At 40.7% G+C, this 144,179-nt stretch overlaps 1 protein-coding gene across 2 annotated transcripts; it reads left to right on the top strand.

Annotated features, from left to right (window-relative positions):
* Nucleotides 1-66,439: 66,439 nt before the first annotated feature.
* Nucleotides 66,440-112,925, top strand: ELAVL2 (ELAV like RNA binding protein 2). 2 transcript variants are annotated; one of them, XM_056324781.1, is made up of 7 exons: nucleotides 66,440-67,047; nucleotides 69,395-69,632; nucleotides 88,965-89,068; nucleotides 105,096-105,249; nucleotides 107,743-107,968; nucleotides 111,472-111,510; nucleotides 111,971-112,925. In XM_056324781.1, exons 1-7 carry the CDS (start codon nucleotides 66,976-66,978, stop codon nucleotides 112,296-112,298), a joined length of 1,161 nt encoding a protein of 386 aa, XP_056180756.1. In that variant the 5' UTR covers nucleotides 66,440-66,975; the 3' UTR covers nucleotides 112,299-112,925. The 2 variants fall into 2 exon arrangements, with proteins under 2 accessions (XP_056180756.1, XP_056180755.1); XM_056324780.1 differs by having other exon boundaries at nucleotides 69,392-69,632.
* Nucleotides 112,926-144,179: the final 31,254 nt, after the last annotated feature.

The following is a 144,179-nucleotide window of genomic DNA, read 5'->3' as shown; positions in this document are numbered from 1 at the left end:
AGGTGAGAATGGGAATTAATAGCTCTTGTTATTGATCCTTCACAGTTGGTAACCATTCACCAGATTACTCATGACATCGTTGCTTGGCTGTAAAGTCCTGCAGCAGCCACTCTCACACAGAACCCAGCATCACCTGTTGTGTGCTACATTTCCTGCAGGAAATCACTTGTGCTTACAAACCAAGTTTATTGTGATTTGAAACGCAAAGGGAAATCTTGGCCTGGTGACAGTCAGCCAGGCTTTTGCCAACAGATTGTGAGGCCATGAGTTCACCAAGCTCTTCCTGCCACCAACCATCAAGATACAGTGAAACTAAAGCTGAAGGGATATTGAGATAGATTTTCATGCGGCATATGACCAGAAGTGCATTACATGCATTCTTCTGACTCTGCCTGGATGCCTATTCTAACTTGAAAACATCCTGCACAGCAAATTAGCTACATATGCCCATACAATCCTTTTACACCCTTTTTAGTTTCCCCCTCCTTAAAAGCCTGGTCAGTCAGTGTACAGTATGTTCAAAAACCTGGCTCTAGCAAAGTGCCCTCTGTCTAAACAAATCACCAAATTAAGTTGAACCACTAACTAATCATAAAAATTTTAAATACATTTAATTGAAAAGTAATGCTTTCTGAAGAATATTAGGAACCTTTAATTCTAGGGGTAATATTTTGTGATGCTGGATCAAAGACCTCTAAGCATTTATTACTATTACATATAGTAATAAAACATGTGTGAGATAGAAAGGTTTTTATACATACAGTTTCGCATGTATGGCCTGGTACTTACCTTTGGTGGGAACTTCTGCCATGCAATTTACTAGATAAATTAACAACTGTACCAATACTGGGTTTTGTGTATGTTTGGTTTCTTGCTTTTTCTCTATTTTCTGTGCATATTCCTGAAGCCTTTAAGTATGTCCAATACCCATTTGAATCAGTGACAGGACCTGTCATGGAGGGAAAAAAGGATTTGTGCTTAAAATGAAGTACAGCTGTAAAGACCTGTTGCACTACGTTTTACAAATATATAGTAAAAACACCTGAAATCCTTTTTGAGATTTTCAGGTTTTCATTACAAGACTTCTAATGGAAATAGAATTTCTCATTGATTTCGACTCAGTTTACCCATTTACAAAATGTATGATAAAAACGCAAGAAAACACTGAATTGAATTAATTGAAAGATGTTGGAGTGAAAGTCACTTTGAAAGTAAAAAATAGTTTTACATTAGAAACAAATCGCTTGAACTGTGTTACCAATATAAATGTGTCAGTCTACTTATCTGTCTTTAAATCTTTCTTTGCCTAAAGGCAAGGACTTGTCTTCCAAAAATCCATCTTTCATTGAAATGTTTGTAAGTTTATCTTGTTCAAAAGGAAATAATGGAAGTACATGTTCCCCCTAAGATTACATCAAGTTAGTGTGAGAAAGGGTAAATTTCCTCCAGCAACCACAGAGTCTCCTGGTGATAACTGTACATGCATTAATGCACCTACCTAACTGTAATCCTCCTAATGAGCCTACTTCCATTTCTGTTCGGTGACCAGCCTCCAGAGTGGCTTAAGCAATTCCTGAAAGAATGAAGTTCTTTGCCATGAAACTAGATAAAAAGGAGTGATCCTACATATATTTCTCATTAAGATGAAAAGAATTCCGATAAGGTCTTTTTTTCTAACGGATGGGGAGTGGAAGGAAGGGAGAAATAAAGGCAAAACTATTTCTCAGAGGTAGTGGTGAGATTCACATGCTTCTTATTAATTGTTGCAATGAATAAATAATGCAACCACTCATATTGTGCACAATTTGGATGTGCAGACATTCTACCAGCCATCAGTTAGACGATCTCTTGTCACAACTCTTAAGTCTGTCTATTCATTTTCTGGTTGAAAATTTATTTTTAAGTTTATACCCTGTTGATTTTTAAACTACATTTTCATGTTGGTTCCATGTTTTCACATTTAGTGGGGGCCTTTTTATTTCTTAGCTGAAGCCAAACATGCAAGGGTGGCTGTGGAGGACTGAGACAGAGCAGCAGCTGGAGGGACCAAATTGAAAGTTAACATACTTCCTACCCAGGTGCTTCCATGTGAAAATAGGTACAACCTTCTGTAAAAGAGTCACTGGCATATTTTTTCCCCTATGCTTCCTTGAATAGCTAACTTTAAAGGAGTGGAGGTTCACAACAGTAGCAGTCATAACATCCCAGAACAGAAAGAAACCAAATACCTTTGCCGAGAGGACTGAGAGGAAATATGGCATCTCTCTAACCATCATCAGGACATGAAGTAAGGTGAATCTCTCACTGCCTTTTGCAACTGGGCTTGGAATAGAAGGAGTGGAAAATAAGTGATTCTGCATCTGTATCATTAAACTGAGTAAGTATATTATGGTGACTAATAATGCTGATGCACCATTAGCTATTGATACAAAGATGCCACAATGCGATGTTTTTGTGGCTCTCTGTGGTACTGTTTGATGGCACAATGTGTCTCCTACTGCTAAAGGTTGAGTACTTCTGTGTTTAGAATAAGAAGACATTACTTTATTAATAGACAAAATTTACACACTTTATTCTGACCCTTAGTTCCAGATGGTACTTAAATATGTCCAGGCCCCAGGGCAGAAGAGAAAAATTGAAACTGTTTATACGGAATCCCAAATGAAAAATAGAAAGAAACAAACCAACTCCTGTCTTTTCAGTTAGAAGACTCCCATTCATTTCTACCACAGAATAAATTAAGGAGGCATTTCAGCTGCACTGGGGATGTTAGACCAAAGTCACAACAGGTGCTAAGAGCAGAAAGCCTGAGCCATATCATCTTGGCAGAAATCCAAGGTCAAACATTTGTAATTCATTAATATTCACTTTCCAGAGTCCAGAATGAAGACATGTTTTCATCCAAATCCATACTGACCAATGAAGTTTACATATATATTTTTTTAATGATGTAAATATAATAAAACACTCAAATGTGAAACCAATAGATACTCAGCAAGATATATCTAAACATAAGTTCACACACGTGAACTGCAGTGAAAAATATTAGCCATTATCCTAGAGAATATAATGAGAAGAATGTAACAGATTATATTCTAATGATATTTGCACTGGCTGATTAAAATCTGAGGGCATGATATTTGCCTAGCAGCTAATGAAAAACTGTTATTTGTTTGTCACATGTTACATAAATAACATCAACCTAAAAACACAGATTGTGAGAGCACAAAATCTGCTGAAACAGTGAAGACAGATATCCAAACATGAGATGCAGTTTTATCAGAATAATTTGGGTTTTGAAATGTCTCATATTCAGACGTTGTAATAACCCAAGAACTGAAGCCTTACATCCATACTTCACTCAGGTTCAGCTACCTGCAATCTGGTATAAATTCCACCAGAATAGCAGATAAGCAAGAACAAACTCCACTAAGAAGAACAAAACAGCTCTCAGTCAGAAAGTGATACATGGTAATCAACATGGTGGTATATTATCTGATCATTGTTTATTCTCAGATGCATTTCTCAACACATCTGTAGGCCAACAAAAGGGTGATCTTTACCATCTACTCTAATATTCTATATTAATTACATTTTTTTCTCATTCATTGAATTCTTGGACAGACAGAAATCTGGTCAGTGTAAAGGACTTTCTTTCAGAAATGCGATCATGCTGATCTCAATGTATTGAGTTCCAGACAATATTGAGGAAATTCAGTAATTTCCCAAGTGTTTTCAGTAACTTCAAACTGGATGAACATAGAAAGCAAGATAGAAATACATAGAATAATCTAAGGGCAGATGAAAGAAAATAAGTTATATTCAATTCAATGCCCGCTGCAGGGTATAGTAATCTTTCCTTTGACTTCAACACCTAACAGGACATAGCATCAATGAAGCAGAGTGCTTGTAAAAGCTGAAGAGGGATTAGGGACATAAAGAAATAGGCAGAGAAGGACATGGCTTCCAAGCATCTGTTGTCCTTGCAAGTACCACAGACTCTTGCATAGGCAGCCTTTTGGAGCAAACATATCACATAATCACAGAATCCTAGAATCATAGAATGGTTTGATTTGGAAGGGATCTTAAAGACCATCTCATTCCAACCCCCTTGCCATGGGCAGGGACACCTTCCACTAGACCAGGTTGCTCAGAGCCCCATCCAGCCTGGCCTTGGACACTGCCAGGGATGGGGCATCCACAGCTTCTCTCAGCAGCCTGTGCCAGTGCTTCATCGCCCCCACAGAAAAGAGTTTCTTCCTAGCAGCTAATGTAAATGTACCCTCTTTCAGTTTAAAACCATTACTCCCTGTCCTATCACTACACGCTTTTGTAAGAAGTCCCTCTCCAGCTTTCTTGTAGGCTTCTTTAAGGCACTGCAGGGCTCCTATATGGTCTCCCTGGAGCCTTCTCTTCTCCAGGACGAACAACCCCAACTCTCTCAACCTGTCTTCATAGGAGAGGTGCTGCAGAGGATCATCTTTGTGGCCCTCCTCTGGACTCGATCCAAAAGGTCCATATCCTTCTTATGCTGGGGGCCCAGAGCTGCACACAGTACTCCAGATAGGGTCTCATAAGAGTGGCGTAGAGGGGGAGAATCACCTCCCTTGACCTGCTGGCCACGCTTCTTTTGATGCAGCCCAGGGTACGGTTGGTTTTCTGGGCTGAAGCATGCATTTCCAGGTCATGTTGAGCTTCTCGTCCACCAGCACCCCCAAGACGTTTCCCTCAAGACTGCTGCAAATTCATTCTCCACCGATTGATAAAATTGATAGTGGGGTTGCCCCGATCCACATGTAGGACCTTGCACTTGGCTTTGTGAACTTCATAAAGTTTGATGGGCCCACCTCTCAAGCTTGTCAAGGTCGCTCTGGATACCATCCCTTCCCTCCAGCGTTTCAAATGCACCATGCAGCTCAGTGTTGTCAGCAAACTTGCTGAGAGTACACTTGATCCCACTGTCCATGTCACCAACAAAGATGTTGAACAACACCAGTCCCAATACAGACTCCTGAGGAACACCACTCTTCTCTAATCTCCAGTAATATGTCTACTATAAACTTTCTTAATAAGAAAATAAAAGAGAAGTAGTGCTCAACATAACCTCTATTTTTTCTTAATTTGGTAATTTCTTCCACTGTGAACCATCCTCTTCTTTCTCACATCCCTATACAAACACTGAACACAGCAACTTGGCAACCATCAAATGCTTAGGGACTTTGTTGAGGGCTTTGTTCCTCCTAACATTTAATGACAAGCTAACATCCCTGGTCATTGTGCACCGTGTATCAAAACGAGTATTTGTGCAAGAGCAGAGTGACATTTCCATGTGGGCTATGGGTGGAATGAGCCTTTCTCCAAACACGAACCTTCATGTCTTTGTCCACAGATACGGGTTCCTACAAAGGCTACCGTAATATCTTACTGGGAAAATGTTAAGCTCGGCTCTCACCTCTGGCAAAACTGGGGTCCAATACCCAGGTTCTCAGGCATGGGTTTTGTATAGTCAGCCTGTTATATATATTTTTATGATATTAAAAAATATAATAAAAAAATAGAATGCTATTTTTAAAGTATGCATTCTGTGTATTATGTTTTTGGAAATAAAATATTTGAGTTTTTTTTTTTTTGTTTATTCTGCTCTCCAGCTCAGGCATAGAAAAATGCGGCTGATATGCACAGACTGTCCTTTAATATTGTGCCAGGACAGGGACTGACCATTTACAAGGAGCTTAGGTCTTCAGTGGACAGCCCAGGGGCATGAAGGGAAGTTGCTGAGCGAAGGAGGAGGAGACAGCAGTGTGAGTACCTGACCTTCAGGGCGGGCAGACAGGGCAGCAGCCAAAGGGGTTTATGGCCACGGGCTCCATAGCTCCATGGCATATGGGCTACAAGGCTGGTTGCAACAGAGGTTTGACACCAATCCCTAGGAGGGAAAGGAGTAACGGTGTGGGGTGGATGTGCCAAGAGCAGGGTATGTTGCAAACATGACAGTTTATGTGTGGATGTGCAAGCTGGCTGCCAGTACTCCACAGGGTATTTGACAAGAAACCCTGCTTCCCAATGTGCACAAGCAGCATCTTCCTGGAGAAACATTTTGGACGAGATACACTGAGCTGGGGTGTATCGTCCCCACCTCCAGCTGCAGGAGCTGAGGCAGAGCAGCAGCTGTAGGCAAAGGTGAGGATGCCCGGAGGGCGGTACGGACTGTCCAGGCTGAGGGGGGGTGGGGCAGTCCCGCCCGGGCAGCGGTGCGGGAAGGAGTGCCGCTGGCGGTGCGGGTGCACCAAACCAGTTGCAGTGAGACGGGGGGAATATCTGCCGGTATAACCGGGGCCGTTGGGCTCCGAGGGGGCGGGCGAGCCCCGGGCAGACGGCTGGCTCACGGCGGGCGGGGAAGCTGCCGGCGAGGGTGCGGACCCGGCCCGCGGCACCCGGCGCGCCCTGCGGCCCCGCAGCGAGTGCGGCTCAGCCTGCGCGCCGCCGGGGTTCGCCCTGCTGCTTCTGCGGCTCCTCCTTGTACTTTTTTTTTTTTTTTTCCTTCTTCTTCTTTTTTCCTTTTTTCTAAGGCAGGCGTTTCCTACGGTCGGATAGGAGCGTGGATGGATCCCCCCCTCCCTCTACCCGCGCCTCTCCACCCTCCTCCCTTGTTTTTCCTGCGTGGTCTGGAGGGGCGGGAGGGGGGTCGTCCTTGATCCGAGCTGCTTAGCTCGCCCTCCTTCGGTACGGTGATTTCTAGACGTACTTTACAGCACCGGCAATTCTCTCCCCCCTTCCCTCTTTGACCCCTAGCACAACTGTTTTGAAAACGCATAAATATGTGCGGGTGGGAGGGGTGTGTGTGTGTGTGTGAGATGTGTGTGCTTTTTTCCTAAGCACTATGAAGTCAGAATGGTAAGCGTACTTTTTAAAAAAAAAATATTGCCGTATGTTGTAATATGTAAATATTGTAATTTAATTATTATTTCCTCTGGAATTGGTTTTGGTTTTTTTCTTTTTAAACAAAACAAAACAAAAAAAAAAAGAGGAAGATAAAAGCAGCAAGCCTGTCGATGGGGACGGGTGAAGGAGAAAATGCTCACACGTAACTCTCGCCTCTAGCCGAGGTGCCAGGCGGGGTCCGCTCCGGGGCGGCCGAGCGAGCGGGGCGCTGCGCCGGGCTGCGGGACGGGCGCTGAGCGCGGCTGGCCCCGGGACGCAGCGCGCCTCGCCGCTGCCCTTAAACCGCGGGAGGGGTCCCACCTTCCCGAGGGCACGCCGGGGATTCCCCCCCCGCCCGCAGTTTTGCAGGGCGGGGCGGGTCTGGTGCCGCCTGCAAGCGACATTGACACCGGCCTTGTGTCTTTGCTGACCGATGCTGCGGCGGGTGGGTTTAGCACACCGGCACATGTATCGGTGCAGCAAAGAACCCCATCTCACTCCTGAGGAGCACTAGTTCATAAAGCAAGCCAGGCACTGCAATTTGCTGCTTGATTATTTTATTTTATTATTTTACTTATGATAAACTGATTATATTTTTTAAAGGGATGGATACTTACAGCCTCTTGAGCCAACTAAAGAAATAATAAGGAAGTTTTCTCACTTCATGATTACCTGAGGTAACTTTCCTCATTGCAACATTTAATGATAAGTTAGATTTGATGTCATATGGTAGGCAGTAATAATTAACTTGCACTGACTTCTTTCTGTGGATATCAGAATAACTTGTATAGAAAGTAGCTGTATGTCAGTATCACTGCTACTTAAAGCGATACAGATAATTGTCAGCAGTTATAAATCTAGTCACTGTTCTGATAATACTTTTAGGCTACTCTCTTATTATTGAGAGTGACCAGAATTTACTTGTAGTCTAAAGTGGAGGAGAAAAAAGGGGAAGGAAAAAAAAAAAAAAGAAAAAAGAAAAAAAGAACTGGTCTGCAATGGATAAGCTATAAACTTCTGGCTGTAGCTACAGACAGGGGTGGTTTTTCCTGAGATCATTTCATCTTTAATAAACAAGTTTTTGTTTGTTTTTTTTTAATTTATGTATTTATTTATTAATATTGCCTGTCCAAAGGCAGTAATGTTTAGGTTAATATTGCCATCAAAAAACCTCAATTAACATGCAGGTATTCCAGCATTAGCTTGCCTCAAACTGTCTTCTTTTCTTTTCAAAAATACTGTTCTTTGACAAAGGCAATAATCTGTGAAACAGACGAGTACATTTAGTTAAATATTCGTTAGGTAAAGTAACTTCAGCAAAGCGTGACCCTGTGCTGGCTGCAGTTGTCTGAACCATTCTAATAGCCTGCAGCTGGTAAACTGTACACACATTTCTGTAGCCAGTTTGGGGTTTGGGGGTCTTTTTTCTGTCAGAAAGGCTGTTTCTCCAAGCAAACTGGATTCACCACATGTATTCGTATTTTCCCATTATAGCAGCCACACAGAATAGAGAGCTAGAATTTATAATTTTGAAATTTCTTTCACTACTGGCTCACTTACCCTTTATTTCCGTTACATTTGAAACACTGCAGGAGGAAAGTGGTGAGCACAGAGAGCAAAAGACATTGAATTTGTTGAGAAACTCCCCTAACTAGGAGGGAACTCAACTGTTCTTGCAGATATTCTCCACAAATGCCATTAATTTCATGGGTGGGGAGTAGATTCACCTGTGTCTGTTACTGTTTTTTTTCATCACCTCTCAAATAAATGCACTCAGCCTCAATGGCAGCAACCACTCACCAATCCACAGCCCTTTTGTGCTCCCTGCCCAGGCCCACACATTCTGCTATGGCATGGTGGTGTAAGGGGTACCTGCATTTACCCTCACCTGCACCTGGTTGTGGAGTATCACAGGTTATGCATTATTGATACTAGACATTACAAATAAAATAAAATTTAAAAAAGCTAAGGATGCAACAGAGAACATTTAGTCCAAACTCCTATTAAAACGCTTTGACAACCAAGAAATCTGGAAGATTTGGGGGTGCAATAGTTGATAGAATTATCTTGATTAATAGTGGCTAGGAATCTGACAATCTGCATAGATGATAGTAGAAGAAAAGCTTTATGTTCCTCTGTGATTAGAAATGCCTAGAAAAAAAGCCTGCATGCCCATGCATGCACATTGCTTATTTTACCTTCCTGAAGAATATATGGATGGCTGTTCTGATGGAAGCGTTACTGAAAATTAGAGCAGTGACTGTGAGCAAAATATACCCAGAGACTTCTGTATGAAATTACAAGGGGTGGGGTGGGAAACCCATGTACACATCTTACAGCAGATGAGTAGGAAATGAGTTGAAATTCTTCTGATCCATGTGAATATCATACTTTCTTACTTCAAAGTCCAGCCTTACTGTGAAAAATTAGAATTCAAATTGAAGGGCAACAGCCAAAGTACCAGAACTGCATCAAAGAGGAAAGATTTTCTTGAAAATTTAAAGTAAAGGTGATTGTCTGGAGCTTTCTGGCCACCCTCTTCTGCTTCCTCTTGAGTTTCTAAATGATGGCTTGAGATTATTTCCTTATAAAACTGCCTAAAAGGTGTGAACATCCCTGTCAGTTTCTAGATATCAAGTGCCAAAAATATGCAGATGGCATGGGCTACTTAGTCTGTTAAAAGAAAAAAAGGTTAATTTCAGGAATAGTTTCATACTTACAAAACAGGGTAACAAGCACCTCTTGTATATAATATAATCGTTTATTTGTTTTGTCTTGAAGGGTTGTTACTTTAAAATGATTACACAGAAAGGTATTTGTATGAAATAAGCACAGTTCAAACGCTTCCTTATCTGTCAGAGTATTTATATGACTTTATTAGGTCTTGATTTGTGATACTTTTCAAGTTTATGTTTTGCGGACATATATAATCAAAGCATGATTTCATATATCAAACTACTTACTATTAATTTTCAGTAATGATTCTCTTCCTTAGAAAAGAGTTTGAAATTTTGGGAACCAAAGTTCTAAATAAGATTCCTTTGCCCATTTTTACAGAACAGACTGGAAGTCATGGAAATACAAGATTGCGGTTGTTGCAGGGTTTCCGTCCTCAAGTAAAGCAGATGTCTACTGTCAGGAGTGTGAGAAACCTTTAAGAATTGATCTCAACCTAATTCAGGAAGTCATGCAGCACCTTACAAATTTCAAGCTTAGTTAATTACATGCCTGACTCTTCCACCTTCTAAGATTTTACAGGTGGGAAAATAAAACTAATAAAAACCCACACTGCTTTGTTTAGAGGCTATCTGGGTCTTTTTGGACAATCACTATTAAAGCCAGTTAACTTTCCTAACTTGAATGTTTGGTAATTCATATAAGAAAAGCTGTTGACCTAAGTCCTGCAAATAATTTTGCATGCCTGTAAAGTCAACAAAAATTTAGAAATGCTCTTAGGGAAATGCATGTATCTTTGATGTTCCCAAAAATACTGTTAGGTGTCCCAAATCTGCTTCCATTCTATATTTATAACAGGGTATTGGCAGATATACTTGCATGGATATGTATGCCTCATATTTATTATGGACCACTAAACATTTGTAATTTTTCCTGGTCCTTGGAACTAAATTTCTTTAAGCATCATAGAAGTACCAAACACATTAAAATATATACTTTAGGAACTACGCTTTAAGTTACCAAGTCTTTTAAAACCTCAGTGCTTAAAACAAACTTTTGGGGTTTTATGTATTGGTCATATTAAGATCAGATTTCAGGTATGGAGAGACCCCTGGCATTAGAAGAAAATGTACATAAGTATCTGTGAAGAAGAATCTGTATTGCAACCAAATCATTTAGGCAGCAGAGAGTGTCATTCATCAAAGCTGTGTTATTCTTGAAAGTTGACTTCACAAGATGTGTTGCTTGCCCCAGGTGTTGTTTGGTGACCTGGTGACAAAACGTCAGGCTCATCTACCTTAGTAGAAACACAACTGTATTTGTTAGCAATTACAGGTATAAAACCCAGGGCTGACATGGCCAGGGTGTTATTCTACTGAGCAGACAGTAAGTAGTTTTTATGGCTAGACAAGTTGTTTCTGTGACATGCATAAGGTATTGCTCAGTCTTTTGGTAGTGTTGTGCTGTTGATCCCTATGTATTTCCCAGAGTTATGAGAAGATGACTCCCTTCCCCTGCTGTCCTCAGCTGGGATAGAATTAGTTTTCTTCTTAGTATCTCATGCAGTGCTGTGTTTTGGATTTGGTGTGAGAACAATGCTGACAGCACACTGATGGTTTTAGTTGTTGCTGAGTGATGTTTAAACTAAATTAAGGACATTTTAGACTTTTTTTATCCCAGCTGAAACCAGGACAACTGTTCACCTGATGCTTATGTTCAGTCTGGAAGAAGATTTCTTTCTCTTCCAGAAATGAAATCTACACAGTCATCTATAGCTACGGAACTGCAACACTGGCACATTTTTGAGAATGCTTATTTTTTAAGTATGAGGTCTAAATACTTCATGTCATTAACATTGCCAAGAGGTATGGCCACAAATAGCCTCATCACAGGGACAAATCTACAAATACTCCAATTGCAAACACTTCCCCACACCCCCAAGCCCCTCCCCAGCAGCACAATTGAATGTGAATAAAGTGCTTCCAGCTTCAGTGACTACTTTTTCTACATTGTGTCTGTTGTGATTTAACCCCAGCCTGTAACTAGGTACCACGCAGCTGCTCACTCACTCACTCCTCACCCAGAGGGATGGCGAGGAGAATCGGAAAGGAATATAAAACTTAAGGTTTGAGACAAGAACAATTTAGTAGGTGAAACAAAATAAAACAAAAAATCAATAATAATAATAATATTAGCAACAATAGTAACAATAATAGTAATGAAAAAGAAGAAGAAAGGGAAAGGAATGAAACCCAAAGGGAAGGGAGAAAAGAAAACAAGTGATGCACAGTACCACTGCTCACTGCCTCCTGACCGATGCTCAGTCAGTCCCCCAGCAGCGATCAGCAGCCTTGGCCAACTGTCCCCTTGGTTTATATACCAAGCATGGCGTCATATGGTATGGAATATCCCTTTGGCTGGTTTGGGTCACCTGCCCTGGCTGTGTCCCCTCCCAGTTTCCCGTGCCCCTCCAGCCCTCTCGCTGGCAGGGCAGCATGAGAAACTGAAAAGTCCTTGGCTTAGTGTATACATTATCCCTAAAAAACTAAAGACATCAGTGTCTTATCAACATTGTTCTCACACCAAATCCGAAACAGTTAGTATTTGTACTTACCCATAAGTCAAGGTTTTGGTTCTTCTTAGCTATATGAAGATCTTAATGCCTGTTGAGTTTGTTTGATCTCTCTAGTTATGAAATGTTCATTAAAGCAGGCTGGGATACTAAATCCAGATGCTGTAAAATGTTTAAATATATGTATTGAAATATAACATTTTAATATATATTAATATCTTAAAAATTGAGACAAAAATTACAAGGCAAATGGGGGGGGGGGGGGGGGGAGTGGGCAGGGAAGAAACCAGAACAAAACTAGTTCCCTGACTAGTGTCCTACCTTCCGTTATGATTTTTTTAAAAATGAGTGCCCATTGGATTCCACATTAAACTGAATGTGCTGTGATAGGTTTTTACATCCTATGTTGTTCAAAGCATGTAGAAGATGAAACAGATGGCTTGGGAAGACTGTCAAAAAGACCTGCTGGGCTCTCTCTGATATTAACTTAAAGCAAGAGAGGATGAGTAAGTGTGCTGTAATTTTTGGCCTTAACACAGCATTCAGGAAGTTAAGGCTTCTGAAGGAAAGCTTACTCAATCACAGTAACACATGTAAGAAAAAGTACCTATTCGAGGATACAGAACAATAAAAAAATATTTGAAACTGAGGTTGATAATGAAAGGAAGAAAATGGAAAACTGCCGTGGAAGAAGGGGGAAGGGCAGACATTTGCTTGAAGATGCTCATCATAGGGCTGAGCAATGCAGAAAGATAAATTTATTCATGAGTTTCACAGGACATCTTTAAATATTTTCTTGTACAATGGAGTAGAAGCTAAATCCCGCAATCTTTATTTTTGATTTCTTAATAATGATTTCAGAGGTCTCCTCATGGAAGTAACAGTTGTGCCTTCAAGACCTGCCTAGTTTGATCTCAAAATCTCTAAGGATGTAGTAACTTCTAACCAAAGGCAAACAATGTATTTTATACTAGAGAACCTCAGGCATGAAAAACAGACCCTACTGTATAAACTTGAGTTTGCAAGACAGTGTCTTTTGGGGACATATTTAATATACTGAGAATATATGCCTGTCTGCACTTTTTTTGGTGTTATAAATAGTAAGCAATCCAAATTCTTCATGTTCTTGACCACAAAAAAAAATTTGGAAGAAGTTGGGGTTTTTGCCTTCTCATTTCTGCAGCTGCATACTGTCTTATTTAACCTTAACTGAGAATAAGTAGACTTAGTATTTCAAGTCAAAATTACTAAAAGTACTATCTACTTAGTACTATTAAAAAAGTAATTCCATCTTTGAATTCACAATTTACTGAAATGAATATTTATTTCCAGAAGCTCAAATTACTAGGTAGCAGTTTGAAATGTGGACATTGCAGCATAAGGAAAACGATTTTCTTTACTCATTGCTGAATTTCTGTTAACTATGAAAAGACTATCTAAAGCAATCACTGAAAGCTTCTTTTTTTTTTTTAATGCTATACAGCTAGTGTCATTGTTTGCAACTTATTTTATTGTCCGCTGTTAGTTTCCTTTAGGTATTATCATTGTTCAGTTGTCTGATAAAGCTGAAATGTGGAACTATCTGTCTCAGCAATATTTTTATTTTTCAGCTCTGGAATATAGCACATGGTTTTGCAATACAGTTATGTCAGAGCTTTGGGAGATTGCTATCTGCTAAAGATAGTTTTACAATACGTAAGTGTATTTGTTATTTTGCAAATACACCTTTACGGTTTTTTTTTACTTAGTCTCTTTCTTGGCATTGGGTTTTCATTTCAATGTTTTAGGAAAATCCTATAAATGTTGTAATGTTACTACTTTGAAAAGGAAAAGAAAAGAAGAAACAAACATGTAAAATACTCCTGGACTAATTTTGCTTGTGATTTTGAAGAGCTTTCAAATTAGAATGATTTTGCCAGATTTTTATAGGCTTGCCCAATCCAGCTGTATATTTTATATGCTAATCCAAGTTCTATTTTTGTTCCCCTTGGGATTTTAAGTGATTATAATTGTTGCTCTTCAAAAGCCAAACAGATGATGATTGCTGCTTCAGGAATATACCAAAAGAAACTGTCTTTCATTAAACCTGCTCATCCACTTCATAATTATCTCCATTTTATCTCTCTAAGAAGCAGGAAAATGGCAACTACAGTTCATTGAATCCAGTTCAGTTATTTAAACATCACTTTACTGAGATAACATGAGGTGTTAAAGAGGGGAGGTTTTTTTTCCTTTCAAACACTAAAATGTGGCCAGTACTGTAATAGAGTTGACAACTGGGAGACCAGACCCTTCCTGTCAGCTTGAAATACAATGTTAGAGGCCAGAGATGGCAGAAGATATGGTCATCTCTACTGTGGTTAGGGCCACTTGTGGAGGACAAAACATAAAATAGATGTTTGCAAGGCATCTGCTGGTCTGACCTCTCTGCAAGAAATGAGAAATCAGAGGAGGCAGAAACACGGGAGAGGAGGAAAGAAGGTTAGAACAGGCAAAAGTGTAGAGACTAAAGAAGATAATAAATAAGCAGAGGATACAAGCTTTGATCATAGGTTCACTCTTCATATCTGTCAGACCCAGTGATGTTTGGAATGAGCTGGGCTAGACCAAAATGTTTCTCCAGTATTTTTTTCAGTAATAAATTTCAGTTTAATTCCATTTTAGAAAACATTAATGGAGAAGTTCTGCACTGAAGATCAGTGTTGGAGAGGAACAGGTCCCTGTGAATTGCACCAAGATGCTGCAGTATCTGGCAGCCCATGAACACTGGCAAAAAACAGTAATCAAAGGGCACAGAGGTTTTTCAAGACCTAGAAACACATAACCAGTTCTTTAGTTCACATTACTGGTTAAAAAACTCACATGTTCAAATTTCTGCACATATCTTCTAATGTTTTCCTTATGGTAGAAATGTAAATAGTTGGCTTTTTTCTACCTGTTCTCTGAAGTGAGGCTCCTGCAATTTACAGGCAGAAGTCTGACCATATGTGTTGCCATTTGTCCTCCGCTGCTTTCTTTATGCTGGCAATCAGTGCAGTGTTTTTGTATAAATCACAGCTTACCACTCAAGGGGACCTGTGAAAAAACAGTACCTTCAACAGTTTCTTCTTCAAAGACAGACTGCAGCAGCTGTCTGAAAACCTGGTTCTTTCATCAAAGAAAGCAAGAATTTTTCACAGCTTTAGTCCCCCACGTGACACGTTTATGCCAAGGAGACGACCAGGAAAAAAGTAGGAGTTCACAAAGGGGTGAATTTGGATTTTTGTTTCTTAAATTTACCTTATGAAGGTATTAAACTTGGCCCACCATCAGAAACTCCCCTCCATCAATTATAGAAGCAAAACTTGTGTCAACTCATGTCTTTCTAGCTTGTCTGGAACATTACTGAGTTTTGTCTATAGCAGTGTAAGCTGAGAGAAAAATTGCAGGGCATACAGACTGGAGGACTGAAAAAAAAAAGAAAAAAAAAAGTCTGTTTCAAATGGAAAGAACAGCTGAAACATGCACAGACCAGTTTTGTTGGTACAGCATTGGGAGTCAGGCACTCACGCTTGCAAGCAGGAGGCCTTGTAAGCATCAGCAGTGTGCCCAGCACCTCCCTGAAACTGAAAGGTGTACAGAGCAAATCCCAGGGCACAGGCAGCAGGCTGCCAGGAACACTGCCTCCTCAGTTCCCAAGCAGCTGTATCCAGTACCACCAACAGTCTGGGGCCAGTTTCACCTCCAGCTACAGTGTCCCATAGTACGGTCAAGTCTCCCACGTAATGCAGAAGCCACAGCAGCAGGATCTACCCCTGGGAGGAGATATTGCTGTGCCCCTGCCACACACAGACCTGGATTAGGTTTTACAGTAGCAGTATGGCTGGGCGATAGCAGAGATGCTTTCCCTTTTGAAAACTGTTTTCAGGCAAAAACATTATTTACTTGCTCCAAAGGCCTGATACTGCATCTACATTCTTCTCCGTTTCCCTTGTTTTGGTATAAGTTCCTCACTTCTGTTCAAACCAAGCTACATGGTCCTCCCTTCCTCACCCCGCTGGGGAGGACTGCAGGAGCTGCAGCAGTACTGTTCAGGAAAATGAAACTGATTGCTAAAAGAATGGCAACACTGAGATCAGTCCTATCTGTAAGCCAAGAATAGGTGACTGATGATAAAAGCGGCTAATATGAGTTTATCAGAGCTATCACCTACTTTTTATTCATTATCAAGAAACAATTGATCGTGTCACTACTGCCTAAAAATCAGAGCTCAACCCAGAGCAACAGGGGTCAGGAAATCTTAGCTGTGTCTGCTTCAGTGCTTTGCTTTCCATCCTCTGTCATCTAATATGCATTTATATATTAAATCAAACTCCTAAGTGCATTCAGGACTCATTTTTCCCATTGCTGGGAACACAAATTTGTATTTGTAAAATGTCAGGCACTTAACAAGGAAGGTAGTTGAAGGTGGCTTTAAGGAAGCAGAACATAGAAAGAGTATTTTGTGTTAAATCTTTTAACAAACGGTTTATTAAGTGAACCACTATATCTAGATTCTAAATTTATTACCTTTTCTAAGGCAGCTTAATTGCATATCTGCTTCCTAAACTATTCAGGATGTATTTCTGCGCTAGTGAGTTTATAGCATAACGATGTGCATTCTGCTATACCACTCTCAGACCAAAGTCTTTGTAGATAGTGCATTTTCACAATGGCAAATGGTACTTCATAGTCCTCATTACAAACTAGCCACAATACTTTACAGCAACAACGTGTTCTTAGGTTCTACAGCTGGAGGAGGATTTATGCACCTTCTGTGATTCCTTGCTTACATTTACTTCTTGTTATGTTATCATTCACAGTAAGCATATTAAGCCAAATTAACATGGAAAGTATTGAAAATGTGCAGAACAAGAACTGAAAGAAAACTGTGCAAAAGTAAATACTGTGTAATGAATTGCAAAACCTAATTTTCCATGTTAGGAGTACCTCATTAAAATGAAAAATAACTGTAGCTTATATTTAGCTTTCTTTTCATTAGTTTTCAGGTTTTGCTTTATTCATGGTAGATACCTTACGTTGTCTGCTTCTGGTGCAATTGCCTTGTTTAATTTAGAACTGAAATTTACAGAATTAGAAAATATTATTACAGAACCAGCAAACACTGGTAAATTAGCTGTGATGTTATAAAGAAATTTATGAAGATGATGCTTCAGTTCTTACAGCTATGAATATAAATAGACCAGATATGTTCTTCAGGAGGGTTTATTGTAAAATCATGGTATCTTAATTCTCAAGTCTTTTTTGCAGTGTTCTATGAATTGAAAAAAAAAACCAAACAAACAAACAAACAGAAAATTAAAATCTAGTATTCATAATGGCAATAAAACCAAGGCAAGAAAAAAGGAAAAGCATAACTGAAAATTATCAGCATACTAAAGATTGAACAATGTAAGACTAGAAAGGACTCTTCTTTTCTCTGAAACTTAAGGGAAGTGTAGCAAGAATAAAAAGAGATGTTTCACAGTATGTAATGTTAGAATAAGTCCTGAAAATGTCTGTTGCTACACAAACAATTCAAATCTTTATTGCAATTCACTTTAAGGCATTTGACTTACGATACTAAAGCGGTTCCTAAAGCAACAATAATATTTTATTTTTCATATGAAAGTGCAAAATGAAGGAGGAGGCCACTTTTTATGTACATTGTTATTCCATTTGAGCACAGATACTACATACAGTACAAAAATTATCTCATGCAAAATGATAAATATCGTGTCAAGTAATACAAGTTCTTAGCAGTTAAATAGATGAGAACTATTTTGCACATTTGACTTTACACACTATAAATGTTTCCATTTATCTCAGTAAGATTACCATAAAAAGGACAGCAAAGTATGTGTTGAAGTCCACAGTGTTATGGCTCTTTAACACTACTCCTAAGCCTTACCCAAATAGAAATGGCAAAAGTAATTTTCCACAACAGCAGCAAAACTTATAAGCAAGGAAGAAAACATTCTGTCCACTTATTGGGACTATGGAACTGGGTTTGTATCTTTGTTTTTAAGAAAAATAGAAAAGTGTAAAATCCTGTAGTTATCTCTTTTTTCTGTCCAAAGCATTTTGACCTCTCAAGACAATACTTGGGTATGGCTGAATCAGCACTTTACAATGCAGAGTTGGGGAAGGAATAGGTGGGGGGGGAAAGACTGAGAAGCCGCAATTAAGTAAAGGCTAATCCCAGCTTTTTTTTTTCAGATAACCTCATTTCTCCTTGCCTCAATATTATCAAGAAGCAGGAAAGCCATAGCCCTGTGGACTAATGAGAAATGTTAGAAGATGTCTTCAAACAGCAGAACTTGATCAATTATTTTCTTGTGCTCTTGGGATGCAAAAACGGCTGAGCATCCTCTTCCTCTTTTATTAGCTTGAAGTTACAGGAGAAAATTTTTATTCTAAGGAACATAAAATATCTGTTTTGAATTCAGTCTACACTTCTCCACCTCCCCAGTATAAATCCCATCCACCCCAAACTTAACCAGAGTGATAGCTCTCTCTTTGTTATGTGGCTCCTTACATACCCAGAGTCTCTGTTCCTTGCTGATTCCACTCTTAGGTGTAAACAAGGCAGTCTTTCCCAACTCAAAACCCTAAAGCCTAAAATACTTTTTTGACTTATTTATTTTCCTGTTCTTGAATACCTTAATTTTCTCTACATAGAGAAGACTTTGCATGACCTCACACTTGCAGCCCATCCAGTTGGTGGTTTTGCTTGTTTCCACCCACACGTTCCAGACACTGGGTAACACAGCATTGCCACAAGTAGTACCAAGTTATGGGAAACTAGGTAGTGATGCTGTGCAACAGGCTGTAATGAGAAACTTTTCTTGTGACTTTAATAGCCTTTCTATTCCATGTTGTGGAAGTAGGCAGCATGTTAATAAACCATCTTCTATGGTGACTTCACACAGGTACAAACTATAAATAGTTCATCCCTCTTTCTTAGCCTTCCATGGCAAATACAATTATTCCAAAGAGAAAATGCCTCCAAAGAGAATAAGTGACTGCCTGAACACCACATTACATAATTTGCATGACACAACATTCTCATATGCATAGCTCCTGCATAGTAGGCTTTTCAAACCTAAACCAGCCAGTCAAAATAGAAAAATACAAGAAAGTATTAGCCTGTTTGAACGTGCTGAAGAAACAGGGGGATCTGAATACATAAAAGAAAGACTAGGAAAACTAATACTATCGCATTTGAAAGCAAATAGATATCACACAACTTTCGCAGTTCAATTATGGTACTCTTGTTCTGAATACTCAATGACAGTTATAGTGATGTTTTACAAGGATTAAGGAGGAACTGTAGCCAACAAGTATTAAATAATTATTTGGAAAGTAACCTGATATTTACCTTATGTCTTACTGTAACAGCTAGGCGTTCTGATTAAGTGCTAGCCTAGAATAAACATATCCAGTATAAAACTTGTCGATTTCAAGATTTGCCAAGTGAGAAGAAAGACAAAAAGGACTGTGGATGGAAGGATTAAGTAAGCCTTTTCATGGGATGTTTAATAATTGTGGCTTAATTGCTTTTGTTGCTTTCATTTTCATTCATGCACGTTGGAAATGTGAATCTCTTCTCATGTATTTGGGAAGCAGCAATACGTTTTCAGAATCTAAAAGGCAATGTCCAATCATCCTGTAATGCTAATTCTCTCCCTTTTTGCCCTGTCAACATATTTATTAAAAAAAAAAAGAAAAAAAAAAAGGAAGACTAAAAGGTCTTAGGTTTGTAATGCAAATTTAAGTAGCAAGACAGATATTTTACAGATTCTTGACACATGACATGACTTCACTTTCTGTTTCATGTTAAATATCACATGATTTAAATCAGCTTTAGGTCTCATAATGCATATTCTGTTTCCTTTAAAGGATGAAGCAAATAACCTAAGTACAATTGTGGAATCATTTGAGGAAAATCTAGCAGAGTTTTGCACTAACAAGAAAGCACTGTGGAAAAGCAGTTCCCATGATTAAAACCTATTTCTAGACCATAAAAACTGCATCCTGGCCCTTAAACCCCTATATTTCAGGATTTTGTTATCTGAAGGTAAAAAGCATACCTCTCATTGCAGTTTCACTTTCTACAGATTACAGGTGAATCCCTAGCATTTTTGATAATGTCTGATAATGATGTCTAAAATGTAGACTGTTTTCCTTCTCATAGAGATGGAATTTGGTAGGTACGTGCATTTATAGTTCTAGCCCAAAATTTTTAACAGTAAGTTAATATGTCACCATTTTCAAGGGCCCAATGGGAATTACAAAAGAATGTGCGATTTTTCAGAATACCCATTGTCTGCAACTAGCTTACTTCTGGATTTCCATGTCTCAAGTGAACTAAAAAAAAAAGCAAATTGAAAATCAACAGCCAAACACTGAAAGCCACTTTGAAGACATAGGTCTAGGAGATCAAAAAAAAAAATCAGTCTTTGAATTCATCTGGAAAAAATGCTAGAACGCAAATAGCTTTGTTCATCAGATTCATGTTGGTTTGGTTTCAATGCTTATTAACAAAAGAGTAAAAAATGTGTAGATAATTTGTTTAGTACTTTACAGCTTTTTTCTTCAGCCTATCAGATCTATTTCTTTCTTGGTTTTTTTGTGGTTTGTTCTTTTTTTTTGTTTCTGAGACATTCAATTCTTTGAGGAAAAATAAAGTCTTTATCTAACTTTGAACCTCAGCAACTTGCTTAAGTAATGTGGTCTAGTACTTATTAGTATTAGCATTAATATATTAATATAATCAATTATATTGATTAGATTATTATATTTATTATATCGTACCATGGTATTATGAATGATTATATAAATATGATTATTAATATTTTATCTTAGATAATATTTTCCAGTTGTTAATCTAGATTTCATGAGTTGTGAGTTAGGCCATTTTCTTTCCTTTTTTCTTTTTTTCCTTACAATACACATGAAGACTATTTGATCATAATCTGCCAATGATGATTATTTCTAAAAGCAGTTTCATGTATTCTTTGTCACTGTTCCTGTTTCTACACATTTTCTGTCTTGAAATATATTCATAGGTCACATTTTCTAAAACTTTTGAACACTCTTGTGGGCTTTCTCCAATTTTCTTAAAACATGCAAAAAGTGCCTTAAAACATGGAAAGACTGGATACAGCATTCTGTTTTCAGGTCACCAGTGACAAATAAGAAATATTTTCATGTATGTCTTTTCAAATCACGTTCTTGTTTATACGTGTCAGAATGAAATTTCTCTTTCTTGCAACATCATATTCCCATGACTCTTTCAGTATGATGCAGTAGTATCCTACAACTTCTTCTTCAGTACTGCTATTATTTCTATGGGTTTTATTTGCACATTTGACTATGATCTTACTTTTCTAAAAATCATAATCACGTGCCACTTATCCTTACTGAGCTATATCTTGCTGATAAATCTCTCTGTTCTGAAAAGATTATTTTGTATTCAGCACTTAACCACCAAATGTTTATAACTGTTCTGCTTGCTGCAGTCCATAGTTTTCATAATCATTCACTGTGTTCCATCTTCCAAATCATGGACAGAAATTCTATCTTGACCTTAAAAGATACACTCCAGTAGTATTTGATACAGCCATTCATTTGGCAATGAACTATCACCAAGTATTCTCTAGATATATTTTTATATATCGTTTTTACAGTAATTTAATTAACATGCTTCCTTTTTATCCTGTGAAAATGCAACACAGGTTAGCAACAGACTTTTAAAAATCAGCGTATTCTTCTCTGCATTATTCCACATGTTATGGTTGTAGAATAAAATAGGATCTGCCCAACATTTTGTTCCTGGCAGATGTATGTTTCTTAGTGTTGTGATTCTGGGGGCTTCCTTGGAATTAAGAAGCAGAAATAAGATAGTATCTCCCTTTTCCTGAATTTATGTGTAGAAAACAGAAAGAATATTGTACCTTTAAACCTAGTCTGCAGGGTATACATATATATATTACCTAATGACCATATATATAGGGCATCTTTAACCAATGAATAAATGTCCATGACATCATCAGAATAATTTCCTGTAATTTTATCACATATTTTATTCCACTAAACCATATTACAGTGCGGTATGCTACTATTAGTTTGAATAACCTTTTAGGTATTTGCAGCTACATGAGCATTTATGGTCTGGATTTTGTTGATGACTCATCTCCAGCGGAATCAAAGTAGCACAGAGCTACGCATAATATTTCTGATGCAAAAAAAACCCCTGAGTCGTAAAAGCAGAAGAAACAAAACCTTCAGCATTTAAAGACAGGAAAACTAGGCCAGCACCAGTGAAAGACCATTAAGTCATCCATAAGTGAGCAATTTTGACATTAAAAAGCAGAAAAAGTAGTTATTTAGATAATTTTTAGCCTGATCCTTCAAAGTAAAATCTTGATGGTTAGAATAAGTAAGATGAGGGAAGTGCTTTTTGGAAGTGAGATTTGATCTTCATAGCTACTAATTGCAAAGAGTAATCAGCAAAGTCTAATTCTACTGCTTTTAAATATTGAGCCACTTCTTTATAAATTAATTGTAATATATATAATATATGAAAGTACAAGGAAAGTGTGAAGAGCTAAGTGAAGTTATGTGACAAGCATGAAGGGGTACATGTAAAAAATGAGGTAACTTTATACTTTACTGTATGCTAAGAAAAGAGCATTTTTAAAATCCCTTCTCAAGACTGCATAGTCATCCACTCCCCAGCACTGAGCAGTTTTAATAGGTGCATGTTAAAAAAAGGTGAACTTTATTTGCAGGAGGAGGAAAATATTTTTATACACTTTCTAAACTCCTACCCTTACATGTTAGAGCAGAACACCATGCATACCTGCACTGAATCATAATTGCCAGCTGGATTGGTATTATCTTAATAGAATAGAACAAAAGATTCAAGTTGATGCTTAAAATTATGCGGGATGTATTTAAAGAATTGCTTTACAAGGTCAAAGAAAAATGCATCTACTACACATGTGATCTGATTATCTGAAAATGATCTAATTACATATTATACAAACACTCTGGAATTTATAAGGACCTTTCCAATAAAATAACAGTAGCAACAGACACTCTCTTACTCCACTATGCTGTCAGCAGGAAATATGCTGGCATACTAGAAAAAGCTATCTTTGTGTAATATGTGCTTTTCCCTCAATAATTGAAAACAAATACAGGCTTCTGAAAACATAAAATCCATCTTTTAAGTCGATATTCCCATATTTTTAATACCATGAGAAGATATACTAATTACAGTAAGTTTATAACCACAGACTTCTTTCCTGGAGAAACTTGCTGTTATGGTGGAAGTCTAATCTAACTGAATTTGGCAGTATTTGGGATGATTCCCTGGAGAACTTAAAACGACTTGTTATTTTTGGATAACAAACAGCATGGAAAATATTGATTATGTTTTTGCTTTTGATGGTCTTTTTCACACAAAGTTATTTCTCCTCACATCTACACGCTGCTTCGCTGGCAAGGCTATCAGTCACTTCAGGCTCTGGTTACACATTCCCCACAAATTAGAAGGGGCAAGGGCAAACTGTGATAGTCGCGTTCTCTGATTTGTAAACTTCATTAAAACTACCCACCTACTTGTGAACTACTGAAAGTAGTTTTAAGAAAGCATCCGGATTCCACCTTACTTGACTCTGAGGAAGCTTACTGTCTTAAAATATGAAAGAAATGAGTCATCTTCTGGGTCCTTATGACTCCTCTTCCTCTTCTTCCTTGCTAGCTCCTGCCGTCAGGTATGCTTAAGAGACAGGCTAAGGCCAAATACATGTGGCTAGATTATCAGGAGAATAGAACTGGTCTCACCTCTCTGCCCTCCATTTAACAATTCTGGTAACTCTTTATCTTTGTCCTTGGGTTTCAAGTTCTTCTTGGCATAAGTACCTAGCGACTTGACTTTTGTTAAGAAATGGTTACCTCTTGTCTTAAATTATTATCCAAAGAAGACAGAAAATTATCCTTAATGGCAAACCCTAGTTAATATAATGGTTTGCAAGCACATATAGTTATTGCAGCTCTTCAAGAATCAGTCACAGGGAGTTAAGTGAATGTAGCCAGCCGTTCTTTACAAAATAATGCTCTGTGACTTCAGCTTATACGCTTCATCTACATTCCTTCTAATTGCATTTTCCACAAAGCTTTCTTCAAAAAGCCCAGATTAAAGGTAAACTAAACTCAGTCTGAACTAAGTATTTCTGCCGGTAAAAGGTGGAGCTACAGTATTCTAATCTGATGCCATTAGTCAATCAAAATACACAGACTGAAACAGGATTTTCTACTCCTATAAAATGTCTTAGTGTGTACTATGGTTTATGTTTTGTCAAGTGAGTAATTCCAAAGGTCATTATAGATCCTGTTCACATCAGCAATTGATTTCTGTTTAACTGTGCTCACCAGCATACGCTTCTATTGTCTGTTGCAGAATTGAGCTTGTGTGCTTCGATGTGAGCTTGACTTGTTTATTAAAAATCACAGTGCAGTTCCTTCTCCTGCAGAGGAAATGGGGAATTGCAAATAAGCTACTGCAGTTTTGAAGTGGAAGTGTTTTGTCCTTTGTAAAGAACTTGAGAGCCAAATGGACAGTTTGTTCTGGGATGCAAAGACATGTCACAACTGTGAAACAGAGGAGAAATCCCCACCCCAGTTCAGGTACTGCCGGAACAGTGATTTGGGGTGGGGATGTTAAGGTGTTTTTATTAAAGCAGCATCAAGTAAGAGAAACCTATTTCTCTTTGCTGAAAACATGCTAATGACAGTTTACTTCACTGGATTATCAGCAACATGCTGGCTGTGCCACCTGAATTTCAATTTCTTAATTTACAGCACAGATAAAATAGAATTGGATCTCTGCTGCTCTCTATGCTGGGCTTGTCTTATAAAGCGTGAAGTTTGGCGCATTGCAAACCTATTCAAGTCATTATCTGTTGAGGACCTCTTGAGCCATCTCCATCTCTGCAATGTGCTGATAAGACAGCTGTTTCTGTAGCTGCAGTGTCTCTCTGGGCCTTGGTCTACTTTTGGTGCAAACTACAGCTTTGTCACTGTGCCCTGATGCTGTCACTGTCTCTGTTGTGCAAGCATTTGATCCAAGCACAAAAGAGGTTGATGGCAGTGGTTGACTGGCAGGTGACAGAGTCTTATTATTTTACCATTAAACATGCATTAAATCCTCAATAAAAGAAGCTACCTAAGCTGTGGTGCAGCAGGAATCTGCCTTTGACAGGTCACAGAAGGAAACAAGCAAAGATACAATAACCTGAATAGGCAGCTTCTTTCAGGTATTATATTTATCTGGATTAAGGTTCCACAGTTGTCTGTAGAAAATCTGAGCAGTTGTGGTTACCTTGTATGGAACTGAGTTTTAAGATACCTTTTCAGTCTCAAATGAAAAAAGTTGAACACCCCTCTTTTCTCTCCCCATCCAAATGCCAACCTGTTTTTGAAAAATAATTTTTATTATATTCAGACATTGCTGCATGATAGAATAGAGAAAAACATAGCAGCCTCAGTTGCAGCGTTCATACTATTGTAGTTTTATGCAATATCCATACCTTACGACCACAGAGTCTCAGAGAAGACAGAGGTAAAGCAATCACGCACCTATACTGAAGTGCAGCATCCAGGCAGGTATGGTTTGCACCAGGAAGTGTCTGTCGGAAGGCTTGGTCTGAGGTGTTCATGCCCATTGCCGTTTATTTGTCAAAGTAACAGCAACAAACATAAGCATGCACTGTAAAAACGACCCATGGCGTCCCACGGGGTGCAGTAACACACAAACACACAGGCAGTACTCCCCCCCAGACGTACCCGGTGTGTGAACAGTTTCGCACATGAGCACCACCAGGCAGGAGCCATGGGTCTGAAGTGCCTTCGAGAGAGCCAAGCCCGCAGCGACAGCACACACCTTACCGTTGGGTTGTTGGGTTTTATATCCTGGCGGGAGGCTGTCGGCGCGATGCTGTCGGTGGCGGCAGGGCCGCAGGGCAGCCAGCCCGCCGCCGGCCCCGGAGCCGGCCCTGCCCCGCCGCAGCTCCCACCGCCCACCGCAGCCGCGGGTGGGCCGGGCCGGGCCGGGCCGCGCCGTCGGGCCGCGCCGCTGTCCGTGGTGCTGAGGCGGCGGGCGCGGGCTCCCCACCGCGCGGCTCGCTGCCGGCCCGCCCCCTCCCGCGGGGAGCTGCGGCTCGCGGTGGCGGAGCGGTGCTCGCTTGCTTGATTTCTTCTTTCTTCTTTTCCCTACCCCCCCCCCCCCCCCCCCCCCCCGCCGCCAGCCCTTTATGCCGGTTGTTAAACCTCTTTCCGCCAGCGCGTTGCAATTGCCGCTTTCACTGCCGTTCCCTGACCTCCCGGACCCGGTCGTAGGGTTCAGCGTGCCTCAGCAAGCGGTCCCCTTCCCTCCTCCTGCAGCTTTCCCATGTCCAACGGCTATTTAATAAGCCATACACGTTTTAGCTTAAGGCTATGTCCAGACAGCCAGCTACCGCCAATCATAAAGACTTTTTTCCAGACATATTATCTGAGCAAAGGGGAACTTCATAGAAAAACGTGTTTTTCTTGGGAGAGGGGACAATTCAGCTTTCCTTCTTCTGCCACTGCCAGCATTAAAAGCCTCTGAAAACTCACTAGAGACGAGAAAGGCTGATGACAAGACAATTCACTTTAACAGCTATTTTCTGCCTAATTTCACTTTAGCACTGTGTATCGACAAACGTAACAGATGTGAGTGCATTATTGGTAGAGATATTAAGCCTCAAAAGAGAATGCATAAAGTGTTGCTTTTGTGCCTAAAAGTTGGTCACAAATTACAGCTGGACGATTGCTCCTCTGGTGGAAGGGGGGTGGTGGCGGTGATGGTGGGGGTATGCGATGGAATTGGAATCCTGAGCATGAGACCTGACAGGGAAGATGCTGAGACCTGAGTCCTTTAATTTCCTGAAAGTTCAGAAATACATGCTTCTGGTGTCTAATATTAAACATTTTGGCTTCCCCTTTAAGCCAAGTTTCTTTAGTTCTAAGAACAGCTGTGTATTCATACGATTTTTTAAGACGTGTGTGTGTGTGTGTGTGTGAGAGAGAGAGAATACATTGAACTGCTTAGGAATTTCAGACAGCTTATTCATTTTTTTCCTTTATGCCTTTCTTTTTCCTTTTCTCTTCTCATACACTGCTGACGTACTGCTAAGGAACACTGTTGTTTGCTTAAACACATTCAGCACAAACTGGACCAGGCAAGAAAGTAACCAGCATCTAAATCTAGGAGTTCCAAAAATGGCAAAACACTGCACAGGTTTTACACATGTTTTCTACTCGGTCTCTGCTCTAACCCATGCTTCAAAACTCAGCCTGGAACAAATAATCACTCACTTCCCCACCCTCCCCCCACCCAAAAAAAAAAAAAAAAATGTAAACAGAACTTGTTGAAGTATGCACCTACAACATAAAGAACATGAGCAAGCTCGTTGTTAATTGTGGTATCATTAGCAGACTTTCCAAAGCAGTTTTGTTGCACCAAAGTGTTAAAGTTGCCATCATTAAACAATAGTGAGCACCAGACATAAGCTGAACAACAGTGTAAACTTGGAAGGCCTTCTCAAATACTAACAGACACTGCTAAGAGCAAAATATACACATGCAATTCCACAACCTGTGCATGAATAGACATCACTTGATATAGGACTTTTGTATAAGCAGCTTTGAGGGAGTAGTCACCCCCAACCCCTTCTTTATTCAGCCCTTAGAGCCACTAGCTTGGCACTTGTTCCACCAGGGAGTTGTTCCCTTTTTTCGGAGAGCTGCTGATTCAAAACGTTGGTGATAGTTTGTAAATAATCAGCTAAAGACTGTGTGTTCTAGAAGAACATCAGACGCATTCAACATATATCTAACTACATAAAACCAGGCCCTGTATAACACTCAGTTATTGTCACAGTGGTTGGACAGGGAGATTGTAAGAAACAGATGACAAACAAACAAGAATGTTTTCTCTTTCACTGTATTAATAATTTATAAACACTCAAGGACACTCTCAAGAAACACTGCTTTTCTATGCCTCTTTATTTTTGTGCCTTGCTAGATGCAAATACCAGGATATTCTAAATAAGCACTTCCTTTCTGCAGGGTGCAAGTGCTTTGCTATTGGAAATGCATTATACATGCACACTTGTGTACTCTGTGTCAGAAAAAGGCACAAAAAAAAGCCGTGTCTAGGAAGCACTTTGGATTCTGGAAAATTACGATCAAGTGCAAAGAAGGTCAAGCAGTATAAGGAATAAAAATAATGTTTCTGAATACCATGCGGAATTTCTTTCTTCCAGACAGCACCACCTTTCTCTCTGTGAACACCTCTTATCTGTGCAAGACATAGGAATCGTTCGCATTACGAGCAAAAGCTCTTTTTTCCCCTCCTTCCTTCCTTCCTTCCTTCCTCTGTCCCTCCCTTCCCTCCTTCTTTTCTTCCTTCCCTCCCTCCCTCCCTCCCTCCTTCCCCTCTCTCCTTTCGTTCCACCCGGAACGCTGGGCACCAGGACCACCTCTCACTAGCACACCCGCTCTCAGGACGGCAAACCGCAGCCGCAGCCGCTGCGCGGGGATGTAAACTTTGCACGCGCGGTGCCGAGCCGCGCACGGCCAGCACTGCGTGGAGCGGGGGACGGGGAAGGGCCGCTGCCCCGGCGGCTCCGCACGCGCAGGGACGGGCCGCCGAGCGCCGTGCCGTGCCGTGCCGTGCCGTGCCGTGCCGTGCCGTGCCGTGCCGTGATGCGCCGCGCCGCTCCCACGTGCCTGGCCGGGCGGACACGAGCCGCCGCTCGCGCGCGCAGCCGCCCGTGCCCCTCGCTCGGTGCCCTGCCGCCGCACCTGCGGCCCCGCGGCGCGTGGGAGCGGAGGCGCGTGGCCCCCGCGCCGTGCCACGGAGACGCGCACCCGCCCGCGAGGCGCCCCGCCGGGCCCATCCGCGCCCGCGGAGGCGGCCCCGCGCGCCGCAACGCAGCCTGGCACCGGGCGCCATGGGGCCTGCCGGAGTGGCGGCGCGCGGGGCCAATGGGCGGCCGTCGCCTCGCCGGAGGCGGGGCAAGCGGGCGGCAGCCGGGCCAATAGGGGAGCGCGGCGCGGCCAGCACGCTGCGTTGCGGTGTGGGGGGGTGGGGTGCGGGGACTCTGCCGCGCGTGGCGCCGCGGTCGGCGCGGGGCGGCCGCCGGGCGGGGGGTGGCGCAGCCGCCTGCGGACACACACCCCCCGCGCGCACCCCCACGGCCGCGCCGCCGGGCGCGGCACGCAGACGCACGCACCCCGGCGCGGCGCGGCGCGGCGGGCAGGCAGGGAGCCGGGCGGCGGGGCTGCTATAAATCTGCGGAGCGGTCCGCCTCCCTGCAAGGCACGGCACGGCGCGGCAGCGCACCGCACCGCACCGCACCGCACCGCACCGCACCGCACGGCGTCCTCCCCCCGCCGCCCCGCGCGCACCCCGCGATGCAGCAGCTGACTCCGGCGGCGAGGCGCTAGGAAGGGACCGGCAGGCAGGCAGGGAGGGAGAGAGAGAGACCGTCCTTAAAATCGCCCTTCCATCCCTCTTCTCTTTGTTCCTTTATTTCTCCCTCCCTCCCTCCCCGCTTTTTGTTCCATTGGGTTGGGAAGGAGGGTAGTCCTGTCACTCTCTCTCTTTTTGAGTTCTCCCTTTTTAATTCTTTTATTTTCTTTTTTTTTTTTTTTTAATCATTCCCCCCTCCAGTGTTGGACCGTTGGGGGAGGGGGGGAGAGGTTTTTTTTGTTTTCTCTTGGTTTTTTGCTTCCTTTTAGAACTGTCCCCAATTTAGCTCTTGCGCGTTGTCTTGAGAGAACTGTCCATCTGCCTCTTGCTTCTCTTTATTGGGAGAACTGCACCGTTACTTTTTTTTTTTTTAAGCCGGGAAGAGGAAGGTAAGTTGTGGCTTGATTCTTGCCGTGTGCGATAAGGGTCCACGCGGACGCATGAGGTTGCATGCCGTGCAGAATGACATTGATCACCTCTGTTTGCTCCGTGTTAACACCGCGCTTGCCGCCGGCGGTGGGTAACGGCAGTCCGCGCGCATCGCAGCGTGCCCGCGGCGCCGAGTTGCGGGGCAGCGCGGGGAGGGTGGCCGCTGGTGCGGGGGGGCGGCAGGAAGGGCGTGCGCATCCCTCACCTGTCCCCGGTCCAGCTGCAAAGTTCCCGGCCCCACCGCACCCGCCCAGCCGCGGGTCCGTCCCCGTGCGGGAAGCACCCGGAGGGACGGATCCGCACGGCGCATCGCTTTGAGGAGATAAACCCGCTTTTGCAGATTAGTCGGGATAAGACTCTCCGCGCCTAATTGCATTACCGCACGGCGTTCCGGGTCTTCCTCAGGGGCTGCGAGGCGGCGGCGTGTCACGGCGCACAAAGACGCGGCCGGCCGAAGCAGGAACGCGCTGCGTGTATCGTCAGCGGGTGCGGAGAGCGGGCGGCGGGGTGAGGACAGCCGGTGAGCTCTGCCCGGGAGGAGGCGATGACCGTCGGGGGGAGGCCGTGCCTTTTTGTGGGGATGCTGAACCCGCCGCGGGAGGGGGCGCGTCCCTTTGTTCGGGGCGCCGGAGCGCTGCGCGGTGCTGCGCGGCGGTGCGCGGACAGCGCAGGCGGGGCGGGGTGCGCGGCGGCCGCCCCGATCGCTGTCGGAGGGCCCTGCCGGGGCGGCGGGGTGCGCGGGGAGCGGTCCCCGGTGCGCTCGGGGAGAAGTTTGCACCCGGCAGGCGCGGCGGAATCTGAGCGCGCCTGCGGGCGAAGGGACGGACGGGGCGTCCCGTCCTCGGGCGCGTCTCCCGACCTCTCGCCCCCCATCCCCGAGGCGGTGGGAGGGCCCGGGCGGGAGAAGGCGGCGATGGTAAACTCTGGCCCTACAGCGTACGCTCCCGGCAGGGACCGGCCCCGAGCACTCCTCTCCCATTGTTGTTTAATTTATGCCCAGCACGATGCTCTGCACACATGTGTCTCACATCAGCAGTATAACGTGAGGGCTCTAGAAATGGGGCAACGCAGTAGGAGGGCGCGTTCCGTTCACGCGTGTCCGAGACCGGGCGGTGATGCGGGTGCTTTGACGGTTTACTTTGTCTCGTCATGCCGCGTTGCACCGTCAGGAGGGCGGAGAGCACGCCAAGCCGTGCGAACCCGCGTTGATGGGACCCCCTCTCCTAATGACAGCTCCTCGGGCACTCCGCGCGGAACGAGCGGCGGCTGGCGCGAAGGAGCGGAGCATCGGAGGACTGTCGCGGCGCTCGCCACCCGCGCTTTCCCCGGGGCGGTGGTGTGTGTGGGGGTCCCCGCGCCGTCGGACGCCGCCGGTAAACGGGATGGTGCTGTCGCAGCGGCTGGTGCCCGCCGCGGGAGCTCCGAGCCGGCACGGCTGGCGCCCGCTGTGGCCCGTCGGACGGGTGGCTCGTGAGTGCGTCCCCCTCGCTGCGCAGCTTTCGCTGAGGAGGCAGCGCAGGACCTGCGGGGCTCGGCGTTTTGCAGGGAGAGGCGGCAAGCCGAGGAACGCCGGGGAGCCCGCCCAGCAAGCACCGCAGAGCCCCAGACTCCAGCGGGGACCCGACGCCCGAGCACCGACAGGAGGGGGAAAGGCAAGCACCCGCCCCGCCCCTGCCAGGCGCAGCCCACCGCCGTCTCCCCGCCGCCGCCCTCCTCACAGCCGCCCGCAGATGCTCGGCGGCGGGGCGGGGCGGGGCCCGGCCGGCTTTCCAGCTGCGGGGCGGCCGCCGCAGGGTGCCGGCCGGGCCCGGGGGCGCGGCCCCGCGGCCGCGGGGCTTTTTGAGTGGCCGCCGGCGGCGTCACTCAGGCAGCTGCCGCGGGGGTGGGCTGTGTGGGCCTTTATCAGCCCGCCGGCGGCGGGCAGGTTTCATTGTGGCGAAGTGGGAGCAGCAGCGCGGCGTTGTCGAGGTGAGCGGGCTCGCAGGGTGCAGCGCAGAGCTTTCAGGCCCCCGGGCCGGGCCTTCCCCTCTCCTCGCCGGGCCGAGACAGCAGCCGCGCTCCGCGGGACCTGACGCTGGCGCCCGGGGCGGTGGGCAGGAGCAAGAGGCGGTGCTGGTGCGGTGGTTGCTAGAAGGAGGTCGTGTGGAGGGGCTGGGAAGGGCGCGCGGGTTGCGCCGAGTCGGCGGGGCGGTCCCGGCGGGGGGGCGGTGGGACGCCGGGCCCTTTCGTGAGGCGCGCCGGGGCGGGGGGAGCGGGGCCGGGGCAGGGCTGCAGCCCGCGGGGGGTGGGGCGGCGGGGAGGCTGAGTTAGGGGCCGCAGGTGTCTGGCTCGGGCCCCTCCTGGAAAAGGTGAAAACCCGGCGTATGCCTTCCCCTGCTGCTGCCGGTGACCGGTCGCTCTCCGCCCGTACCGGCTTGTTGCGCCCTTGGGCTCCCAGGTATTTGCAGCGCTGCATCAGGAGGGGCTTCCTGTTGCTGACTTTTTTTTTTCCCGCGAACCTCTTCTCTCTTCCCGCTTTCGCTTGCTAGATGGGCTTCATCCCTTTTTTTTTTTTTTTCCCTCTTAGGATTTTCTGAACGTTTCTCCTTCCTTCGCGTTTTCCATGTGGCGCTAATTGGGCGAGTTTAGCACCTGTCCTTCTTACAAAACATTGTTTAAATAATCCCTTTTATTTTGTCTGCGATATCCCTCTGGCTTTCTCCCCCATTTTTCTTAGCGTTGCCCCGCCGCTTGAGCGCAGCGCCCATTCTTCCCTCACGCTGCACCTCTCAGTCCGCCTTGTTCGGTTTTGACCTTGCTTTAACCGGATTGCTTGTGTCCACAATAGCGCATCTGCCGTCCTCTGGCCGCACCGTCGTGTCCGGCGGAGGAGCTGCCGCCGCCTGAGCCGCCGGGCAGCAGCTGGGAGTGGGTAACAGTGCGGGGGGGCTGCCGCTGCCCGCAACTCCCGCCGCACCTGTGGCGGTGACTGCGGGGGGAAACAGGGCCCGCTAGCCCCGGGGTGCGCCGGGGCTGGGGTCCGGCGGCTGAGCCAGGTGCGGGGCTCCTTTGTTGCCCGCGGTGTCGCACGTCGGGGGTCGCTGCGAGCGGGAGGCGCCAGGCCTGGGGCCGGCTGTGCGCGGCCGCCCGGGGGGCGATGCCTCGGGCACGGGTCGCACTCGGGGGTCACCCGGCCACCTGTTCCTTTGACAGGGGGCTTTACCTGCGCGGTGTGTGTTGCCCTCCTCTTCAGTTTGGCCTGCCCTGCCCTGGAAAAATAAGTCTCCCGGTTCTCGCCTTTTGTGCGTGGGGCGGGAGGTGGCTTTGTGCCCTCTGCACAGCGCAGCATTCCTTTCACCTCCTTAATCCCTACGCTCGTCCAAATACAGGTGTAACTTGTTAGAACGGTAAAACTGATCTGTAGATTTTTTTTTTTAAAAAACCCACAGAGCTAAGAAACCTAACAAAATCTCAGCAGTCTTGTACTTGATATAACTGAAGTCTGTAGGACTGAAATGTGTTGCCGTATTTATGGATTTTCAAAGACCACTTTGGTAATACAGTTTAGTAGCTGATAGGACTTAGGTGTCTGGTTTTCTTACAGCTTTTATTCATAATGTAGCCGTACCTGATTAGTATTTCACAACATGTGTGTTCTTGAAATGTAAGAGGTTCCTGGTGTTATGTGCTAAAAGACCTCCATGCCATTTGATTTGATTCTTATTTCTGCCTTGATGGCTGATATGAAAAATGTTCCAGTAAGTGGAACCTGTTCTGTTGAGGAAGCAAACATGAGAGTATTAGACATTCAGCTTTGCATATTTGTTTTAATCCCATGGATTCCAAATCTGGAAATTATGTTCAGGTTTCCTCCTTCTCTTCCCTGTAAACATTGTATTGGAGGTCATAGTTTTAAGAGTGGACTTATTTATGTGTAACAGCTATAAAACAGATAATTTTGTTTGCAAATACAGAATTTGTAATTCTACCTGCTGTTTAAAATTGCATATTACTTAATCAGAGAGAATTGTAGATATTTGAAGTTTCTGCTTGGATATGTTGAGAGCATTTGCCACTATGGACACATAGAAATGACCTTGATACCACACTTCTTAAAATCTGACAAAATACGCCCCTTTCAAATGCCTTATGGCTGCACCTGAGCTGATATTTATGCTCAGCAATAGCTGTCTTGGTTTTGTATGGTTTTTTCTGGTGGCGTGCTTGATCCTTTTTGTATGCAGTAGAATTTTAATTGCTTTAGTCTTTGTGACTGATATCTCTTCAGTATGTTCATATTTGCATAAATCTTCCCATTATTGGCTTAATCATTCTAGTATAATAATTCTGCATATAAATTTATTGTGACTTTCCCATACTAATGTGAACATAATTTGTCATTCTTCTTAGATTTGTTTTAAATGCTATTTTTCAGTAAGAGAAGATCCTTTTATCAGTGTGGCTTCTGTTGTTACTGATTTTATTGCCTCTTCAAAAATAGTGAACTACCACACTTCAGATTGAGCTGGGTGATCCATGTGTAGTGAGTTGAAATTGTAGTAAGCAGCTGATAGAGTTGAAGTATCTGCTTAAAAAAAAAACTTTCAGATTATTTGCCAGGTTTCTGGATGGCAATACTCAAACTTTGGTGAAGCCCCAGGCTGAAGTCTATTAAAGCCCCTGTAATGCTAAGTTAGATTTCTTTTTTTTTTTTTTGGGGGGGGGGCGGGGATGCAGGCAGGACATGACAACACACTCAAAGCTAAGCTTGCTTTACTTGAGGACTAAGTAGGAAATAGATGAGATGTGATCTGGTGTTCTGAAAGCCTAAGGAATACTTCATTTTCTTGTGCACCTTAAAATAGGTGAGTACTGTTGCAGAGGTGGATTTTGCAGGTAAAAACAGTACAAGGGTGCAAGTGCCAGCTCCTTCCTGGTAACAGTGATGCTGAAATGCTGTTTTTATAAGTAAAACTTGCTGTCTTGCAGTATAATGGCTTTTGATGATATTTGTTGCCACTGGTGTTCTTCATAGCAATAAAACCGATTGTTAGCTAATGGATAAACTCAATTTGTGATGATTATACATTCCAATCTTGTTTTAAAGCCATCTTTTCTTTTGCTGTAATGCTTTTCTAATAGATGCTGGTACCTACAGAGAGCAGTGAATCGCTACCAGCTGTTGCTGAGACTTTCAAAGTGAGAAAATGTTGCCTTTGCACAGAACTTTCCTTTCCTGAGACCCTCCCAGATCAATTTAAAAATCACAATGCTATCCAGCAGGATTAGCTGATGGCGCTTTGCGTTTTGGCATCTGTAGCTGCAATTCAGAAGGAAGCCACTACGTGTTTCTTGATCTGTTGCCTGTGTAAATCTACCTAATTTGACTTATTCAGGAGGATTAGTTCTGGAGAAGCTACTATAATAGAGTTAGAATTTATAGCTTTTAGCTACTACAAGCAGTGGGACAGATCAAGATGTTTTGTTGCCTAATCCTTATTGAAATTTGAAAAGTCTTCTTGAGTTAGTGATGGGAAAATAAGCAGCAGGTTTCTTCACCATTTCCTACTGAAGTTCAGAAATGTACCAATATAGTGAGCTGCTTTTGCCCAGTAGGCATTGCTGTTAATTTGTGGGGACTCCCAGCATCTAATATTTTGCCACTGAGCAACTAATTATCATCATAAATTTGACAGGAGCAGTGGTTAGAGAACAGCTAATTGTTGTTCTTCCCTTTGTTTGGAAGTGCTTGCTGTTTTGCGTGGACTTCTTGGCATACAGCTCTGCAGGAAGTACACCTTGGAAAGATGACTTCAGTGAAACGCTTGGCTTGTAGTCGGTGGTTTTGTAGGGAGTGCAGTTCAGCTCTAAACTAGGTGAAATAGTTACAAACAGCTTATGGCAGAAAACTTAAGAAAAGCATGCTTTGTCAGAAACTTACTTAAAAATTCTAAACCCACATCAAGTTTTTGAAATAGCTCACAGTCTAAGTCTGACTTCTCTGGCAAAATATCTGGAGTTCTAGGAGCAGTAATTGTATAATGATGAGAATTGTAATGGGAAGGTCTTACTTGCATACATTTGAAAAATGCAAATTGGGAACAAGCCGAAGCTTTCCAGATGGAGCTTAAACTAGTGTCATACTGTTTTCTGTTCTGTTTGAGCCACTGTTCCTTATGGTGCTCCAATACTTAAGCAACAGGGGTTTTCATTTGTTTTGATAGTCATGGTAAGGGTGGACATAATGTGGGTTTGGAAGAAGCTACAGTTGCCTAATAGAAAGTTGGGGTGAGTGCTGGACATTTCAATGTCTTAGCAGTGCTTCGCTAATGAGAGTGCAGCAGCCTGCGATCAGAAGGAGAATCATTCTGGGCAGTGCTGGGCATCAGTTATTTGTGATGCTGATTCTTCATTCCATCATACAGTCGTGATATTGCTGATGACTCATCGTGCTGCTGCTTGTCAGAAACTGTGCAAACAGCTGTTTAGACTAGATAAGTCTGTAAGACGTTGCAAAAAAACAGGTATATTGCAGTAAACCTGCAATGGTTGACCAAATGACTCGGAAGCTAGGAAATAATCGGGTGAAGAGGATGCTGTGGGTTGGTCTTAAGGACTCCAGACACTTTCTCTGGTCTTCAGCTAAGCATGGAGCAGATTCAGAAAAGGTTACATACCGGATGGGTACTGGATTGCTAGAATGTAATGTAAGGTGTGTATGTGCAGTTTTGTGAATACTTAATACCTGAGTAGTGGTAAAGTAGGGAAGACTTAAATGTTCAAATGCTTTGTAAAACAGTCCACAAAGATAGTTCTAGAACATTCACTGTGATGTATTGAGCAGCCTTTCTGTAGGTCTGTTAGCTGCACTGGTGTTTAGACTCCTTGGGATGAGTTTGTTTAACCAGATTTTATTCAAGTTTAACTGAGTAAACTTTATGTTTTTTTCTGGAAAGAATCTGCCATTGCATGACTACTGGAGTACTGATGTTCTTCTGTAATTTTAATGACAGAAATGAAATTAGTAGGATTTCTTTTAAAGAATGAACAGACTTAATTTGTCAGAAATACAAATATTTATTTGTAGACAAATGCCTTAGTCACTCTAGCTTTTATAAGGGTTGAGAGGATGAGCTTCAGCCATGGAAAGGGAATAATGCAAATTCAGCTTCTCTAGCGGTAGTGTCCTTGCTTTTTACCCTGCTGACAATTTTTTTTCAATGCTACTCTTGCATATTTTTACAGAAGTAGAACTGTCGTCAGAAGGAGTACTTGGAGTCAGCTGCCCTGTGGCTTTTCTTTAGTGGCATGTTGTTTCTTATATTGATTTGCTGAAGATTTCTACCATAGTACCTGGTGTGAAGTAGGGGGAGGAGGCAGGACATGGGAAAACAGGCAGATATTCTTGGTGCCATTTCCACCTGGCTGAACTGCCAGGGTGAGGTAGTGGTTCCAGTGGATTTTGCAGATTCTCAAACTGTACCTACATGTATGGGGCTTAAACATTTGAAGGGGCCTCTTAGGCTGGCCTTGTCTCTAATTTCAAGGTAGCGGATACATTCCAAACTTCCATGATATCTGTGCTGAGGTTGGTAGGGAAGAATGTGTACTTTTGAGTCTTTAGAATATAGAGTTGTCTCTTCTGTAGGCTGAGATTTGGACAGTCAACCTTTTGTGCAGGGGGCTGCAGGGTTTTGTTTCTGTGTAATGACGTGGGAAATGTATTGTTAGTATGCCTTAATGCAGATAAAATCAGCTTGTGATTTCATGGTGGTGTCTATTAATAGTGGCTTCAATAATAAAGTGCCTTCAATAAATGGAGTGCCCTGTTTTAGGCTTGCTGCCATGGATGTCAGAAGTTAAAAACTGAAACACCAAGGGTTTGTCTACCTACTGTTTGACTTGGCCTTGTGAGCTTGACACATCTTGTTTTATAAATGCTTGGTATGTGATATTTAGCTTCAGTACTAAAGCAGAGTGTTCCTCCACTTATCTCTAATTTCAGTATTTTCAGGGCATCTGTGAATGTATTCTTGAGGTTGTGGTGGTCTGCCTTACATGCTCGAAGCCAGCTGTGCCTGGGCTTAAGCAGCACCTCTGGAGAAGAGTATGTGGAATGGTCAGCAAGCTTTTGATCGCTTATGGAGCCAGTGGAGCACCAATATGCTTGTTTAACTACAGAAATAGTTAAGGTTCCTGCAGCACTGCTCCAGGTGACTCAGAAGTTTGTGCAAGGTGGGAGATCCCTTGGAACTCTGGGTCTAGTAAGGGATGTTTCTGATGAGGAAGCTGGGTGCAGGAGGGAGTAGGTATTATGGCTGTTATGGCAGAAGACAAGATCGTTAAGGGGGTATTTGGACTTAGAAATTTGCTTTGGGCATATAACATGCATAACTATTAGATTAAAATGGGTAATACATCACAAGAATGCTAGTGGCATACATGCCTCCACTACATTGGCATTTTATTTTTGTAATGGAGTCCTTGTTTCAGTGCCATCCGTTTTGTTCATCTCCTGAAATATTGGAAAACTAATGCTGTGACCTCTGGTTTTATTAATGTATTAGCATTAAATTTCATATGCATCAACCCCATTTAAAGGCAGAGCAAGATCTTGGCGTTTATTTTTCTGTACCTACTATTTATCCCCAGTCTTGAACCAGCAACTATACTAGTTAGAGGTGAACATTATTGCTTGTATATCACAATTTATATGGAAGGGCTTTTAAATCTTTCGAATTTAAGTCTTAAAATCCTAATACCTGCTATAATTAAGGATATTTTTATCTCTAGTAACACGCTTAGAAATCTTGTCAGGCTTCCTGTTGTTTCTTTCTACCCGAATATGTGTTAGAAGCTGCTTTGTTGCCCCTCTTTTGGAAACTAAAGTAGTGTTTCTGAAACGCCATGTGCTTCTTGTAGCAAACTATGCATGTACTGCACGCATGCAGTAGGGAAGAAATCAGTTTATTAATGAGGAATTGTTTAATTTTGGTGTGCTTGCACCTTGAGCTATAACACAAAATTGAGTTCCTGAACTAAAACTACTATTGCTAATCTGGTCAGAGCACCTGTTCTGAAGGGAACTAGAAATTTGCTGACAAAGTGAACTGCATAACATGAGGAAGACTTCAGAACTGCTTTTGCATTCCAATAGCTAAACTGTGAAACTTGGCATAGCAATAGCACTTGCCTTGGACTGCATCCATGGTTGAGATGCTGGTAGGCAAGATGAGAATTGCAGCCTCATTAACCAACAAGAGTAGCTGAATTTTTTTCTATAACAGTTGAGCAAACTGAAAGAAAATTAAATGGAGTCATGCTTGTCTTTTGATAAAAGGCTATTTTTATAAGGAGAGTGGTTCTTGCAGGGAAATTCCTCTGAACCAGTGCAGCTGAAGGATATAAAACTAGCCATCATGTTGGAGAACAGGGCTTTTTTGGGATACAGCCTTGATGATAAAGGACCTCTTATCTGCTGAAATTACAACTGGGCTGTAGAGTTACTTTTTTTGTGTGTGGAAGGTTTTTTTGCACAACTCTAAGATGGTGACTGCTTTCATATGAAGTGGTATAGCAGATAACACATAGAAAGCTTTGAGCAACCTGATCCAGTAGGTGTCTGTGCTGATGGCAGGGGGTTGGAACTAGATGATTAAAGTTAGCTTCTAACCCATACCATTCTGGGTAAAGCAGATGTGAGGGGTACTTTCTGTCCAAATGTGGTACCATTAGCAGAAATGTTAAAGTCCATCATTAATTTTTGGGTCTGATAATAGACTTTCAGAAGTAGCTGTTACAAAAGGAGTAGGTACTGCAGACTTTTGCTCTGGTTAAAGTACAGCCTGCTTCTCTTCTGTGGGTATGGCCTTCTTTGATCTTTCAAAATACTGCATGTGTGTAACCAGGTGGAGTAAAGATTACCTGTTTTGGAGCAAGGGAAGTCAAAGTTCCTGAAGAATGCCAAGTCAAATTGCCCCTTTTTGGTGTGGATTGCATAGAATGATCAAATGCACCAGGTTCCATGTTCAAAGCTTGAGCTTGCTCAGATATTCTAGTACTGAAAATTAATGACCATCTAATTGTAACTGTCCTCTGGTTTGTTAAAATTGTTGGCTTGCCCTTTTGAAAACTGGTTTATGTATCTTTTCATGACTTGCCTAACTAAGAAGATGGTGCTGCTTTTATCTGTATATATCTGAAAAATTTGGCTGTTAGGCTGTTTGGAAGAGCTGTAGGCATGTGATTTTCATCGTATGTTTAGTCCAAGTTAAGATGACTATGGTTTAGCAATTAACTTGAACAGTCCTGGATTAATGGTTGGACTTGATGGTCTTAAAGGTCTCTTCCAACTTAAATGATTCTATGATCAAATGCAGTACATGGATGCAGGACTTTCCACTGACCTGTATAAATGGATGTGAAATGGTATACTTGGGTACAGCTTGATGTAGACAACATCCACTACTACCTGGGCAGCTTGAATGCCCACTTGAATGCAGGCAGGTGTTATGTGTAATGTGTGTCTGTTGAAGTTATTTAATCCTTAGTGAAAAAAAATAAAGAAGTTGTACAATGGGATTAAATGGGCTTGGGAACATCAATTTCATGAGACATAAGTATTTGAAGTATTATGGATGTAGCAAAGAAGTGAAGAGGCCTTTCATACCCGAATGAGAGATGAATAGTTTGAACAGCATCTGTGACCTAATTTGAGAACTCGTAAAGCTGATCAGTTGTCTTAGGACATCTGTTAAGGTACACCTGACTCATGTAACTTGTGATGCTCTTTAGAAACTCAGTAGATAATGGGTGTAGCTCTTGAGCCCTTAGCTCTCAGATGTGCCCTTATTGCTGATACATGTCAGCTGTTTTTAATTTCCTGACCTGAGGAAGGTGAGCTTACTTATGTGCTTATAACACTACAATGTTAACTCAGTGACAACCTCAAAATTGAAATTTTGGTGGTATCATCATGCTATTGTGTTAAGTCTATAATCAAACACTTTAAAATGTTTATAATGCCTGATGTTTTACTCACTACAGGGTTCTGCCCTGTTTTGACTTGGAAGATGGATGAGCAAACATTGGAGACTTTATTTTTCTTAATCCTAGATGGTAGATTTTTGGTAGGTCTTAAGTTTGTCCAGGGAACTTATGCACTGTATCTCCTAACTTAAGAGTTAATTTTCCACACCTCCTTGAACCAAAAAAGTTAGACCAAGGTTTTAGCTACTGAGTCAAGAGAAGCGTTCCCTGAGGAGTGGTTTCCCACAGGTGACTCCTCTGTCCCAGGCAAGCTCAACTGACAGCATAAGCTGTTCTTCCTGTTGCTTACTGTTCAAAAATGGATGCTTTGTGTGTAGTACCAAACTAGATGAGACTAAATAGAGGCCTCTTGAAGCTCCTGCTGCCCTCAATGACTCTGATCTGTCTACCTCTTTTGATTATGAAATGCATTTGTTGGACAGAACTCAGGTGTGGCAGAGTCCTTTTGCTTGAATCTTACAGAAAGAAGAAACAAACTCTAAACAAAAGCCCTTTTTTCATAGCATGGTTGAAAGACCTCTTTTGTGGGGGTTGCTTTGACTTACTGTTGCTGATCTAAAACCCAAGAATTGTATTTGAGGAACAGGTTGAGGTAGGTAGAAGATGTCAAGATCAGATTTTGCTTTATCTGTGCTTTTCAAAAGGTCACTGGTTTGGAAGATGTGCTGTAGCTTTCAGTTTCATGTAGCATAAACTTTATGTAGAGAATCAGCTGACAAACCCAAGCTGGAATATTTTAATAACCAGAAATGCCAGCCCAGTATGATATTACTAGCTGTTCTTATGAGTGCCTTTCATCACTTACCAGTTTTTCTTCAAGATTTTTCATGAATAGTGGTAGACCCAAATGTTTACTGATTCTGAGGGGCTGTATGGTATCATTCTTTTGAGGGGGAAGAATTCAGGTTTTTTTAGGTAAGTTGGCCTTTTCAAAGAATAAATAGTTATCTGTATGAACTTATTTTCCTCGTGGGAATCAGCCTAGCAAATGGGGTCCCTACTTAGATTTTTACGTTGTCTTTGGATCCCTGTTGGGAGCTAAAAGGATGCATTTCTGCTTGAACTACTCTCCTGAGAGCACTGGTTGTTCAGAGGCTTTCCTGGAAATCCCTAAGGGCAGTTCTGGGCTGGATGAGGATTCTTGGACACCTGGGATGTTCAGTGTGGGGATGTTAGTGATGCTTTCTCTAGATAAGGGGTGAGCTATAATGAGAGTGCTACTGGCCAACACTGACCCATCTTTCTGTGCCAAGTAGAAGATATTCGGAGTTGTTGCTTGTATATCTGTTTAAGTGTGGGCTTTGGCTTTTTTGAGAATATGGGTTCAGGTGGCAAAGGGGCTTTTGGGCACACTTCTAGGAGAACACGTCTGAGCCTTGGCCAGGTTTTAGGCTTTTCCAGAGGCAGACATCCAGTGTCCTGTGGATCGGGGTAACTTGATGTGGCAATAGCAGTCCTCATTAGAACAGTCTGAGAGGAAATGAAAAATGGAGACGTGGGGCTAATGAGTCAGACAAATGAAGATGGGTATAGTGATAAGAGTAAAGCTGTTCATGCAGCAACATAATGTAAGTCTAGTTTGTTTTATGGTGGTGGTTCTTCCAGAGGTAACTTCTTCTTTTCCAGCTTCTTGCTTTGTGGAAATGACTGTAGCATCATATAGCTAAATGGTAACTTAAACAGGGAAGGCAAATGGCTAGCTACTGTTCTGTGCTTTTATGCAATAGAAGGACTTCTGTATTGCCAATAAAATACATAAAAGTAGGAGCTTATTTTTGACAATAACACTTCTGGCATGTACTTCTGCTTCCAGTTATGAGCTGGTAATGTGTAAAAGGTATATGCCTCTTCTGCAGTGAACAGTATGTGGCCAACTGGTCACAATTTGTTTGTATTAACAGTACATTCATTGTCCATTTTTCTGTTCATATATAATGCTGTGTGATCTCAGGATGATGAGGATACAGAGATAAGTGAAGAACCCTCCTGAGCTTGAAGGGCAGGGGTGGCAGAGAAGGGAGGGAGGGATCCTAACTAGTTGAGGTATTGCTTCTGGCTCAGATACTTTAACAATAGCTAGCTGTCCTTGTTCTGCATTTTTGTCACTTTGCTGCAAAAAATATTTGACTTACAGTATCACATAGACAATTTTCTTAGGACTTGGAGGTAGAAAGGAATGGCATACATGTTTAAGCAGCCTTTCCCAGTGTCTTCTGTGGGACAACCAGTAGTGGTTGTGAAGACCAAGTAACTGCCTGGAGGATTACAGAGAACTGGAGATTATTTGGAGATCCTCCATAATCCAGTTGGAGAATTGGATTATGGAGAATTCTATCTACCTTCCAGATGACTGCTTTTCTCAGGAGAAGCAAGCCCATTGCTCAAGGTTTAAAACTGAGAATAGTTTTGATCTGTCAGAGTCGAGTGAGGTAGAGACAATAGGTTGTGGTGGGGCTAGCAAAGGTCCAGCTGTGCAGCCAAAACATGGAAGTGATGACAAGGGAAAACTTGCTGTATCCAAGCTGCTGAATCAGTCATGTGAACAGGTACAAAGGAAACAAGAAACCTAGAATATTGTAGGGAGGGAGAAAAACTCCAGAGCTATAGTAGTCTGATGAAACTCTTGGATATCCTTATTTAATGCTTGTTCTATTACTAGTTGCTCCTAGGTGATTCTACAACAATAGCTGCTTTCTAATATCTAGGTGAGACCTTCAGAATAATCCTGTTAAGTGATGTCAAGCAGGAATCATATAAAAGGAATGCTTGACACCCTCTTAAGAAGCCTGCCTGAATTTTTATCAGTCTTCTCAGTCCAATGAATTGTAGCAACTTTTCAACTTAATAACAAAAAATAGCCTCTCTTAAAGGTCAGATTTTGGTGTGGACCAAGGTGATCTCATCAGTTTAAGGAGAGTGGCTAAAGAGTATTCCAAGAATACTCTTTAGCAGTGAGCAGCTGGCAATATCTGTGTCTCTTCCTCTAAAAGCACACTTCAAGAAAAATACACTGCAGATAACTCATGAACTGCTTTACTGTTCTTTGATTAGGAAGTGCTTATGACTTGCTGTGCTGTGTGGGTGTAGCCAGAGCACAGCTGCTTGCTGTCTAAACAGTATTTCCCTGGTTTTTATTATGAATCTAATCTTGCTGAAGCTAAATGTAGATACCCTTAAAATGTGCAGTACTACTACTGCATGTCCTTGTAAAAATCCTTGGAAATTGTACAACAGACTTGTGCTTGCTTTCTTCCCTCCTCCCTCCATTCCACAAATATTTGGGTAGGGAAAGTACTGTGTTAACATGTGGATTATGTGACCGGGATTTACATATTTTCCACTCTTAATTGGAAGTAGGGTGAAATAGTCTGTGAAGCTGTCTGCCTTACATATAACTTTCTCTGATTTGGAGAAGGTGAGTGGAACCTTTATGGACTTCAGATAGCCATATTCAGTGTGGGGCCTCCTGCCAACAAGCAAACGATACTGCAGTTGTGTACTTTCCAGTCCAGTAGCAATAAGTCACTGTTCATGTTGGTGTCAGCTGTCTTCTCCCCTTTTCATGTAAATCTTACGCTAAATTTCTGTAAGATGAGTCAAGAAGTGAAATGTGCAGCTGTGCTGGAGTTCTCACCTGCCTGGTGCTCTGTGTGGCATTCCTGGAAGCAGAGATGGGCACTTGTGAATAGCTGTGGCTGGTTCCAGGACATGCTGTTCCTGATGGGAGTTTTCTCCCTCTGCATGAACCAAGACACTGGTGTGACTAAGGAGGCCAGAGCCACTGGTTGTATGACATCCAGGTGGTTCATCCATTCAGTGTTTCTAGTCTGCAATTAATGCTTGTGTGCATTATGCATGTAGCATTTTGAAACCCTATTCCATGTGGAAAAAAAATGTCTGTATTGAATAACCAGCAGAGTTAAGAATAGTGTTTTTGTTCAGCTATAGTTATTTGTTTCTAGTTATGGTTCTGCTAAATGTGCAGACTCTTGAGTTCTGGGGTAGGTACTTGGTGGAAGTCAGGTTGACTGTGGATGTTAAGCTAGAAGTAATGGGAAGATGGCTGACTGAAGTGGTATCACAGAACTGTTGCCACTTTGTCCTTCAGCCTTTTGAAACACTGTCTTGAAATTTGTCATTGTGGTATTCATTAGGATGGAGGGTGATGGGTGGGAAGCAAAACCACTGTCAACAGTATTTTTGTTTTAAAGATGGAGGTGCTTGGTAGCTACAGCACTGCAAAGGTGGTTGTAATAGAGGAACAGAGGTGTACTCAAATCTTAAGTGCTTCAGGCAAGAAAAATATTTGGGGGGTGGAATTATTGCAGCACAACATAGCTGTAAAACTTGGTGCTTTCAGGAGATATCAGTGGGGACTCTTGTGTGGTGAAGAATTCCACAGGCAAGATTTGATGTGTGTGTGGAAATCCCAGAAAGCCAGAACTGTGAACTTGTACAATGGATCCAGCAACAGCTGCTGTTCAGGGGAATGCATCAAAGCAAAAGGAAATCACCAATTTTCTCGCTATAGCTTGTGTACAACTGTTTAGTAACATTGAAAAATTCAGTGCAGCCTCTGTAAAGGTGTGATGCATCTTGTGTGTCTTCAGTTAAAGAAGCTGTCACAAACAGCTCTGAGGAGGTAGACTGTGCAGTAGAAACATCAGAACAGAATTGGGGCAATTCACCAATTTGTATCAGGAGTTGTATCTATCAAAAAATTTCTGAGTGTTCTCAAACTTAAGTCTGCTAATTCGTTGAGTGCATTGACTTCGTTAGAAGGTAAGGGAGTATTGGCAGCACTCTTCTGAAAGAAACACTGTGTTGACACAGCTTTTGCTTTTACATACCTGTTTATGCTCCTAGCAATGGCAGGGCTATAAGCTTGGTGGGGAAAAAATGGTGTTTATTAGACAAAGTGAGCCATTCTCCTATGCATAGGTGGAATGTACTCTTGAGAATGCTGTTGTCCTGGGCCATGTTCTAGAGTATATTTTACTTGAAATTGGAGAATGGAATTTAAGTGGAGGACTGCATAAAGAGTTGTAATCTAATGAGAGCGTAATAAGCAGTATTGAGCTAATACTTTAAAAGTTGTATGCTACTTTAGCAGATAATTTTTCTGGAGTCTTTGTGTGTGTGATTACTTTTATTACAAAACTAACCAGCATAAATGTAGAAAGAATACTCTTTGCTTTACTGTTGGTACTTTCCATAAGGGACATCTTAAAGGTATCCATCCATCCACAGGATATAGGGGTGAAGTACCATCTCTACCTTTCCCCAACATTCATGTGCATTATAGCACAGTACTAGTTTGAAACTTTACTGATAGCATGACCTTGGGGTGGGATTTTAGGTCTCAGATGCTCCTTAAGTCTCCCTTTCCCCTCTTTCTCACTGCCTTATTTTGCCTGTTAACTGCATCAACAGCAGTAACGCTTGTGGAAGGTAAAAGCTGATGTGTAGATTTACCTTAATGTATTCCTGTACCTGCAAGCACATTTGAATGTTGGTGAAGTGTAGTATAAATTAATTCTGTTTGCCATTGCAGGTGGAATAATAGGATGACTATACAATGGATTCATAAGTTTCCACCACTTACGGATGGTGGAAACTTCTCAGTAACTTTTTTCCAGTTGAAGGAAAACAGGAGGACATGGGCATCATGTATTCTGCTTGCGTTCAATGCTTTTCTAATGACTAGAGTGGTGCTAGTGGTTAACAGCTCTCTACTGCATACTTCAGGTTTTTTAGATCATTAAAGACTAGCAAAGGTACTTCAGTTATATTAACAACTGAAGTGATGTAGAATTGCAAAGGTTGGCAGGCAACTTGAGTCATTTTTCTGGTTTAACCCCCAGTTTAAAGCAGGGTCAGCCTAGAGCAGGCTGCCCAGGGCAATGTCCAGCTGGGTTTTGAATGTGTCCTGTCTTGCCTGTAGAGAGTCTGCATCCTCTGTGGATGAGCTGTTCAGTGCTTGTCCATGTTCACTGTGGGAATAAGTCTCTGGATATTTAAAAGTAGTATGTTCTCCTGACATTGGATACCTTTGAAAAGATTCAGGAGCTCAGTCTTTATTACTCCCCTCCATCTGGCATTTGTAGCAGTCTTGCCAGTAAAGATCAAGATGAGGAAGACACAGACTATCTCAGTCCCTTCCATGTCCCTTGTCGCTAGGTTTCCTGCCCCATTCAGCAAGAGGCTCATGTTTTCTGTGGTCTTGCTTTTTCCAAATGTCTGTCTGAAGTTGATCTAAGTCTGTAGCAATGCTGGTAAGTTGAATTAACTTCCACAGTTTAAATGTATGTGTTTTGTAATCAGCCAGGTTGCTAGTGCTTTAAAAAAATGCTCACAATGTTTTTTCTTCCCTCTATATTAAGATGAGTGCTGGATTTCCAAGAGCTTATTTTCTCTGACTGGTTTTAGTTCTGCTTTTTACACTTCTTGCCATCATCAACAAAGAGAGCTATGAGGTAAAGATCTGCAAAATAAACTTTTCTGACTTACTGAGAAGTTAACATTCTTTCCATCTTGTCTGAGATAGTTAATATCCTTGTGTTTAAAGATGCAGCTTGGGCAGTAGTTCAGAATCCAGTGTTACAGCATGGGTATTTACTTTTTTGTTTCCTCAGCAGGCTGTTAGGCTATAGTTGGAGACTTGTTATGGTGTAGAGTGCATGCATGAATGTTTTTGAAATCGGTGTTCTATTCCTAATACAAGCTATACTCCATATTATCAGTTGCTTGAGAAGGACACAGTAGTTACTGGAGATGTGTTTTTTGAAAAGCTCTAGATGTGCAGTACCAGCTAATTTCTTGTTTTGAGGACTTGCCTAAAGAATGTGTCTGTTAGGAGGTTAAGATGAAGGTCTCTTTGACCTTGTCAGAATGCCAATAACAAGTATATCTAGAGTTTGCTTTCAATCTCTAACCTTTAGGGGAGCAACCTTGTGCTATCTAAACTAGTTTGTACTGATGTTACATAGGGGGAGGGAAAATCAGCTGTGTTGCAGGAGTGAAGTGCACTATTTGTCATCATCATCATCTAATAAACCAGTGAGGACTGAAGACAATTGATGGCTGAGTAAATGTGTACTAATCATGTAGTCTTTGAGTCTGTAGAAGCTATTGCTAAATCTCAAGACAGACCTTGGCCACAGCTGTTTCATTTCTGCAGCCTTTGACTGGAAGTGTTCTTGGGGTAGGAGGTCTTTCATCTGCACCTGCCTTGTCCTTTATAGACTTACTAGAGAACTCTTGTTTCCTCTGTGTTTGGGCTTTACTTGCTAAAAAGCAATCCTCAGTTCTAATTTGCATGTTGGACTGTTTGGATTCTAATCAAACCTGAAATTGCAGTTACCTTTCTTACTTAGAAAGGTGGCTGTTACTTTTGATAAGCCTGTGTTTGTAATGTTCCTTGACTGTTTCACTTGCATGCTGGCATTTACCTCTTATGATTGTGGCATTCACTCTTTTTCTTCAGTTTTGCATCAGGAATGCTGTGTGATGGCTTCCTGTCTGTGAACTGACATAGAATAAAAATAATAGATAATGTTAAAGGTTAAAATGACTTTCTTGTTAAAGAAATGGCTAAATATCTTACTTCCTGAACCAGTTCTCTAGCATCACTCTCCTAATTTTGCCAAATTCAAGCATTTCATCATCCCAGTTGGAATGATTTCTAAATAAGGGACAAAAATATTAGCGATGGAAGTGCAAATAAAGGGTTGTAAGTCTTTAAGCTCAGCAAGAAGGTTTTGTAGTACTTAATGTCCTTTCTGTAAAAGGGCTCTATTTTTACAAGATTAGCCATTGACAAAATCTGTGGGAGAACACCAAAGGCACAATGGTTAGAAGTGTCTCTGTTTCTGGGAAGGCTTCATAGAAAACACAGTAGGGTCTGGACTGTTCCTGTGTGAGAGGAAAAATCTTGAGAGTTAAACCTCTTCATTGTCTTTGTCCATCGTGGACTGAAGTTTGAACCGGAGCTGCTGTTTGTGTGGCTTGAGCCAGGCAAGTACCTTGGACAGAAACTTGTGTTGGCTGGCTCGATGTTGGCCGGCCCGCGTAGCTCCTGTGGCTCAGATAGCAGCTCCTGTGCTGTAACATATTTTAACTCCAATTGTTTCTTTTGAGTAGGAGAAACAGCAGATATCTGGCATCTATTTATTTAGTAGAAGGTGGTGATGAAAAGGTAGAAGATGAGCTTAACCTATGTAGGGTAGTCTTTCTGAGTAAGTGTACTAAACCTGTGGCTTCAGAGCAGTAACTGCAGTTGGCAGGTTCATTGCATTCCCTTGCTTGTCAGAAAAACAGGCCTAGGAAGCATGTCCAGGCTTGCGTGGTGCTTCCTCTTAAGTTTTAAACTTGGAGGAGAACTGGCCATCTGTTTTAGGTTGTGTGTAACTGTCAGTGTTTAAATAACTTCATTCTGTGCCAAAACTTAGTGTCCTGTGTACCAGCTGAGCTGGTGCAAAGAATAGAAAATAGAAATAAAAACATTTTGGCAATCTGTACAAAAAATGAAGTGTTATGAGCTAAGAAAAAGTTACTATTTTGTGCCTCATGCCCATTAACGTTTCCAGTAAGCTGGAATCATTCATTATGTGAGATTTCCTGGTTGTGATACAGTGCTACCCCTGTATGACAGATTGTGCTGAGGAGGAAGGTAACTGTTTAACTCACTGAATTAATGGATTGAAAGAAATTCAGTATAAACAAATTTGAATGGCGGTGGAACACTTGATGCATGAAAACTGCTTAAAAACTGATGTAATAAGGGATAGGGTAGGACAGTAATTTGGGAAAAGTGAAGTTGGTGTAGCATATTGACACAGCCTGGCACAGTTCCTTTTTGTTTTTGAGGTCAAGCTTCTCTTTTGGTGCCAGGTGGTATGGTGCACAGTGTGCTGGGCAAGTATCTGGTGTGCCAAAACTTTATATTAATGAACACCATTTCTGAAGAGAAGCAGGTAGTCTTAAAACAAATGTTTTGAAAGCTAGAGTAAGGATTGGGCTGGACTAGCTTATTTAACTGTTTGTCTCCTGATGGAAGTAACTGGTTTTAGAGTGGGATTTTTTTTTTTCCCACAGAGGACATAAAGGGGAACTCTGAGAAGTCTCTTCTCTGGCAGTTTATGTGCTAGAATTAGGTGAGATTGTTGGTACTGGTATACAAAAGGTTAAACCTGCTTGAGGCAGCAGCTTGTCGCAGCATTTCTTGTGGCACAGGTTTATTGGAGCACTGCCAGGAGTCAAATGGTTTGCCTTAAATCTGAGACATCAACTGATGATGCTGGTAGTTACCAGTAACTTTTGATGCCTACATATGGCTACTGCTTATCACTGTCAAATTTGGGATTTCCAGTTTTTGTGCAAATGCTATATGGTTTGGAATTCTGAAACTTCAGATACAAAGAAAGTTGCCTTTTCAGTGTGTTTAGAGTTGCAGGTGTAACTTTTGGTGTTACTGGTATGAAAAAGCAGGGGACTGCAAGGTTATTGGGTATTTCACCTGATAATGCCCTGGGTAATTAACCAGTGTTACGGCTTTTTTCTGTCTTCATAATTTGTATCCTTTTGGGTAAGTGCACTGCTTGTAAAGGTGCAAGGGGCCATTGCCAAGCTCTGAAGCTTAGCACAGTGCCCTAGGTACAGATGGATCTCCTGTGTGGCATCAGTGAAGTGCTTTCATAGAATCCCAGTAGTGAGAGAAATAAATTTGAACATACCCACCTGGATAATAGTATCTAGCTAGGATTTGCATCATTTACAGCTGAAATCAGACATCTGTTTTCTGTTCATCTTTCAAGAAAGCCTTCTGCAAATCTGTCGTGGGAACTGCTGTTTTCTTGGTTCGGGTCTCTTGGATTTTTGATTCCTTGTCAGGTCGCTGAAATGGGAAACATTCTAGCTGTCATGACAGGGTAAGGCTTCAAATTACTTTTGCCTGTAGTGGAAAGTTAGAAAATTACTTGTCACTTACAAACAGAAACAGTTTCCTTAATTTTGTAACTCTTCAAAACTTGACCAAAATACTCGATGGTGAGATTGTTGGGGAGTGATGCTGGAGGGTTGTCTATTGCATTACATTCTTACAATGGTGTAGGTTTTACTAAAGTATTAAGTTAGCAGCCAGTGAATATCTTAAATAGGTAGGGTTTCACATCCATTGATACACTTTCTGCTATTTTCACTTCTGTTCATGTTCTTGAGGTTGGTTTCTGTATTTAATTACTAAGAATGAAACAAATTTAACTTATTTGATGAAACTTGCTCCTAGAGGTGTACACTCTCCTGATCTCCTGAGTTCAGGAGAGGTATGGACCTACAGGAGAGAGTCTGGTGAAGGTTAATGAATACAAAAGGACCTGGAGCATCTCTACTGTGAGGAAGGGTTGAGAGTTGGGACTCTTCAGCCTAGAGAAGAGAAGGCTGAGGGAGTTCTCATCAATGTATGTAAATACCTGCAGGGAGGGTGTGTGGGTGGAGCTCAGCTCCTTCCAGTGGTGCCCAGTGGCAGGACCAGAGGCAATGGCCACAAACTGAAACACAGAAGGCTTCTTCTCAACATCAGGAAATACTCTTTATTGTGAAGGTGACCGAGCAATGGTTGCCCAGAGAGGTGGTGTAATGTCCCACTTATCCAGACAGCTTTTGAGCATCTGCACATGGTCCTTGGCAGCTGGCTCTAGGTGGCCCTGTTAGAGCAGGGGAGCTGGTCCAGATGACCTCCAGAGATCACTTCCAAAGTCAGATACCTGCAACTGTGCTTTAGTTGTTCAGGCATTCCAAGAATAGTGTATATGGTGCTTTATTGAATTCATCTTTGGAAAACCTTTGTGAAACAAAGAGATTAGAGCTGCAGCAGCTATGGGATTTGAAACATGGCAGGGTCTGCAAAATCAGGCTTCCATGTGGAAGTTCTCTTTGACTGTTCTGTGCATAGACTCTGAAATCTCTAATTTAAATTCACTTAAGTTTGATTTTTGTTGTTGAATTCTGCTTTTTGCAGGTGACTACATTTGATAGATTGAATAGATAAGAGTGCTGGGATTAAGCACTCATGTCCCTTACTAGGGCATCAGTCTTTTTACTTAGCACATCAACTTTGTCTTGTTGCTAAGTTTAGAAAGCCCCCCAAAGCCTGCTAGCTAGAGAAAAAGGTATGGTGTGGATTTCCAGACAGCATGGAGGTATGGTCTTCCTGGGAGCTGTGATCTGACTGATCACTTTGTACCACTGAGGGTCTTGGGATGGCTAGCATATGGCTAAAAGCAATTTCCTAAAAGCTGTCGGGACACACTGACTGTAGCAGGCTGTAAGGACTGACAACTGGTAGTTGTTGGTTTTTTTTTTAAAGGGGTAAACAAATTCAAATACGTAAGGCTTGGAAGTAAAGTTTCTGTGTAATGGAGGGCTTGGCATTCTAGAGCTCACCAGATGAAGATTTTGTTTCTCACTGTCATTGCTTACCTTGTCATGTGGTTTAACACTGTGTTTTGACTTGGGATAGCCTGTTCTTCTTTAAACTTCTTGTAAATGTTATTAACATGCTAAGATGTTGAGTCTTCATTTTCTCTGAAGCTTTCAGGAGCACCTATTTTTAGCTAGAAAAACTTGACTAATAGTCTTTCTGTTCTGCAGTCTTGTGTAGCATCAGTGTTCAGAGGGCACAGCTTTGTGGGGTGAAGGAGTTTGTTTCATGGTGGTAGTTAGTCATTGCCCTCCATAAGATCCCAAGATCCCATGATTATGTGCTGTTGAATCACAAACACTTTGCTGAAAACCAGAAGCAACAAGCAGTCCTAGGAGCAGGCTGCTCCCTGAGGTGAACGGAATCTGCTGGGTCAGCTTAACACTTGGTGCAGTTCATTCTGGGTCAGGTAATCAAATTGTTAGGCTTGCAAAACAGTTGATGCCACTTTTCTCCACTTGCTTGTCAAGTGGGTGCTCTCAGCCAACTGAATCACTTCTACCACTTACTCCTTTGTGAGGTCTGTTGAAAGATTCCTGCTGCTTCTTTTCTGCCACCTGTCTCAAAAGTAGAAATCCACCCCTGGAGTCGTAACTCTTTGTGCTTCAGAGCAGTGTCTTGCTAATAATATTAGTCTGAAGCTAATCCACTTACTGTAGTGGATTCTGTAGAGAAATATAACAATCTGTACTTTGCATAAGCAAATTACAATGTAGCAGACTGGTGTGACAGTCTGCACCACTTTTTAAATATTTTATTTTTAATAATACTTGTTTTAATATTATTGTTTTTTCCCTTAACATTTTATTAGCTTCTGATTTACTGTTCGAAGGCTGTTTCCCATTCAACGCTGTTTCTGCTGGTCTTGATAGCCCTTGAGGTTCGAAGGGGGAGAAATACTTGTTACCTGTGTTACAAGTCAGCTGTGAGAAGTGCTTCACTGAAGAGTGCTCACAGATCCTGGATGAATAGAATGCAATGTTTTTGATGCTGCCTGGAAAAGCAAAAGGGAAGAGAAGTACAAGAGCAATTATGGGAGAAACAAACTTTCTAATCCTAGCCTGTGGTGCTTGAGCTTACTAACTTCTGAAATACCCATTAGTGTCTGTCAGCTGGAAAACTGTTTAAAGGCACTGCTGCTGCGTGTTACAGCTTGGTGTGTGGTTGGTCTACCTCTCTCCTTGAGGTCTACCTGACTTCTTTTTGAAGGGTTTATTTAAGGTTGTGCATTTTCAGACTAATGAAGCAGAAAGCTCAAAGCTCTTGTAGCACAAACAAATAGTTTAACAATAAACTTCCTGGAACAAAATGCTTTTTGTTCCTCCCTCATTCTGTGTCTCCCCCATGGATTTGTGAATCTTTCCATGTGTTAAATGCTACTGTGAAACAAGGAGTGCAGCTGTTGAGTAAATTGGTGAAGTTTCTTGCATTCAGTGTGTCACTTTCTTTTTACCAAAGATGGGAAAGCTTTTAGTCTTGCTGCTTTTCCATATAGACAGTGCTTTTTTGAAGCACCTGGTATACATTAATCTTTGTCAAAGCTGAAAACATTAAGTAGCTTCTGAAGCTTTTCCTGCATGATGTCCCTCTCTTACCTCTCCTCTTTCTAAAATAGAAGATGAAGTACATTAACTTGATCTTGAATACTTTCAATTACTTGGTATGTTTTTTAGGTTTAAGTATCTCATGTACTGTTCTGTTTGGGACTGGATAACTTGCAGTCACATGACTAGGAGACACTCTGGAGACCAGAAATCTTTTGTAAGACTGGAAAAATGCTTGTAAAATTTCAGATGAGGATATGGTGAACTTTCTAATGCAACCCTGTTCTTAAACAATGGCCTTCATAAAAGTATACTAGTATATCAAAGGGCAATTGATGACTCCCAGTTGTTACAAATAAAGTACTCTGGCTCAGGTTTGAGATGTTCTTGGTGGAGACAACATTCCAAAGTCTTTGTTTTAGTTTAGTAATCTTTTACTGAGACTTAGTGTGCGCTGTACACTCTTACAAAGTTTTATTGAAGTGGGTGGAAGTTTTACATAGTTCTGTATGGGAATCCATAAATGTCTGGGGTTTTTTGTGTAAAACTGATGCATGGATCTGTTCTTAACCAATATTTGTCCAAGTTGCACTAAGACCTGATCTTTTTAGATCACCCATTGTCACCTGTTGGAAAGATGATCTTGAAAATCCTGCAGGTAGCTTGGGTGTTTCACTTGATTTCAGCGTGGCTGATAACAAGCTCCTCCTATGTTGTAGTCTATTTGAGTTATCTTTACAAGAGACATCGGTTTTTCAGTGTTTAAAGCAGGTGAGTACTTCAGTGATCAAGGAATGCAGACACTCTGCAAGCAACTGTCTGAACATAGCTGGTAGCATATCCCGTCTGATATCCCCCAGATAATGTATCCAAGATATTAAATGGAGGTGTGTGATTTGTGTTAGTTTTACATGCTCAGCTACAGTACAGGGATCATTCAGCAGCTGATGCTGAGTACAGCTGACTGAAGGATGCTGGAAACTTGGAAACTGTTCAGCCACTGAGCTCTGAGCTGTTCCTTTTATTTGTAGTAATAAGCTTTTGTTTATGGTACATTAGGTGCAGCTGCAATGAATTAGAACCAGCTTAAATACAACTCAGCTGGTCTGCTTTGAATGCTCTAGGTATTGTCAAAAGTTAAAGGGTGCTTTCCTTTCAGGCGCTTGCTAGAAAGAATATTTAGTTACAGAAGCTGAACACACTTTGAAGGGGACAGAGTTTTTCAGTTGGAGCTGTGTTCTAAAAATTATCCCAACTTGTCTTTTCTTTATGCAGAGGATAAGAATCAGCTGAGGAGCTGGTAGTTTGGAAACACCCATGTGATTTCTCTAACCTCTGATACTTAACAGTCTAAAAATAGTTACCATATGGGTTGTCTTTATTGTGAGGACAGCCTCTGCTACTTGAGAACCTTTCTGTGTTTAAGCACTTTCTGTGCCTAAACATTTTTAGCTATTTCTTCAGCTAGATGAAGTCATATGGCTTTGAATGAGAGCTGCTGTCACTGTCCACAGAGCTAGGAGGAAAGGGGGTTATTTTCTCTGAATTTAGTAGGGGTGGATATGGCAGTATTCTGTTTGATCTTTTTCTACTGGATCTGTTTTAGATCTTGGTTGAAAACAAAATGTAAAAAACTTAGACCTTACACCAGTGAAAAATGTAACAAATCTTAATCTCAAAACTCGACTTGTATTTATTTCAAGCCGGTCTGTTAGTTATTTAACCTTACAGCAACCTTCTGAGGAATTGTAACTTCAGTGGCGGCTATTCAGAGAAGTGGGTGGCAGACCCTACTTCAGGAGTTGTTCTTGCTCTTGTAGAGAGTCAGACTGCTGAGAGAAGCAAGAGAACGCATGGTACTTGCCTGTATTGAATCCATTTGCCATTTAAGCTGCTGTGTACAAACAGAAATCATTAGAGTGGTTGCATGTCCTTTCAAAATGCACAGCAAAAAGCAAAATCTAAACTGGCAGACACATGTGGTGCAGGTTATACTTACTATATGTAATTTAGCTGGCATTTTGCTGCTGGCAGTTTGTAGGTTTAGGAGGTAAGTTACCAACAGTCTACTTCTTGTAAATCAGACATAATTACTGTACTACAAGCTCTTTGTGTCATCAGTTAAATGATACTTGATGGCAGGTCCTCAGTGTCAGGATGCTGCTCTTCATGTTCTACTTGCATGGTGTCTTGATCTTGCCCTCCTTTTGTTCCTTTCTCTCCTGATGGTGTGGACTTTATAGTGACTTGTAGGTTTGTGAATTGAACTTTAACTATTCCAGCCTTCCCATGCACTGGCTTTTTAAAAGTCTTTGCAACATCAGGCTCCAGAGCTTTGGTATGGTTAAATCAACTTCCATAGTCGTGAGTCTCAAACCAATGTTCTTGTAATAGGTTTTTTTTCTATAAATTAACAAGTTTACTGCAAATGCAGCTATTGCTAACCTTAGGCAACTAGTCCTTATTGTGCACTCTGCTCAGCATAAGAGTTTCAAAGCGTTTGAAATGCCCTTTATGCATTGACTGAGCACTTAACAGATCTTTCAGCTGAGGCACTGTCTTGCAGAACCAGCTTGCAGGTAACTTGTAGCGACCATGCATTTTGTACAGTATTTACGCAGGATTTGCCGTAAGAGGTTTAAATCCCTATTTTTTTATTACTTTCCCAAAAAATCTTTACAAAGCAGTAAGTAAACTAATGTACAGAAGTTGAGCATTGACTGAAAGACCCATTTAATTTGGAATGGTATAACATGCCTGCAGGGTGAAATAAGTAGATGAACATCTTTTTTGACTGAGTTGGCTTAAAAATAAGCTAATAATGCTATGTTGTTGTTTAATGTTATTCCTATATAATGGGACAATGATATAGTTGTGATCTTTCAGGCAGAGATGTGAGGTTCCTTGATATCAGGGCTTCAGGGTTTAGAGGTGCTGGTCTGTGTATTAGGAAATAAGTAGAAGATAGTTCCAGTATATTTTGTCATCTTTTTGGCAGCAGGAAAGAAGCTGGGATGATGGCACTACTTCTAGGAAAATGTGATGCTTTTAAGTAGTTACCTACACTGTAACTAAGGAAAAACCCTTGCCTCTTAGCTGTAAGACAATATAGCAATTTGTATAAACTGATGCCTTTCAAAATCCTGACATTTCCGGAAGTAGATGATTGTCTTATACCTATACCCTTCTGTTCTTAGTAATGCTGTTCTTTTAAATGCCCACATCCAAAATGTGGGCAGCAGAGTTTAAATGAACAGCCTGTCGATGAACAGTGTGGAGTAAATGGTTTTCTTGCAGATATGCTTTTTTTTGGAGCTAGACCATGCTGACACCTAACAAAACAGACTTCTTCAAACTCGGAGCTCCTTATATTATAATTTGCTGAAGAATCTGTTCCAATGTGATCTAGATGGCACTTTCTTGACAATGGGGTCTATGGAAGTCAGCTACTACAGAGGAAAATGAACCTACTTTAATGTAACTTTAAACCTTTATAACTGTTTGGGACTCCTGGGTATATTTAGTGGGAATGTGTGATCATATAGGATAGTGAGAATGCGTGTCAGATACCAGCAAGGTATCAGATACACAAAGAGCAATTTGTTCAGACTTCTCCATAGTGTTGGTGGTATTTAACCTGTTCAAATAGCATGTCTCCAGTGCTTGCTTTTGGTTTATTTTGTTTATGCTGTGGTAAAGCACATTTTTTTTACTTGATGCTGGTAAAGTATATGTATAAGTATCTTGTAGTTTAGGAGATTTAAGTATAAACCACTGTCATATTTTTTGCAAGTTAAAAGTGCCAGGAGGGGAGAAGCATACGTGTTTCTTGAACAGCCTCTACTAATTTACTGATGCCTTTTCTTTTTAGCAAGACATCCCCTTCTGTCCCCAAGCATGATGTTCACCCCATGAAAGTGGACTTGAAAGTAATTTGTCATGATACAAACTTCCAAATTCACATTCTTCTCTCCATGTCAGAGGGATATCACAGCATGAAATCCACGATCTGGTTTATTTTGAGGTATTCTTCAATACTTGAGAGGTCAGCCTTTGGGTGCCATGGCAAATAATGTGGTTTGACAGGTCTGCTGTAAAGGGCCCTACAAATAAGGAAGGTCTTAACTTCCTGATCTCCAACTGGGGTGCTGGGTGAGAAAAACTGCCCTTCTTCTGTGCCTCAGAATTGGTACATCGCTGTAGTGAAACAGAAATGAAAATAGGCACATTAGCCCACATAGGAAGCAAGGGTATCTTAAGTCAGATAGCATCAGCATTGTATTTTTCACCTGTTGATGTTCTCAGAGTAATTTCTGGTTGTCACTGTGTGTCTGATTTCTCTGTCCAGAGAAATCCAGGTCTGTCCAGCTTTTTTTTGTGTGTGTGTGTCCTGTATAGTGTGTCTTATAGGGAGGTTTTGGGGGCATAGGGGATTTTCTAGTGCGTGATATGCATTGATGCAGGAAAGCATAAGTTTATTCAGGGCTGTGTGCTGTTGGGACTGCATTCTGGCTATCATGCTGTCCTGAAACTTCACACAACTTTTTGTGAACAATTCTCTTGATTTTTTTTTTTTCCTTTGATACTTAAGTTTGAAGATGTACACAGGAGAATAAAATCAGATTGTGAAAGACTGTTCTGAGTATTTGGGAGCTCTTCTGTAGTGGTGTACTTCTGTGACTACTGTTTTTCTTGCTGTGGAATTGGACATATAATTTTATTATGAAATGTGAGATTACTTTTTTGATGTAATCTCCTAAGACAGTGAAGTGTCAGGTTTTTTAGATTACCTAATTAGAACTTGCTGTTAAAAGGTCTAGGTTTCAGTAGTGTGTATATACAATGTTTAATGGGTTAGACATGAATAACAACTTCCACCTTGATGTGTTTCTGTGGTAGATATGTCTAAGAGGTTTGGGTGTAACACCTAGCATAGGATAATACATGAAATAATATACCATAAGAATCAAACTTGTAGGTTAGCCTGTGAAAGGAACAAAGATAGCTTGCATCAATTTAGTGTTGCATAGTTTAATAAAAATTAGAGTACTGGAAAATGCTAGAGGTGCAAGACAAACTAGGCACAGCTTCCCATGAACAAAAGGTTAGGGGAGAGAGCTAGAGTGTATAGAAACCTAATCAGCCCAGGAACTTCCTGTTCTCTGGACAGAATGGTAGAAAAATGTGATTAGTGGTATCAGTTGTGATGTAACCTGTTCTTAATAGGTTTAACAAAAGGTTGTGGCATCTTCGCTTGCTGTGTTTCTATGTTGAATTCACATTTGTGCAGGGATTCCCATTCACAGAGGTTGGAAACATTAAAGACTTGGGTGAGACTTCTGTGCTGACTGAAATAAGATTATTTTAAAATATGAAAACTTCTCTAGTATCAGTCACTGTTTTAGTTGGATTATACAAACAAAGATTTCTTAATCTGCTACTGGAAGCCTTTTTGCTGCATTCATGGACCTGTAGTGACTTCCTACTCCTGGTGGGGCAGGCAGAGAGGACTCATAGCTGTCTTGAGGCTTGTTTTTTCTAGAAGATGTGATTATTAACTTCAGACCATTAAGAATGCTACTTGGAGACTGAACAGTTAAGTCTCTTCAGTAGGCATTCAGTAAACTAGCTGTGGCCATGTCTTTCATATTAGTTTGTTAGGAATTGTTGACAAGAATGGCTTGTTGATGTATTCTCTCTTTCTGCGTGATTGTGTTCTTTAAGAAGTGAAGCAATAGAAGCCTTATAAGGCTGTAAGTGAAGTCCGAGCTGCTCTTGATTGAAGAGGGCAGAAAATGCTAACTAGAAGTGTTTTGGTTTGGACAGTGTTCCTTTTGCTCATGTTTTTCATGCCCAGCTGTGAAAAACATCTGTGCTGCTCAAGTTGGTTGGTACCACACATCCTTGTTTTTTGCCTTGTGTGCTACTTTGAGGCCCTTCACCAATGAGGGAAGGCCAGTATTTGGTGTTTGGATAGTGTTTAACACCTGTAAGATGTGATCCTAGGTCACTGAAGCAATTTTGAACAACATGATGTCCCAGGCTGTCCAGGTAGTCTGTTTGCTGTCACTTTTGCTGTAATGCTGAGTTCATGCCAGACTCTGGTGCCTCTTGCTTCATCTCACTAGGTGAGCTCTTGTCTCACAGGATCTCTTCTTCCCTGGAAGATTTAATGGAAGGATTAACTTCTCCTGTGTAAAAATGGCTCAGTTCCATATGTATGTAGTGGTGTGTGTTTCAGTTTGGCTGGAATACTTTTTTTGTGTTGCATGTAAGCTTTGCTTGTCATCAGTTTTGGCATCCTTCTTTTAGTGCTGTTTCCAGCTTGTGACATGGCTGGCTGTCAGGCCACTGGTGGCCTGAGCTGGTGGAGGTAGATGACACTGCACGCTTTATGTTGCTGTCTCTGCCTGATGCTGCTTTGAAAGAATTTGTGGGGGGATATGGGGGGGGGGCAGAGGGGGGTATGGAGGCTGCTGGGGTTTGACTTTCAGCTCTTGCTTGTTTTCTCCTTTGTGTGGGGTTGATGGTGTCAGTTGCTGAGCTAACTAGCTGCATATGTGGAGGTCTAAGGGGTAGGGATGTTCAGTTGTGCAGCTTTTCTGATATCAAATGTAGAGCAGGCAAGGAAGCTTACTGTGAGAACAAAAGCTCCCCCAAAGGGAGGAAGCCAAAGGGATTCATCTTGCACTGTGAAGAGCAGGGCTGTGATGGAGATACCAAGATCTCAAAATCTGGCCCTGTGGGCCGGTGGGGGGCATGCCTTCAGCAGAGTGTCAGGGATACTGCCAGGGTTTGGGCCCAGCCATCGCTCCAGTTTAGCAGGGAGCTGTGAGCAAGAGGAGGGCTGCTGTGAAAAACTGGTAGAGTGAAAGTGTTCCTCAAACCTAGTCAACTTGAGCCTGGGAGATGAGTCCTGCTGCCTGTCACTGGGGCCCCTGCGCTGAGGGAAGTTGGCTGCAGGAGGAACAAAACCTTTTAGCTTTGTTCTGCTTCAGGGAGATGAATGGGAGAGCAAATGGAGTAGTGCACGGCCTTAAAGCTGGCACATGTTTTCTTGGTCAGGAAGAAGCTGCTTTTTTAACTTATGTTTCAAATTTGGGCATCTCTTCATACCTGGACTGACCTGGTTTGCTTCCTTTTCCTGGCTATTGGAAAAACTTCAGCTTTTGAACTTGCTGGTAGAGCAGAAGTGTGTAACTGCATGGTGAAAGGGGAAAAGCTTTACACAGCCCGACTGGAATAGTGAGGCAAATGCTGAAAAATTGAAGTAGGCATTCTATCTAGTTCAAGTGGAGAAGACTCTATACGTCTTAAAAGTAGATTTTGACTTTGTAACCCTTCAAGCTATCAAGATGCTGTATTTGAGAAGTCCTCAAGCTGTCTTCTCTCACCCCACAGAATCTGTCGTCTTCTGTTACTCTCTGTAGGCTCAGGCAGACTGCAGATGTATAAGGCTGAAGGGAAATGTCTGCAATAGGATACTGTTACTTCTTCCAGAATATGTACTCACTTTGACAGGATTGTATTGCCTTGGGGAGCACTTTGCTGGAAGGCTGGGAGCTAGCCCATGAGTCTGGAGCAGCGTGCGCAAGTGTTTAAATGAGTAAGCAAAAACTGTTCTTGGCAAGATCTTGTGAATGGTAGAGTGCAGCTGAAAAGTCTGAGCATATTTCCCTTGAACAATGGTCTTACTTGAAGTGTCAATCAAGACTAGAATCATTCACAACTTGAGTTCTGCTGTTTGAGGTCTGAACAGCTGCCTGTGTGATCAGGTGGTAGTTTTGGTGAACTCTTGTTGAACATCAGCAATACTGGCTGTGTTCAGACAGGCCCAATTTGACACTTAGGATTTCAACTGTAACAAAAGTAATTGTTTTCCTTCAGCTGGCTTTAAATCTTTTTAAATGAAAGAGGACAATTAGAAGGAAGAGTATAATTCTGTGCTGAGTTCTTTCATTGTGAAGAAGAAAATCAGTACTGCATGTTGATACTCTCTTGCTCGGGGAATAAGTTATGCTGGTAGAAGTAGTTATGTGTCTAAATTGTTCTGACTAGGTAGGAAAGTAAAAATGGTTTTACTTTAGTGGAGTCTCACTTTGAACTGATCACTTAGTAGAATGCAGGTGTGTGTTTTTCTTTACAGATGACTATTCAAGTTGATATTTCTGGTATGGTTTCTAGGATGACTTAAATTACCTCAGTTTACCCCAGCTGACAAGATACTTACTGAGTAATCACAGTCAAAGTTCCTGCATGGTCTCTGGATTACTCTGACAGGCAATGTCCTCATCTTGTTTTACATGCATTTTTTCAGAACTGCTTGCAGATCTTTATGCTGGCTTCTTTCCTAACAGACCAGTAGCATCACTGTAGCATTGTCTAGAGCATCTCATAAGTTCTTGGTTGTCTTGCAGGGATACTAAGAGTTTCCAAAAGCATTGTGTACTGTGTGGAGACACTTTTTAATTTGTGTGTACGTTTTTAGTGTTCCCTATACATTTTTATATTCAGTAGATAATTTGTACTTCAGTCCTTTTAGTGCAATCACTAGGACTGTCCAGCCCTCTTCCTGATAGCAGAATTCATGCCTGTACCAATGGCTGTTTCTTGTTTGGCTGTCAGCAGTTGTCCATTTGTCTTCTCATTGCTCACTTGGAAATAGGCAAGCCTGTCTTGCTGCCTCTTCATCCTTGCTGAAAGCTGCTGCAGGTTAACTTTTGCAGTACCAGTCACAAGGATAAATTAAAATCCTTTTGCTTACATCCCAGATTTTTCATATCAGTCTTCAGTCTCTTCCCTCACTTTCTCACCATGCCTTTGAGGCCAAGGTATAGAAGAGTTCAAGTGGTATTACTTGTTCAGTGAGAGCCAGTGTGGAAAGGTTTCCCTTTTAACCTTCCACCTTAGAGAGGCTATATATAGTTTAGGTTTTTTGTTGTATAGGACTCTTCTGCTTTCTAGTCTTACAATTGCCTGTGTTTACCTTGAAATTTTTAAGACCACCTTATTAGAAGCTAATTCTAAGCTTTCTGTGAGGTTTTTTGTCCTTGAGTATTGTATCTCAAAGTTCTTGCTCATAACTTTGCCCAATGGAGAGATACTCTACTGGCTGGTTGTCTTAGGCTGAGTGAGCTTTTTCCTGAAGCAGTACCCTAATCTAGTTCATACTACAGGCTACAGATTTTTCAGTAGTGTAATGGAGAGAATGACATGAATGGACGTGCAAGCAGGGAGGAGCTGCAAATGAAATGCTGGTTTATACAGTTTTAAAATAACAGTGAACACATGGGCTAAGAAATAAGCATTTCTTAGCTTGTTTGTGCAGACTCACCAAGCACAATTTGTGCTGTTAACTGTGGATATCAGAATAACCATCAAGCTCTGCTTGATTGATCTTCCTACAGTGTCACTGAAAGAGTTGAGTATGGTTTTGTTCTGTCAAGCAAGGTGGTTGACTGAAGAGATGCCCTGTGGCCTTGTATATGTTTTTATCTGTAAAGATGTTCATATTCTAGCAGCCTGTGTAATAGTTTTTGCATATGCTGGATTCAACACCTGCCATTATCTCCAGCTTTTTTGAGTAAGCACAAATTAATGCTGTGCTTTCATGCAGGCTCGTAAGATATTTGGCTGTTTAAAGAAATTGTCCTTCAAATTAACACTCTAGTAAAAAAATGAGTAAAGAAAAAGTATTAAGAATTGCACCTATTTAAAGTACAAATAACTGCACTTACAAGTTTTTTTAGTTACTAGATTTTTCTGTGGAGTTCTGTTTCTTAAAACAAAATTCCACATCTAGGTTATGTCAAGGCTTTTGGTTTCACTGAGCCCTCAAATATTTTTCTCTTGTTTTTAAAGGTGTTCAGCAACACTACTTATAGACAACAGCTTATGTTCGCTAAATTACCTTAGCTACTGCTGTGAGTCAAAGTGGGTGGTATAAATCCTCTGTAAAACACACTGTATTTAAATTTAAGAAAGGAGAATAACTGCACAAGCTGATACAAAGGTCTAAACCAGAGCTTTAGTATCTGGAAGATAAAAAGGACATGGTATTCAGTCACAGGGTTCTGTTTGGTCCACTATTTGGAACTATGAAAACAGTCTTTAAGGTTTGTTTATCTAAATGGCAACATGTGATAATTGTTCTGTGCTTCTATTGCCTGCCTGTACCCAAAGAGAGAAAAGAGGCAAATGCTGAATTCTAAAATGTGTTGTGGAGTCTCCTGGTGTGTGGTGCTTCAGCAGGACCTTCATGAGCATGTTTAGCATCTCATAGGCTTTTATCAGGAGCATTGCATCAGCTGTGACCCTTGGGGCTGGAGGCATCTTGGGCATCTTGTGGTGCAGCTTCAGTTGCCTCTGAACAGTGGTGACCTGTTGGAGGAGGCACATGTGTTCAGTATCTGATGTCTGACTGCTTCAATTCAGAACACTTTTTTCTGTAATCGCCTTTAGGTAATACCATTTAGAAGTATAGGGCTTGACCAGGGCAGACATCTCTCTAGTGATTTTGGTGTAGTGTCTATAAATAAAAATAAATTCTGTATATGAAACCTGTGTGAAATTTTTCCCCTCTATGATGGAGATGCACAAGTGTGAATCAAAACACGCAGTAAGAGGGTTTTTGAAGCAGTACAGGTATCTCCATAGCCTATGTCTCTAAGGAGGTAACAGTGGTTGAAGGCTTTCCTGTTTTGTCAGCTCACCTTGGTTGTGTCAGCTCACCTGTGTGTATTGGCAGGATCCAACCTGAGCTTCTGTTTCCAGCTGAGCATGAAAAATTTAGTATATTACATACCAGAACACCTATTTTGAAGAGTAAGTTAGTAGATCACTGTAGTTCTACTGCTCTTCATCTTGCTAGCTCTGCTTTACTTTCTGAAGCTCTCCTATAAAAATGTACTGTTGATATATAACTGGAACTGTTCTATGGCAACCAGAACTGCTTAAACCATATGGCTTTTTAACTCTAATGTCTTTGTTTGTTTTTTTTTTTTAAAAAAGCCTGCTTGCTTCTTTGCTAGGCAAACCTTACTCATTACTTACTCGAACTGCAGCTAATTAGAAACTGGGATTCGGTTAATGCCACAGTGAGTGTTTGTATTTTAAATCCTAACTGTGCTTTGTGAATTCAAAGTTAGTTACTTGAAAGGTAGATGGCTCCCATGCATTGTATGTTAGCAAAGTGAAACACTTGGTTTGCTGAACTGAACAACTTTGTCTTCAGTTCTGTTTCCTTTCAGGACTGTAAAGAAAGAGCAGATTTCCTTTTCCAACTTCACTTAATTGTTCTCCTCTTAATCTGAATGTATTTAAAGACAAACTTACATTTCTTTAATAGGCATAGAGCCCTCTTTGTGAACTCTACTGATTTCTTAGGATTTGAATGCAGTAATTGCTGAGCTGTTTTAATAATCCAAAGTGTAATACTGTCTCTGAGGCTGATAGTCAAAAACTATTGGCTTTTTAATGGTGCTGCTGGTTCTTCAGTAGTTCAGTGTCTTACAGCTTTGGAGACCATTCACAGTTTGAATTCTGTTGCAACTTTAAAGTACAGTGTTCAGGCTGGAAACCGAATTTTAAAAAATGGCATTTTTTTTAATTGGGTGTAACTGGCCATATCCCTTTTTTCAGGTCAGATAGAAGTGTAAATGGTAATGGTAAGGACTTGTTTTCCAAACTAGATGTAAAAGACCATTTTGTACAGCTTTGAAAGTAATAAATATGGTAAAGGAATTAATTGGTAGAGCAAAATTTGAGACAAAAGTGTGGTGGTCAGGGAACTGACTTTTGTATGTTGATGTGAGTACCTTGTGGAACTCTGAGGAAAACAGTTGTGTTACAGACCGCAAGTACCTCAAATGAGAGGTGCTCTTAGCTTTTGTTCCAGAAGTGCTGTGGTGCTCGGGGGCACCGTGAAGTCTGTGTCAGCACACTGAAGCAAGCTGCCCTGTTGGAGGTTTCCGTCTGCAGTACACAGCTCACGGGAAGCAAATACCGTATCAGGTCGTGCGTGCTGCTTTGGGAACCACAGAGATACAAATAGATCATCTTTGGGGACAAGAACACCCTTATGAAGGACTCTCTCTTCAATGTCTTCCTTGTTATTCCACTTGAGAAATCCTTGAGTCTACTGCCACTTGTATGCCCAGCTCTTGCAAGGAAACTTACTGAGTATAGTCTGTGCAAGATTTTCAAGTTACTTAATTTTTAAAACCTAGGATTTTAACTGGATTCTAGCAAAGTAGGTTTTTTGTATATTTTGGTTGTGGGCTGGGAGAGAGACAGCATGTAAGGGAAGCTGTTTTTCAAAGGTGCATGGTGATCTTATGTGCTAATTGAAAATCCACTCACTGTTTGTTTTTTAGGGTTTTTTTGTCTTCCTTCAGTCTTGAAGATCTAAAAATATGTTTTGTGGTATAGTACCTTTTAGGCATGGTGTGGTTCTGGAGGTAGTTTCCAAGGTAGAGGCAGGGATAACTCGACTGCATTGTCTTAAATCTTCTTAAAAGTAAGCATCTTGATTCGTGTAAGAAAAATAAGTTTAGAACTGAATTTGGAAAGATTAGATTGGAATTGCCTCAAATCAAATTAAGCCACACTGCATGGAGTGCTGGGAATAGAAATGCAATTACTGTAAACTTGTACAAACTGATCTGTTGCATTATCTTGTTAATCTAACATACGGTACTTTTTGTGTCCATATTGCAGACAGCAACTCCAAACTAACATGGCAGTCAGACTGTGTGATGTGGCTTCTCTGCTTAGAAGTGGTTCGTGGGCAGCAGAGCCTTGGACTGGGGTCTGTGGGACTTTTCTTAAACTCTGTAGGCTGCTACTTTTCATGTTACTAGTGCTGAGGCCATACCAAACTCTTTAAACTTGGAATGTTAACTCTTCTACGTTTTGTTATAGGCTGTAGGTTGTGTCCCTATTCTGTGAGAGCCTAGAGCACACTGGCATACCATGACAACTTTTTCTATAATATTGTGACCTCCTGTAGCAATTATACTGCTTGCCTCTTTTCTAATGTCAATTAGATTTTAGTACTAATTCAAAACACCTGGTGGATAATTGAAGAGTAGTATTGTATGAAAATGGTTTTGGTATGGTCTGAATACTAAATTGTGGTAACTTTAAAAAGCTGTATATTGTGTATTTATGATTACTATTTTAAAAGTATATTTCTAAAAAACTGTTTGAAAACTGTAAATTTATCTCAAAGTATCTTTCTGGGTGAAAAATATTTAGTAACTGCTGAAGATGTGCTTTGTTTTATGAACAGTTGTATTCAACCTATCAATGGAATATGCATTATTTCTAAAACATATTAGAACCATCTGCTCTGAAAAAAGTGATACTATAGCTGAGAAGTGCTGTAATTTCAGCACACAAGCTACTGCAGCTGTTCACTTGAATGTTGGCTTAGGATCTCATTCTTGCCACCTGAATTTGAAAATAAATGTGCAATTAAGTGGGGATTGTTTGTTGTCCTTGCTGAATCCTGCTAATTTTGATCAATGAACACTTTAAATTTGAGAAGAAAGAAAAAGGGGGGAGGGGGGGAAGCAGTCCTAGAGACAGAGTACAGCATTTGTGGCTACTAGCTCTGCCAGATACACTAGTTTTTGAAAAGCAATTTATCTTAATTGGGATCATCTACTCTTCTGTTTAGTAGATTTTTCATCACAGTGGCAGGAGCAGGTTACCCTTGGAGTTTGTCACAAGGGAAGAAAATGTTGTTCCAGTTGTAGCTGCTCAGGAAAACTAGATCACATTAGGTATAAAAATGTTCTTAATAGATGCCTCTTCCCTTTTTTGTGTTGTGTCCTCCTGGAAAATACTTCTGTAAGCAGAACACAGAAATGTGTTCCTAGGAGTGTCTGAATTGTCGCTTAACATGCTCAGCTTGCCCCCTCCCCTTTCCTTTTTCAGAAATTGCAGCTGTTTGGGTATGCATTGATTGCATATGCTGCTTTGAATAGGACAGAACCTCTAGACTTCCTGACATTACACTGCAATTTTCCTATAGCTTTAGTGTGAAAACTAGAAATTTTAGTATGAGGTTGGATTTCGGTGATTGCTGGGTTTTTACTGAAACTTCTTGATGAATCTTGCTTCTGTGCTCAAACATATATTACTGGAGAATTAACTTACAGAATTTTGTATGTTGTCCTGTATAGTTGCCTCAAACAGGGTAAGCTGCTTAAGTCTTGGATATTAGGCTGCCATTAATCTACTGTGTTTGTGAACTGTTACCATTCAGTAACTGACTGAGATGGCAGAGAGCCTTTTGTACATGTGGTAGCTGGTAGGCAAGTACTGATGCTTCTCCAAGTGATTAATGCTGTGCCTGCCAATCATGCAGTCAGTTACTCTGGAGTGAAACACAGTAGTTCCTGGAGTGGGAGTGGTGATCACTCCCTTTCTTTGATGTCTAAATCAAGTTAAAAGTATCAAATTTAACTTTTCAGGGTGCAGAGGAGAGAAGAGGTGAGGACCAGGAATTGTCAGTTTAATCAAATAAAAGCCTTTAGAAACCTAACTCCAACCTGTGCTGGCGGAAGGTTGACCTAGAGGTTATCAAGAAAGTGTTTGTTTTCCATTGCAGCACACTCATGTATCTCTTAAGTTTGTCTTTTAATTACTTGCTTTCTGCTATTGCTAATGAGAAATAGGCCCAGGATACAGTTATTGCCCACCTCTTTTTGCAAATAACCAAATATTATCACTTTAAAAGCTACATTTCGTATCGTCTCAGGATGAGTTGTAAGTTTATAGAGCTGATTGATTACCCCTGCAGCAGGCCAGTTCCGCTTGGTAACTTCCATGTTAGGAAGGCTGTGATGCCCTTAAATGAAGAGATTTGGGGAGGGTGAAAACTAAGCTTTGAGTGTTGACTTCATTGAGAGCTTGTAGAAGATTTTGGTGTCAACTTCTTTATTGGCCTGTAAGTTTTTAAAGTGTTGCCTTGACTAACAGTTAACCTTCTGTATTGGTGGGATATTTTTTTGCATATAGAGTCAGTGTATGGCCCTGGCAATACCATTTCTGCATAGTAACAGGTTTTCTAGATTTTCTGCCTGGACTTGTCCTAATAGATGGCAAAACATGAATTTTGAATGTGCTTATTTTCTGTTTTTCAGCAGATAATTGCTGCCATGGAAACACAACTGTCTAATGGACCAACTTTCAATAATACAGCCCATAGTTCAACCACCATAAACAATTGCTCATCACCAGTTGATTCTGGGAGCATGGAAGACAGCAAGACCAATTTAATAGTAAACTACCTTCCGCAGACCATGACCCAAGATGAGCTGAAGAGTCTTTTTGGCAGCGTTGGTGAGACAGAATCCTGTAAGCTTGTCAGGGACAAAATAACAGGTATGCTGGTTTTAAGACTTACTGCATGTTCTTATTTTCCAAGCAGCAAGCTGTCAGTTGGTGTTCTGCAGTTCTCTTAAGTTATGGAATAAAGGCAGAAGAAACCAGTGCTGATGTTGCTGGTCAGAAGGAACTTAGGTTTATCGTTACATAGATTCTACACCCAAAAGTTAGGTGTGTGTATTTGTTTCATCCAGGTTTGTATGAGTGCTGTGAATGCTAACAGGACACTTAAATCTTCTGAGATTGAATCTTCTCTCCAAAGACTCTAAGATGTGGAAAAGCAGATACTTATGTTTACTTGAGTTTCTAGTGAACTCCATTGGAGTCATGACTACTTTGTTCTAGTCGATGCAAAACCTCTGTTTTCAGGGGTGCAGGTAATTAAACTTGTACTTTGGGAAAATGGCAGGTTACTTTACTTCATAGGTAAAGCTGCTTTTGCATTGCAGCACTTGAGCAGTTTTTCAGATGCACGCTTGAATCAATCAACGTGTGCTGTCAGAGTGCAGGTATGAACTGCATTGTGACTCTGTGCTGTTAGTACATTATTTTAGCAACAGCTGGTGCACAGGTCATGTATTTAGACCAGTTGTTTAACTTCAAAAGAACAACCCGATGGATTCCTGCACAAGAATGAAAGGATAGCTGGCAAAATTCAGTTTCTCACCTCTATTTTCAACTCTTAAGTACTCTTGAATTCAAAGACACTGATGTACCACTTATGTTGGCATTTCTTCAGTTTTGTTCAGAAATGTTGAGTTTTTCCTGGTGCTTTTTTGCAGTGTCCTTACATACCCAGCTTTCAAGAATACATCTTGAACTTATGTTCTTGGTTGGAACTCCTGAGTTGTACTGGTTAGCTTCTGTGTGTTTAAAGCCACTCCTCTTTGAGGCTGCATGTTCTCTTTGTTTTAAGGGATGGAAGCCCATACTTTCCTATTACTGAAACTCAGTGGCAGAACATGGACACTTTTCACACTAAATAAAAACCTCTGTGACTCAGTGTTCCTTGAGCAGCAAATGGGAAGGCAAAAGCTTCAGTTGACACTGATTGTGTACCTTCAGCCCCTGCCATGTGTTGTGTTGATGGCTTGGATATGCTGGAGAGATGTGTTCCTGGACTGTGTATATGAATAGTGGCAGACAAGTCCTAAAAACTTTCAGACAGCTCTAGCACCAACCCAAGGACTTGTCTGGTAGCACATGCTTTCTTCTCTTGTCTTGATGACACAGTTGTTTCTCTAGTGTGGCAGTAAAGTTATGCCACCCTTTCCCACATTGATGCTGTCACTGCTGTGTCATCAGTACAAGGGGATGATGCCTAAACCTGAATCTGGCAGCAAAAAGATACCAAGAGGAATATGTCCCAGGTGTTTAGTGCATCTGCTGCAGGTGGAGGACAGTGAGCTACCGTAGGGATTTCTTCTCCTAAATTTGACCACCTATCTGCTGGACAGGGAAAGTAACTTTAGCCAGAGCTTATACCTTTAGTGAATAATACAAAGTACTTCAATTACCAGTGGTCATATCTGCATTCTGCTAATACACAATTAGTGAAAATCCTGACACTCAGTGACATAGGGCAATCGCCCATCTTTTTTGAGAATGCTTTTGTCTGACATTATTTGATGCATGCTGAAGACTGTATTTGTGACTGAGTAGTTTTTTGTACTCCCATATTGCATGGGAATTACCTGTTTCATGTAAAAGGATGTTTTTGGCATTGGTCACTCTTGCTTGTAGGTCTTGGCTGCTGTCCTCTATAGTTTTGCTATCAAACTACACTTGTGCGTCCCCAGTCACAAGGTGGATTCTCAGGCCTTACTTCCTGGGCTTTCTGCAGTTCAGCTCTATACAGCATCAGTCAACTTTATGCTTGACTTTCAAGTGCTTTACAAAGTAGAAACTAAAGAGGAGAAATGTCCATACTCAGGCCTAGAGTGGAGATGCTGTGCTTCTGAGATGAAGAATGGGATTTCTTTTAAGTGTTGATATTTTGTAGAAAATTTGTAATTTGAAAGCCAGTTCCCCCAAAACAAGGGAATCCTGCCTGAAGAGTAAGACTTCAAGATTAACTGCCAGAACTGTATACCTGTGTCTTGTTGAATTCGGTAGTCTATGCTTCATGGCTGTTCCCCATTTCAGTTAGTAATTGCTGCCAGCTTACCCAGTCTGAGGGTATGGACCATTTAGTGGCACAGAGTGAGTCAGGTTAACAGTCTGCTTGAAGCTCAGCATTGACCTTTTGGTTTCCTTCTTATTCAATAGTCTCTGGCTGACTTTGCCAGGTTGCTTTGCCCTTCCCCTTTTGCATCTGAATGACTGGCACTTCCTACCATAGCAGTTGGCTTCCTCTTAAGACATTAGGTAGTGGAATGGTTAAACTTGTGAGGTACCCTCCTTCAGCATGGTAGCTTTGGCTACTGAAACCACTGCTTTTAGTCCTTCTGGGCTGACCAAATCTCAAAGCAATCTCTGCTCTTCACTGGGAAGAATACTGAACATGGTCGGGGGTGCCAAAGAAACTAGATGGCTGATGCCACATGTTGCTGTTTTCAGCTGTAGGCTGGTTGGTGCAGGAAACAAGCCTGTCTCTATAGGTAATGACTTCAGTACTGGTTTTGAAAGAAAAGGTCCTTTACATAGCTGTTTCCTAACCTTTTGTTCTGGGAGTGGAAAGATGGAACTGGTACTTGATCAGGTAGTGGAATGGCTATTCAAAGTGTTTCTGTCTTGCAGATCTGCATTCACATATTTAGTGTTACTTGTTAAAGTTACTAAGTATTAACATGCTTCTCCCAATTAAGAGGCTGCTGCAGGCACAAAACTGAGCCTCAAGGTCTTAATGATGGATGTGCAAGTTGTCCACATCCTCATGCGATGGTTTTGGTGTTCGGTGTGCTAGGAGCTTATATTGCTGCTAGTGTCAAGACTCCCTACCTGGGAATAGAATGCAGAAAAACTTAAATTGCAGACCTCTTGTCTGAAGGTGTGATGTCTTTATGTATAGCATAAAGTAATGCCTAAGGATCCTGAATTTAAATTACTTAGTAGGTAAGAAATCCAGGGTTGGAACTATTTGAGATAGGTGGTGTTTCTAGCTTATCGGAGTAGCTTCTCAGCTTTGAGGCATACATTCAGCTGCCAGCAAAAACATTGTATCAGTCTTGTTCCAAAAGGTTTTAGTATAAATGAGACTGAGAAATGTGGTATCTTGAGCTTATAACTGCATTGGGAGCAATACTTCTGATTTAAGTAGCCTGGAGCAAGATTACTTTGTGTTTGTGGATGTTGGGGAGAGATTGCTCTGGTTTCAGTCCTGTTCATAATAATTTTCAGGCTTTCTACAGAGTTATTGAAAAGTAAGTTCTTTTGTTTCTACTATGCAGAACAGGGATTGTTACCAGGTTTCTGCCAAGGAAGAGATTTGGCACTAATTTCTGAGTTAAGTTGGTTTAATTCCTGTGTTAAAACAGTATTTTTTTTAATTTTAAATGAACTGTCATGAGTACTAGATACGTGGTTAATACCTTTTAATTCATGAGAAGTTCACGGGAGAATAGAGGCTGAAATACTTTCATACAGGCTAAACTTTAAATGAGAATTGGTAATGGGCACAGTTTTGGTCTGCCTTTGACTGTCTAATTCAAGTTGGTCCATATCGGGATTGGATGCATCCTCTGTCTTTGTGAGGTGAAGCTTCCATTATGATGTGCTGGAACTGAGCTGTTTGCCAAGCAGATCAGACTGAGCAGTAGAGGAATGCTTAGAAATCTGGTAATATCTGCATTGGTGAATAAAATGAGACATGCAGGTGATCCTGAACCATTTCTCAGCAGTGAAACATTTTTTTGATGAAGAAAACAAAATTCTGATCTATCTGCCCATATTGGCTGGCAGTTGCAAGAGTCCCAGTCTGTATACCAGTGATGTGATCCACTAGCAAATTTTAAGATATGGAGAGGCCTGCTTCATACTGGGTCACCAATGCCATGTGTTTGAATTCAGAGTGATCAAGGATGACTGTTGCCATCTTGGCCTGAATACTTGTCAGTGTCCTGTGGATCTGAACCAAATTATCTCCTACCCTATTACTTAATAATCAGTCTGTGGTCACAACTGCAATACTAGATTGCATTATAACAGTGTCCCAGTTCCATGAAGCTGTGTGCACACTTTAGTATTCGGATGAGTTCAACCTGAGGGCCTCCCTGCCTCTGGAAAACCTATTGGAGGGAAGGGAAGCATCACGGAGTTCACTTATGAATTTCATGTGAGCAGTCTGAAGCCCTGTTTTTAAAGGCCTGCTCTAGTAGTTTCAGTAATGCTTTTTCCATGGAGTGGAATTTCTTAAAACATCTTGACCGTTTCAGCCAATGACTATAGTTCCTTGCAGTGTACTGTCAACAAAGTTTGGTCCCTTACTGATTGTTATCTAAGGGTTTATTTATGAAGGAGGTAGGTGAGAAAGCAGAACTGCAGGATGTTCTCACTGGTAATCTGCAAGCATGGAATTCATGGACACAGTTTGCTGTTGGGGCAAACATTGGTAGCAGAAGTAAAGTCTACTTGGTCAGCTGAGGGAAAAACATTGGAAGTGTTCTCAGCAAAAACTAAAATTAGCTGATTGCTGTTCCGTTTTAATGAAGGTAGACAAATTAAACCTTGATGCTAATGAAGATTTTAAAGGGTACTAAACAGTCTCTTTATGTGAGAATCCCATTGACAAGAGACTTATCGGAGAACTGAGGCATGAATGTTACTTATCTTCACTTGTTAACCAGAGAGCATGTCTGGAATGAGTCACTGTGCCCAGGTTTTCTTGAGTCTGCTAACTCTTGGATGCTTTGGACTGATGCAGGTGTATGTAAGTAAACACAAGATACAAAGCAACCACATGAACTAACTATATAGATGTACAGTAGGTGTGAGACCCTGGTCTCAGGAAAGCACCATAACTGAATTCTTACCAGCTGCTCTAGGTAACTGTTTAGTTTAAGTGCTTATACATATTTAAAAGCAGCAGGTAACATTTTGCTTAATCTAATGTTATGCATGTGTAATTATAAAAATTAAGCTAAAAATACTTTAAATATAAGCAATATGATACTTTAAATGGGATGAAGTCTAAAAAAAGTCTTTAAAGCCTTTAAACCACAAGCTTTCTGCTTGTACAGGATAGAGGAGTTTAGTAGCTGTTTGCAGAATGCAAGAGACAGTAGTAGCTGCCATGTAAAAGTGAAGACTTAGTATGGCAAACTGCATTTTCTAGACCTATATTTCTGAAACTTGAAATAGGTAGAAACTACAATGTGGTGTTCTTACAAAAAAGACTGCACTACTTAATGCCAACTGTCTTTGTTGCAAATTCAGTTGTATGTGTGGAAGATAAATGCTTAGTTTTCACATTGTGGAATCTCCATGATTTCAGGCCTTTGTTTCTTTGTCACTTACCCAGGAGTGCTTGTGGAATTGTTAGCCAAACTGAAACTTCATGGAATTCAGACTCTCATTTCAGAAATAGCTGAAATCAGATGTCATAAATTTGGGAGAATTTCTTGGCTTCAAAGCTCTTGTACTGTTCCCCTAACTGTAATAAACCTATGCTTATAAAATTCACAACTTTAACAGAGAATCCATTTAATAGGTCAGACTTTCTTGTCTTTGAACTAGCAATAATGCATATACATAGACTTTGCTTGCAGTTTAGCATGCCTGCTTGTACTTCCTACAAAAGGAGGCAGGATGTGTTTAGGCATCTAGCCTGGAACTGTAATTCACATCCACAGAGCTGTCTAGCTGTGAAGCCCTGGTAACAGGCTGTTCCATTTAGTACAAGGAGCCAGGTACTCCCCACCTGAAGTTTTTTTTGCATCACTTCCTGCCTTCTAAACCTGAAGGAAGCCTATCTCAGGACACTTGATGATCACTGTTTATGGGCCTGGTTTTCAAACTTGATCCAACTGCCTTACTGTGAAGCTTATATGTTCATTGGCAGCCTGATCTTCTTGCACGCATTTTTCTGAAAACCTGCATTCCCTGTTTGGCTTGTGGCTGGCAGCTATCTGTCATATTGCAGTGTGTTTTCTTTATGGTCAACATTATAGGCTCAGAGTAAAATTCCTCAAGTTTTATTATGTGACCTTTAAAAATTTCGTAGTTACAATCTAGAAATAATACAAAGGGATGGACAGGCACATAGAGGAAGGGTCACACTTATTTCTTGTCCTATCAACTTTAGTCGTAGGGAAATGGGCATATGTCTTGTTTAATTATGCATATTTTATCTTGCCCTCTGCAGATACTAATGTCCCATTGCTGTTTTGCATGTATACTGCATTTTGCACCTGCACTAACATAGTAGGTATCTGGAACTACAGTTCAATGTCTAGAGCTACAGTTCAAAAAAAGCTGCTGTAGAAGCTGAACATTTCCAGAAAATTGTTGATGCAGTTGTAGTCAGTATGTTTGCAATTACAGTTTGTACAGAAATAGTTTTTAGTAGTTAATACAGAACACACAAATTTCAGTATTCTTGAAGAACCATGGTAACAAACGCAAAGGATTCTGATTTGGTCACAGAAGAAAACATGAGTTGGACTTGATGTGTTCAGAGTTAAGCTTATGTTGTTAACAGCAGTAATAATTCTAGTAACAGTACAAACACTGAATTGACTAATGTATATGCATACAGTCGGTGCAGTGTTAGGAGGGACTGCGTAACAATCTGACAGTGAAGAGTAGTCTCCTGTAGTGCAGAGTGCAAGGAAGGACCTGGTGACAATGCTGAACTGTAATCTTCCCGAAGAACTGAGGCTGGGAGTTGGAGGAGAATTTTTTTTCTGTGGATAGGTGCTCTGTCTCAGTAGACCATGGGTAAAACACTTGATAGGTTTTGTGCTTGCCTTGACTCTTACAGCAGTCTTCAGGTAATCAAGGGAAAGATACTGTGTGTCTTCTGTGGAGGCAGTAGAAAGTGTTGTCTGGCTGCTTCAATCTAGAACATGTGAAACTCCTTGACTTCTGTAGCTTTCTCTGCTTCTATCGTACCCATGTTAGTGTCTGTCTGGCAAGAGCAGAGCTGTTGGAAACCTTATACTTTGTCAGTGCTGCTGCAAAGCTTCTGACTTTTTCTGTATGTGAACAGTAAGTTTCAGAGCGATCTCATTATTCTGCCTAGGGTGAGCAGTTTCTTTCAAGTTTCTTGTCACTGTTGGTTTGAACAGTATTGGCTTACTCTTGAACCCTAAATCTTTCATTTCAGCCTTAATATGAGACTAATTCTAGGGCATCTAAACTAACCTTCATGGGAGTATGGGAAGAAATATTGTCTTGTACTTATGCTGTAATCTTACTCTGTACTTTTTGCTGCCTTGAAGTACTGTATGTGGAGGCAAGGTTAGGAGACAACAAAGTTAGGCAAGTAGTTTTCCATTTTCTTCATCTCCCAGAGGAAGCAAGAGGAGACAGATACTATGGTGCATCTGTGGAGTGACTTAGTCTGCAGAGTGACTATTTATATACAGTGTAGGATGATTTAAACATTCTGTGACAAAAAGTGAAAATTTTGAGGATGGTAGGGCACAAGTGCCTCTTACAGGGAAGCCCACATGAATGAACAGACCACTGCAACTTCTCCACTTTCCAAGAGGTTTGCTGTTTTTGTGACACTCCCCATCTCTTTCCTTCTCAGCCTTTACTCCCAATGTGTGTGTTTGCAGTCATATCTAATCTGTCAGATGTTTCTGCAAGGTTCTGAGTGCACTCAGGGTGGGAGTGTAGTAGAGTAGTTTGGCAGCTAAAGGAGGAGCTAGCTGAAGCTGGCTGCTCTTTTGTGGGGTATTGAGTCTGAGAGGCTGGGGTTCTTGCTAGCTGTTGCTTAGTGCTGTGCTGAGATAAGAAATAAGTTCTGGCAGCCTGACAGTTTCTCATTTGGGTAGGGATGTGGAGAAAAGGTGTTGCCAGCCAAACTGTCTTGCCAGCAGGATGCCCTGTGCAGAACTTGACTAAAATGTGAAATCAAGAATAAAAACCAAATGGGATTGGAGGCAAGCTTGTATTTATATGGTGACTTTGATCTCTTTGAAGCAACTTGCTTAAGATCTTGAAGCATAGATTTTCTGGAGGTGGGCATGAAGGGGAGGGTTCTTCTTAACATCAGCTTTTTAATTTTCATGATAGTCTATGGTTTGAACTCTGCAGCTGTTAAAATGCAGTCTGATGTGGCCTAGGGACTCAGTGTGTTGTAGCACAAAGCTAGTGAAGCAGTTTTGAACTTTGTGTGCTTATTGGAAGAAAGTATGATAGCAGATCGTTGGCCTACTTAGTGGGTGATTGGAGTACTATCCTGTTTGGACTGCAGGAATAATCCTGAAGGAGTTAAATTTTCAAATAAGCCATATGTGTGGATCCAGAGCACTATTAGTGGAGACTTGTCTTAAGCCTGTTAATAATTGTATCCTATAAGTTACCCTTCTCTGATTCTGTATATTGCTATTAAATGTTATTGAAAGAGACTTTGTGGCATTTACTGTGCTTTTTCACAGTAAACTGCCTAATCTATTGCACTTTGGATGTCTCCTGGAAATAAGTCGTGCAAGCAGGTGGAGATGAAAGAACTCCTTTCATCTTACGTTACTCAAGATAGCACTTGATTGGCACTGCACTTCCACTTGCTTTTCAGGATTCTGAAGGCATGACACTGACCTTTCAGAAGTTTATAGGTTTTGTTTTTACAAATAAAAAGGTAGAACCCCAGCACACACCCCCTCCCCATTTGATTAAACCGGCATAGTCAGTGCCAGGGATTCAGTTAAGTTGCCTAGCTAATCAGTTCTTACTATTGACACTGTATAAACAAGCTGGCTTTGAAATGGTCAAAGTTTATTCATCTGTATATTGACCTGAATTGATGAGCCTCTCTCCATATAAAGCATAAGCAACAACTTCATGTTTTAAAACAGGAAACCTTTTTATAAGGCTAAATATGATGAGGGACCTCTGAATGTAGTGATTCAGAACACCATTAAATCACCGCGTTTCAGCAAACACTGCTTTTTGATGGGGATTAATACAATATACATTTTCCTGCACTTTTCTGTGGGCAGATTAAAATTCACTTTTGTCGGTAATTGCAGTAATTTACAAGAAGCCTGTGAAAGTGTCAGGTCTTGCAAATTGGCACTGGTCCTGTAGTGATGTGGAGTATGTTGTGTGCTTTTAGCAGAGCTCTAGAACTTTTTGCTTTCAGCTTGGGAGTCCCCACACTGCCCGTTCAGCATGTCTTGATCACTGCTTACTCTTTCATAGGTGCTTGTAGATACATTTTGCTGTTACGTTCTAGTGATTCTAGGCCAGCTGTTTGAATAAATGTTAACTCTAGTGGAAACCAGTGTGTTTTAAGAGACCTCAAGTAATCTGAAGTTTGTATAGGCATCACTGCCTTTCAGGGTACCTGTGCTGTGAGATTAGTGCATAGTATTTATAATCATCAAGGCATGTTGTAGTGAAGTTTGCTTCAGTTTAGGTAGTAGTGATACTGACCTGCACACCCTGAAGCCCTTTCACTCCAAGGGTGTTGTGTAGATTATAAGGATCTGGGTATCCCTACAGAAATGAGTACATCCTTTCAGCCACCATAAGCAAAGTGCTAAGCAATAAGACTTGAAGCTGCAGATGGTCCTAACTGGATCATGGTTGGTCTGTTATGTATTGAAGCAGCTAGTATATTGCGTTCTATAAACAAGACCTTAATTACATGTGAGGAACATTCTTCAGATCTGTGTATTTTGCTATATGAAAGCACTGTATTTATACATACTATTTTCTTTCATTATGGTATACTTCAACTAGAAGTTCCTGCAATACAGATTTGCAAGGCTGAAATCATGGGTTTTGTGCATAAGTGAAGGAAAGGATTTATAACTATTCTGTATGGATTTTTTGTCTTCCTGGAGTACGCCAAGTGTGAGTAGTAGATAGAAAGTTATAGAAGGCAGCAGAGGAAAAATGTGCAAGCCTCTGGTTTTAGTGATGTGATGCTTTAATCCATATGTAAAGGGAGAACAACTGCTGCAAATACAGCTCAGGTCCTGCAATTTCGTTGTATGATCCCTTTAACAATTTTTGCAAATTAAGCAATTCCCAGAGTTGTCAAAGGCACAGCCATGTTATCTTCAAGCTTTCCACACTATTGACCACCTGTTTCAATTAGTTTGTTTTTACTTTTTCTTTTTTGAGCCATTTGGTATAAAACTGACTAAAACAGATGCGGACTTGTAATCTGAATTCTTTCCTGTCTTCCAAGTTTCTGGAGCTGTTGAAGATAAATTGCCTTTTTTTTTTTCTTGTGGTCTTCCTAGTGCCTGCCTGGTACCTGCTTCATGCAGGTTAAGCCATAGCCTTTTTTAAAGTGCATTTGAAGCCTAATGTTGCTGCACAATGGTTATTAAATCTTGGATCTATAGCAAGATGCATTATTATTCCCCCATCCTTTTTTAAAATAAAAAAAGCTTCCTTCTGGAAGAATCTCGCTGTGTTCCTTAAAAGAATTACCTTATGGAAACATATTTCAGTTTCAAGTAATAAAAATGTGAGCTTCTCTGTGCGTATCCTTTTCCTATGTGTATTTTCCAACTACTGTGAGAAATGGTGTGTTTTCTGCAACTACTGATCTGCAATACTGAGTAGTTGTTAATCACAGCTATTAAAACTGAAGGAACGATATTCCCTTTGAAAACACTTGCAAGACTTTGTTACTGATCATTTGAAAACAAATGATAGTTCTAGGTTCTTCTAAGAATGAGCATTGATAGCACTCAATTAGCAGGGCTACTTTTCTTCCGTTACGCCTACCTGTTAAGGAGATCAGTAAGTAGATGAGGGGAACTGGAACTTATAAACCATTTTTTTTGTTTGCTCCTTAAAATGAATCGGTTTGTTTTACAGAAGTCAGTCTTACCTTCTAAGAAGCTTGAGCACATACTGAAAAGGTTTGAGAGTTCAGCTGATTGTAGTATTCGTTTTGGCTCTAATTACTTCTTGTCTCGTGGAATGTTTTTAAGAATTCCAGACAACGTGCAGGCTTAGCAGGGTAGTCTTCACGGTTGCTTCAGAAAGGTATTTTGCTCAAGCCGTTGCGTTGGGTGTTTGATGGCTCAGATGGGAAACAGCAGCCAAGGACTCCCTCGTGTGGCGGGTGTGCCAAGCTTTCAGAGGCATCTCGCTGCATCGTTAGAAGGCCACTGTTCTAGTTCGTGTGGGTAGGGAGAGCATGCTGAAATAATGCAGGTAGCTGCCTCCGTGAGGAAATGCAGCAATAGAAACTCTTCTAGTACCGAAGGTGCTGTTTGTTCTGCACCTGTTAGTCATCTGGTAATAACATTGCATACTTTTTTCAGCACTGACCCACTAGTATCAGCTGTGTGCTCGAGCAAAGAAAGTTCTACAGTATTTGCCTTGGATTTTGCCTGGTAGAGAGGCTTCAGTCATGCATGTAAGAAAATTATCTTCAGCTGTAGCTGTTTAGAGAGGAGATCTTGAGGACACAGATTCAGTAGACAAATGGACAGCAGGAGACTTCAAAAGCAGAAGATAAGTAAGCTTAGTATTGGCCAGAATGTCTGGGATCAGACTTCACATTCTCAGTAAACTATCAAGATGGTTTTAATCAGTCATGAAATAAAACCAGTCAGCTGCTCTGTAATCATGATGTTGGACAGAAAACAATGCATGCTTTTTCAGGAGAAAGAAAATGTTGCAAGACTACTGAAAATGCAGCACTTGAGTTCACTTTGTGTTTGTAACCTGGAAGGGACTTTTCCTGTGTGATAAAACTCTTGCAATATTTCAGAAGTAGCTTTTGAAAGGGCTTACTTAACATCTCTTAAGTTAGAGCTCATGCTTGTCTACCTTTCAAGCCTTTCTTTTAAGCTGTAACAGATTGTAAATGACCCTTGAGCATTTCCAGGCAAACACATGTTAACAGGATTGCATAGTTCAGATGAATGAATCCTCTCTTACTATACATCCAGCCCAGCAGCACTGAGTAAAGAGCTGTTGAAGATGCTGCCTTTGGCATTTGTGTCTGAAATAGTATTCCTTCTTGGTTCTGAGGTGCCTGCAGGCTTTAGGGAATGTTCCTCCGGAAACTGAGTGGCAGCTCATAAGTTGAAAACATAACAGAAGCATTTTACAGCAGTTCTGCACTCTGACATCTGTTACAGGCTATCATTCCTTGGCTACTACAGAAGGGAGCAGCTACATGGAGACATTCCTGCATACCAGTCCGGTTAAAGAAGTTTTCTGTTATGTACTGTAGCCCCGCTTTTTTATTTACTTTCACCTGTTTTCCAGGTGTATGGGTATAGTTGTTAAAGGGACAATCTCTTTAACTTGATTTTCAAGGAAGCTTGTCTGATCTGAAGGTTTCTCTTCTCTCTGTCCTTCTTGGAAGTGCAGCATGGAAGAATTTGGCTTTTATGTGGCAGGTATATTAAATCTTTAGAAGACAAGGCACTGCCTGTGGCTGTTGTAGCTGCTTCCAAAGGAAAAAGAAAGGAAACGAGTGGTGGCAAGTCTGTTTGTCTTGCAAGAAAAGTTGCCAGGCAGGACACTTCCAAGGGAGGTTGAGAGGAGAGGCTTGATTGCTAGCCTGTTGTGGTTGTGCTAAGTGGCTAGGTTCAGCTGTTTAACTCCTTAACTTAACAGTATTTTAGTGCAGGTTTCTTGGAAAGAAGATGACTGGCTTGGTGTGGGGATAGATAATTTAGTTAGGAACATCTTTCAGTTTTTACTATATTCCAGTGTAGTTCGACTACTGTTTGGAAACAAGTTCTGGATATCCCAGAGAAATGGAAGCTTAGAGGCAGCGGAAATTTGAGAAGAGCTGACTACTAAGAGATGGTAATGTGTATACTCTCCCTAGATAATATATATATATAAATTTGTCATGTTGTCCTGCACTTCTCTTCAACTGTTCATTAGTGTTGACAGGTGTTGCTGTCAGTCCACTTGAGGCATAAATGGCTGCCTTGGATGGGTGGGCGATCAGCTGTCTGATCCTTAACTGTCTGTCAGTAGACGGACAATAGAAAGGAGATGCCACTAGCTTTTAGAGTGCAAACACTTCGATTGAATCAACAAAAAAGTGCCTTATTATATTCAGAATATGTGATCTCTAAATTGATGTAGTAGTGTATATGCAACTGAGAATGACAGCAGACGTTAAGAAACAAGTGATGTAAAATTCCCCATTCAGATGGGGGACATGAGCTGTATTTGCTGTGGAAGTGAACTTAAGTGGAACCTTCAGACTACAGAAAGCAGCAGGAAAATAGGTGACCTGTTGCTCCACGCTTACTTGACTGTGTTCTACTAACTGTCCTGTCTAGAGCAGTCTCTATTCTTAATGGCAGGTCTTACTACACTGAACTGGAGGATTCCTAAGGACACCTAGGCTGTTTAATGCAGCCAAGTATTTCATGCGTGAACACTTCTCTAGCAGAGGACCTTTTTTAGGTGGTAAGATGCATGAGTGTTCAGAAAGCTTCAGTACTTATTTTTTTTGTTTGTCACCAGCTATCTTGTTTTACTCTCAATTATGAATAACTTAGATAGTAATGGGCAATAAGAAAAAATGCCTTGCCTCTAGGTCTCTTGGCAGTGTTGGGTTAATGGTTGGACTCAATGATCTTAAAGGTCTTTTCCAACCTAAATGGTTCTAAGTTCCTGGGAGAGCTTTGCAGAAGTAATTAACAGTGATAGGTGAACTGAGTGGCTTGTAATTGCTTTTGAGCATTTGTCAATCCAGCAGTAACTTCTCCTAGCTGGTATAAATAGCCGTGCCTCATGGAAATGTGTGGTACAGTGTAGTGATGCATTTTATTTTTAACCTATAATCCTTTCCCTTAAGGAAAAATTAGACTTGGCTTGGATCTTCCTAACAGCCAGTTAAATTTCTTGTCTTCTTGTCAGTTCGTCACTTTTCTCACATCCCCCAGTAGTCCAACCTAAGTCTTCATCATGATTCTTTACTTCTAAAATTCAGTTGTTGCAATGGGAATCTGCTGCACTCTATCAGCTTAAAAGCATTGAAGCTGTTGCTGGAAATAACCAAGGTGTCCTTTCACATAAGTAGAGTTGTAGAGTTAAGTTATTCCTATTCAGGAAGTTGAATGTGTGTTGTCAGGAAAAGAATGATGTTGTTTTACCAATTCCAATAAAGGGGTTCTCTTCTGTTTTAAGGAATATTGCTGCTACTTTTAAAAGTAAAGTGTTAATAATGGACAAGGGTGTCAATTCTGTCACATATACTTTGTATGACCACTTCCTCTGTGGATAGCACCCATTTGGGACTTTTGCTGGATGCTGTATAGCAGATTTTCTTTGAGTATTTACAGCTGTGTGCAGTATTTAAATAGGCTTTTCTTATAGTAAACAAACACTTGTGAAACAACTTGGGCAGGATAGAATTAGTTTTTGTGACTCTTCCTCTGATAAGTATTATGAATTGGAGCCTGTGCATTTTTCAAGCAAAAAAGTGACATTTTTCAAGGCACAGTAGTAAATTCAGGAGCACAGTGGACATGGCTATATATTCCTACTTTATTTCCCTTTTCCAACTTGAAACTTTTTTGGCCTTTAGTTGACCATTGCCTGTGAAGGCTTTCTAATTTCCTAAGGTCTGTATCAATATGGTCTTTATTTCCTTCTTACTTAAAGCATAGATTAAATATTTTATAATTATTATGTGTGTGCATCTCCACTCAGGTCTCTTGAGAAGTGCTTTCAAGGACTGATTAGAGCTAAATTGTCTTCCTCTCATCTCAAAATCTGCTCTGTATATTTACTGTAATGTCAAAATCACTCTTTAACTTGCATCATCATTATATATGAAAAATATATATCATCATATATGACAAAAAATATGAATTTTTGTCAGTGACCCACTTAATGATGGATATAGTATGCCTAAGTCAAAGATGCCTGCCTGAAAGGATTTTTTTGCCAGTTAGGCTTCATGTTGATTTTGTTGCAAGTCAGTTACATAAAGCATAAAACTTAAGTAATGAATATGAACTTTCAAATCATAACCTTTGCTTGAAGTCTTTTGTTCATGGGTGTGTGAGATGCACTTCTACTTCTATGTGCGTTTTGGGTTTATCAGATTTGTTGAAGAAAAATTCAAGTCAAACTGCTTTTCATCATGTATTTCCTCATTCGTTCCAGATCACTTCACCATTTTGACTTTTTCTACTTCAGGTGGTTTCTTCTTTTTACCAATTATTTAGCTAACTGTTGTTTTATTCTACACCTCATTGCCTAATACTTACAGTGATCTGAGTATAAAATCTAGTAAAAAGTGTACTGTAACAGCTTTAAACAGTGCTGTGAAATAGCCACAAGAACTATCAAGGGGAAGCTGAATCGACAGTTTGAGCATGTAGCCTCTGAAGTATTGCTCACTTCTGCAAATGATCAGAGTATTCCCCCTGAAGGTGGTGAATGTTTTCTTACTCTGGCACAAGTAGTAGCTCATAAAAATAAGGAACTCGGTTGCTCCTTTCTTCGATACAAGCTAAATTCAACAGTGTTATAGGTCTCAGTTATGGAAAAAATACCTGATGTGCACAGATAATCTCTTTTTTGTGTTGAGGTTGTGTAGGCCATAATTTTGAAGATCTGGGTAGAAGGGGCTAAACTGGCTATTCAGATTACCTAAACACATAATAGAAAAAGCACCAGGATGACTGACCTGTAGAGACGTCAGTTGTTTTTCAGATTATAAGCATAAATTTGAGAAACAGAGCTGAGGCAAGAGCCAGATGGAGCTCACCCTGTTTTAAAACAGTAGGAGACTAAGATGCTTTTTGATACACATTTTAATCTGAGGATTATTTAACTTGCGGACAACTATAGATTTACCCTCTTTCTTTGAGTCACCCAACTGAACTCGGACATGTAATCTACTTGAAGTGTGTTACTAGACTTGGAAACAAGTGTGTGTTCTGCAGGAGATGTCTGTTTTGGCAAATGGAGTTTGGTGTAGAAGAGGCACAAATAGAATAGTCCAGAGCTGTTTTCTGTCAGTGTTCAGTTTAATTCTTGGCAACACAAATTAGTTATTACAATTACTAAATAATGTAGTTCCTCTTTTTAAATATCCCGAGTGGTGGCAGATTTGGTTTAAGAGCTTCTAGCTTTGACTTGTTCTGTCTTGAAAGCAAGAAGTTTAGACATGGAGGAAGGGGAAAGCTACACAGGAGAACTTTTCTGAATTATACTACCCAGGCATCTCTTGAGTACCATTTTTGTGCAGTGGGCATGCTGCTCTTTCTTCATCTGAAATGCATAGTCAGATGGCACTTTCCTGGTTTGTACAGCTGTAGTGGTACTAGCATAAGTTTTTGAACTGTAAAACAGTGAAACACTTAGAAAGAACTGAGTTTCTAAGTTCTTGTAACCCAGCTGGCACTCTTCTACCAAGTGAGAAATACCACAAGCTGTGATACATACTTTGCAATAACTGGGGTATCTGATAGGTAGTTAGAAATAGCTGCTTCCACTGCATTTTTTGAAATGCTTCTCTGGATTTTCTGAAACTTAGTCATCTGAGCTGGCAAACCTCTTAAGCATCTTCCCTTAACAAAAGCAGGAAGACTTAAGTGGTCCCTCAAGCATCTGATTCCAGAAGTCAGGTTCAACTTCCAATTTTATTGCTTGTTGAGAGTCAAGATTAATCTTCTTTGTGTGCTCCTGTGAAAAAAGTGATTTTTTTTTTTACTCTGAATTATTTATAATGTGTAATTGAACTACTAATGTTCAGGCAAAAGTTCAATCTTTCTAAGATGTTTTACTTAACCTCCTCAAATATATAAGGCCATCGGAATGTCAGATCTGAACACCTTTGAATTTTAGATGATAGCCCAAGTTAAACAAAAGTAAATTAAATGAAAGAAATCATTCATGGAATCATTTGAAGGCAGAAGGGACTTCTGCAGATAATCTAGTCACCTCCCCTTCCCCAAGCAGATTCTCCCTGAGAGGGTTGCACAGGACCATGTCTAGTCAGACTGTGAGTATCTCCTGGAATGAAGACTTTGCAACCACTCTGGGTGGCCTGCTTCAGTGTTCACCCCCTTAATGCTGAAACCTCTTTTAATCGCAAAATTGCAGAATAAACCTGCAGGAGTTAAGTTCAAGCTTGTACCGAATAAATGACTGGATTTTGTTTGTGCAGCTTCCCAGGCTAGTCTACTAATAGTTACCAAGTTTCAATAATCTAATTTCTCCAGAAGAACTGGTCATGAATGATATCCTTTGTAACAGCTGGGTGTGCTCTTTGCCTGCGCTTGTCTGGGTGTTTTTAATGTGGAAAATAGATCACATGAACAGAGAGGTTGTAGGAATAACTTTTGTGTGCCTTTTTCTGTTCAGTCTGGAATTAGGGAGTATGTATTGGGAGTGTCTTACATGTTAAAACCTCAGAGGAAGCTGTTTCATCTTTCAAGGTTGTGTTTAAATGGGTTCCTTCCTAGATGATTAACATGAAAAATCAGCATTTCTGTATTTGGAAATAAGACTAAAATAAGTGTTGCACAAAAAAAGGACATTCCTTTAAGTTGCTCTTCTGGAGATACTGCTGGGAAGAGTTTCTGCAGACAGTGGGAATGATGGAGGTGACAGGTATAGAAATTCCTTTACTCATCAAACTAATAAGGAAAAAGGTACTTCTAGGATGAGCTAGGTGGAGCTTTAAATGAATACAGAAATGCTTGTGCATATTTCCATATTGTTTGTTACAGAAACACAGAATTGCTAAGGTTGGAGGCACTTCTGGAGATCATGTAGTCCAGCTTCTCACTCAGAGCAGGGTTGTCTAGAGAGAGTTGCTCAGGACTTTGTCCAATTGGGTTTTGGATGTTTTTTAATAACTTTATATATATAAACCTATTTGTGGCTTCATTAGCCAGTTTATTTGTGTTTGTGTGCTGTTTTGAGCAGGGGACTGGGAACAACGAGGGTAGCTTTTTTAGGGGAAGGTGACATAGTGGTAGTGTCCTCTAACTTTTGGTGCTATAGTAGACTGTTTAGTAACAATCACACCACTGCAGGTATCCATGATTTTGTACAAATCAATCTCATTCAATCAGGTACAAACTTCCTATCAGCTTTTTGCTTTATATACTATTTAATACATGCTGTATAGATACCATGCAACAACTCGATACAGCGTACGTTCTTCTATATCTTTGCTGGCAACAAATTGACTTGCCATTTGTGCTTTATGTAATGTGGTCTATACTCTTACATTGCTGTGTCTCCAAGCTAATATTTCAAACTAGCATTTTGTGAATTAGATATATTGGATGCTTGCCTCTGGTTTGTTGACTGGTTTTTGGACCTTGTCACTTCAATTTCTAAGAAAAGCATGGTGAAAGAGTATGGGAGTGTTTCTGAAAAGGTCCATCCTAGTAAAGGACAGTATATTTAGTAAGTGGTATCCTTTTGCTTTGTTAAAATTTTCTACCTATTTGCATTCTTATGCACTAAAAATATTTTAAAAGGGGTATGCTATTTAAGGATGGTATATGGTAGGTTTTGAAATTGTCAAGAGACAACTCCTACTAAATGCAAATGTTCAGTAAGAAATGCTTAGACTGAATATGCTGTTAGAAATGGGCTGTGGTTCAGTGATAAAAGAGCTAATTAAAAATGTCCGTCTAGCATCTGATTTGCTGATGCTAAAAACCTGAAAATGTTGAGTCTTGTTGCGCGTACTAGGTTTTTTTTGAATATAGGAACAAAGTGAGCCTTTAAACTCCTTGTTACTGAGAGTTTCTATTTAGTGTATGAAAAACATCTGTAGAAACATTCAGCTTCACATTTGGTTCCAATACTGATACTGAGGTATATTTGAAACATGCTCAGTTTCAAGCATGAGTCCAGAATTTTGCCACTATACTTTGTGTTCAATTAAGGAGTTAACAGTGATTTAGTGGATTTCTAATACTATCTTACCTTTGAAGCTCCAGATCATAACAATCCTGAACCTATTTTGCATAGCAGTTTGTCTTTCATTAAACTGACTGTAGTCATTTCTGTGTTGAACTTAAGGCAGTCAGTCCATGGGAACGTGGAAGGAAGCTGGTTAAAAATAACCTTACTGGAAAAATTGGGTGTTGTGAGCCTTAGAAACTATCTGGGGCAGATACTGTTCTTTACCAGAAGCCATTTTTGCTCACTGTGTTTATATAGATTTTAGCTGTTGTCTATCCAGCGCATAGCACTGCGGTACTAATGATCACTCTTCTTCCTCTCTTTAATCAGGACAGAGCTTGGGTTATGGTTTTGTGAACTACGTTGACCCCAAGGATGCTGAAAAAGCTATCAACACTCTGAATGGATTGAGACTCCAAACTAAAACCATAAAAGTATGTAGTGTTAATTATTTAAAGAAACTGAAATGTTTTGACTTACTGTTGATCGGATGCATGATTATTTTTCCCTTTCCAAGTGTAACTTAAGCCTTCTGCTAATGCCAATAGAAAAATAGACTAGGACTTACGTAGCAGATGGTGAGTCCTTGCTAGTCTGTTTAAATTTAGTGTTAGATTATGGTTAAGTATAGAAAACTTTGATTTTTTTTTTAATGCACTTGATAACATTTTAGATGTGAGTTAGAATTGTTTCAACTGAGAAATTGTGTTGTATATTTCAGTCACAGAAACACAATATTGCATGTAGTCTGAACACTGTACTATGTGCTTCATCCTTGATTTGTTGATGAAGATGGTATAACTTACTAATACTCTTTTTTGAGGTTACTAGTGTCTTTTTTCTCTTTATAAATCATTAAAATGAAACACTGAAGTAACTATTTTGCTTATCTATGAATTACTGGACTTCTAGGGCTCCAGTCTCTAATTTGCGGTTCCTGTTTCTTTGTTTGCATTGTAACTCCTGAACCTTGTTTACTAAACTCAGTTTCTCGAATTTCTAGAAGCAGAAATCTTGAGTTACTTTTTGTCATCTCTACTCCCTTAATTATCAGAAAAGCTGGGATACTCATTTGAGCAACTGTTTGGGCTCTGAAATCTTGAGAGGAAACTTAAAACTTTACCAGGGAATGCAGACTTCTGAACACGTTTCATAGGTGTTGGTGCCTGAAGGCCATCCGTGTTCCAACTAGGCTTTTCCCCATCATTAAACAGCAGGGTTTGCTAGCTGATCACTTGGATAGGGACTGCCCATTAACTGGGATTGTGTTTGAGCCATAAGATAAAGCTCACTTCTTAAAAAGTTTGAACTTAAAGCAGTGCAGAGCCATTTACAGATGACTGAGACAAAAATATGGCAGTAAATATGGTTAAATTCCCTACCTATTCTGGATTCACAGGATTTAATAAAATGGATTACACTATTTGAAACTTATATATTGCTGTTTAACAAATGGTGAATCATAGCTGACAGTAACAATGGATGAAAAACATGGACGGACGATTTGCTGTAGAAAGCGCCCTATGTGCTTCTGGCAGTCTTTGCTGTTTTCTGCTTTGGTGGAGAGTTGAGGAAAGTCATCTTGTGCTCCAGGTTTCTGTCTTTTGGGTGTTGGTGAGAAAGGGAATGAGTTTGCATTCCAGCAGTATTGCAGGTACAATGTATCTTTGCATTTCATGTCTTAGATGACACCAGTGCTTTGTTTTCCTACCTTCCCAGGACAAGAAAGTAGAATTGTAGGTTATAAACAATACCAGACTGTGTCCCTGGTAGTGAGACTAAAGCTTATGTGTAAATTACCAAGGATTCATGCCTTGGATGTCCTCAGCTAAAGAAAATCTGAAATATTTGAGCTGTCACATGCTGAAATGACCTCTTCACCAAAACAAAGAAGATCTCTTTAGTTAGAAAAACATGGAAATGCTGTTTGTTCATGTTACAGGCAAAATTCTGACTTTAGCTACCCACACTCAGCCCTGTTTGACTTCAGCATCTTTTAGTGTTAGTGTGCATGACCTGAGGGGGAAAAACTGCTTTACTCCCACCTCTCAAGTCATTTTCCTTCTTAGATATGAGCTGGGTTTCAGGCCAAGTTTTCATGACTGGGTTCTCCCAAGATGTTGTTTAAAGAGGCTGTTTTTACCTCCTCCCATGCTGCAGAATGGGCAGAGGCTAGGGGGATCCCTGATATATTTTAAGACCAAGGCATTTGTACGTTGGGCAGTTGCTTCTCCTGTTAAAAGAACTAAGATGTCTGTGTGGCAGTGACTTAAAAGGAGACTTACCAGGAGTTTCTGCCTCTCTGTGTATCATCAGAAATGCCCAGCCTACTGGGAAGCACTCTAATTTTACGTATTCCTCTGATCAGCCTGGAGGCAATACTGAGCAGATACAAAGCTGATGTCTGAAGCCTTTGCTGCCTTAGTGGGCAACATCGGGGGTGCAGGGAGTCACTCACCAGACCTCAGTGCTAGGACCTTTGCAGAGACTACTTACAGTTTATAGACCTATTTGTCCAGAGTTTATACTTCTATTAAAATTAAGAACCTGTTTGGCAAACTCAGAATCAAACTCTTAGACTTCCTTTCAGCTTTAAAAAATGGATGTAATTGAGATTTTTGTATATACTTTCATATGAAAAATGATAAAATAGGATAGTGTTAGTGGATATTTTGACTTCCAAAGAAACTGGATGATTGTTCTCTGTAAATTTTCTGGGAATTTTTGTAGAAATTACTAGTACTTTACTAGATTGATTGAGAGCATTTGTTTCCTCTTAGTTTATAAAACTGGAAGGAATGTTGTTGGTTAGGTGATGGACCTTCATATTGTGGCTGAACTGAGAGCGCTCCCTCTCGGGGAATTTTCCTGATCCTGATGTAGATTGGGGCCATGACAGGTATCTGATCCACTGCTTCTGTACTAGCCTGTTAGTAATTGGATATTTCTCTGATTCCTAAAAGGGGATGCCACCTACTGTTTTCTTGAAATAAAATACATTGAAAAGGTGAATTAGCAAAAGGCAGGCTTAAGCTATTCTGTATGGGTAGTGGCATTATGGGTGGTGACATTGAAACCTATTATCTCATACCTTTTTAAAAAAAAGCATCTTGTGGAATGCTTTATGGAGGGAGTACTCTATTGAGCTACTTGCGGAGTATCACAAGCAGATTTCAGATCCATACCCCAAAGCAAGTTGTAGCAGTCCTAGTCTTGTCTAACCTGGTGCCAGTTCTGTTGCCTTCTGATTTGACCTGAATATCAAGGCTGTGGAGTGGGTATGTCTTGATGTTGAAGGCATGTCTAGGTGTGTTAGATACCAGAACCCCTCTCTGCTAGCCAGAATTCCTGCACATATTACATGGTAGCCTCTGTGGCATAATTTAGTTTTTGTAGTGTAAACAGGCTTATTTGTATTGCAAGTAGCCTGTGAAGTTTGGGGTTCATCTCGGTTATGCAACTTCAGTGTGAAAATAAGTTGTATCTTAGAGGTAGAACATTTTCTGTGGCTTCTCTTTTGGAAGAAGCAGCTGCTGGGAAGCACTTTGGCTCTGTTCTATTTAAAAGCCAATGAAAATGTGGAGTGATTTTTCTGCTTACCCACTTGATTGTCCATGACTTTTTTTCATTTGGGTTGTCCTGGAAGGATGGTTTTTCCCAGATGTGGAAGACTGAAGAGCAAACAGCATATAAGTGCTGACTTGCACATAGTTAAAAAAAATCAGTGAATGTTTTTGTTGGGGGTGTGTGTGGGTGGGAGATAAAGGTAACTTATTGTGAGATTATCTGAATAGGAATATCTTTGTGTGGCATAAAAGACTTCTATGAAAGTGTAGTAAAGACAGCTAAAGAGGAGTGGGGAAAAAAATAATCCTGTCCTTTAAAACGGCAGAGCTGTGTGAGATGCTGAATATGAGGCAACTTTTTACCTAGATTAAGAGCAGCAGGAGAACACAGGAAAACCTCTTTGGCTTTTCTCTGTGGGTGCTAGACTGTTTGAATGATTGACATGGCCTTTTCTGGATCATAGCTGCCAAAGGGACACTGCAGATGGCAGTCATATAGTGCTTGTTGTGCCTCACAAAGTGAACTGGGGCAAAGGAGCATACTCAAGTAGCAGAATCTCTGTATGTAGGAGCTGACAGATGGTTTCCTTACTCATCAGCGCTGGTATAGACATGTATGCAAGTATGTGTTAAAGGGAAAAAAATCATTTGTCCAGGTTAGAGGTCCAGGAGTTGTCCTTTTTTTCTAAGACAGCATTATCTAGCTGTATCTTTAATGAGCCTAGTACTTAAAAAGCAGATTTATTGAGTTTTCCTCCTCTTTAAGTTCTTCAGACTGTTGGGGTGTTTTGCATGGGTAATCACCACCTGTCACGGGAATAGAGATTTAAGAAATATTTTATCTAAAGTATTAAATCTGTAGGTTTCCTTCCCACTTCTTTATAGCTTTGCATATATTAAAAAAAAGAAATGGGGCTTAACAAGTAATACTCAGCCAACTTCCTGTTGGAGTGAAGTTTGATAAATTCTTAGGCTACAAGTACAGGTGTCCTACTTTGCCATCATCACCTAGTTAACTGCCCTACTGTAGAAAGGTATGTAATGAGAAGAGCTAGTTAGAACTTCAGTAGAAGAGTGAGCACGGAAATACTGGCTTTAAAGATGCCCAAGGAAGTGCATTACAGCAAGGGAAGACTTGAAGTGGAGGGATGTGCCACAACTTCAGTAGTGTCCTCTGAGGCAGTGTCCTTAAAACTTGCCCTTATGCAATGCAGCTTCACCTGGTGCCTTGAACCATTACTTAGATTTATGGTAAGACTCATTTTAAAGGAATTAACCTGTTAATTTAACTGCCCAAGATCTCCACCCTTATGAACTTCTACCTATGACAGTACTCTGGAAAATGCTTTTTACGCTTAGTGGAAAATAACAATTCTGCAAAAAGAAACATGCTAGTTCTACCTATGCACAAACTCTGAAGAGATTGGAACTATTCCCATCTTCACCACTGATACTTACAGAGGAAAATTTTGGTAGTGTCACTTTTTGTAGCAATTTTTCTGTTAATTAATGTCCCTGGGGAGCAATGAAGTGAGTTGTGTAAAAAAAAAAAAGTCTGTTAAAATACCAGAGGCAAGTGAGCTGTGAAGGTGAGAGAAACCCTCCTTACAGTCTTGATCCACCCCACACACTAAAGAATATTGGAGTAGCAAAAGGGGATCCTATCTGGAAGTTTAATTAAAGCTAGTCAGTTTTACTGATGCTATCAGTCAGCAAAGATTGAGAAGGGGGCATGGTGCCAGACCATTTAGCAGTCTTGACAGGGTAATCGAATACCTCAGGACTGTATTCTTAAGGTAAGATTGAAGTGCTGTAGCAGATCCAAAGCACAGAAACAATTTGTCTTGGAACAAAAGTAAATAAAGGTGTGTTTTTCCTCTTTCTGTAGGAGTTGTATAAATGGTAATTACACAATCTTTTAGCTATGTTGCAGTTAAAGCTTTGACAGTATTTCCATTTTAAACCCCCTCTTCACATGCCTCTTCACCCGCAGGTAAAATTTGTTCACTGAAATTCAAATCCCCTCAGACTCTTACTTAACCAGCTTAAGCTGGCTGCTTGGTTTTCATGTTGCTGAGTAATACTCAGAGAAGTCTTCACTTCTGAATGCATATTGCTGTCACTTCATGTAAGCCACATGGTCGTTCATTAATGCCTAACCACTCTGAGGAAAATAATGCAGTCAGACTAAACTACAAAATGTGCTAATCTCATCTTTAGTAACTACCTGTCTTTTTTGTTTGTTTGTTTGGACCCCAAGTGCTGTGTTGCATCTGATTATAGAGTTTCTTGCAGGAGTCTGTCCCTGCTTTCCCTGTGGCAGAGGATTCATAGACCAATGCAGCACACCCTAAGGGTGCTGAGCAGGCTCGCAGCCAAAACCCTCAGTGGTGCAGTAAGGTCCTTCCTGAGCCTGCGTGATGGTGGTGTTTCTGACACTGCAATTAGAAAGGGCTAGCAGTACTGTATGAAGCTGAGGGAAGACTGCAAGCATTGCTTGAAACCCAAGCTCTAAGCAAGCTGAAAAAGTCAACAAAACAAACAAAAACCTGCTTGTTACTACTGAGATCAGTGATGCATCTTCCAGTCTTCTGCCCTCCCTGTGCTATGCAAAGTTCTTTAAGTAGGATATGGCTTTCTGCATGGGTCCACAACACTGCAAATGCCAGGCATGGAGGTCTGTCTAGGTGGGGTTTTTTAACCCAAACACTTGTTTTCTCCATACGAATGCTTTTACTATTGTAAAATATGGCTGTGCTTGTTTTTGAAATTACAGAAGTCTTGAGACAAATTGAATTCTTTTAAGTAGTGGCTTTCAAGTTTTTTGATATTAATTGAATGTTGACTCTGCATGGATGAAAGACAAACAGTAATAGTTTTTCCTGAAAGGATGCAAGATATTCCAGTGAAGTGATAACGAAGTGGCAATGGATATGTGTTGTGCATTTCTATAAGGTGTGTGTGAAATGAATAATGCAAGAGAGGCCCAGGAGATCTGCCTGCCAATGTCTGTCAACAGCAGCAGCTCCCTAGACACAACATGGTGAAGCTGAAGTGTACTTGTTTTCTTCAGAAAAAGGGAAAACATGTGAACAGCTCACCTCTGCTTCAAAAACAGGAGGAGTATTGGGGTCTGCTGTTTCGAGATCCTGGTTTTGATGATTATTCCTGTGGAGGGTTGGATACTAACCTGTGTGCTCTTGTCCTCTAAAGTATTAAATGGTATGGGTGGTTTTTTTATTGGAAGTGTCTGAAATCTATGATGCTCTTACTGGTTGAACATGAGTGGGGAGGGAGTGTTCATCAGATCAGAAGCAGGAAAACAAAGTATGGAGGGAGGGACTTCAAGACTATCAGAAAGTCAGAAGTAGGAAACTGAAAATGTTTGGACACTGGATGTCCTTTTATTTCTTTTAACTGTACTTAGAATTTAAGTTTATTACTTTTACAGAGACTGTGATAGTTAAAACTGCAAATTGTGAAATGTTCGTCTGTATTAATATTTCTTAATTTTTATTTTAATTTTTAATATTTACATTTTTAAATTTTATATATTTAAAATTTAAAATTTAATTTTAATATAAAAATAAAACAAATATTTAAATTTAATTTTAAATACATATTTAATTTTTAAAGGCAGAACAGTGGAATTGCTATTGTGCGGTAGTAGTACTTAATTCCCATCTCCTGTTCTAGTGTAGAAAGAGGTCAGTGACCTTCTTGGCTTTCTTTCTCTTAGTATGATACACTTCTGATAGTACAACAGTTTACCTATATTATCTGAGCCCCTCTAGGAAAACCTCTGTTTCTGTTTTTGTCTGTAGCAGGATTTCTAGTTTTCTGTTGTTAACATGTATGTACCATTACACTTGCTTCTGTTCACCAGATGGCATTTTGGCTCTCATCTGCTTCAGACAAAGTCTTGTGAAAGCCTGTTTGTGGTGTTCCTCTGTTATGTACAGCAGCAGTTTTGTGAGGTCTTCCTCTTTGAGCAGTGTGCTGTCCTTAAGCAGCTGTAGTCTAAGCAAGACTCCTGGTCTTCTTCCTTTTAGCCATATAAAGACTGATCTTGAGACTTAATTTCATCCTGGAAGAAGGCTGTCATAAGAGAATGCTGGCATAATGAAAATGTGTAGACCTTGTATCTAGTAAAGAGAAATAGAGGGGAAAAAACCACAAACGCAAAACCCAGAAACAAAATACAGAAAAAGGAATGTGATCAAGACCTAGGAACTAAAGCTGCCAACTGGTCATAAAGTGCAATGTCAAACTGAAGTTGGAGAAGAGCTAACCAACAAATGTGGAGTGTTCTGTATTTCAGTTCTCATTCACTTTCTTCTTACAGTGGAATACATGTGTTTAGAATTAGCTGAAAATTACAGAATTAATTTAAATTCTAATAGAAACAATGCAGTTTAGGGCTGGCCCCTTGTAGTAGCAACAGTGCAGGTTAGAGCCCATCCAACCTAGTCATCACACCAGGCCTTTCTCATCTTGAAGTCTGCAGCAAACAGACCCTTTTGTCTTCATCAGTGCTTATAGCAGGAAACAGAAGGAAAGCCAGTTTACCCTTTCAGAGTCAGTATCTCTGGACACTTACTCTAAATTCAGTGAGCCATCCTTGCAGAACATGGTAGCCATTGTTCTGAGGTGTCTTCTGTCTTGATTGCTGTTTCTGACACTGCCTCTTTGAGAACACAAATGCAGCTTTTGCATAAGGTGATTGTTTTCAAAATACATTCTACTATCATTTTACACTTGGCTTTTAGCCGAAGTAAGGCCAGAAACAAATTTAGAAAGACTGCTTTTTTTTCTATGATGTTGGAAAGTCCTCATCTGGTACTGTGACATGATCTGTAAAGATCCTTTCACTGACTTTGAAAAAAATTAAAGCCACGAGCAAAGTCTAGCCATGAAAAATTGGGTTTTGTGTGTTAAGACTCCTAAAGCTTATTCTTAATCTGTCACTGATGTTTCCAAGGAATATTTTCAGAGAGCCAGCAGAACCATCTGAACATAAGACATTGCAATAGTGGATTTCTTAAGTGCAAGATCAACTTTATCTGTCTTTGCTTGCCAAGTCACAAATCTATCACCCTTGCATGAAGTAAATTCACATACCTTTGGTATAGTTGTCTGCAGAAAATTCTCTTACAAATTGGAAGAAACTTTTTTTTAGAAGCAATGTTCTTCCTAAGAACTGTGGAACAAGAGGTGGTTTTCTGGTAGCTACTAGAAGTCTGAACAGGCCTGCTGATCTAATTGAAGCACCTCCACCACCCAAAAGAACCTTCTGTTGCTTGCAGACAGTGTTGTCAGACATGCAGTGAACTCTAGCTGCTCGTTTTCTTTGGCTTGTAAGATAACTGAGGGTATAAATCCTTCTGGAGCAGGTTTAGCTGCTGGCAACTGCGAGACACGAGTGATGCCTGGAGTCCCATAAGGATGTCACTTTCCAGTGTCATGCCTGCTGCTTTTCCAAATGAAAGATGGTTTTCTTGGGTAATGCAGTTACCCAAGGGTTTGAGACTGAGCAAATCAAGGCTCCTTGAATCCAAAGCAAAGGGCATCCATCTAGCTGGGTACTCTCAGCATAGGGTGGAGGAGGGGAGGGGCCTGTTCAAGTGTCTTTTGCACTCATCAGGTCTGTTACTGCTATGTGTATTGACTTTGATACCATTATTGATCAGCATTGCTCCTGCCTAGTGATGAGAACTGGCCATGTTTTTATTTCACTATTTATGCCATTTTAATGGCATGACAACTGCCTTGATGGTGACAAGGAAGATGGGTTGGTGACTTACTAATGAAAGACTAAGGATTTGTCTTACAAAGTCAGGTCTTTACAAATGTCACAGAAGTGCTCAGGCACTTTACATAGCGAGCCTTCAACACATGAGAAGATCTTGGCTTCACAAGGAGGTATTTTGGTACTTCATTTCAAGATAATCTTGGGAAGAATAGTACTGGGAAAAAAACATGACTGGAGGAGCCCAAGCTTTCTTACAAGATGTTTAATTTCAAGAAGGATTAATTATGGGCTTTCTTAGCTTCTCAGGAGTGTTGTCTTTAATGTCTCACTGCTGTCCTAGGCCTTCATCAGTCTTCTCATCCAGACAAGACCCGCTTCATAGTACAAATTCCTCTTAAAACTTGCTTTGCTGGGCTGAACTTGGTGGTGCCTGTACTTCAGTAATGAATAAATCATGTCCCATCCTGAGGAAACTGCAAAGGCGAGAGGAAGGGTTGGATTAAAATGCTGAGCTGGGACTTAGAGCCAGAATTGAAACCAGATTTTTCTGTAGATTCAGTGCTGATCCACATAAGCTAGCTCTGTTGCCTAGCTGTGTGGAGCTAGGGCTTTTGATCTGCTGCCTGCTAGAAGGCAGGGTGAGCATGGGCTGTGCAGGTGAGTAGCACAGGTGGCTGTGGTGGTGGTTTCCTGAATGACAAGAGTCAAACAGAGAAATACAGTCAAAGACAAATGACAGTGTAAAATCTTCATGAGCTCCAGTACCCACTGTTGCATCAGCAGTGCCCCACTCTGTCCAGTAACTAACCTGAAAACTGGTGGAAGCCTTGAGATGCTGGAGACCTTATATCCAATGTCCATGCTGTGCGCTAACATGTTCAAGAGTGGAGATGGTAACTATGTAAAGGTGGGAGACTTACTTGTGAGCAGTTGCCAAAGCTGCAAGAGACTACAGCCATAAGGAGATTTCATGTTATTTCAATGGCATTTGCCTGCAAAGAGGTTGTTCTTTAGTTTTGAAAAACACATCCCTGTGTTATTTTTTCCCTCCAACTCAAAAACCTCGTTGAGTTACTATTTGTGAGTCTTAGTAGGTGTGGTGTGGTGTACTTAGCATACAACTCCTTGGCAAATTGGTATTACCTACATAAAATTACTTTAAAGGAAGAGCTTTATAAAATCCAGGTACTCCTATGTTGGATAGTCATGCTTATGGGAACTATACCCATCAGTAATCGCACTGAACATCTCATTTTAGGACTGCTTGTATAAGAAGCTTGTGAAGGAATTGGAGCCTTGACCACTGTTCTAGCTGGGCTGTTGGACATGGACAAGTGCTGCCCTGGTCGGTGTAGCCCTCCTGGTATGCCAGGGTTGTAGGGGATCCTTTGTCAAGAGTGCATGTAGCAACTGATATGATTACTCTGTGCTGTGATATCCTGAGATGATTATGGACTTTACAGGTCCCTTACAAATATATCCTGTTCTGCGCAGTCCTTGAAGAGAAAGCTCTGATACCAGGGCAGTGATACTGACGAGCCATTTGTCAGTGAAGTGTTCCTAGTTCATGGCTAGATCTGGTTCTAATTGTGTCTGTTTTGTGGAAGAAAAAACTTGTCAGGTAGGTCCGTTCGTGCCCTCAGCTGTAGGGACACAGAACAGGCATGGATCCTGTGGGTGACCTCAGGCCTGTGACTCTGGCGCTGGTTGTAGCTGCCAGAGGTAGCACTCTTCTTGAGGCGTGGACTGAAATAGTAAAACCTTTTCTGATGGTAGTGCTAAAAGGCTGTTACTTCCCTGTCTACTTTTTGAATGTGGTTATCTATTGCAGGGCAGACTGTAAAAGCAAAGCCTTCATGGGATGGTTTGTTTATTGGCTTAATCTACATACATAAGTGAAGCTGTGTTGGGTAGTATGTTTCTGTAGTTCCACAGAGTTGTCTAAATTGCCTTCACAGAGGGAAGTCTGTGTTTCCAGTTTGCTTTGTCCACAGAAACAAAGCTGCTGCAAGCTTGTACCACAAACTTAAACTCAGCACAGCATGTATATATTTAATGAGGCAGTCTCTTATATGCTGGGAGAAGTGGCCTTCAAGCTCTGTTTGAAATGGAGCTGTCTTTCATTTGGGAGGAGAAAAAGTAAACTTGGTAAGTATATGGCAACATACGCTCCTGTTTCAGACAACAGCCTCCTACTGGCTAGTGGCAGATGAGCCCTGGTCTTTGCTGTGTGCTGCAGCATCTTGTTACTAAAAATCAAATTAAGAGGAGGAGTTCTTGAATCATGACATCTCATATACTAATTTAAGTGCAAGGTAAGAACACTTGCCTGGCATAGTGGTCTCTAAGAACACTGCTGTAACAATACAAAATATATCTTTGTTTTTATTGTGCTTGCCAAGAGGACTTATGTATTCCTAATGTCTTCATCTTCCCAATATAAATCTGGCTTGCAGGAAAGTTTTAACCCATTTGCATTGACTGGGTAGTAATTCAGATCTTTTGTTGGATCTGAAACATGCATTTTAAAAGAACTGGATACTATCTGTAAGGCAAATAGTGTTCTAAGCTGAAAGTTTACACTGGAAGTTACTGAATGTAAACACTTACTGAAATCCTGATTTTAACATTTAAAGATTTCACATTTAAAGACTTGAGAGAATACCTTGAGTAGCAGTGTTCAGAGCTTATTATTACTTTTTCCTAAAGTTCTTGTAGGTATTACAAACACTCTGTTTGCCCTTTATAGTACTAATAAGCTATAAAATAAAAAGATGGTGCTGAGGTGTTTATGGGTAGTAGCAGACAGTAAGAAACTGAAACACTTGTTAGGAACTGTCTACCTATTTTTTACAACTTCTTTGTTTAACCTGCTAACTTTCACAGTTTTTACTTGAAAATTATAAATCAGTACATCTTGATGTTAAGAAATATTAAAGCAGTGAAAATACATGGATTTGGTGGTGTAACGTTTGCATTTCTGGAAACAAGTGTCCTTCCAACTAACTGCAGTAGAAAATTCCATTAAAACTGCTTCTAAACTGGTGTCTCCAGAGTAGCTCTGTTCAGTGTTGCACAGTGTGTGTCATCATTAAATATCTAAAACCGTATGGTTTCTGGCTGCTGCCTGACTTGCATTGTGTTCCATGGTTTTGACATTGCATAACCTTAATGTTTATCTATTAAATAGTCATCTGTTGAAGTAAAATTTTAGCACAGCTATTGATTCAGTGCATACATACTGTTGACTGAATCTAGAAATATCAGCAAATAATGACTGAATGGGCAAACTGACAGGGTGCAAGTACGGAGGTGAATCTGGAGAGTTTCTACTTTAAATCTGTGTCACAGGTGAAATAGCTGGACATCAATAGTGAATAGAAACTGTATATCCCATACTCCAGGCAAGCTGCTTTTGCATAGGAATTAGTTCCCTTATACTAGTAATGTTTTGTGCTGTCTGTTTCTTTCTAGTGCTGCTGACTTGCAGTAATCGCAGGTTACTAGTAATGCTTTGCTGAAGAAAGTCAAACTTCAGTTTCACTGGGTTTCTGAACTTTGTTCTTTCTCTCAGATTTCTTGCCTGGCCAGACCTTCTGGGACTTAACAAGATTCCTAGAGATAGTGTCTGGATATTGATAATGAAGTACTGATTTCAGTTTGATGCATGTTGTTCCTGTGACTAACCTGCCCCGATTCCAGTATGCATTAGTTAGGATACAGGAGTAGTCACTGGGATACTTTTCCATTGTAGGGTGATCTGTGATTGGTGTATGTGCTTAGATGTGAAAAAGACCCTTTAAACACACTTGAAGAATTTAAAGGGAATGACACTGAAATTGAATGTGTAATGGTAGCATTTAGTGGTTAAGAGCCTACTGCTTTTGCTTATTTTAAATTACATTCAGCATAGACTTGGACTGCTATGTCAAACTCTATTCCAAGTAGCATTTACCAGCTAGGGCATGGGCAATAGACATCACTGGATCAGCTGACGCTGAAAGAATTTGTACTCACTTGACAGGAAAACTGAGAGGAGTTTTGAGTCTACTGTTTTACACCTTGACAGATGTAGCATAAGGCAAACTTGCAGTAAGTTAGCAAATTTTTTTTGGTTTTCCCCCTCTTCTGAGGGGCTCAGCGTGAGCTGATATCCTTGATATGTGACAGAACGTGTCCAGCAGTGTGAATTCACCTTTGGAAGACAGTATCCATTTTGAATTCCTCTTGGAAGGAATAGGGGGAAAACTAATGTATCACTGGTTTTATATGAAAAGCTGAGGAATCCTCTGCCCTGGATTTACTACCTTCACTTTATACTTAAAGTTACTTTCAGACTCGGGTAGAAGTCAATTTCCAGACTTTCTACTGTTTTGTGGGCCTGGAGTCCCTGAATGTCAGTTGTATTGGTAAAGACAGGGGCAAAGAAAGCACTATGTATCCTGTCCTTTTCTGTGTCCCTGGTTGGCAGTTTTCCCTGCCTTGTTCAGCAGTGAGTTTACATTTTTCCAGCCTTTTGCTGCCGGTATATTTGTACAGCTCTTTTTTGTTGCCCTTCAGGTCTCTCACCAACTCCAGTCTATGTGGGCTTTAGCTTTCCTAACCTCATCAGTACACAACTGGGCATCACTTACCTATTCTTGCTTTCACATCCTGTACACATAAGGTTTATTTTGAAGTTGAATCCCTTGTTCATCCAAGCAGGCCCCCAGACAACTTTTGCATGATTTCCTGCTTCTTGCTAGCATGGACCTTTGGCTTGGAGGTCATCTTTCAGTCACTGGAGATGGTAAGCAGGGACATCAGCATGGTTTCCAGACCTATAAAGCTGTTAGGGTAGCTGTCTTTTGAAGAACTGTGGTATCCATGCCTATGTGCTGCTGGGTTGTTAAAGTTACCAGGGAAGTCCATCAGAGCAATGTATAGGTAAGAAGAGAGAATACTAATTTCATTCTCAGCACTACTGACCTTAAAACTGTGAATCAGGCATACCTTGTGAATTGGTCATTTGCTGCTAGTTTACCTTAATGTCACTGACCAGGGGGGAAAGAAATTTTAGATATTAAGCACTGCCTCAGAGATCGCTTCAGGTTTTTCTTGGGATTTTTATGGGTGTTTTTCCCTTTGAAAAGAGCACAACTCTGATTTTTACTTACATTTGTACTTCCTCAGTTTTACATCAGAATGACTTCACTTATAGGGAAAATGCCTGTTGTCAGTGTATGCGACTGGATTATAGAAGTCCCTCTGACATGGGAAGCTGATGTGGAAAGATTTATCCAGTGATATTGTAGATGCTTGCTATATGTCAGGATTATATTTTTTTTTGTATTTGGTTGGGCCTTTTTTGGTTGATTGTTCTTTGGGGTATTTTTTACACTTTGCATCGTAGACACTGAATCCATTTTTTCTAAAAGGTCTGTGGCTTTCTACCTGGCAACTTGGTGGTGTTAGTCTTCATGAGCAATTCTGTGGAGAATTCCCTAATGCATATTTCTAATAGTATAAAAAAAGAGTGAGGGGGCATGTGGAAGAGAAAACAAATCTTTAGTTCAGAGTGCCTGTCTCCAGTGCAACAGAAACTCTTCTTCAGTACATCTTTATGGGATAGCGTTGAAATAAACTGTATGGAAACTTGGAAATTTTCATTCCTGCTGTAAGACTGGACACTGGCAGCTTTTCTATTATGATAAAATTTGCACATATTCACAGATAAGTAAATTACGAGAAAAGGCTGGGATTGTTCCCAGCTGCCGGTATGGGAGACCAAAAGGCAGGCACTGTGAACGCAGATCTTTAGCTCTCATGTTAAGAGCAAGGCGCTGTGGCTCACAGGGCTCTGTTGGATAGGGTGTTATTTTCAGCAGCTACAAATTTTGCATGTCAGCCCTGGTCAGCCAGCTTTCGAAGACACCTTGCACAAAGCCTCTGGGAAGGACACTGAAAATCACAGCAGTCTTCAGAGTACTTCCTTTGCTTAGTGTTTGGGGTGCTCTGTCACAATCACCTTCTTTGTTTTGCTTGCACTGGAGTCTTCGGTTTTCTGATCTGCATGGAAACGAGGCAGGGATAGGATTTGAAAAGAAGCTTCAAAGCCCGAGTCAAAAGGTACATTTACAAAGTTAAGTTCAAGCTGCCCGGAGTTGGCTGATCCTGCATTGCAGGGGGAGGAAGAAAGGAGATAAATCTGGCCACTTTTTGAGGCTTCTTTTTACTTTCACGTTTTGCACAGTGAAAGCCCCAAATAAAGTATTTTGTCCTGTCCTGTTCCTCAAGCATCGATGTTCTGTTTTAATCTTTCCTGTAATGAAGATAAACCACTTGTACATGCTTCAGTGGGAGGTACTGAACTCTTCAACGTGCTGGTTTTGTAGCACGTGTCTTAAGGGTTGAGGAATCCAACTGATGATAAAATATTTGACCAACACTGAGATAGCAGGCAAAAACTTCTGTCCCAGAGGATCTGAGAAGCTCACTGTTACTTGGCATTTGTTTGTAAGACCTCTGTGTTGCAGAATTTGGCAAGCTGCTGAAGAGCTGAAATGCAAGTTGCATTCCTACTTCTGCCATTCATTCTTGGGCCTATAAGTGATGTAGCAGAGTCTACCTTGACCTCATGAGTCATTGTGTCATTTGATAGCAAGCTTATCACGTGTGCAAAGGGCACAGTGTTTCAAAAACACTTGCAAACCTCTTAAGTGCTTTGGGACTGTCTGTGTTTTTGACCTAGATATCAAAGTGAAATATTTATCCCTTGTATTTTTAATGTGCTTTAATGATACTTCAAAGGAAAACATTGCTGGATCTTCTTAAATTTGTCTTTAATCTTACAGTAAGCTGAGAAACTTTTTCTCTACCAAGGCTTGCTGGAGTGTGTACCAAGCTTTTCTCCTGTATTTGAAAGTAGTCCTTTAATATATAAGTTCATATAGTCAACTTCTCCTGCATGGTCTGTGTTGCATTCCTTCAGTGTTTTCACAGAAGCCAGCACAAAAACATGCTACCCACTTAACTGGCTTTGTAAGGTAGCTTTTCTGGTTGCCCTTAAAAACACTTCAGTGTCTCAGAACAAATGATGCTGTCCTATTTCACCTATTTTTGAAGTACTTGATTTCTAGTGGTTTTCCCTTTCTTTTCCCTAAGGTTTCCTATGCACGACCAAGTTCGGCTTCTATCAGAGATGCAAATTTGTATGTTAGTGGACTTCCAAAAGTAATGACCCAGAAAGAACTGGAACAGCTCTTTTCCCAACATGGGCGCATTATTACTTCTCGTATTTTGGTTGACCAAGTCACTGGTAAGTAGGCAGTTTTGCACTTCCTCTAATTTTTGCACTGGCAGTTTAAGAAATATGTTATCTTTCTGTACACTAGTCTTGCCTCTAGAATGTATGAAAGGTGTGTGTATGCCAGAAAATACAATTTTCTGCTGGAATTGTTCATAAATACGTATGAACAAAAATAGTTTATGGAATGTACTGAGCCAGCTTGAGACATTTCTGCCCTGAAGGTGCAGGTTTGAAGACTGTTTCATGGCTTGTAATTTACAGCTGCTATAATCTTCCCTTTCCAATCTGCTGTGTGAAAACAGTCCCTATGTGCCTTATGAAATACTATTAAACACTTTTTTTAGAAAATAAAATTTTATGCAGAAATGCGTAGCTGGTTTTCTGAGGCTAGGGTTACGAGAGATCTAGGCTGGCAATTGCTGTTAAGATGGTTCTCAAGGTTGCCTCGTTAATTTTGGGCACACTGAAGAACATGAACTTGGAGTTCTTCAGGAGCAGATCAGTTCTGTGCTTAGCAGTGCCTTAAAGATCTAAATTCCTAGCAGGTTAGTTGTGGTGTTACAGTATGTGTCTTAACCAATGACTGGGTGTCCGTGACACTCTGTGGTTACCCTTCAGATTTGGACAGCAATGCATGTGGTTTTGCTGGCTCATGTGGCTGATCTTGAGCTTTAATAATTTGCTGCCTTACCTGCTTCCAGCAGGCCTGTTCTGAGAACAAGCAATCAAATGAAATGCCAAGCATGTGACAGAAGTATTGAGTATGCAAAGTGAAATACAGAGGTGCAGGGCTCTCCAAATTCTTACCTTTCCAAACAGCTAGGGGTGTGGACTGTTAGAATTCATTTACTCATGTAAAGAATCCAAGCTGCCTTGTTATTCAGGGATTAATTTTTTTATAGTTGTACCTTTTCAAAGTTACATGTCATTGTGTGTGACAAACAGCTTTCAGCTTTAGGAGGTCTTGAAGCTTTCAAATGGTCCTTTGCAAAGATTGTGCATCCCAGTGTTTGACACTTGGCTGACCTGAAGAGGACTTTGTATGTACTCATTTGCAATTCTGTCATGTTAACAGAAATCTCAATACTGACACATAATACTTGTGGAGTGTTTTAATAGCACGTGTAGATGAGAGTGTAGAGAGGCAGGGAAGGAAAGCTAAACACCAAATAGTGACTTGTAGAAGCAGCAGATTTGCAGGTCAGACTTTCCAGTCTTTGTGCAATAACCAGCTGTTTACATGATGTTCCTGTATGTTCATGCATAGAAATAGGTAGGATTTGACAAATGGGCCAAATAAGTAAATGTAATTAAACTTTGAAATGTTTAATTCTGTACTGTAATTCAAAGTTCTCGTAAATCTTAGTGTGTGCACAGTAGTTCTGTGGCATAGTGTTGTTCAGGTTTAAGCTTTCTTCCCTCCTTGGTAATTTCGAAGAAGTAGACCCAAAATGATAGGAATATAATAAGGTTGTGTCACAAACTGACAGATAAAAAATGCAAAGTTGAAGCTGTGACATTTGCTTCTTTAAGCCTTTCTTGTGCTTGCTCATTGTCACTTTGATTGCTTAAAATATTATGGACAGAATGCTTTTCTTTTTGTTAATGTCTTAGGTGAGGACAATTGTCTAATTTGTTTGTTTATTCATGAACCCAAGTGTAAGGGGCCTTTAAATGGATGAAGAAATGTTAGAACAAAGCATGCATCTAATTAGTGTGGGTTGTAGTAGCTTTAATGTTAACTGGTTCAAATATTGACACCTCAGTGTGTTTATATTTAAGACACAGTATAAATTTTTGAGATGTGATGTTCCTAAGATCTTCAACAAACACTTGCTGACCCCTTTGCATGTTGTCTTTTGGCTTTGTATACCAAGGAAGATTCCAGGGCCCAAGAAAAGTTAATTTCAAAAAATTATACCTACAGAAGTATGGTTGTATGCTGAAACTTAATTTTTTACATAGAGGTAACCTAAGAGCTGTTAAAACAGGGCCATAATTCCTATTACTGCAGTCTAGAACCTGCTCTCCATTCTTTGTTCCCTCAGCATACTTGCTCCAAAGGGAACTTCAAAGGGTGCTGCAGGAGAGTACATGTTACTTCTTGCTGCTAGGAAACAGGTGACTAAGCTATTCTCAGAATTTCTGTGAATGTAGATACTGCAGGGTAGCATGAACTGAACAGAGGTTACAGTGCAGCTGGTTGTGTGTTCATCTCCTCCCCACCCACACCCCCAAATGCCTTGTTTCAGAATTACCCTTTCACTTGCTATGTTTGTCTCCACTGTGGTTTCCCTCAAATGTCTAAGCTTTCTACACAGTGTACCTTCTGTCAGTTAAATTAAAAAAAATAAATTACAGTAGAGAACTGTTACTTTAGCAAAAGCTCAGTTCTAATAAGATCAAAATGATGTGTTCACAGCAATTAGTTATAAAAAAGTGAACATCTAATATTCCAGTGTCCCTGAATCAATTACTATATGCTTTCTTCCCCATGTGCAGGAGTATCAAGGGGTGTGGGGTTTATCCGGTTTGACAAGCGAATTGAAGCAGAAGAAGCTATCAAGGGCTTGAATGGCCAGAAACCTCCAGGTGCCACAGAGCCAATCACTGTCAAGTTTGCTAACAGTCCAAGCCAAAAAAACAGTCAGGCATTCCTTTCCCAGCTGTACCACTCTCCAAACAGAAGGTACCCAGCACCTCTAGCTCAGCAGGCTCAACGTTTTAGGTAAGTCGGAATGCTTTGTAGCAACTGTGGTGGAAGCCCTGTGTTCCTATGATCCTGTTTTGTTTCCCTCTGGTCTTTCCCTACTTGATTTCTGGGTGTGAAGGAGACGCATGAAAATGCTGAACTTGTGCTATGCCTCTACAATACAGCTAAAAACAAAAACACATTCCACCCTATTGATAACATTTCAGTATCTAATAAACCTACTTAATTACACTGAGATGACATCTTTTTCTTCCACATAGTCACTATAAAAAAATCCCCTTTAAAAGGTTGTTCCGAGATTATTAATGTGCAAGTTGATTCTGTTAACATTGACCTAAGCAATTCAGTTTTCTTAGCCATATGGCATGCTACAGCCAGCCTCCTCTTACCCACCCCCTGTCTTTCCTCCCCATTCTGGCTTTCAGTTTGTTTCTAGTCAGTTTTCTAAATCCTGTGTGCCCTGCTTTGTCTTCTCTTACCACAAACTTTTGTCATAAAGATTATTCAGATATCTTCTGCATGTGTGTTTTGCGGATATATGTTCCTGTCACATTGAAAGCACAGCTATACAGTTCCCTGTGGTATTTAGTGTATTGAAAAAGACAGATGGTGAGAACAAAGTGAAACAAATATCGTATTATCAATATTCATGAGTACCTTTTATTTTTTTTTTCCAGTGATTTTGATTGTTTCTTCCCACCCTCTGCCCCTGGGCTATGTGACTGGAATACGTTAAACAGTAATACACTCAAACAGTTTGTATCTTATTTTTCAAGAAGTAAAATCAGCTGGCAGTTTGCTTCAAAGAGAATATACCAAACTTCAAAAGTCCTGCGCTGGCTACTCTTGCTTTTAGGCCAAATGTTCAGAGCTCACAGATTGCACTTCTGGCAGAACTTCTGAATTCTTTTCTTAAGCTTCTCAGCCTTACATGCTGCAAGTGTCTCAATAGGTGTGAAGGTCAGCACTAGAGCAGGCTTTCTGCTCTAAGGGAAGGGATAACCAATTTTACACGTTTGGTGGATTTTCTTACTATTTCTTAGGAATTAAAAGGGTTTGTTTATGCTGAATGTTGAATAAAAGTCCTGCCATTGCTCCATAGGCAGAGTGTAGGGGCAGAAGTTGCACTCGCAGAATGGACCCAGGTGCATTTTATGAAGTAAGATCAGGAGGGAGCTGTTGTACAGCCTATGTTACAGCATTCAACATATTCTGGCAATTCTGGCCTGCTGACTTCTTAAGTTCTGAGTACACTTGTTACCAAACACAGCCAAGTATCTGTTATAACTGATACTGGCTGGGATAGCATCTGTATGTAAGTGAAAGTACATGTAGAGCTCTCAAGATTTGTAAATTCTCCAACTTTTGGATAGGACCTAAAAAGTTCTTTGCAGTTAAGTAATTTCAATAGACTACCCCTGTCCTGCAACATCGGGGTCTGAGCCTTAAAAACTTATTTGATTGATTGTGACTTCTTTTTGTTTAAATAGGAAGTGTATTTTTATGAATGCCCATTTAAATTTAATGGAAACTTTTCTTGCTTGAGGGTTCTTTTTCTGAGATACTAAGTGTAAAGTGATGGATGCTTGAAACAACTGTAAGAGATAGTGTGATTTGCTCCGCTTAAAAGTATGATGGTAACAAAAAGCTCTGAGTAGGTACCAAGCCTGTAGTGAATAGGAGGGAGAGTAAAATATCACTTTTTTTTTTTGGTGTGGAAGGAAGAACAAGGTTGAATTGGCTGGGCAAAAGGTAAACTGGAGTTGCAGACAAAATGAGGTATTTTTTTGGCAAGGCTTTCAGGCTTCTGTTTCTTCTCTAAAAGGCAGCTGGGCCACATCTTAATTTTTTTTTATAACTGTAAAGGGAAATTGTTTCTTTTGGGTTTTTAGTTCTTTGCTTTGTTGTTGCAGCATTCTAGTTCTGTTGGTGACCACACAGTTCAGATTGCACCAGTGCCTCAGATCTTCCATGTTTTTTCACATGCAATAAATGTTAGCTGTTCACATTTCAGACAGGATTACCTGCTACAGTTGCCCTCTCCCTATTAACAGTTAACAGAGGCCTGAAAACAGTCAGCTTAAGCTTTTGTAGGAAAGACCAACAGAAGCACTACAGTGCTTATGAAGAAAAATCTTGAGCTGGAGTTTCAAAAGCAGTTCTATGTAATTGTTCCTTGGTTTCTGTAGGACGTGTAAGTTAAAGCATCTTTTACAAATTGTCCAGTGAATGCCCCTGAGAATTTTTCCAGAATTTAAGTCATCTAGGTAACGGATGAAAAACTGCTAGTGATATTACTGTTTGAAGTCCTCGGCCAGCTGCTCTACAGCAAAGGCCTGTAAGTGGTGGTGGTTCTGGAACACTTCATCTTCCTCTCCACCCCCAAATGTTAATGACAGACCTCTGTCATCCACACTAAGTCTACTACTGGTAGTAGTCAGGCTGGGTTTTTTCCCCTTCTCTGCTTTCAGGGGTTCAGTGGCTTGCTTTCTTGTCAGTGTGTTCTGCAAAGCCTGCTCGCTGCAAAATCATAATACTCTATGCTGCAAACAAGACCAAGTACCTTTTTCTTCAATTTTTTGTGTGCAAGTGTACTTACACTACTGCAGCACTTGAGTTTAGATTCTGTATACTAGCAGTGGTTCTTAAATCCTGTAGCTTGTTACCAGAGAGAAATCGTATTAAGGTATACAGATCTGTAAGGTAGCTGTAAACTAAATCAAGCTAAAAAGCTAAATCAGTGTGCCTTTTTTACCTAAGCTCATATTTTGTGGAGTCCTGAAGAGAACCTTTACAAGACTTTCTCTTTACATGTCTGGGCTTTGCCAGGAAGAAACCAGATCTTTAGGGTAGAAACTTCCTTAAAAAGTGCTTCTCTAAGAGGCTTCAGGAATAAGATTAATAGGATTGGTAGACACTGCGCATTCCAGGTATTGGCTAGGTGATTCCAAAGGGTTTAGAATTGTGGTGGCATACTACAATTTAGCATCTTGGGGGAAGGTGAGGGAAGAAACACATGGAGGAAGCTTAGTCTAATATATATATGTATTTTGTGAAAACGTGTTATTCTGGAAAAGAATAGGCAATTTTTTGCAATTCATATTATAACATTTGGTGCCCCAAACCCTGCATCTGCCTGTCTCTCCATTTCAGCACACTGAAATGTCAGAAGCCTTGGTAACTTTTTCATCCAAAACAAGTTAGTAATCTTGTAAATTTCACTGAGCTGGTCACTGACTAACTGTATGCTAAGTGTTGGACTTAGCCTAAACTTACGGTAGTAGTCCACTTTCTGAACTGAACTATTTATGGCTGTGGATGCTACGGAAGAACATGTGGTTTGTATTCACTAACTGTATCATGTTGTAGTAAGGTGCCACAGCTCTTTCAGTGTTGATATTTGTAACTTTGCATGATCTATACAGTGCAAGGGACATGGCAGCAATAGATGATGTTCCCTTAAGATTAAAAGCTGGAAAAGTCTGAAGACTTAACACTTTGCTAAATGTGTTTTGCAGGTTGGACAATCTGCTCAACATGGCTTATGGAGTAAAGAGGTAATAAAGGACTGTTAAGTTCATAATAACCAAATAAATATTTTGTGTACTCTTTCAGTAAGACTAATGTTGGATTTTTCCATGTTCATACTTAAGCTGAGATTGTTCATCTTGGTGCATTGTGCATGAAAGAAACAAATCTTTTGTAGCAGTTCCATGGAACTCCCGTTTCAAATGACTTGCTAATCCTCACTGGGTTTTATAGCATGCTTTTCTCTTTTTCTGTTTTATTTCATTTGAGACAGACATACCACTGTTCCTCCTACTTATATATAGTATTGTACATTGTATTTGTGCAGTGAAAAATACTTGCAGTGTTAACTCTTATTAGTCTGGCCAACACATTCACATTGTGAAAAGCCCTGTATAATTTTCTTTTTTATTTTGAAATTTCTTTGCTGGGACTTTCTGTGAACAGCTGCTTCATGATTCTGTTTTATTTCCCCCCATTCTTCCACAGATTTCCTCCAATGACCATTGATGGAATGACCAGTTTGGCTGGAATTAATATCCCTGGACATGCAGGAACTGGATGGTGCATTTTTGTGTACAACTTGGCCCCTGATGCTGATGAAAGTATTCTCTGGCAAATGTTTGGACCCTTTGGAGCAGTAACCAATGTGAAGGTCATTCGTGACTTCAGCACCAACAAGTGCAAAGGTTTTGGTTTTGTGACTATGACAAACTACGATGAGGCAGCTATGGCAATAGCCAGCCTGAATGGATACCGCCTTGGGGACAGAGTGTTGCAGGTCTCCTTCAAAACAAACAAAGCGCACAAACCCTAACAAGTTATTCTCAGTGCATTAATACATGAAAACTATACAACAAAGGCCTTTTACAAGAAGCTTTATGCATTAGTAAAGGCCTTTGTTGTATGCCAGTGTGGAAATGGGGATAAAATGACTACTTAGCATCCTAAGAATATGTGAGATTTTTTTATTGCTAATATTTGAATTAAAACTTCTTGAATATCTTCTGTGTTTGAATATTGACAAGAGATACAGGGTTTTTACCTGTCACAATGCATATTCTATTGCCTTCTTTGAAGAAGGTGGACCTTTTAAAACGTTCCAGCTAAGGGAAGAAGTCTTGTCTTTACATGACTGCCTTTAAAGTATGGGCTAATACTAAGGCTTTGTGTTATACTTAAGTTGTTGTTATTTCTTGATTTGCCTTGTGTTTAACTTACACATTCAATGATTTGCTGTTTTGTTCAATAAAAGTATTTGATGTTTATACTTTATTTATAAAGTTATAAGCAGTATTTATTTTGTAATTATCGTTTGGGTTGGGTAATGGGAACACATTATAAAAGCTTATTGTAAGAATACTGGAGAACTTTTCGTAAAGCAGTACCTTGCCAAAGAGATAAGAGCCTCTTTGATGTGGGTTTAAAAAAGCATCTATTTTTATAAAAAAAGAAATTTGGAGAAAATTTTTACTGGTCCTGGAACAAATATTTTGACTTGAATACTTTGAGAAATCTCTTCATATGACACCTAGTGAGCTTTTAAAACTTACCAGGAAATTTGCAATTGTTGGGGAAAATGTAGGAAGATGTAGAAATACTTTTGACACCTTTGTGTTAAGTAGTCAATGGGATGCACTGTTGGTTTCATTTTTGTAATCATCAGTGGAGTCTTTGATCATCCTGGTTATAGGTGGCTCACATTAATTTGTGATTTTGAAACAAATGAAAATTTTACAAATAAGAGCAAGCAGGAAACTTAAAATACTGAGAGATGGGGGAAAAAAATCTGTTCTTCCTAAAGAATTCCCTTCAGATAGAGCTCATGGTGTTTAGTGATGTACTTGCTATTGTTTGAAGAATTGTTTTGTCTTAAAAGACATGGAGCATGGTTTGTACAGTAGCAAACCAGAAGTGGCCTGAATTGGCTGTATTTGGAGGTATTTTGAAAGTTATGTTCAAGGCTAACACCTGAGCTTTGTGTAATGTAAATAAGATCTTGAGTTATGAACCTTTCAGCTAACTTTAACTTTGGTTTATTTAAGTTACATGCCAAGTGATGTTCAATTTTGAACGTTTTTGTATGAGTTTTTTTCTTTGTAAATGACATTAACATTGTTACTTGAGGTCTGCTTATTCATTTTTGTTGTCCTGAGGACTTGAATTTACAGTGCATCACATCTGTTGCTGTTTTTGTCTGTAGATAGTCTAGCTTCAGCTGTTTATGGTAATGCTACATTTCTGTTTATAAATATGTTTGTGGTAAGAAAACAAGTATAATCATAGGTTTTGAACAATTTCCTTACATTTTTCATACAAAACCCATAAATACCTGTATGCTATGAAAATTAACTTTGTATGATGCTTAAATCACTATTTGGGTAAATAGAAAGTCTTTACCATGTATTGAAGAAATTTAAGAAAACCACCAGAATATTTTCTGATTAGCATCTAGCTTATTAAATTTTTAAAAAACAGCTGAGGGTGTGATGTCTTCACCAGGATGCACTGACAACTACGTAGTTACATCCTGCTTTTTGTATAAACTGAGATGCTCATATGCTTCCCCTTAGAAAAAGCAATGTTCTATGCATAACATAGTTGTACACTATCTTTGCAGTTGCTTTTGGTTCTTATTCTTTTAAATTGTAGTTACAAATTTTTCAGTATAGTACAGTACATATACTGTGAAGCGCGTGCTAAGGTGAATAAGCGAGTTTTCATGCTGACCCACTCAATGCTATTCAAAAATCAATTGGCTTCCTGGGCACTTCCTCATTCTTAGGTGCATTTAGATTGTTAAAGCTAATCCTCTGCATTAAAAATTGTATATACTATAGAAATTACAAACTTTCCAATGTGGGGAAAACAGTAGCTACATGCTTCTTTCCTATACTACTGTAGCAACTAACGGCATTGATGAGAAGGCATGTAAATTGGGCTTCACTTTACAGTGTTTATCAAAGCACTTAGAATAATATAAGGCTGGTATTTATTTGAAGTTGTGTAGTATGACTTCACATCTGTTGGAATAGAAAATATATTCTGTTGAGTATTTAAGAGGTTGTACATGTTTTACTTTGTGTTTGGATCCTTTGTACTTTTTCATGTTCAGTACATCAATAAACAAAGTTGAAGGGAAAACAGTGTCATGAGCAGATCTTTTATTATATTGTCCTGTGCTTTAATGAGTAAGCAATGTGACTGAAAGGTTTCTGCAAAACTTTTGAGCTCCTTTTAACTTGGCTTAGGATCCTAGTTACCAACAAGGAGGTAAGACAGTGGAGCTGGGTACCACTTCTGTTATGTTAGAATTGGGTACCACTTCTGTTATGTTAGAATTAGCATTGAATCTTTTCACTTTGGTTTTATATGAACCACTCGATACTTAGGCTGATACAATAAATGAAGGTCGTTGAACACATTCAGTAAAAATTAATTTGCTGTCTCTCCCCCCTATATCTATCCTAACCCACTAGAAGGAAGGATTTACTCTTTATTGCAGTGTCCATTTGATGTTCAATTACTGCATTAATTTCTGGGCTCCATTAGTCCAGTGAATATTAAGTTAACCTTGGCTTGCTGTTCATTTCCCTTCCCAGCTCTTTAAGTTGTCTAAAAATCAGTTAACTAGCTCTTGCCCTCTTAAAATATGTATACTTGTAAATTCATTTGCTTTGCTCAGTCGAATGAGTTTCCACTAATGAGAATGCAATTTCAAAAGTGGCTTATGCAGTGTAAATTTTATTTTTAACTGTCTTTCCCCTTCTTTCACATCTTCACTGTGAGATTTTTTTATATACAAAACCTCATAGCATGTGTTGTGGTGTGAGGTATCTCCCATCAATCACTACAGTGTGATGGATACTTGGATGATGGGTCATAAGTCTGTGAACATGTGTAGGTAATAGTACCTCAAGATGTCAGTCATAACCAGTGTTAACAAACTGGGTCTTATACATTTAGTAATAGAAATAGTATGTACTGATGAGTGTTTATGCAGTTATGTTCTTTGGTGGCTGGAGTAATGAAAAGGATGCAAGACACAGTGCTTGGCAGCAAATGAGGAGCTATATTTTGAGTTCATATTCCAGCAGGGAAATCTGTGTGTTCAGCTTGCACTCTTTCACAAAAGGATACTTTCAGTTCTGAACTTACACCAGTTTACGTAACTGCCTTTAGTTTAAAATCAAAGCTGCCTATATTTTGAGGATTAGCTGCAGATAAGCAGGCAGTCAATGAGCAGCACTAAAAATTATTGGTTAAGTCCAGTTGCCCAGAGGAAAGGTCAGTGATGAAAAATGTAGATTTGCTTATATGTAGCTGAGCAAGTCTTGGTTGTAGGTGCTTCTGTGTAAGAGAACCTGATGCAGATTTCTACAGATGTAGTACTTTTCTTACTATATTAAAGTTTTATGTTAAAGCTAAGGAGATTTGAAACTGCTTCGTGTGGTGGAGGAGGACTAATTTCTTTTGCACCTAAATAATAAAGAGTTCAAGGAACATCTGTAAACATCTGAGGGACTAACAGTGGTAGCTAAAATGAGTTGGAAGCATGACCCTGGTAAAGGGTGAGCTGTAGCAAGGTGACATGAATGTTAGCAGAGGCACTTGTGGAAGGGCTTCCTTATTGCAGATACATGCGTGAGGCTTCTGTGGCATCTTCTGCGAAAGGTGCATACAACGAAATCAACAGTTCCCACCTGCATCTCAAAAAGCCTTCCTCTGGCAAGAGCATTTTCCCAGCATGAATGGAAAAGGTGCATGTTTTAAAATGGATGGTCGGCTGTTAGGATTGTACATGATGTATACTCATTGTGTAACACCCAAGGGTCACCGGGTACTAGTCAGTCTGGGGTACTCTTATGTATGGCTAAGCAGGCTTGACTGATGTTCAAAATTTGTTTTCCTTTGTATTGTCACTTCAAGTACTGTGTGAAAGTGACTAAATGTGTAGGAATACTGACTTAAGTTAAAGCTTGAAAAGCAGCAACTAGTTAGGACTTAGTGTCAAAAAACTAATGTTTTATGACTAAGAGTATTTCAGGGTTTTTTCACTACAACTTGAGAAATTAACACAATTTAAGATGTGCTTCATCATATGTATAATAATAGCCTGGGATTGTGCTAACTGACCCCTGTCAACACAGATTCAGCTGTGCTTGCACTTTTAACAGTGGGCTTTGTCTGCCCAGTTGTGGCATCCGGTCTTCAGCATTTCAATGTGCATCTCAAAAGCAAGAGGAATGTACACAGAAGTGTTCCTGATTAGATGTTGATGTAGAGGCAGCTGTCCACAAAACTACTGCAATGATTAATGCTTTGAGCCAGCAGGTGTGCTAGCACAACAGGTCATCTGGACCAAGCAGTTTAGAACAAAGCTTGGGGGAGAGATTGGATCTTCTTGTGGGAGGAGGTGGAATAGGTACACTGTGACAATATGGGAATCTGCTGCTGGGGTCAAGAGTGGTTTTAATCTGAAGAGATTGACTTGTTGCCCAGACTTCCAGTAACTGGCAAATTGAGGAAGCAATGTAAACTTTCAGGTACTTTCAAAGCAACGTGAGCAACTTCAGTGGGTTGAAAGATTACCTGACTTCATGCGATTAAGTCTGATAGATTACTGTCCTGTCTTGTAATTGCTCTCCTATTTTCAGCATTCTGCTCAGAGACATAAATGGGAACAAGGAAAACATTAATTTTTTTATACTTGAAAGGCCACTCTAAAAACCAAGCATAACTGCAGAAAGCTAGTAAAACATCTGATGTCTTATTTTGTGCTATATCATGTGACTCCTATACATAAGTGAGTTTAAGTCTGCAACGTTTTTAGTAACCCTGTAATACCGTGAAGAAAGTTACTAGAAGTACTGGCAGAGTACTGATTATAAACATTGCATACATTACAAAAACATAAAAACTGAATTTTAATTTGAAGCAACTCTTACTAAATTGTTGTATTTATGCAGTAGGACCCTTGTGTAGCACAGCGCATGTATTTCTGTTGCTTTGAGTGCAAGGATGTTCTTCAGTTGCATGTGTTTACTTGAATGTTCTGCTGATAAAAGCTTCTGCAGGTCACCCGGCTGCTGATACAATGGGGCTATTTGCCAACACTTACAAAAACCAATATTCCCTAATAAAAAACTAAATAGCACTGAAAGCTATTCCCCCACTTCTTGACGTCTACCTGTCTCAGAAGTTTGGTACTAACTTTCAAAAATAAGAAGTATTCTGCAGCAGCATGTTCTCTGAGAATGAGGGTGGAGATGAGTCAAAAGTGAAACGCTTCTTTCCTATGACTATCTGTACTTCGTACCATCATACAAAATGCAGCAAGAAAAACTGTGGTGGCAGACTTCTCTTCTGTCCTTGATTGAACGTTAGCACTATTCTGATGGATCCCAAACAGTTCAGTTGTATGCTTCACTTCAAGCTGCCTGTCTTCCATGTTCAGCAGTTCATGTTTTCTGAGCAGTTATGACTCCAGAGACTTCCTGGCTGAGTTACTACTTTCTTGTTGCATATTCATTGCAAATAGCTGCAGTATTCATTTTTATTGCCACAAACTCAGATATGTTAAATCTGAATTATGAGAGAAACTGTAATGCTTGTGTTAAGTGATGCCTATTGGTGGAGACCTTTCTTTGTACGGGCAAAACATGTACTAAAGTGAGTTTAGGCTTCCCCTGATTCCTTGTCATTGCGCTAACACTCAGCAGCCACACATTGTGTTGTGCCCCATCCTACATCTCTGATCTGTTATTGGCCAACCCATTCATTGTGCATCCAAGCTATGCAAACAGATTTGTGCAAGTAACAGAGGAAGAGCTTAAGAACAAGAAAGTAGGTAGCTATGTGCTTTACAGGCTTCAGGGAAGACCAGAAAGTGCAAAATTAGTCTTCAGATTAATTTTATTAGGTTCCTATCTAAGACTTACAGAAATGGATCCACAGCTGACCAACAATTTTCTTTCAGGTGAGATCTCATTCCTGGCTGCTACAGGTTACTTTCCTGTTTGAAAGCAGGGTCTTCCACATTCTAAATCGCTTAACAGTATCTGCTGTAACCCTGAAGCTGGTGCCTTAGGAATTTATATGGCCGTCTCTCAGCAGCTGGGGGAAGAGAGAAGGGAACCCCAGAATGGTCAGTTCTGGACCAAAAAGGGAAATTAAAGTTGCTGAAAATTCAGTTTGTCTGAAGCTTATCAAGACTTACCTTGTTTCAGAGACTACCTTCCTTAGTCCTTCTGATTGTTCTTCCTTTCTCTGGGAAAGTAGGTATTTCATTTCATTCTACCAAGACAGCTTCTCCAGAAGAGCAGAAGCAAAGCAAAAAGAGGATGTGAAAAAAAAGAAAAGAAAAGGCAACAGAAGCCTGAAAAGGAGCTTTCCAATTGTGATACCAAATTTTAGCACTTCTGTCAGTTGATTGTGAGCTCCTTTGAAATCTATGCAAAGCATGGAGAGCAGAAAAAAAAACCAACCAAAAAACTACTCACCACAAAAAAAATGGAAGGTGAATTTCTAATGCAATAAAATTCTAATAAAATAAATTAGATGTGAACTTCATCTTTGGTTGACTGAATTGCCACCTGTGGAGTCTTGTGTATTTCTTGAGGACTTCACCTGGTCATGGTAAATCTTTGAAGAGACTCTGAGAGTCCCTGCTTGAAGTGTCTGTGCACAATATAATTCTGTAGCTATTATCTAGGAAAACTAAGAGTTGCAAGAAAGTGATGACCAAATTTCCTTCCTCATGATGGAATTTGAAGTTATTTTGATACGTCTAATAATTACTTTGTTCTCTGTTCCACTTCTCCAGCTGTGGAAAGTTCCTGAAGGTACTGCTGCAAAGCCTTTCTTTTGTCTCTGAGATACTTTCTTCCATTGATGAAAGTCAATTTTGTAAATATATTCCAGGTGGGAATGTTAATGTTTTATTTCGGGGTACTAAGGCTGAGATCATCTTATAGCATTGTCTAGTTCTTAATCTTTTACTTTTATGAACTTTGAACAAGTCTCACAAGTTCTAATCCAGTGAATATATAGCATGATTTCAGGAAGTCTTGTCAAAGCATTATGTGACCGTATTTGTTGTTATTGACAGCATTTTCTCCCTGGATGATCCCTAAACATGAAAAATCCTTCAGTAGTATGACACTATTGTGAGAGATGTCACAAAATATTCCTCTTCAAATTCTGATCTTCAGCTTTTTTCCAAATACCATGTCTAGAAAACAACCTTGTAATCTGCTGAGTCTATCCCACGTCAAGTTTCTCTTCAGCACAAGGGGCTTTGAAGAGTTGGGTAAACGTGCAAATTCAAAGCTATTTGGCAGAATCTAGCAGTAGTCATGGTAGCAGGCACCAGCAGGTTTTTGGACTGGAAGTTCATTTGGGATTTTTCATGGCTTTGGGCAAAGCAGTCTTCTCCAAGTATCCATACATTGGGAGAAAGTGGTGTCAGGCTCTGGGAGAAACACTGTTCCTATCACAATCTGGTTTCACTTAGCCACCAAGTGGAAAATTGAGAGTTAAGACTTTAGTTTCAGAAAGTTGCTTTGAAATTCATTGTTTCTCCAGGAATCCATACAGTATGTGCTGGAAGTCACCAAAATGATACTAACAAGTGGGATGAAGTGAGCAGCTCTGCACTTGGTTATAGGACCCTACTTAGCCAGAAGAGATGCACTACAGCTTAAACAGCTCAACTTGGCTGTGGAGTAGAGGAGATGGACTCTGTTGGAGGCATCCAATGCGAATCTCCCCTCGGACTTGCTGACATGCTGTTCATTATCTAAATGAACCTACTTGCACACCAGAGCTTTGGGAAGATACCTTTTTGTCATGTTGTACTGTTACTGTTCCACCTTGAGTAACTCCAGGCTGCCACAGAAATAGCATCTGAGGTCTACCTAGTTTAATTCCTGCTGTCCATTCAGACTGCTTTGCCTATGGACGAGCAGATGTGACATCTTTACAGTGAATGGCACTTAACTTTGAAGGCCACGGAATTTTTGTTTCTTGCTAGGTCCCCTTAAATGTCTTCAAATATTGGCAAGCCTTACAGATTCTCAACTGTTCTTTCTACATCCAGACAGCTGCTCACCAGCTGAGTTCTATCAACCCTCTTAAGAATCTGATTTTCTTACTAGATGGAGCAAAGCTGGTTTGAAGGACGGTGGGTTTTTTTCCCCCACTTCTCAGCCTTAGCTGCCCGTGTATCATCACTTCCAGCTTCAGCCTGGTATTTTGTGCATGATGCTTTATGGAAAAAGCATTGCTTCATGTTCAGAATTATTAGTATTAGTGTATCAGTATTACTAGTATGATGTTTGCAGATTCTGGAGAAAAGAAGGGGAGCAGCAGGATCAGAGAGCATTCTTTCACTTTGAACACTGGTATGTTTTTCTCTCTTTTTGGCTAATAACATGAGCTTGCAAGCTAAGCATTTTTCACAGAGTCTGTACTCTTTCCTACTGTGTGGACTGAAATGCAGCATTCAGCTCAAACAAGTCTGTATTCTTAATTTCTTTCCATCCTAAAATTACAGTAGTACCTTGCTACATGTGTTACTGATGCAGTCACAAGGTCATAAATTCTCACCACTACAAATTAAATTGTGAAAGAAATCATGTGCTCTGGAACTACTGCAGATTCAGTGGATAATGCAAAATAAAAATAAATCTCCCCAAACATGAGGGAGAAATTCATGAAGGAAAGGTTTAGGAGGGAATGAGAGTTACTTTGATGTGCAAATATTAACTTTTTTCTTAGTTTAGATTGCACATGACCTTTCTATTGCAGCAAGATGTATGGGTACAGTGACAAGATGCATCTGCTCAAGGTACAGTTTCTTAAGTGATTGGAAGCTCATCTGGATTCCTCTGCCAGCAGATGTATTTACAGGTAAGAAGAGATGGCATTGTTCACAACTTCTTTGTAGTCTTTTTCTTTCTGTGCATTTAAGCACAATCTTTTTGCTACTCCAGTTGAAAGGAAGTTTAGGGAGGAGTGAGGACCAACAACCCAAGTGGTCTTGAATATCAAACATGGAACTGATGCTTCTGTATGTTTTGCTTACAGAGCCAGAGATCCCTCATAAGGTAGACAAATCCACCACATAGTTTTGTGTCTGTGAACAGCGCTTATACTCCCCTGTAAGCATGGCATTTTTCATGCTGCTCTTCCCCCACGATGTATTTCTGATGTGTGCTTTTGTAAATAATGTACTGAATTTTTAACAGGAGTAGGGTCTAAACATGCTAAATTGTTCATAGCTATAAGAGCTCCCTAAAAGCACCCATCAGGAAATCATAAACTGTCATACAGTGCTGAAGATATGCAAGAATAGCTACATGGGAAGAGTGAAACAGGGCTCTTGTTCTTTGTGTGTGAGAGTTAGGATGTCATGTTTGGTATCTGCCATGCCAGGCCTGGCAGGCTTGTTTAAAGAACCTGTCACCCCTTGTCCCTACCTGTCCTCAGTGCCCAAGTGGAGGCAAGAAAAAACTTGATTTCAGATGTAGAATGGGAGCGTGGGCATCTCTGGTTGATGATCTAGGGTTTGCTCGGTCTCTTCAGCACACAGACCGCATGTGCAGGGTCAGGCTGGTGTTGGAGGACACGTTGTGTGTTGGTTTGGCTTCTCTCTGGCCACAGGGCTCTTGCAGTTGTGGTGGTTTGCTATCCAGTGCATATCTTGGCAATAAGGTAGGCTTAGCCTTCAATGTTTGTGGGTAGCTACTCCATCAGAAATCTGTTAAAGGTTTTTTTGGAAACTGATGTCTAAATAGATGATGAGTATTAATACAACTTACTGGGATAGTCTTTTCTTTTTTTTTCTTTTTTTTTTCTTTGTCTTTTAGGAGCCTTTGTCCTAGGAAATTTCAGAAATGCACTGTGAAAAGTAGAAAATTATGTGATAATGAGGAGTTCGAAAGAGAAAAATGGCACAGAGATAGAATTGCTTTCTTCTAGAACATAAATAATTCTAATAATGGTCATTTTTCACTGAGATCTTGTTAACACCTTTTCTGTGGCTATTCATACTCCTCTCTACATTTCAAATTGAGTTTGTAAGTATATTGAAATTTATGGAAGCTGCTAGGTGATTTTTTTTTTTTCCCCTTAAAGTAGGCGACTGACTTTGTTTCAGTGAAGATGTTAGAAATTGTATCTGAAGGGTTAAGGTCAAATCTATGATTAGTGAAACTACTAGGCTGTATGATAGTGTGTTCTCGTGATGTTCAAGATTTTTCCAAGATGTTAATAAAGCATAAAGCCCATTGTGAAATTAAGAAGCTGATTTTCATGGAAAAAAATGTATATAGAGAAATGCTTAAGGTTAAACTAGTCTTTAAAAGCCTGTATCTATGAAAATGCCTTCTCTTTCCCCAACACCATGGATCAAGTGGAGCTGAATTTGTTTAGTATTAGGTGTGTGGAAACAGCCTTCATAAGAATGGTTATAAATTATTCTGTTTGGTAGAGGTAAGAGGATTCCCTTTTTCCCAGCATAGTCAAGGGAAAAAATACTTTTACCCCGTCTACTGCAGGAAAACAAACTGTGCAAAAACAAACCACCATTTAGATTGGTTCTTTTATGTAAATTCTACTGCTAATGATTTCTTTATCGTACATTGTCACTGTGGAGAGGAAAACCATACTTCATGCTGATTTCCACTTTACAACTAGCAGGTAAATCTATATGCAGTTTTGTTGGAATTGCAAGATTAAAGGCAAAATGAGCCTTCCAGTTCTATGCTGTCAAAACAGTAGTTTTGTGCATAACAAGAAATTTTATACGATGAGCTGGGTAATCAGCTGAGAGAATCATTTGAGTTCGATGCTAAATTCTGTAGTCTGGGAACACTGCAGCATGTTCTGTGTAAAACCAACAGGAGGGAGAAGAAAAGAAGGTTAAGAAAGGAAATCTTCGTCCAGGTATATACTATTTGAAACAGATTTTTCTTTCCAAGATTCACTGCCAAATGGACCTCCTGCACGGAACAGAGGTAGATTGGTATAAGCAACCATTATGCTTAAAAAAAATTAATTTTCCAGGTTTTTGCAAAACTTTCTTCTCAAAGCCATCTATCTCCACTTCCTGATCAAGACCAAGAAGACCTCCAGCCATCAGTAACACTTATCAGCCATGACAGTTCAAAGCCACAGCACAGCAATGACTACAGTGACATTCCATGGATGTGGTCACAAACACAAACAAAGTCTCTGTGCATGTGACAGTAGATTCCTGCTGCCTTTGCTGCTGCTTTTTTTTTTTTTTTTTTTTGAGGGGAGGAGGAGGAGGGGCTGGGGGGAGGCACAGGTGTGTCATGAAGCCATTGCATATATAAAGAACAGGAATGAGCCCTTGAAATCCTGAGCTTTATAATCACCCCTCTCTAGCAGAAGAGCTGATTTAGCCTGACCTTCATGTGTGTTAATCACTGGAGGATCTTACTACAGCCAGTATGTTTAGTATGCTTTCCATACCATGACTGTGGCTAAGTTTATCACATTTTATCATTGATTCAGCTCTAAGTGCTGCTGCTTTGAAACAGTTTTTAACTGAAGAGTATTTGGTCCAATATGAACTCAAGCAGTATTTAGTAAATGCTGGTCAAAAGGAGAACACTTTTGAAGAATTGGCTTCCATTGGTGGGAATAACCCCTACTTAAAAAGTTCTTAATGTTAGAACTGATTCATTGATGTGCCATGAAAAATCTAAAAATACTACCTTAAACTTGCTTCAGATACTTTGCCCAGTCTATGAACAAGGGCCTGGCTACCGTGATTTCACACTTGCTTCACTCCTAGGCTTCACCCTTGTGTTCACTTAGCTGGAGACATGCAACAATGTATGATTTGGTACATAATTGTCTGCTATTTTTCATAACTTATGCTGCTTAAACTGCAGGAGGCATCTTTGCTAGTGCCTTCAGATCGCTGTAGCAGTTTCCATGATGGTATATGCCTCTGTTTGGAAGTTCCTTATCAGTGACTACTAGAGAGCAGATCTGAGCTGAAGAATCACTAAAGCAGCTGCATTCATCTGGGATGAGCCACACCATGATGTTGTGGAAAATGTGCTCACAAGCTCAGTGAAGAGCAATTACCAAGAAGTTATAGTAACAAACATAGATACAGTTATGAACATACATATAGAAACTTCTATAGGAAATGGGAAAATGCAAAGTTTAACCACGTTTAGGGTATGCTGTAAAATATTTCTATGAACAGGTGGTGTTCTGCATAAGTTAAATGGTCTTAGATAAACAATACTCCCTGAAAAAGGAAAAAATATAAAACCACTTTCTGTAGTGGACTTTGACTGAAAAAAACAAGTGCTTGAAGATTTCCTGAAATCTTTTCTAGACCTTGCTACCCTTTTTGTAATCTGTTAAAACAGATAGTGGAACAGCAACTTACAGAAGGTGTTTTACCTTTGAGAAAACTTGAACCAAGATTCAGGGGAAATGGCAGCTGTCTAAAAATGCATTAATATTTCACTGGCAGAGAGCCTTCTCCCTGTAGTGATTGTTTATTCTTTTTGTTGCTAGGAGTAATTGGCTAGAGCAGTCACTTGCAGCTGTTAGATAGTTTGAGCTCCAGCAGAGATCATCAAGGCTTTGTGTGCGTTTAGAAACCATTGAGTCTTCAGAGTAGTTTACATCAGGGAGAGCTTTTGGCAATTGGTGGGTCCACTGAAAGAAATAAGATAAACTTACACTTTTAATTTTCAGTTGAGCAGCTGGGGTCTCTACTGTGTAATCCAATTTGGTGTGTGTAAAAAAAAAACAACAAACAAACCAAAACCACCAACAAACCCCCCCCCCCAAACCACTTCCCCCCCCCCCCCCCCCCCCAAAAAAAAAAGGCACCACCAACACCAAACAACCCAGGAACAACAAAACCACCCCCCCCAAAAGCCCATAAGCCCATACAACAAATTGACTTGTGTGAATTTCCTAGGTTTTATTGTCTGTACATCTGAAGGATGTATGGTTTTTACAGTAAAACTCCTAAATGCCCACCGGGCCACATGGATGGTTGTATCACAGCATCTCCTTTCCACCCTGTGTGAATAGAAAGATATTTGTATATAAAACTGTTTTCTGCAGTGATAGATGAGGCTATTTCTCACCTGGAATGAGACAAACATGAAAATCAGTTGTTGGGTTTTTTTGGGGTTTTTTTTGCCTTCCTGCAGGGCTGGAAAACAGAGCTAACAACCATAGTTTTCAGTCTCCTGACCTCTGATATCAGTGTACATACGTCTGATTCAAAAAAACAGGTGACCTTATTTACTGTTCATGACCCTATGCTTTGCAGCAGCTAACTGCAACAAGATCCCATGTAGGAAACTGAGTGTCACTTGCAGGTTATTCATGCAAGCAACACATAAGTTCTACCCTGAATTTCTACAGTTTGCTTCATATTGAGTTATCTTTGAGGAGACTTCTTTAGCTATTCAGATTTAATGTAACTACCAGCTCCTTTCAAAAAGTGAAAGAACACCAAAGTTCAGAATTCTTCCTGCTCTTCAAGTATTTGAAAACAACTGGTAGTGTTGACCTTTGGTTCTTTTAGTACTTTCATTTTTACCCTTGTCCAGGAAAGGAACCTCATTAGCTCACTAGAAAACCAGCAAAATTTAAACATTTGGTTGAATCATGAACAGTTTCATTTGTTTTTTTTTAAATAGAACAGTTACAGTAGCTTTCCTATCCTGACATCTGGTCAAAGAACTTAAGATTCTGAAATATTTGTCTTAGTGGAGATGATGTGTTAAATCTTATTGGTTTGAAAGTTCTTTAATGCATAATATTTTAAATTTTGTGAGAGGAGTTTCCCCAGAAAAGCTCTTATTTGCGTTTCTGTTGACATAATACTTAAAATAATTTCAAAAGGAAAGACAATGTGTGTGGAATGATCTTTGAGAATGTATTAACCTATTAGGGTTTGAGGAGCAATTCATGAAACTGTTAACTTCCAATGGATTAAAATACATAATACTTTATATAGCTATGGCAAGCTAGTGGGTGATTTTCTTCTGGCTTTTTAAAAGTGTGTAGGTTACAAAACCATGGCTATGCTCAATCGTTGCATGCACACTAATGTGTCGTAATTGATCTATGCTTTCTGCCTTGAAATTGTGAACCATTGTAACAGCTAAATGTTTAAAAGTTTAGAAGGTGTAGTTTTAATAAGTTCTGGAAATATTAATAGATACTTTAATATCTGCAATCTCAGCAAGAAGGAGTTTGTCTTCTTTAAAGAAACATCTGGAAGATGATGCATAAAAAGCAGAAACTATCTGTTCACTCAGTCTGTAGTTGTTTATATGTATCTGATTGCTGTACATAATGAAAATACCTACACAGAGTACAATGTAAATGGAAGTACGGATTATCCTTGAAAGTGGTATTACCATATGTGAGCATATTGTATTACTCTGCAAAATACAAAGCAAACTTTATTGTGCTGTGAAATAGTGGTTTATACAGGTTCCAGTTTTTGGGAGGCATGACTTTTTCTCATCAAGCTGAAGAAAGCAATGTCACTCATTTGAGGTCTGTACAAGCATTTCACAATACACAAGAAAAATGTACTACAACTAATTACTTCCAAATTTATTGCATTTTAATTTTGGCTGCTATGATCTTTTCTGTCAAGGTACGTAATGATCAGGCAAATTGATGATCAGCAACACTGAAAGGGATTATGATTCTAGAGCTTGCATTTCTCTTCTGATCACAGAAAGTTTGCAGTCCCAACCGTCAAAGTGTGTGCAAGAACTAATGAACTCAAGAGAAAAAACACCAAAAAATCCTTTCCTGATGAGCCATAGGTATGGCCTCTACATCCCATTTCATGTACAGTTAGTTACTGAGGACACTTCCTATATGGCTGCATTCACTAGTGACTAGCAAGTAAGCATCTGAGTTGTTTAAAATTACAGAAAAGACTTCTTTTGAGAACCAAAGTCCAAAAAATGTCTTCATCTTTTTGTTCAATGAGCATACCTGGGACATGATACTGGTCCAAGCTAAAGATCTGTTTTAGTAGTAGCTGCTGCTGGCAAGTGTATTACTGCTTTGAGACATACGTATCTTGTGTTCCGCTAGGGTTTTCCAGGAACTGTCCCTGGACTTCCAGGGTGCCTGTTCCCCTATTTCGCTCATGCAAAATGTTATATGGATTTTTATTGGAGGACTGGTATTTTTTTTCCTTAGTTTGCATCTCTATTCTGCACTTTGTCTTCTTTAAAGTAACTCTTCAGTGCTTCTGATTTTTAGTTTTAATGTTAACTCTTCTAATGCAAATCCACGAGGAGTCATTGTTAGTTTTATGGTGAATGAAAAAAAGGGAGTTTCATTTATCTCAAGGTTCCATTTTGAGGCTTCTGAGACCAAAGTAATTTCCACTGGTACTCTGTGGTTAATTGAAGTTCCCTACATCTGATACTTTTTCAAAGAATAAGCTGTATTCACACAGCACTAACACTAATCTGGCTTCATATATTCTGTATTAGATGTTTCTGGAACAGACACAGCTATTGGCTATGAAATATTTTTCTCTCTGCATGACAAATAAAAAATACAAATTCTGTCAGTATCATGATACTGTGCATGGTATGTTTGAAAATTTAAGAAAACATGATTGAAGATTTTGAATTGCTAAACAATGATTATAATCTAGATGTAAATTAAATATAATTAGTACTAAAGTGTTGTCCCCTTTAAAGCTGAATATTTTCTTTAACACTGGGGTAACTATGCTCATTACAAAACCAAACTGAAATGTGACCTGCTTTCATTAATTTTCAATTTTCAAGCTTTTATAACTGCAATACAATCGAAGTTCAGTGTTCACAGTAAAGTGTTCAGGCCTCCAAGTTTCCTTGCATCTACACAGTGCTGTGTCATTAACTTTCCTGGTTTGTAAAAATGTGTCTTATGCCAGCCAAAATTGCCATTGCCAGGGACCTTAGGGGGTGGGGCAAAAGTAGGGAGCGAGGTTGTGGGTGTCTTGTGCATCCTTCAGTGAACACTTCAAAGCTGACTTGACTTGACCTTTTAGGTGCAAGACCTCTTTTTCCTGTGGTTTTCTTTTTCTCCCCTCAGGAGGTTTAATTTATCAGAAGCTGCATCTACCCATCTGTAAATAGTTGCTTCTTTCCTTAGATTATAGCAAAACCTACAATACGGTGTAGAGACACTGGACCACCACTTCTAGCAAAGCACTTTGTCTGCCCTGCCTGCGCACAGGCCACTGCTGGTTATGATACAGGTGAGGGAGGCGATCTTTTCAGTACAGCACCAAATCCAGATCGGTAACAAAGTTGAGGTCATTCCTTTTTTCTTCCTGTGCAGAAGCTTCTCTCTTACAGTATGGCATGAAACTTAATGGTAATGTGTTGTGACTGATCCCTGTTGCAAACGTGAACTGTGGCTACTTGCCATGAGTCGGCAAGCAGTCTGTGTTGATTATGAAAAGAAGAAGTGATGCTGCAATGAGACCGGGAGGTGTGACTGCAGTTTGCACCTCTACTTCATTTGCCCAAAGGATCTGTGTTTTCTTTGTTGATATTTCAGAAAAGTGACAAGGGGACACTTGCCAAATGCACTGTTAACAGATGTAGCAATCGCACTCAGAGACAGAGTCTATCATCGATGCTCAAAGCTTTCTTCTTAAACATATGCATTGCAGGGAGCCTGCTACCAGCATCAAGTATTTGCTAATCGTCAGCCAGCACTGAGTTGTTTCACTTGCTGGAGCACTTTTCAATCAGAGATGCTGTGTTATGGAGAGAAAGGTTAGCAACTTACCCTCTGCAGTCTTCTGCCAGAAATCCTGGGTGCCAGCGTGCGCACTTCTAACATAAATAGGGTGATACCATCAGCCCTTGCTGAACAGCAGATCTAATTTCGCTAATGAGTCTCTCATTAATATCAGTCAGCTTTTGTTGAACTGACATCATAGCCTCTGCCTTTATGAGTGCCTATGTTTAATGGAGAGATTTAAGCAAGAGCCTATTAGTGGCATTGTCATTATTCATCACTGTAACTGTCAATTTCACTTGCATAAAGACAATCGCAGTTTAAACAAGCAAAATGAGCTGTGGCTGCATTGAGGGACAGATCTGTGGCCCCAGTTTGCTTTATTCTGCTACAACAGAGCAGATGCAGAGAGGGTTATTCTGGGTGCTGGTGCTCTTTAGTGGTAGGTGTTATTGGGGTGCCTGAAGTGCTGAAGCACTTCAATACTTCACAAACATCCACGCCTGTACAGATGTTTTCTCTGGCTTGCCAGCTGGACTCAGATTGGGAGTTCCTCTGTTTTTTGTGGCTGTCGTGCAGGTGACTGACCTTGGGGGGAGGCAGCTCCTGTATGACATTTGAGTGTCCCTGGTCAGGCTGTGAGGTGGAGCAGAGCAGATGTGCTCCATCTGTGGCACAGTTTGAGGAAGGAGGTTTCTGGTTTTTGTTTTTGTTTTTGTGTTTTTTTTTTTGTTTTTTTTTAAGGGAATCTCCAATATTTTAAGCTATTCAGTTACTTTAGTGTAGATTGTCAAGATCTTTCCGGCTGGGACTGTATAATGGGAGAAGTCCTGATGGAAGGAGGTAAAGTGTTTTTCTCTGTTAACAATCCCAGAGACTGCAGCTGCTTGCCTTCCTCGTGGCCTGTGTGCTGATCAGCACGCATGTAAGCTATACAAAGTGCTGTTTTTCACACACTTGTCCAGCTGAGTGAAGTACATAAATTACTGAGACTTGCCCCTAGAGTGGGAAAAAAAGCCTGTCACTTAATACAGCCAGTGTATCGCACACATACTGTTGCAGAAATCATGCTGACCAAAAATTTTTACAGCTGGGCTATGCATATGTGTCCATGTGAAGTTTCATGTCACCAAATGTTTTGACCTTGTATTAAAGCTAAGTAACCAACTGCTATCTGAAAATTGGAAGCACTTTCCTATTTCTCAGGTCAGAAGCATACACTATTCTAAAGGTCAATCAAACTCAGTCCTGTCCATTATCCTTCAGTGTATCTGTGCCGATTGTGTGTCCTGTGGAAGTTTGATTTTGCATGGTCATTTGAAGACAATTTTTGTAATTGTACTGAATGGATTTTTAAATCCATAACACCAAAGGTTTTCTTTGCGAACAACTGAATGATTTATTGTGCAAAACTTTAGCAGTAAACGATAAGAAATTTGATTGCTATTGGAACAGATCTGACCACTGTATTGCAAAAAGGATGGTACCAGCTACCAATACAGCTTTCTTCTTCTGTCCTGAAATGCCAATGCTTCCTTTTGCACGCTGGTATCTAAGAAGATACTTAAATCCATGGCATCTACTTCTCACATAATTAGTTAATATGTATGTTTGTTTAAGGGTGGAGAAGTTGGAGAAGGAATACTTACTCCGATAGCTGTATGTAAATAAGACCAATAAATCATGTTTGTAAAACTCCCTTAAACTGAAGTCCATAAATTCACAAGTAAGAGGTTTTGCTATACAGAAATAGGGCTAAGGGGAATCCTATGTACTTATATATCCTGTTGTAGGTTTTACGAATTTTTTAATTACTTTCTATAGGAATAATTTGGAGATTTTGTGTATATGGTGGGTAAAGTGTCATTTGAATATATTGAAACTCTTTGGATAATCTCACTGGAGCTACTACAAGAACAAGAACAATGGCCACCAGTTCTCTGGATAATAATTTTATTAGCAATATTAGGTGTAGCCAGTGTTGGTATTTCGGGAGACAAAAGGCTTGACTTCGGTAAGTGTTATCCTATGCCTGCTGTTATGCTAATAAAAGAGCATAGTATTACTCTTGGCCTGTCTGTCCTTTTTGTAGAGAATCTAACTGTCCAAAATGATCGTGATGGATTTCAGTGCTTAGTACAGAAAACTTCTGCTCTGGCTTTTCTATTAATTGTTTAACCTTGCCAATAAAAACATAAAGGTCGAAGCAGGATTCCCACAGATAACAGCCTTTAACCAGTTAGTTTTCAGGAGAAATTACTCAGTGGACTGGGTGAAATTGCCCAGCCTTGGCATTTCATACCCTGACCAGTTTGAGAAAACTTAGCCATTTTTTCACAAATCAGAGCACTGTAATATTGTGCATCCTCTGATTTACATACATTTAATTAGAAAGCAGTCATCATTTGAGCACCTCCTACATTTTCCATGGTTGTCTTTGAAGATTAGAGTGTCTAGGCCAACTTCCAAAACTTAGACTTATTGAAATATGTTTTCAAACATGAAATGTTTATTTCAATATTTGAAGAAGATATACTTAAAATGACGCAGAAGTAAAAGCTAGTTTTGGTTCAAGAAACAGTGGTGGGTATTTTAGGAAAAGAGCAAATCTGGCACTTTTGTTTTAAAAGAAAAAAATTTTCCCATATAAGAGCAATTTAAATACTTTTAAAATAATTCAGCTAAAAATGTAGCATTTGTCTAGAACCAAACCAGTTGTTTGCACTTGCTGCTTAAAGAAAAAAGGCATTTTGGTGAATATCATACTGTAGTATATACTACCTTTTTTTGAAGCTTTTGTTTAAGCCATTAAGTGGCTTGAAATGGAATATGCATTAATGTTTTTATGTAGGAGATATATTAATATATTTAAGTGAACTAGTTCTGAAGATCAGCGCCCTCCAGATACAAGCTTTATAGAAAGTCATGAGATACGGGCCACATGCCAGTCTTCTTACGACAATGCTTACAAAGCAATTTCAGTTCAGTTGCCAGGGGCTTTGTTTTCCCTTGTGCAGTCAAAACAAGAAACCTTGCTAGCATTTGTTGAAGGCTCACCTACAGAAAGTGAATGACAGAAGGAAGAAAATGTATAAATGAATGTCTTAGCCAGGTTCATACTGTTACTGTCTTTGTGGAAAGTTTATTTTAGTGCAGAAATATCTCTGAAAGACAGTGACTTTAGAAGATGAGGACAAGAAAAAGGAAAAACAGTAAACAAACCCTGAATCTGACTTTTTTTAGGGATTGTACTTTCAAACTTAGGTGCTAAACCCCAAAGACGCAGTCAGAGCCATTGTCCCATTTAGAAGCTTGTAACCCAGCTTAGGTCTGTGGCTCTTAAATAGCTGTCTGCAGTGGCTTTCTGCTGTTTCTCTGATTGCCAAACAAAACTTGTAACTTTAAGGTGGGAATATTTGGCTTCTCTTTCAGGAACTGGTCTGCTCCAGAAATGGTGATGTCTTTTATCTGCTCCTTCCCTGGACAGTCTGTTTGGGAACCCAGAAAACATGCCAGTGTCAATGGTACAGACTTTTTTCTCAGCTGTCAACTAGAAAAGTTGAGTTTTCATGGTGCTCCATAATCAGAATCGGAAGAGATATGTTTTGAGGGTCTGGGAGGGTGTAGTAGGACCCATGAGGTCTTTGCTGGGGGCAGCTCCATCCATGGAGAGCTGCCAGCAGCACAGGGGCTTCACACACCTATTCTTAGCATTTACTCCAGTTGCCAAAATATTCCCACAGGGGAGAAAAAAAAGAACAGGAACACTTGCTGACTTTTCTAAATTAAAGCATTACTGCAACTAACTTCACACATTAGTGAAATAAGCCTTCTGAAATATTATAAATAGTTTGCAACTTATTCAAGAAACTTGAGCCATTGTGTCTTCTTACATCCCATGATGGTCTTTGTATGGCTTGAGATTTAATTTACGGATGTCTCTGAACCCTTATATTTCTGATGATTCCCAAATATGAATTCCAGGGTAGGCTAGTTTCCTGTGTATGGCGATGAGTATGTTTGACACAAAGATAAATCGTATTTATGTTTAGATAAGAAAGGGAACAGGAGATGGCATCAGGTCTTTTTTCAAAATGTTGTGAAATGATTTTGGCCCTCTTGATCAGCTTATCTTAAAGCAGAATTTAGGGCACAAGACTACAGAAATGCTCTATTTTTATCTGAAGTGGACCCTACTGATTTGTTTGCATGTGTGCTTCTGTGTTACAGGCAATGCAACCTTTACAGAAAATGAAACAATGAGATTATCATAGTTTTTGTGGTTTTTCCTGTTGTCATCAAGGGCTAAGTGTATGGAGAAAAAAATTATGGAATATATAAGGAATTTATATGCAAACTATATTGTTAGAAACTTTTTGTGTCTTTACATGTTAGTAGAAAGTAATTAAAGATGAGCTAAAATTTTTTATAGCATGTAAAGCTCTTGAAACTAAAATTTTTATTAAAATTCACTGAAATTATATACATGTGATATATATCACCATAAAAAACAATGTTTGAGCAGGACTGGGACTTCTAATTGTGTTTAGGAATTAAAAGTATCAGTTCAGACTAAGTATAAAATCAAAGTAACCTGTGCAATCAACTTTTGCTGATTTTATTTTTATATTTCCCCCTTACACTATTTGTGCAAGCCAGCTAACTCTTGAGGGCCAAGGGGACAAGTGCCCAATTTACTAGGTCGTCAATGTTTTAAAAGCAGTATACAGCAGTCGGTTACATATGCTGAAATTAGTCATGTGAGTGCTTATTTTGCATTGACTTAAATCCTCTCTCTAAAAATAAATAGACAATATAGTACATATTCAGGTCACTGGAGCTGTTTCAGAAAAGATTTTATATGCAGGTGTTAATTGGAACTAACTCCTATACTGTATTCTGTGCTCAGATCTGACTTTAAGCTTAGGGGGTTCTGAGCAGCAAATCAGCATTACTGCTGGAACGGTCTCAGGATGCAAAAATGAAATGTCTTTGCCTAACAGTGTTTGCAAGGTGCCTCATTTTATTAACAAAATCAGCCAAGTAGACCATTTATTTTCTTAAGTATTAGAGGCATCAGGGACTACATTAAGAAAGGCATAGACCAGAGTACATAACTGCTGCCACTTATGTTCAAGGAATACTTTCCTTTCAGTGTCTCAGCTCAGCTTGTATAACTTTTTGTTCACGCTGTCTTTTCTGTGTCTTGGGAAACAGGCACAGATGAAGTGAAAACTGTTGTTCAAGGTCACGCAGGGAAACAATCCATCTGCAAATAACAATCTTCCAGTGCTTTAGCCATTGGAATGGCTGAGAACCCTCAAAGAAGACAAACTGTGTTTAAAGTGGCAATTTCAAACCATTTCTGTCTACTCCATTTCTCTGCTTTACAAAGCAATTTGTTATTTCTTCACTGTAAGATTGTAAATTGGGAAGAAGTTTGAAGATGAACATTTCTTCACAGAGATATTTCAATTGCTTTCTTGGTGTAAGGCTGGTGATCCTTATAATTGAATCAGTAAATGTTCCCTGCAAATATGTGAGGTAAACTGGCAAATTAGCAGTGCATAGTATTTTTGCTTTTAATCGCCAGGAAAGTGGCCATGTTTGTGCTTTTGCTGCAATAACTTTCCTTAAATGTTTACTAAGTCTCAGCTGTTGGGTTTTTTTTTTGGTTTTTTTTTTTTTTTTTTTTTTGGTAGAAGAAGCTGTTGTAGAACATTCCTGTACAGGTGATGGACAGCTTTATATTTGCATTCATAGAAAATCTTTAAAGGTCCATTCCGGTTCTTTGTCCATATAGATTTGAAACTATTATGGGATTTTATTCATGAAACCCACAGGTTCCATTACTTATCTTACTGTGCTTTGTAATAGCAGAGGCAGTTATATTAGCCACCACTATAATTTTTTTATGCAACAAGAAACTTAATGCTCTTTTTCCATTACCTAAGGGATAAATAAAAATATTCCCCTTAAAAGGGGAAGTATATGGAGGCACATTACTCCAGTATAAGGAAATAATGGACCAATTTGTTTAATTATTTAAAATTCTTTGGGGTTCTTTTTGTCCAGCTTGGAAGGAATAACTGAATGTTGAAGGCAACATAGCCTTCACACCTAAGATATATTTATTCTGTATTTGGACTGAATATACTGAGATGAGAGTCCAGCTCAGTATTGGTTAAAAGACCATGAGGATTCAAGTGTGGGTGATGTGGATTTTCTCTTGAATGAGAGGAGGGAGATCATTGCAGATCTTACAGTTAACATTTAGTCATTGTTTCATTTCCCATTGCTGACATTCATGCAATCAGTGTTGTCCTTTCAGTGCTCTCCAGGTTTTTTTGTACCATGTTCTTGAGGAAAATATGGGATGGCATTTTGCATTGTGTGAGATATTTAAATGACCTTTTACCAATTTATGTTGGTACGGTAGGATATAGAAGAGGCAGCAGTTGTGGTATAAAGCTGTAAATAACCAAAGCTGTCTGGCAGCAATTTGAAAAAAAAAAAGTAATGTTTGGTTCACTGCAGCTCATCCTCTGTAATCAAAAAACATCTGTAAACCAGAAGGATTTATAAAATTTGTTTGCGTAGCAGAGACAAAAAGTGCTACCTATTACATTCTGATTGTGAAATACTACAAAATGTATCACAAGAACAGAACAGGAGACATCAAGAACATTGCCCATGCCCTAAAACTGCTGTCATTGCAAAGAGTGTGTAAAATAACCTGGAAGTTGTGTTTAGGTGGATTGCAGGCAGCTTTGTGTAGCACTATAGAGTAGCATGCAAGAAACAGGCAATGGCAGACTAGTCTCAGATTTGAGGCCTGCAACAGAATTCCCTTATATATGCTTTTTAACTGTCCAAAATGCAGTCTCTGCTTATGTGATTTCACAATTTTCCTAGACTATAGAAATGTGTTGAATCAACTTGCATGGTTTATATTTTTGTTGCTAAATTTAACTGTGGTGTCAGTCTGTAATCAATCAGGAAGATAAAATGAAAGTTGAGTGGTTGTATGTGTTCATATGTACTATATATTTATATCTTTCTATATTTTGCACTCAATTTTCAGCTTGGATGGAATTGGAGTTTCTTCCTGTCTGAGTAGTAAGCCTGATGAAAGGATATTAAAAATCCAGATAACCGCACATCAGTTTGAAATAAAAATCCTATCCCTTTACCTTAAAGTACTCGTGGCAACTGAAATATGGTCATGTGTGACCATATGAATCTTTCTTGGGGACCCTCCTCAAAGGATGGAGAATGCTTGACAGGAATGGGATATATCTGACAATGTGGGGCATGTTAAAGAAGTTTCTCCACCCTGGGTATCCTGTAGCAGAGTCTCAGGTAGAATCTGAATTAGTTCATGTATTAGTACAGCAGTGATGAGCAGCTCAAGCTGGGTGCCTCTGGAGGGGGACCCTGAACACAGACATCCCTGGGCAACTAGATCCTCACAATCCAAGCTTTTCTGCACCTCATGCAACAGTTTGGTCCAGTAATAATATTAGTGTCTGGGGCCTCCTTGTTATTCACTGGGTCTTATAATTGTGTCTAGAGAGGCAGTTTCTTCTCTTATCTCTGAGGTTGTAGCTTCTGCTGACTGGGGTAGTGGCCCTCCTTGCTTCCTTAGCTCCCAGCATGAACCAGTTCTGGGACCTCCTTTTACTTGAGTAGGCAGTAGTTTCAGTGTATCTAGGTGAAAGCTCACAGCTGGCAGCCCGAGCCTTCAGCAAACTTAGCTCCCAATGCTAAGCAGGTAACTCCAGACAGTTTCAGTCCAATGTTCCTTAACACGGGCAGAAGCCTCTTTGGAAAGGGGCTTGCTAATTTTGTGAGGAGACCTTCAAACTAAGGGAGGTTTCCCATAACCTGAGGCAAGTGAGGGCTCTATGGGCAGAACAGAGGCATCCAGGGGAATGCAGGACTCATAAAGAAAATGGAAGACAAGCTCCAAAGGAGGAAGAGCCACCAGGAGAGTACCCATTGCCTGAGGGTGGGATGAGGAAAGTCAGCGCTGAGACTGGTGAGGCAGCGAAGGGCACAGAGAAGCCTTCCCATTGTACATCAACCGTGAAAAACAAGGCTAAGGAAATGTAGCCCTTCTGCTTTGTGGGGTCATACGACCTCATGAAAAAGAAAGTGAAAAAGGTCAAGGTGCTCAACTGTTTTGTTGTTGTTTTATGTTTGTTTTCGTTGATAAGGCCTGCCCTTGTGTTCCTGAGCCTCCTAGCAGAGTCTGGAGGACTGATGCTGCCCACATGAAAAGGGAATGATGAACTTAAGGAGCATTTCACCTGCTGGTGGGACACAGACAAGTCTGTGGCATCTTGAGTTCACCCAGGGGTGCTGTAGGAGCTGACTCATGTCACTGGAGGCAGCTCTGTACCACCTCTGAAAGATCATGTTACCTGGGGAGGTTCCTTATGAAGGGGAAAGAGGTAAATGTTGCACCCATCTTCAAGAAGACCGAGGAGAGGATCCTGAGTAACAACAGGCTGACAAGCCCCTCTGTCCCCCTGGGAAGACCGTGGAACAAATCCTCCTGGAAACCACTTCCAGCCACAGGCAGGAGGAGAAAGTGACTGGGAGCTGCCAGCACAAATTTACCAACAAATAACATGCAACCTACTCAGCTTCTCCTGTGATGAGGTGACCAGCACTGTGGAAGCAGGGGGTGTTGTATACCTCAGTTTTAGCAAGGACCTTGTCACAGTCTTCCAGTTTCCTTCTCACCAAATCAGTGAGATAAGCAAATGTGAAAGTGGGTGGAAAGCTGTGGGGGGGTGGGGTTGGGGTTGGGATGTGGCGGGTCCCTGGTGGGATCTGAGAGAGGCAAGGAGTGAAATTTTTCTGAAATGTCTCAACTTGGGCAAGTTCCTGAGGAACCTGTTCTAGATGAACCTGGTTTGAGCAGGGTGTTGAACCTGGTGATTTCCAGAGGTCACTTTTATAACATACATGTTCCTATGCTTCCATGAAGTACCAGTAAAATTGCTTCCTCCTTACCTTGCTGTCAAAGTCAGAGGTGTTTGTAACCATCTAAGACTGATTTTTATCTGGCAAAATAAGCTGAGCACTATCACTGCATACTCACGGCCATGGATAGTATGTCATTGCAGTCTCTGATGCTGTAAGCTACCATTTCTAGATTTACAGTAGCTTCTACAGCAATGAATTGTAGCTGGAAAAATGAGAGCAGTAGTACTGCTTCAAAGGCTTTTGCACACCACTGTGCCCTTCACTTTTGCATACTTTGAAACAAGGACTATATCTGGATGAGGAAACCACCCTTGTAGTCTGCTCCCAGCAGTCTTTCCTTTGACCCTCCTGTGCCTTTTTCAGGTATACGCTTGTATGTTACTGCATGCATACTGTCTTTGCATGGTTGTAATAAAATTGATATTGCCTGCAAGCATCTGATTTCCATGTATATTGTGCTTTAAGACAGCACATCTGCAATAAATTAGCTTGCTGGGAGCCTAGTGTGTGTGCCTTCTCATCTGTTAGGTGCTCAGAAAGGGTCTGTGGTGCACTGTATGATCTTCACAGCCAGAAAGGGGACTGTGCTGCTCTATGCCATGGGTCATGCAAGAAAGCCCTGGAAATTATGTGAGAAAACAGATAATTGTGTGGAAATGGCTTTTGTCTTGCTGAAAACTGCTGAGAATTTAACATGGATATCTAATCTTGCCATTAAAATATTACGTGGAAAGTGACAATTATAAGATGTTCTTATTTTTTTGGCACAAGTCTGCATATCTGACATCAAGATGATTATACCCTTTAAAAAAATACACCTATGCCAATTAATGAATTGTAATTTTAATATATTATGTTAATTCTTTTCCCACCAGCAGCTAAAATGCCTCTTTTAACAATTTCATTTAATTATTTAAATCAGTTTTACTCTAGTATTTTGCTAATGCAAAATTAAGGTTTTGACACAGTTTGCACAGCGGTTCTGCTTGTGTAGGGAACAAGCCCCAGAAGGAGGTTTTGTCCCAGAAAAATGCCCTGAACTTGTGTTCCAGCACTTCATTCTGCAGCCTTGTGGCATACCTCCAGATCTCCACTGCACAAACAATCCTTTCCTTGATGTTGTCAGTCTCCCGTACTTCCACTAAACTTTTATGGGAGGGGTTTGTGCATGGTCTATAATGGAGAAAACAGAGTTACAGTAGAGTTGTACCTGATGACTTGCCATAGTGTAAAGTAGTAGCATGTTTCTCGCTTATTCAGGACTGGAGTGAGGGGAGATGGAAAAGGCAGAACAGGTATTTTATTAGGAAAGGGTATAGGGATTTGCTGGTGTTTGGATTCCACCTGTGTTTTAAACTGTTGTGCAGACTGTTGAAAGGTCTGTATTCAAGGAAGCTGTCAAAAGAAATAACCTGTATTTCTGAGTGTTCTACAAATAGTAGACAATGGAGCTCTTAAATGGAATTAATTTTATTTACAAGTATAACAATTCTTTTTCACTTGCTGGTGTTTTCCACTTGGATGTTTTTACTTATCTCAAATTTGAACCAATAACAATACTAGGTGAAATGGCCATCTCTGTTGCCCTGACAGGTTGAAAGTTTTTTTAAGAGTTTGTATGTTTTTTCCTTTGGTCAGTTACTATCCCTATGAAGAGAGAATAGCACTCAGATATGCTGGACAACTCACGGCTCTTAGTAGTATATTTTAACAGTTACATATATGACGCCTGAAAGAAATGCTGAGCTTATCTGTTTTCAGATAATTTATTAAATGGCTAGATTCTGAGGAAACTAATTGCATGTAAGTTTGGCATGTCAAGGGGACGTTTTATATGTGTGCAATAGAAGATGGGGGACCAGGTTAGCCTGGTAGATGACCAACAGCCAGGTAACACAGTGAATGCTCCCTCTTTTTCTTTGTTGCTTAAACATGTGGAAATCAGCTTGAATTTTATTTCTTTAAAGGGTTATGGGTTTTCCTGCTTCAGTTGCTTCTATCTCTGTATCTGTATTAAAGGGAGATACAATATTCAACCTCTTTTTGAACATGCAGGTTATTACATGTCTTCAAATTCCTAACAGATGTTCACAGTTGCTTTGAGTTTTGTATCTGTTTTGCTAAGCAACCAAGTGTCTGTTGTTGCTTTTAAAAATGCGAATTGCTTTATGTTGCTGTGTGTTCGCTAAGTGAAAATCGGTTTGTTTCATAAAGAACACCTTGTTTATTTCCTCCAGCTGTAGTTGTGAGGCTTCCTTAGTGCCAAAGCACTCTGGTTTTGGTAGAGTATTTCAAGCAACTGAAAACAGCTGTATGAGATAGAAATTCCTGTTTTAAAAGCAAAAGAAAACATGACATGTAAATTCTGCGTTGTATATGGAGCTGGACGTTAGAAAAAAACCCAACAAATCAGATGCCACTGAATTACTAGATTACTTCATAGTTCAGGTGTGTTTGTATGTGGTCAAACCTTGTTCTTAAACTGAGCTCAACATTACTGCAACCAGTCTGATCTCTGTGAGGCTGCTTCTGGCGTAGTATAAAGGACACCTGAACTGTTGTCACATCAGTAGGGTATTTTTAAGAGATGTTGATAGCTACTTCTCATCTTCATACAGCTGTAGAAAATAGGTCAGTTCTGGTTGCAGAAACTATCAGCTCCAACTTTTCACTGCCACCATCCAGAAGTAGACAAGGTGTAGTTAGAAAAGAAGTTTGGCTAGCCTTTACTATTTTTGAAGAGCTTCATTTATGAACACAGAGTAGAAAGGAAGAGCACCACAGAATAATTTACCAACAGACACAGAAGACAGCCTACCCCTGAAAGAGCTGAGTTTCTTTACTATAAGATTTTGCTTAAGCCAAGCTCTCTAGCTGAAATGCTACCTCCTGCTGTGTTCCGGAAAACAGGACAGGGCTTTCTTTCTCTCAGAACAGAGCTCTGTTAAAAGACATTGTCCCCTCTGGTCTCCCAGTCTAACAGAAGCGATCTGCAAGAGCCCCCATTTTCAGCTAACCTCGATTCAAAGGGTTGGCAGAACTTACAAGCTTAAAACTTCTATCTCTGAGACAGATGAGAGCTCTATGACCTGCCATAGATTTATATTGTAAAAAAGAACAGCAGTGAGCTTCCCACAGCTACCTGAAAGCAAAATTACATAATGCAATTATTTATGACACACGTTAAGTAGAGACATAAGACAGCAGCCTTGTAAAACAGCCTCCCAAACCAGCAGAGAGGTATGATGCTCAAAAGCTATGGTTCTTGATGTTAGGTCTCTGGACCTATCTCTGATTAAATTACATTGCAGCAAATTCTGTGTTTGGTGTTGGGGGCATATTTTAAGAATGTACTTTTTCAGCCACAAGGTTTTAAAAATTTGAGGAAGAATAACCTGTCTGGAATGCAAAGTAGTGATGTGCACTGCAATCTTACCTGCATTATTTCTCCATAGATCAGCATTTCTACCTTTTCAAGTTCTTGTATTCCCACATCAAGTATAGTCTGGCCTCAGCCTGAGTTGTGTGCACCTCAGATTGAAGGAGGTGCTGTTTCTGCAGCCTCAGGACTAGAATTAAGGAAATGTTAAAACCTGGAGATCAGTATCCATAGGAAATAGCTTCTTGTTAAAAAGGGAGCAATTAGCTTTTCCTCTTATTTGCATATAAACTCCTCAACCTTTAGAATTACTCATAAGTGTTTATGGTTTACAGTATTTATACTGTAATTGTTTTTAACTGATGTTGTAGCTCCATGTTAATGGTGAAAGCTTTTCTGCCTCACGCAGAATACCAAGCAGCTTGTGAAGGGGAGGTTTGCCTGTATATTGTATGTAAAGCACACCTGAGGATGATGGTTAATACTGAAGATTTTACATTTTATTATTCCAACTTTGCGCCACATCCAGACTGGGATTTTCCAGTTCCTGTCTCCCACTAGTTCTTCATTGCTTTTCTGAAAATGTTTTGTTTAGCAAAGATGTTCAAGCCAGATTAATCCTCAAAGACATAACTTTCATGAAATCATAGGATAGTTTAGGTTAGGGACCTTAAAAGTCATCTAGTCTGCAATGAGCAGAGGCCTGTCCAACCTGACCTTGAATGTTTGCAGAGATGGGCCATCTACCATCTCTCTGGGCAATGTCCCAGGGTTTCACCACCCTCGTTAAAAGTTTCTTCCTTATAACCACTCTGAACCTACCCTCTCTCAGTTTAAAGCCTTTCCCTTTTTTCATATCACTACATGCCACTGTAGAAAGTCTCCCTCTCCAGCTTTCTTGCAGGCCCTCTTCAGGTACTGGAAGGCTGCTATAACCCTGGAGTCCTCTCTTCTCCAGGCTGGACAAAACCAACTCTCTCAACCTATCTTCATAGGAGAGGTGCTCCAGCCCACTGATCATTTTTGTGGCCCTCCTCTGGACTCGTTCCAATAGGTCCATGTCTTTCCTGTGCTGAGAGCTCCAGAGCTGAACACAGCACTCAGATGGGTCTCCCGAGAGCAGAGTAACAGGACAGAACCACCTCCCTTGGCCTGCTGGTCACACTTCTTTGATGCAGCCCACGATACAGTTGGCTTTCTGGGCTGCAAGCTGTCATGGGTTGGCCGTGGCTGGATGCCAGGTGCCCAGCAAAGCCACTCTATCCCTCCCTCCTCAGCTGGATAGGAGAGAGAAAATATAATGAAAAGCTTATGAGTCAAGATAAGGACAATGAGAGATCACTCACTAATTGCCATCGTGGGCAGGACAGACTTGACTTGGGGAATTAGTTTAATTCATTACCAATCAAATCACAGTAGGGTCATAAGAAATACAACCAGATCTTGAAAACGCCGTCCCCCCACCCCTCCCTTCTGCCCAGGCTCAGCTGCGCTCCCAGTTTTCTCCTCCTCCCGCGAGCGGCGCAGGGGCCGGGAGCGGGGCTGCGGTCAGTCCCTCACACGCTGCCCCTGCCGCTGCTGCCGCCCCGGGGGAGGCTCCTCACACCGCCCCTGCTCCGCTCCGGGGTCCCTCCGTGAGCTTCTCCAGCACGGGGCCTTCCCAGGGGCTGCAGCTCTCCGCGACCTGCCCCAGCGTGAGCCCCCCCGCGGGGCGCAGCCCCCCCGGCCCAGCCGGCTCCAGCCCGGGTCCCCGCGGGGCCACAGGCCCTGCCCGGAGCTGCCCCAGCGCGGGCTGCCCGCGGGTCACAGCCCCCTCGGGGCGTCCCCCTGCCCCGGCGTGGGGCCCTGCCCGGGCTGCGGGGGGGGGGCTGCTCCCCCGTGGGCTCCAGGGGCTGGGGGCACAGCCCGTCTCACCGGGGGCTTCACCACGGGCTGGGGGGGAACCTCTGCTCTGGCGCCTGGAGCCCCCCCTGCCCCTGCCCTGCCCGGCCCGGCCCGGGTGCCTGCAGGGCGGCTGCGCTCGCGCTCGCGCTCCTCTCTCCAGCTGCAATATGCTGCGCAGGTTTTTTCCCCCTTCTTACTGATGTTACCCCAGAGGTGCTACCACCACCACTGATGGGCTTGGCTTTGGGCAGCAGCGGGTCCATCCTGGAGCCGGTTGGCATTTGCTTTGTTAGACATGGGGGCAGCTTCTAACAGTTTCTCACAGAAGCCACCCCCACAGCCCCCTTGTCACTAATCTCCATATGGACATTGAGCTGTTGACCACTACTCTCTGGATGTGACCATCCAGTAGGTTCCTTACCCACTGAATAGTCCACCCATCAAATCAATCTCTCTCCAATTAGAGAGGACGTTGTGGGGGACCACGTAAAAGGCCTTACAGAAGTCTGCATAGATGACATTTGTATCTCTTCCCTGTCTAAAGGGAGATAACAACAGAATATTCTGTGAAGTTAATTTCCAAGTAGACTAAACTTAGTCTTTTAGACTTAGAGCAAAAGTTAATCAAGGGAGGGGAATAGTATA

This window comes from Falco biarmicus, chromosome Z, assembly GCF_023638135.1.
Source record: "Falco biarmicus isolate bFalBia1 chromosome Z, bFalBia1.pri, whole genome shotgun sequence".
Classification (NCBI taxonomy): Eukaryota; Metazoa; Chordata; class Aves; order Falconiformes; family Falconidae; genus Falco; species Falco biarmicus.
The sequence above is the reverse complement of the archived record's forward strand: the minus strand, read 5'-3'. Positions and strand labels throughout refer to the sequence as shown.

Bases quoted from the DNA above. Each gene is read 5' to 3' on its own strand.
- ELAVL2 (XM_056324780.1), top strand. From the start codon at position 66,976: ATGGCAGTCAGACTGTGTGATGTGGCTTCTCTGCTTAGAAGTGGTTCG. The intron at 67,048-69,391 runs GTCTGTGGGACT...TCTGTTTTTCAG, and splicing joins CAGCAGAGCCTTGGACTGGG to CAGATAATTGCTGCCATGGA. The intron at 105,250-107,742 runs GTAAGTAGGCAG...CCCCATGTGCAG, and splicing joins TTTGGTTGACCAAGTCACTG to GAGTATCAAGGGGTGTGGGG.